General features: G+C 28.6%; 2 protein-coding genes and 1 non-coding gene across 5 annotated transcripts; 2 read left to right on the top strand and 1 right to left on the bottom strand.

The window, feature by feature from the left end:
• The first annotated feature begins 12,736 nt into the window (after positions 1-12,736).
• Positions 12,737-70,950, top strand: LOC107457065 (USP6 N-terminal-like protein). Its single transcript, XM_087168998.1, has 14 exons — positions 12,737-13,359; positions 47,726-47,773; positions 49,022-49,172; positions 50,590-50,632; positions 51,005-51,085; positions 53,095-53,202; positions 53,275-53,384; positions 56,592-56,640; positions 60,002-60,067; positions 62,716-62,770; positions 62,859-63,019; positions 63,917-64,016; positions 66,493-66,716; positions 69,955-70,950. Exons 2-14 carry the CDS (start codon positions 47,767-47,769, stop codon positions 70,405-70,407), a joined length of 1,608 nt encoding a protein of 535 aa, XP_087025124.1. The 5' UTR covers positions 12,737-13,359; positions 47,726-47,766; the 3' UTR covers positions 70,408-70,950.
• A 10,863-nt stretch (positions 70,951-81,813) lies between these two features.
• On the bottom strand, positions 81,814-97,681 carry LOC107445731 (heterogeneous nuclear ribonucleoprotein R). 3 transcript variants are annotated; one of them, XM_043038661.3, is made up of 12 exons: positions 97,329-97,681; positions 93,580-93,690; positions 91,376-91,533; positions 88,464-88,693; positions 88,211-88,318; positions 87,110-87,286; positions 86,899-87,034; positions 86,613-86,818; positions 84,419-84,714; positions 83,762-83,835; positions 83,190-83,359; positions 81,814-82,409 (listed from the first exon to the last, which is right to left on the bottom strand). In XM_043038661.3, exons 3-12 carry the CDS (start codon positions 91,530-91,532, stop codon positions 82,026-82,028), a joined length of 1,938 nt encoding a protein of 645 aa, XP_042894595.1. In that variant the 5' UTR covers position 91,533; positions 93,580-93,690; positions 97,329-97,681; the 3' UTR covers positions 81,814-82,025. The 3 variants fall into 3 exon arrangements, with proteins under 3 accessions (XP_042894595.1, XP_042894596.1, XP_042894597.1); XM_043038662.3 differs by having other exon boundaries at positions 83,113-83,359; XM_043038663.3 differs by lacking the exon at positions 83,190-83,359.
• A 27,214-nt stretch (positions 97,682-124,895) lies between these two features.
• On the top strand, positions 124,896-125,001 carry LOC147806198 (U6 spliceosomal RNA). Its single transcript, XR_015428778.1, has one exon. It is a non-coding gene; the product is annotated as a U6 spliceosomal RNA (small nuclear RNA).
• Positions 125,002-144,179: the final 19,178 nt, after the last annotated feature.

A 144,179-nucleotide genomic window follows, 5' to 3' on the forward strand; every position in this document is an offset into this window, starting at 1 on the left:
AAAACTTAAGAATCTTAATGATTCGAGAATCTAATCTTATATTTGATAATTAATTAGTGCTGATAGTATTTTAAGTATTTTTTCTGAATAAACATACTTTTTCTTCCGACTGATTCGGATTTCTGACGTTTAATATATAGGGGTTAACTTCAATCTGGAAAATATGGTCCCAATCGTTTGATCCGGAGAGTGTTTCAAAGTGCAGCCCCCTTAATGTTAACTGTACTTAATATTAATTTGCAAGCTTACAATCCCCTAAAAGTTATTTTACAAGGGAATAGCTACTATCGTAACAGCAGACAAAATTTTGGACGTTTTAAAGTTGCTTTCACTCACTATATCTCTAAATTCCGCTATATCTCTAAAAACTATTGATGTAAATAAAAAAGAAGTTTTGCAAATTATAAAAGTCATTTTTTCAGAAATAATTACATAAAAAATGTAATATTTTAAGATTATTTGTTATTTTTTGTTATTTAATTCAGTAAAAGACGAAATATTTCTGAGTTGTAAGCTAAACAAACTTCTACAGGATTTTAAAATGCATAGTTTAAAATGAAGCTACAAATTTGGGCACGTTACAATTAAGAAAACTTTCCTCCTTTATTAAATTAAATAATAAAAAATAATTATTAGTTATAAAAAACTATTTATTGCATAGCTATATCTTTGGATGATTTTTTAATAAAATATTGAAAAATGTTATGTTTCAGCATTTATCATCGCTAAATTTTGTGCTTTCTTACTAAGCCTAGTTTTCTGGGAGTAAATCTTTCAAAAATATAGGAATAAAAATTGACAATATTATTACAACCACCACAGTTTTTAACATTAATTTTCTTTTGTTTCCTTATTTTTCGAAACATTTCATAAAATTGACTGTTTTATAAATATGAGTATATTAATAAAGATATTTCTTTCTTAAAATGAGTTCTTAAAATTTTCAAAAAGTTAATATGCACATTGATGTTACCACAATACACTGTTTTTCTATATTATTATTCATAAAATCACTTACTAATAATAGAAAGGCTTGATATTCCATGAATTAATGACTGTTAACAACAGGTTAATTTATTTTCAACTGAATGCACCTTTTCAGAATGAAAAGTGTATTTAGTGTTGCACTGATGAGCAAATAAATGAACGGGGACTTGGAAGAAAGAATCGCGTGAACCATATTCATGTTACATCACGTAAGTTATTTTTTACCTTGTAGCTGACAATATATTAGCGTTTGTCATGAAAACGAGATATTTTTTTTTTAAATTGGTAGCAGCACATTGAAAGAGGAAAAAATTATTCATTATATTTTTAATAAGTATAACAGTAAAAAAAATCTGAAAAATAAATACAAATTAAAAGATACCTGGATACATTCAATATACAATTATAGACTTCTTGTTGGACATTTTTTTTAAAGGTTGAAAAGGCAATTTAATTATTTTTAATGGTTAAATAATGATTATGGAACCGTAATGTTTTGCCCGTGGTATAAAAATACTTAGTTCAACTTTATGGATAAATAAAAAACACATTAAAATCCATTCAACAGCATTTAAGAAATATATGTGCGGAAAATTCATTATTTTTGTATGCACAGTAATAGAGCAAAATAAAATAAGCAGACGATTAGAGTAATACTGCTGTAATGGATTTGTTAAGCACCCATATAATGCTGAACAGAACGCAGTAAAACATCATTGGTCGTTCATTTTAACTATCTTCATTTAATTTATACTAATCTCTATATAAATTTCCTGTGTGGCACCATAAACTCGGGTATTTCTCTATCTATATTGGCAACGCTATAGTTATTATCTTTATTGTTAGGTTGTCTTAAGTAATAATTTAAAGTGTTGAATAATAATTGCAATTTCGTATTTTAATAACTTATGAAGTAATTGTTTAGATTTTTTTTCCTTTCTTAAATGTCTGTTGAAATTTTAAACATAAATGGTGCTATAGTGCCGCGTACTGTCGTACTAAATATTGCTGACGGAGCTTGCCTATTTTGAGCGATAGCTTATATATATTTTATACGATACTCAAGTTTTGGCCCGAAAATGCGTGATGAAGTTGCGGCGCATTTTAAATTATTATTAACCTTCAATACAGAGCCATGGTGGCTCAGAGGATGGAGCGCTCTCCTCCCAATGAGATACTCGGGTTCGAATCCTGGTGATGGCTGGTCGATACAAATTCCGCACCAGGCTCGCACTGACCACAGTGCTGACGTGAAAATATCCTCAGTGGTAGATGGATCACGGGTTTAAGCCTCGTTATTGTCAGGCTAACCGTGGGTGGTTTTTGCAGTTTTCCTCTCCATGTAACGCAGATGCGGGTTAGTTCCATCAAAAAGTCCTCCACGGAAACAAATTTCCCCCGATACTGGACCCAGGAGTTCCCTTGTCTTCAGGATTGTGCTCAAAATTACAGGGTTACGAAGTTGATCATTGGTAACTGTAAACTCAAAATTGGGTCGGCTGTTCAACGAAGGTTATTAAATGAAATAAAATTCAAAAAAGAAGAGCTTTGAATATATCGTTGATGTCTTTTGAAAATAGTTAAAACTGCAATCAAAGTACATATGCGCAGGCAAAAGCCATTCAACGGTGAAAAAGTTTGGTTTATATATATATTTTAAAATTATTTAAAGTATTAAGACTGAAAGAGAGGTTAAAGTATTAGAATATTTAAACACAGCTGTTTGAAAATATTCGCCTTGTTTAGCATTAGAGTTTATATGTTGTACAAAATAATTTTGAAAGGTGTTCAACCTAGGAGCTTTTCAAATTAGTTTCTTTATATTTTCGCTAAATGCTGGTTAGATGACAAGAGCGGAAGATAAGTATTTCATTAAATTTTAAATTAGCAGCTTTGTATTAATTTTAAGGTAAAAAAAAATTTCAGAATCGATCTGATAGGAAAGATATTTGGTTCATATAAATGGACTAAAATAATAATTTCAAAGGAATTTTTTTTTAAAAAAAAAGTATCTAACATTGATCGAAACAATGCAGTCAAATAAAAAATATTTAAAATATTTAAATTCAATAAAAACTCCAATAGTAAGTTCTACAAAATACTAAACAAATAAAATCTGGTATGAAAGATCGGCAAAACAAATGGTTTTGTAAAAATACTGCGAATGTAGTGTATAATTTTGGCTTAAGAATGATTCGTATAATCCCTCCCACGACGAAAAAACCTGTCGAACAAGAAAATAGACTGCCTCAACTTTTTCAATTTTGCGGAAATTTGATTAAATGTTCTTTAAATTGCCGAATTGCTTTCAATATAAAGGGTTTGCCGCGAAATTAAAGGCGTAGGACCAAAAGGCTGGGAAAACACGGAAACCGAGAAAACGTAAAGCGTTTTAAACAGAAAACAACAAAATCGAATACAAAATGGTGCTACATACATTTCCTTTTGCAGCCTTTCTTTCACATTTATTCGAATTTTCTAATATGTAAAATTTTTACCCACCAATTCATTTGATCTCCTAGAAGAGTTATATGCACCATACATCAATGTTAAAATGATTAATTTTGATAACGTTTTTCTCAGAGAGATCCGACTTTTTGTTTCAATTAAACATTATTTTATTTTTGTTTGAGTCCAATATGTTTTGACACTTTTTTTCTTCTTTAATACCTTTGACTTTTGAATTTAAAAATGATTTGTATAATCAATAGCTAAATATTAAAAATATTGCTATTTAACTGTGTAGTGTAATAAAAGGAAAATAAACTTGTTTTTCTTCTTTTAACTCGATTCTTCAGTTTCGAAGAAAAAACCTCGAAATTGACCATTTTTATTGAGTGCCCATAAAATTCATGCTGTAAGTTGATATTAGACACACATTTTTATTAAGGATTGTAATTTTTTTATTGGTCCGTAAAGTTTTTTTTAATTTGAATTTGAAACCGAAAATAAAAAATAATAATAATAAATAAATAAAAAATAAACCAAAATTTTATTGCAGCATATCGCTCAATTTTTCTGGAAAATGTTAATCTCCTGATTACAAAAGTTCTTTGAAAATCAAAAATTGACCGTCCAACAAGAAACCATACCAGAGCTACAAGCACTCAAAAATGGTGTGAGACACATTTTCCTGTCATTCCATAAGCACAGGAATGGCCGCCTTATTCACCAGACTTGAACCAAATTAATTTTTCTGCTAGGACCCTTTTTAGTGACAAAAGAACTTGTGCTAAATCTTCCAATGATTTAGCATCATACAAAAACCCTTGTGCAAAGAATGGAAAAAATATATTAGCAAGCAGGTAGCGACCCATTTAAAAACGAACTGTATCGTCTTTACCTTAATGTCAATTTCAAAATTTTAAAATGTGTTACGAGCATGTTTATTTGAATGTTTGGTTGTGATATTCTAATATACACTGAAATTTAATTTAATATGTGTCCAAGTTTTTTTTGTCACTCTGCATATAGTACAAAGTTGTATATGGTACACAGCAAATCGGGTATTGCTTTTGCTAGCACGAGCGAACACTTTTCTTAAAGAATTTAGTGACCATTTTGCATAAATGTAGCTGAACTTCGTTCATACTGCTCTTATTTTTCTGCTTCAAGGCATAAGTTGCCATGGATTTGTTGGCATTAATGCTTTTTTCTTGTCGTATGCCTATTTAGGCAGAGGGGGTGCGATTGTTCTTGTTTTTCAGTGGAGCCATCTATGGCCAAGAATTCGACTTCTGCCACACCATTCACACAACCACAAACCCGTTTATAGGGCGGGTCACATTCACACACACAAAGAAGAAAGGACATAGAACACACAGAGAGAGAAAGAAACATCCATGCCTTGCCCAGGATTCGAACCCAGAACCTTTCTGATGCAAGGACAGTTCCCTGTCCCCTACACAGACCGCTCGGCATAAATGTTAGATTTTTAAAAGAATAATGAAGGAAAGAAAAAGATCCTACGATATTAAGCAATTCTGGTCAGCAAAGCGACCAGGAAAGGACTCAACAATGCTAAAATATTGCTCAAGAATGAAATCGTATTGTTCCTTTCTGTAGCGATTCATAAACAGGATATTCCATTAAGACAGTTCTTAATGTGTACTGTTAGAATCCTAATGAAAAATGAAATAAGAAATTATCCACATCGAGGTTCATAAAGTAATATTAAAACGAGGAAAAATTAAAACGCTATCGAATTCTGATTAATCCATTACATGATGGCAATATAACAAACATCAAAACAGGTTTATTTGTTGGTTGAAACTTGAAAGTGTTTCTAATAATTCATTTTTTAACTAATTTTTGTTTTATTTTTCCGCAATCAAACCTGTGTTGTTGTTCATTACTATTGCTTCTGGTAAGGTGATGTGACAGATTTCGAAAGCATCTTTTCTTTTTCTGCTGTTCAATATAAATTTGCTATTCACAATGTGTATACTTTTTGCTTTCAATTGATAAGGATTTTAAAAATATGTATTAAGAACAAACTTTACAGAACACCCTGTATAATAACCCTTCACTGTCAGGGTTTCCATTCACTCTCACACTTATTTAATTATTTATTTTTTATTTATTTTATTTATTTATTTTATTTATTTATTTTATTTATTTATTTTATTTATTTATTTTATTTTATTTATTTATTTTATTTTATTTATTTTATTTATTTTATTTATTTTATTTATTTACTTTATTTATTTATTTTATTTATTTATTTTATTTATTTATCATTCATTCCTTTTTTTTTGACAAAATTTCATCTTTTAAATTTCTCAAAATTCTTCATCATCCATGAATTTTGAGACATTCTATTTATAAGATGGTACATCGTCCGACTTGTCTTCAAATTTCAATGAAATAAGCGTGAAATGTAGCTGCATAAAAAAAAGTAATCTCTCAAACTTAAAATTAAAAAATGCTTTTTAAAGAAATCCACTTGTCGTAAATAAGTTATAAAAATTTTAGTGGCATATTGGCATAATTTGTAAAAAAAAAAAAAAAAAAATTGTAAAAACAAATTTCAAGGCTGAAATTAAATCCTTTCACCTATGCATTTCTATACAGGAAGTTGGTAGCATCTGTTACAATATTGACTCTGAGTTATATGACCGGCAGATTAAATAGTTCTGAATCTACGCATTAAATAGTCGTTAAAAAATAAGTTGAGTTAACCTTCTCTACTCTGTTTTTAATCATTAAACCATTATTCAATGTCACATTTTTCGAAGTATGTGTTGGATATTTATATTGGATTTTGTTTCTTAATGTTAAAAAAAGTCGCAAAAAATTGCTTATTTTTTACTTTAATTATTTTTTTCTCTTGTATAAAAACTTTGGGGAAATGATGCATTTAATAAATAGAAATGCAGCTAAGAGCCCTGAAATGGTTACTCGAATCATTGATTGGAATTAATTTAATCGCGTGTTGTGTTTCTTTTCTTTCTTTCTTTTTTTCTTAATCATTATTGTATTAGATAGGTAATCAATTCTGGACAGTTACATTTTTAATTCTGGAACTACTTGAGTAACTGATTCTGAATCAGATGCAATTTTAGTTTTGAGCAGTTATCAGCTGTGAATGAGTTCAGTTGTCGTCTAAAGTATCAGTTTTGAATTAGATGACCTATCAGTTCTGAGCAGTTGCATTATTTGTTTTGAATAGTTATCAGTATTGAATCAGCTGTTTCGTCAGTTTAGTATCAGTTAATATATCAGTTCTTAGATAGATGAGTTATATCACCTCTGAATCAGTTGCTTTATTAGTCTGGGAACTACTAGAGTTATCAGTTTTGAATCAGTTGCATTATTAGTTTGAAGTAGTTATCAGCATTGAATCAGTTCAGTCGTCAGTTTTGTATCAGTTAAAATATCAGTTTTAAACTATATAAGCTATCAGTTCTGAGCAGTTGCATAAATGATTTGGACCTACGAGAAATATCAATTTGAATCAGTTGCATTATTAGTTTTGAATAGCTTATCATTATTGAATCATTTGCGTCGTCAGTTTTGTTTCAGTTAATATATCAGTTTTGAATTAGATGATCTATCAGTTCTGAGCAGTTGCGTTATTAGTTTGGAACTACGTGAATTATTAATTCAGAATCAGTTGCATTATTAGTTTTAAATTGTTATCAGTATTGAATCAGTTGAGTCGTCAGTTTAGTATCAATTAATATATCAGTTCTTAGTCAGATGAGTTATATCAGCTCTGAATGAGTTGCATTATTAGTCTGGGAACTACTGGAGTTATCTGTTTTGAATCAGTTGCATTACTAGTTTTGAATAGTTATCAGCTTTGAATCAGTTCAGTCATCAGTTTTGTATCAATTTAAATATCAGTTTTGAATGAAATGAGTTATCAATTCTGAATCAGTTGCGTTTTTAGTTTTGAACAGTTTTTAGCTTTGAATCAGTTGAGTCGTCAATTATGTATCAGTTGAAGTTATGCTCTGAATTTTTATTTATGGAATCAATTACAAAAATTAGGAAATTTTGAAGAAATAAAAAATGAAGATAATGAAAAATACGAAAATGACAACCAAAGCTGACGTCGTCAGGGGGGGGGGCAGCCCCGGAAGTCAGCTTCGGTAGCCATTTTTGTATGTTTCATTATCTTCATTGTTTACTTCTTTAAAATTTTCTATTGATTTCAATTTTCATATGGAATTTTGGCAGCATTGTGCAACTTTCCTTTGGAATTGTCGTATTTAACTGCTTTATGAATGATTTTTGATTTCTCTTTTTATTATAAAAATTAACATACACTTGCACTATATGTCATGAATACAGAATCTTTTTTATTCCCGCTAATTTCTCCAAGTAAATTTTGCATATTAAAATTGTTAAGATACTTTAAAAAGTTGTTATCAAAACTTTCTTATAAATAATGTTATTTATTTTAAAGCAAAATTCTTTCCAAGACTTCTAATCTTCAGCATTAGTTACGAGTTAGGTTCCTTCTTGAATTAACGAAAATAATTATTTTTAATATTGCCGTTTTGAGTTATGAACCCTAAATAAAGTTAAACTTACCGAGTGACCTTTAAGTGTTTTTAATGTCTAAAAATATACTCGCCCTAAATATTTGCTAACTTTATTTTACACTGAATTCCCACTAAAGGCTATTTGAACAAAATTTAGATCTGACATTTTTCTCACGCCTAAAAGTAAAACAAAAGGAAAACTCCCAATATTGTGTAATTTTCGGCAAATAAACGTATTTCAAATAGCATTAAAAAAAATTGAATCGATACATTTGTCTTGGTATCCGCATTCTTGTGTGATTTACAACATGCCGCCATATTTATATTTCGTGACTAGCTGTAAACAATTGGATGATAAAAGTAGCGGTGAAATAAGATCTACGGAATGCTTCAGGAAAATCAAAGCACGTTATTATTTTTATCTATAAAATGATTATTTCTGCAATGACTTGATCTATAATAAACCAACTTATAACGTAAATGTAAAATAATGATTTTTAAAGGAAAAAAAAGTATTAAAGGCAATTTTTACTTTTCTACTAATGCTATATGCAATTTTTGTAATAAAATGCTTAATGCTTAAAACAGGGTGAGAAATCTCCTCTCGTCAGCTCGCCATTGGCGACGGAATATTTAGGGATGGCGAGTCTTCCCAGAATTAACCATACCATATTTCTCTCGGAATTGAGATTATGTTTTTACGCGTTAAGGCTCAGGGGATGAAAGCGACAACGAACGAAGCCACGAAGCAATTTCCCAATACTTGATCCAGGAGTTTCCTTGTCTTCTGGATTGGGTGCAAAATTACAAGGCTACTGAGTTGAACATTGGTAGAAGTAAACTCAAAATTGGATCGGCTGTTAAATGATAGTTATAAAATAAAATAAATTTGAAGCTGTCGTGTCTCAAGAGATGGGAGATGGAGCGCTCGCCTCCTAAATAGGTGACCCGAGTTCGTATCCCAGTGAATGCTGATTTGGACAAACTCCGCACCCGGGTGTCACCGACCACAGCTCTGACTTTAAATGTCCACAGTGTCAGACAGATCATTGGTTAGAGTCCCCTTGCAGTCAGGCTAACAGTAGAAGGTTTTCCTCTCCATGTCACGCAAATGCGAGTCAGTCCCATAAAGAAGTCCTCCAATAATGCAAATTTTTTCCAATACTTGATGCAAGAATTCTCTTGTCTTCCGGATTGGGTTCGAAATTACAAGACTACAGAGTTGAGCATTTGTAGTCGTAAATTCAAAATTTGATTGGTTGTTCAACAACGGTAATAACATACAATAAAATTAACTGCTGACAAGCCGAAGTGACTCAGGGGATAAGGGGTTCGCCTTCCAACGAGGTGAACCAGGTGGCTGGTAGATACGAATTGACGATAGAAATGGACAATAGGTGGCGTAGCGCAGAACTCTTTACTTATGGTAGCATTTAGCATGCTTTTTACATTAGCTTGTGGAGAGTCATAGGTGAAGGAAGTACGTCAATTCTTCTCTTGATTTTCAAATTTCTAAAATAGGAATATATATATGAAACTAAAATAGGAAATTATATGAAACTAAAAATTACATTGAGCATACCTCTAAAAGAAAGCGTCGTAGAAATTTTAAAAAAAAATATTTGTAACAATTAAATACGAAAAATATTAAGAAAAGGGAAAATATCGTAGTATACATACTGAGAATAGGAGGAGAGAGAAAGGGAGGGTCGAAACATGCAACAGTTTTTCTCCCCAGATGGCGTGCGTATTCGAGCGTTGCGATTGCGAATTCTGCTCTCGGCTTACACCGACCTCAGTGCTGACGCAAAATATCCTCATTGGCAGAAGGATCTTGGTTAGATCGTCGGGCAAACAGTAGGCTGTTTTCGTAGTTTTCGCTCCATGTAGCGCAAATGTGGCTTAGTATTTATAAATGGATTTTTCTTCATCACCGATGGCTGAGGCCCGGGGCTGAGTGGCTTAAATATGTATACCATTAAGTAATAAATTTACAAACAGAAACGAAGCACTATGGGAAATAAAGATTTAATCTTACTGAATTATATTTAATGACGCCCGGTGGCTGAGTGGTAGCACCTCGCCCTCCCGTGCCACAGGTCCTGGGTTCGATCCTCGGGCCCGACTAGGCTGACTCAGCCTTTCATCCCTTCAGTGGGTCGATAAATGAGTACCAAGCAAGCTTAGGAACTAAACATTGGGGGTTTCGCGTTAGACTGACCATCTAACCGAAACATCTGCTCCTGCACCCCAGAGCCCAAGGTCAGGAAAACTGAGATGGGCACAGTAGACCTTGGCTCTCTATGGGCTGTTGCGCCACTGAGTTTAGTTTAGTTTTAGTTTCTTTCTTCATCACTGAGTTTGACCGAAAGGCTGCAATTAGCAAACGAGATTTTAGTGCTGGAAAGCTATAGTGTACCAAATGTTAAAAGTAGAGGAACATTTCGGATATTATAAGTTCCTGATGTTTTTCGTATTTTAATAACTTCCAATGATATGTCAACGAAAATCGAATCATTGAAACTTAATGCCAACTGTATTTTAAGTAAATATAAGTCTCAGTATAAATTGTTTGGAAAATGTAAGTAATTTAAAGTAAAAAATTATAGAAAGAAAAAAAAAAGGAAATATAAAGAAAATATATGTGTAATAATTACAGAAAAAAAATCTTAACTTGTTCTCTTTTATTTATTTAATTTTAATTTATTTATTTATTGATATATTTTTCACGGATGGAGGTATTTTCATGAAGAAAATTAAAGATGAAACGAGCTGACAAAAAATTTAGTTAAAATATTTAATTACGTTTATATTATAGTTTATTTGAAACAATAGATATCTTTTAAGACAGAAGAGTTCTCCAAAAAAACTCAATTTGTGAGTTATTCGGTACTGTCGATCAGTAGACTTAATGAATGAATGGATTGAAATTGTTGAAGAGGGTTTCCATTAAACCCAAAACTGTCACTCTCCCGAAATAAATCTCAGCAAAATTAAGTAAAATATTGTATGCCTAAGATGTTTAACATTTAATGGCAAGTTAACAATAGTATGTAGTGCCAGTTTTTGTAATTATATAAAAATCTACAGTTGATAATTGTAATTATTCAAACTCAACCTCTTCCACCCCTAAGAGAGTTGAATATAATTTATTATGGTTCGTACAACCTAAAAATTAAATGTTTAGTTGTAAGAGGAATTTACATAGTAACCATATTTACGTAAGCAATAAACGAATTGTAAAAACATTGATTTATAATAACTGTATTATTTAATTGGTGACTAAATGTCGCTTTACGCTAATGTAATTTAGAGAAAGTACTGATTTAATTATACGTACGAAAGTACGGATTACGGAAAGTACGGAAAAAATATATCCAGATTTCTCAAAAATCTATCTATGTATACAAACAGAAGTAATGAAAGTAGAAATCGTAGATTTCTACTTTCTACTTAAGGTTTTTTTTTTTTTTTTTTTTTTTTGTACTAGTATAAATTTTTTTTAGCAATAAAATTTTTACACTTTCAATGATGGTTAAGGTTCTGTGAGCAGTAACATCTCTTGCTTCTTTTATATTTAGCTATAAATTATTTTATGAAGTAGAAACATTTTTGCAAAACACCCTCTTTTAAAGAGGGTATACACAATTTAGTAAATTTTAAACTAAAAACAGTTGGAAATAAAAATAAAAAAAACATTCTTTCTTTCTTTATTAGGAAAAAAAATGAAAATGTTATCTTACCTATCCAAAAATATTTGCGCCACTACAACACTGGTACTCAATGATGAAAGAAAATATAGCAAATCATAAAGCAATATTCCCACAAGTTCCAAGCGAGGTTTTGAGCAAGATCGAAATTTTTTTTAATGAAGATATTTTAAAGTCATAGATCATTTTTTTCAGAAACCTATAACGTTTAAAGGCTAATATTAAAATTTAAGATTAATTGATCTAATTTTGCAATCTGAAACTATGATATAGATCTATTTCCAAATGTAAATGCTACAATTATAAAACTAAAGTTAATATGATATCGAGTTAATTTTTATTATACATTCCTGACACTTAATAAACAACTTTAAAGAACTTAAAAACAGCTTAGGAGCCTCATTTTGTTTAAGGATTTGCCGAATAAGAGAATAATATATTTTGAATTTTTCTGTTATTTAAAACGCTAATAACAGTCACCAATAAATGCATTATAATTTCACAATAATTTAACAGAAAATGCTGAAAGAACAACTTTAAGGTTTGAGAAATATTTCAAGAAGACTTTGAAATAAAAGAAATGTCGAAGTAAATAAAAAAGTAATTAAATGTCTAATTAATTTAAAATCGGAATCCTTAAGATATGTTTTAAATCCAAATTTATTTTTAAACTTAAAATGGATTTAAACAAAAAAAAAGAAGAAGAAGAAAAAAAAGTAAAACAATTGAAAGATAGTTAAATAAAAAGTAAAAATGAAACATTTTTTAAAAAATTTCATTAAGGTTTTAATCAAAGCTAATTTAATTTTTCAACTCACTTAATATAAATAAAAATGCCAGAAAAAATTTTAAAAAAGCAATTTTTGTAAGTGTTTTTAGTAGACATTACCTGAATATAAATTAATCATTAAGTTCAAAGGATTTATAAGGCAAATTAAGTATAAAAACTAGAAGCAAGTAAAATGAAACGTAAAATTAAAAAGAAAGTAAAATAGCAAAACAAAAAGAAAGTAATGAGAGAAAAAAAAATTTCCTCAGGGGAAATTCGATAACAGCGCCATCTCTTGAAATAAAAATACGTTATTCGAATTTGGATCAATTCCAAAACATGTAGGCATTAATGTTACGTGAAGCTTACAGATACACAACGTAATGAATTGCCCTCAGAGTAGCTTCTTGTAAAATCTCAAAAGCTTACTGATCCCTGAAAATTAATGTGTTAGTTATTCAAAACGTCAACATATGTGATTTAATAATCCCTGAATCTTCCTTGATGTCTGACGTGATCACGTGACCAAAGAGGCGTTTCTAAATATGTAAACTCAGTCAGTCATTCCTTGCTTGTTGGCGTGTTTACCTGTGCTTCCGGATTTTGTACGTGGAATAAATTTTTCGAAGAAAAAATATTAGTAAATAATTGAATTTAAAAGAAAACTTTTTTAAGAATTAACAGTTCCCGCAAATTTTTGTGACTTGCTGAGAAAACAGGTGAATTCGAAGTATTTTCAGTTTTCCTGCAAGAATAAAATTGTGATGTAGTCGAACAAATGGATTTTCATCTACAATTCCTGAAATTCCGAATTAATTGGTATTTTCGATTAATTTCGTAGGCGCCGATGTAAAACGAAGGTATGCGGCGAGGTCAATGTTGAAGTTGCAGTGTTATTCAGGTAAATATTTGCATGTGTGATTATCTTTCAGTCCTAAACCGAAAGATTATCTCATACATTTATTTGTTGTATCAGAGATAGCTAAATAATATTTATTTAGAGTGTGCGTTTTTTAAAAAAAGAAAGGAAATTGCTTTAAGCAGTTTTTTTATTGCATTTTTTTAAATTTTAAACTTATTTATGTTCTAAATCTTATTTGCCTGCTTTAATTACTTTTCATTTTTTTTTATTATCCTGTATTGTTTTTAGTTTAGCAGTTTCATCAAACGTACATTTTATTTTTCGAAAGTGTAAGGTGTGTGCGTTTAATTTTGGAGAAAAAAATTGTTTATAGTAATTTTAATTATATAAATACTATATATATTTAATATTTTAGGCCTACTGTTAGATTATTATTTTAAGAAAGTGTTCTGCTTTCTGTATGAAAGATTTTTTTTTTTTTTAATATTTCATGTTCTACTTCTCATTCACTTGCACCATCTGTTTTAATTAAAATTATTTTTCCTTAATATCTTTTAGGATTGCATGCAATCATTTATTTTATTTCCTGTAAGAATGTAAAAAGCGCAATTAAGAAAAAAAAACTTTCCTTTTTATTTGAAATCAGGAGACTATATATATATTTTTTTTATATATTGCCATTCTTGCAGATAGGAATTATTCTTTTAAAAATTGTGTTGTGCTTTTATTAAGATGTTTTTTATGCATTTTTTAATTATTCATGGTCTGCTTTTAATTTGCATGTATACTACCTGTTTAAATTATTTGTTGTTATTTTCTCCCTTTATTAACATTCTATTTGCATACAATATTACATATACAAGTATTTTATTCTTTAAGAGTGTTTACTGAATTTATAGAATAAGAACTGCCTTTTCAGTATACTATTGTTAGTGGTTTTTATAAAATTAAGTTTTTTATATTAAAGTTTTAAAACCTATTAAAAGAATTTGCTGATTATTACTTGCATTTGCATGGAATGTAAACCTCATTTTCCTAAAAATCAGAATAAACAGTTTTAAAAATAGATTTTTTCCTCAAATACAATAGTGCAGACTTAGCAATTTTCTGAAATAGTTTTATTTTGCTTAGAGTGATTAGCTTTTCTTTCAAAATTTCATTTAGAATGAGCTATGTGTAATTAAATTTAATATAATTAAGTTTAGTGTATAGTAGTGTGTTTTGATTTAAAATTTTGAGCTTAATGTTTGATTGAAATATTCATTTCGGAATTAGAATGTTAACCTTTTTGTGTGGTGAATTATGATATTTTTAAATTAAGTTGATGTGTGCTTTTTATTAAATGTTGTGATATTAAAATTAAGCATTTCAAAACATGTGTCATTTGAAATTTTATCACCAATGTGCATATACAGTTCATAGAGTATGTTAATTTGTTGCAAGTTTTAAAGAAACAAAAGAAAATATTGCTGATTCTAATTATTTCTTTCTGTGCTTTTCAAATATTTTTCTGAGAAGTTGGGTGGCACTTCAAGTCACACTAGCACTTTTTCTACTGGCAATACCAATTGTTTAATTTGGCATTATTTACTTTTCAACAATTTAGATTTGAAAAGGAAACTTGTTTTTCTCTATAGTATTGCAATGGCCACTAAATATAAAGCTTTTTAACTCTCATCCTTGACCAGACATCTCTTTCCTCCATGGTATCTTCAAAATCGTTAATTGTTCAATAACATTTGTTCATCTCCATCAGAAAAACAAACATGTTTTGATGACACATACTATAATAACTTTTTTTTAAAATATATTTGACAAACAGCTAAGTCAATATAAGTTAATTTAGTTATGAAAATTTTTTTTTTGTATAGAATTTTCTTTTTTATGGGAATAATTACAAATAAATTTTTGCTGGAAGGTAGATTTGTTTTTTAAAGAGGAATATAATTACTATAATTTTCATTAGAAATTTGTAGTTTGTTGAAAGAAATGTGGATGGGAAAGATTGTTTATTTATGGTTATTTTCTCTAATTAAATTGGATTGTACAGCATTAATAGTTATTGTTATTGGTTCCTTTTCTTTCTCATTATTTTAAAAGGTTTTCAATCACTGCAATTACTCTCAACCTCTGTGTGTGTTGTATCTTATGAACACTTTCCATTAGCTTAAAAACACTATTTGAAATTTTTGTGCGTGGACAATGTTTCCATCCATTAGCATAAATGGAATATTTTTATTCCAAAATACAATTATTTCAGACTAGAGGATGTGTTTGCATCTGATGCCTTGCGAGCAAACCGTGTAACTGAAAAATTAACTTTTTTTTTTTTCCTGTTTAGTCTTATTTACTGAGTCTATAATACTCTCTATTGTTAGCTTCATACTTAACACTGGTCAAAAAAACAGCTTTATTACAAATGTAATGAACTATAGTTACAATTGCTTTTTTTTATTATTTATTATACTATATGTAAATGTAGTGACTACAAAATTTTCGTAATGTTATCACTACTTTTAGGAGATGAACTTAGCTGGAGAAGATAATTTATACGAATGTTCAAGGTGATCTTGATAAGAAAAATTGGCTCATATAAACATAACGAATTATTAAGAAATATTTGTTCATGTTTACATTAGCCAGTTTCATTTTCAGTCAAATCGCTTTTTACAAATTTGTTCTTTTAGTTTAGATAAACCAACATTAAATCAGGAAAAATTAAATTTATTAAATGAAATTATTCTTTTAGTTATCAACTTTTTATACTTTTCTTGTCATCGAATATTCAATTCTAGAAGAGAATCAATTAGTGGTAATTTTGTAAGTGTTTAATGCTCTTTTATTTAAATAAAATACATTGAAAATTACTGACTGAAATAACAACTATGTTTCATGAATGTGTACATTTGCATTTGAAAGTGTGGAAAAGTGATCTATTATTTGTAAGGGCAAGTTCAAGCATTAGTAATATGTAATTCTTATTAATGCTCGGAAACAGGAGTATTCTAATTACCTCCATTTAACTACTGATTTGTGAGGACCTATCAGATTTGAAACATTAGTTGAATTTGAACCTTGTTTCTTTACTAGACTATTGCTAGAGATCGCTGCTTTTTTTTATTGTAATACTTATTACATTACTTTTATTTCAAGAAGAAGAAAAAATAACTAACTACAGTAGTTTCACTATTGTAGTGTTTCTGACCACTTATTCTTTGCTGTTTTTTTTTTCAAACTTTAAAATTGTTTATTGTTTATAATTGAAATGCCTGTTTTTCAATAATTACAAGCCCAAAGAATATTCTGTTCAGTTTGAAAATTCAATTTATCTCTGTTTCCGGTTTTTACTCTTTTTCTTATATCTCTATTCAGATTCAAAATAGTAATATAGTCCAAAATAAGATTTCAGCATTAAAATAATCATAGTCTAAATCCAACACACTCAGTGCTTTTCAAGCTTGTGCTTACTCTTTGGTATTTAAAATATTTTTCCCCAGCCGGAGGTTTGTGTAAAAGTTTCCATCTATGATTTTCTTTATTTAACCCCTCAAAAAAATTACTCATCAACTGCTTGTTGCCAGATGGACTTGTAACCTTCTTCTACTCCTAATCATTTGAATATTTTTACTTAGTTCTTCATCTTAGATTTGCAAATTATACAGACTTGACAAAATAAATATTGTATGGTACTAGAATACTCTTCTAAATATTTTCCAAAATGTCTCTTGCAACCTTTTACTAAACTCATGTATTTTATTTATACATTATAAAGTCTTGGAAATGTATTAAAGTCTTCCCATTGTCAGAAGTTAACAACATCTTAGATCCTATAGTAGCCACTCATCAAAATAGCAAACTGCAGTAAAACCTTCTAAGTTGATCACTTGGATAAGTCAATCCTGATAATTATATATATTAAATTTATAAAAACAAAATGTCCCTAATTTCATTTATTCAGATGAAAAGTTGATCACCTGTGCAAATGAATTACAAGTGATAGACATAGGTTTCAATATATTAAAATAATGAACATTTAGAGTGTGTCCCTACCTTTTAAAATTTAAAAGGAAAAAAAATAATAATAATTTTTTTTTTTTTTTTTAACTCTTGTGATAACGTTAATAACAGGTGTAATGAAAAACGTATTTTGTATTTAATTTTTTTAAATTTCCCTTGAAATTAAATTATTCCTTAAGAATAGCTTACTTAACTTAAGGTTTATGAAAGTACTTAAGGTACTAAGGGTTACTTAAGGCTTATGAAAGTTATTAGAATATAATTTATGCATATTTCAATGTAAATCCAGATAATTATGTTTTGTTTCAAAAAAAATGAAATGAAATGAATTCATTTTTTTATTCTTCTATTAAAGTGATACAGTTCATAATTATGCAGATTTTAATCATTTGAACCTTATTTCATAGTGAGCTTTTTTAATTAAAGGTTTTTCTTAAAAAAAATAATCAGTGGAAGAGTTTCTCTTTTACAAGATAAATAAGAATCTTTGAAGAACTTATTGCATAATCTTATTTATTCTTACTTCCTGATAAAATTGAATTCCTAATCTAACTTAATCAGATACTGAGACTTTCACTGATTTTGAAATGACGTCTTCTCTTGCCATATATCATACGCTGTTATGGATTTTCCCAGAATTAGGCATTATACCTCATTTTCAGTTCCGATTCTTCGCCTTGGGAGAACATTTTCTTATTTAATTTTGTGGGAGCAGCCTTTACAAATAATGACGTTCTCGCTTCACTTATTCTAAAATATTTTTATGATCGCTTCGTTGAATATTGTGTTTACGACGACCACTTCAAATCTACGAGGCGGCTGATAATTATATCATGATGTTGTAAATTCCATTGTTCTTTATGACACTATTTTTTGAAAAAATGGCGCTCATTAAGGTCTTATCAGGGTTTTATGAATTTCTCTTAATTGGATCCGCAGTCAAAACATTGTTGAAAGAATTTGTAAGTGTATTTTTTATGAAGCTATTGTGGCGTAGACATACTCGATTTTAATTGCCTGTTAAACGATAAGAGTTTTCAACCACATAGCCTTAAGTTTTTTTTCTAATGTGAGAGGTAAAAATAGATTTAAAAATTAGTCTGAAATTCGGCAGCGCTTTTTTTCATTTTTAAATTTTATTTTATTTTTTGTTCGTTTAGCGATTTTTTTTTTTTTACCGTTTTAAAATTTTCTTCAAATATTACGATTTATTAATCTAGGTATTTATTACTATGGTCTTTCCAGACTTAGGGGAAGAGCGGGCAAGGTGGACCGCTTAAGGAAACTTGGTTCAAAAAATAGTAAACTAGAGCAATTTTATATCTTTTATATTGTAAACATATAGTGGGATATTGCTCTTACATATCTCATACAGAAATAAATAATAAAGTTCAATAATAATAACTTAACGTAAACAAAAATAGAAGATTGTCCCATCTTGCCCGGTCTACCCGGGCAAGATGGGACACATAATTATATTTCAAAAATCACTGAAGTTAATGTCAGAATAAGAGAATAATCAACAAAAAAAAAAAAAACTTTCCTAAATATCACAGTTACTACATAAGAAGCGGCCAAAACCGGAATAAGTACTTAATTTAGTTATAAGTAATAAGTACCTTAATTTAGGTATAAAAAATAAGCCAAAAAGTATTAAATGTCATTTTTTTTTTTAGATCTGTCAGCGTTTTCTTGTCTTGTTTTTCTTCATTGAATACGATCACTTACCTTCCATCTTACACCATCATTACATACCATCTTACGTTTACTGTTACTAGCAATGAAAGTATTGTACTAAAACTTTTGTGAACTACTAGTAGTTTAAGTATTTATGAACTTCTGTACTTACAATGGTTATGTAAACTTATCGTTGGATTTACTTCGGAGAAAATAGGACTATTAAAAAAACTCTTCATAAAACTTTTAAAAAACTCTCTTAATAAAAACTTTTTATGACAAAAAATTTACATTTTTTATAGCCTTTTCCTTAACCCTTTGACGCTGAATTTTTATTAAGCCTTATTCACACTTTTTTCATTATTTTGTATTCCGTAAAAAATCAATTGTTGATAAATTTATGAATATAAATGTTTAAAAATAAACTATTTTTGGAATTTATGTATTATTTCTAATATAATCACGATAATTTAACAGATTGTTTTAGTTACTATTTTACTGTTTTCATATAAATAAAAAACCAGAATTTATTTTAGCTAGTAATTAGAGCGCCAGGAAAAAAATATATAAAAGGGTCACCAGCGTCTCTTGGGCTTCAAAGGGTTAGGGAAAGAAATACAGAAACCGAATTTTTCAAAAATGAATTTTGTAAAAGATTCATTTTTTAAAAGAAGAAATTTGTGAACAAAAAAAAGTTTTTTTCATGAAATGTGCCCTGTTTACAGATATAAAAAATATTGGATGTTCGAATTAACTAGTATTTACTTCGGAACTAGTGTACAGGGTTAAAATTAACTGGTTTTTTATCGTTCTGTCTAACTATCCTCTCTGTCCAAAATTAGATCCATAACTGTATTTTGTTGAAATTTCATAAAATGTATATCCATATTAAGAAATAAGCAAAATATCAATTTATTAATTAAATTGTTAAATGTAGATCCATGCTTCTAAAATAATTTTATTAAAAGTTTTATTCTATTTTAAGTACTCCAAAACTAGATATTGCGATGCAGTTTTATGGAAACTATCCGAAAATGGAAAACAAAAACCACAATAATTAATGTCACATTTTTTAATAATACTTAATTTTGTAATTATAGAAAGTAGAAATGTTTATCATGTGAAAGCTAGTTTTTTAGTATAAAAGAATTGAATTTCCCAGGAAAATGGAATTAAACTTACCGTGAACAAATAGGTATTATCTTGATGTTAAAATATAAAGTCTATTGTACCATAATTTTTTTAAAGCCTCAATATCACAACAGTTATGATTTACAATCATCGCACAAAAATGTTACTTTGAAAGGAGTTATTGCATTGTTTATGTGCCGCGAACTGCCACCTATTTCTGCGTTAAACAGAACTCTAATGAAAAAGTAATTTATGAAAATGTATGCCTTTTTGTAGTTAAGATTTTCGTAGAAATATTTCTTTTAAAAGTGGCCTTGTTCATTGAATTAGATCTAGAGGGATCTCAGGCGTGATGGAAATACTATTTCCCTGCAACTGGAAGTAAACCCTTGTGAGTCAACGTTTGACTTGACTTTTTCCTTGTATTAGACATTTATTAGATTCGCTAAATGCAAAGCTTTACTCTTATTTCTACTATTTTGGGATTTTAAATGTCTATTATAGTTGCTGCTCAATGAGCATTGTTTCTAAAAATTCACTTAGTCATTGTGTTTAAAAAGTAAATCTCAAATAAAATAATTAAAATATTTTTTTATCTAATCAATATTCAGGGATCTGTTTAGAAGAAATTTGGGTCCGTTAACGGACCCTTCACAAAATATCTTTTCATAAAAACGGACCCTTCACAAAATGTTTTAACTTAAAAACTGACTCTTCACATAATGATTTTTCTTTTAATCGGACCCTTCACAAATTTGTTTATCTTCCTTATTTATTTTGTTAACCGAATCAACCCTTCCCAGGGCAGAAAACAAGAAAGATGGATGTAAACAAATTAAGTTTTGTCTTCGACGATTCTTCCATTATTCGTCCGAAATGAATATTCTGCGTTCAGCAGTATAGGCTAAATACCAAATATTTGTATGTTGCATCACTAATTTAGTAGCTGCAATTGCTGTTTATTTTTTAAAATTTAATTTTTTTAAATATAATTTTACAGTGCCTAGCCTAATCTTGTATCTATTTGCAATTTGAAAACTCCTTGAAAAAGTTTTTGCAATAACCGGACCCTATTTGCACAAATTTCCTAAAAGCGGACCCTGGTTGAAAGAATGTGAGTAATTTTTTCACAATTTCACGAAAACAGAACCCTTCACAAAATGTATGGACTGACCCCTGACCATTTATATAATTTTATTACAAAATGATCTCAAAATAGGGAAAAGTTGGGGAATTTTATCAATGAGAGAATTATCTAGAAAAATTTCTAAAGACTGAAAAAATCGGGGGAAATAATTTTATGTTAGAGGTACATAAATATCTGATATTTTTTACCGTGAAATAGGTATTGTAATATTTTTTTCTTAATAAAAAAGTGTTTTGTTTAATTTGAGTTTACGACTGAGGCATACCTGAAAAAGTAATGATAAAATTTATGCCTCTAGTACTAAACGCATATTAAATGCATAATATGGTTATTATTAAAATTATTCTATTTTTGTCATTATTCATTATTTACATCAATAAAGTGACTCTAAATTTTCGCCTAATAGACACTAGAGTTTTGCGAAATGGGAATATTACCGTATTGAACACCTTTAAAGATTATGAACTTGCATTTTATCACTTATCGATATTTAAATAAATTTAATAACACTTCCCTTAAACTAAGTTGATTTATTTTTCATTAAAATATATTTTTAAAAAAATATGCGTGTTTTTAGTACGTATGTCTGAATCGAATGATTTGCTATTAAGTAGTACTGATTTAAATATTATCAACATCGTTAAACCTCGATAAAAAAAAAAAAAAGAATTTATTTTAATTCTGTAATAGAGGTTTGGGGTTAAGGAGTTTTCCACTTAAAGTTCAAATCTTACAAGGGAAACTAGGGAAATGTGACTCGCCAATTTTGAAATAAACTGGTGGGATGTATGCCTTATGAGGAATAATTTTAGGTGGCAACATTCGTTTCGGCCCATAGAAGGTCCTGTGAGAGATAAAAAATAATTCAATGTATAGAAAAATCAGTATTTTATTACTTCCATGCAGACTATTAGTTATTGTAATTGTCTCACACTCCAATTAATTTTGTGGTACTTTCACGTACTATATAATGCATATTTATTGTCAAAATTGATTTCGAAAATTTTATATATCTGTAGTATTTATCAGAAAAACCTGTTAGGTTAATTTAAAAAAAAAAAAATTTGACATCAAATTTTTAAAATTTTTTTTTTAAAAAACTTTCCAATTAATTGGACTATGTAATTGCAAATTAATTAATTAATAATTAGTTAACAATTAATTAACAATGAATTAATAATTAAATAGTTTTTTGATTAATTTATTATTTAGCAAATTAATTAATTATCCAATTAATTACAAATTAATTTAATTACAAATTAATTGGATTATGAGACAATTGCAATAACTAATAGTCTGCATTGAAGTAATAAAATACCGATTTTTCTATATATTGAATTATTTTTTATCTCTCACAGGACCTTCTATGGGCCGAAACGAATGTTGCCCCCTAAAATTAATCCTCATAAGGCACACATCCCACTAGTTTATTTCAAAATTGGCGAGTCACACTTCCCTAGTTTCCCTAGTTAGCCTTACTAGTTTGATCCTATACTATTGGTAAAAAAAATATTGTATATTGAAGCTACATGCCAATTTCTTTCTTGTTCTTTTTAAGTTTCATTTTGATTTTTTTCACGTTGAAAAATTAAAATTTTTAGTTATCCGTTACTTAACTATTAATTAAAATTTGAAACTGTTTTTTATTGCGTTCAGCACGTGCACTGCAACCACGGAATGTACCTTTTATTTCATGTAGGGGCTGAGTTTGGAAAAAAGGAAAATTTTCAAATAAGATATAAATTTTTTTTGGAAGCAAATCTTTTTCATATTTCTGTTTAACAATATAAATGCAGAAATTTGCGAGATTCATCAAATAAATGAATGATTTCGACAATGCCAAAATTATTTTCGACCGAGTCACTTTAGCTCATCTTGATGCACTGGAATCTTATTTTATTCCTGGTGTTTGTTTTATTCGATTGTCCTGGCACGTTGACTTAGTAAATGGCAGGTGATTCTGAATTTAAATCAAGCTAAAATAGCAGGTGATTATGCAACAAAAAGACTTTTTTTTTATAATGCCATCACACGACATGAAGAAAAAAACTTAAAGAAGAGAATTTAAAATTATTGTATTCTTTTTTTTTTCCTTTTTACAATCGCTTGAAAGTTTCAAAATTAATTTAACAATTTTTCACTTAAAGCGAACTCTAGCAAGTTAATTTAATCTTTTAAGTAAGTCTGAAAGACAATGCGTAACGTAATTCCAAAAGACCCCGTTTGTAATGTAATAAAATATTTTACAAACTTTAAGTTGGCAAGATTTATTAAAGTGCTCGCGTGCTTCCAGAAAAGTGTTCTAAACTTTAACGTAATTGCTTAAAAATTGTGTTTTTAAATAGATCTCCCTAGTCTCAAAAAACACGAAAGATTTTTCCGTATTTTTTATTTTTACATTCTTTATACTTATGGTGTATAGTATTTTAAAATATAAAAAGAAATAAAAGCTTTTAAAGCGATTCTTTTCTTAAAATACTCTGTGTTTTAAATTAAGAACAAAAGCTTCTTCTAGAAAGACTAAAGGCATCGTTTCTATTCCTGGTTAAGAGATAAAAAGATTTTAAAGGTAAAAACAAGATTTTCCGTCTCTTTGTCAGATCTTTGTTAGTCTTTCATCTTTTAGATAACAATGACGTATTAAATATCTTCTTGAAGATAAAAATGAACTCTTTTAAGCGTACCGATTTTATGATAAAATAAAATACTAGAAGTAGCATTAATGGTTCTTGTTTTATTTTTCTTTGTCATAAGCCATTATTAAACCGTCATCAGACATTTATCATTATCAAACTTAAAGTTGTTTAGTATGATGTATGAAATTACTTTTTTTTTTACATTATATTGATGACGAATTTTTTTATTAACTTGATCAAAAAACTATTACTTAAGATTTTATTTTAAAAAAATTTCTTTTATTGGACGATATTAGGGGATTTTATGAGTAATTGCTAAGCCAATGCATATAAAACCATACTTAAGAATCAGTGGCGTAGCTAGTAGGGTGCTAGAGAGAATATATGTCCTGCTCGCAACCTTTAAGGGACGCCAAATTCATTAAAATTTATTAATAAAATACCAGAGTAATGATCCGCGGTGGCTCAGGAGATAGAGCGTTCGCCTCTCATTGAGGTGACCCTGGCTCGATTCCCAGCTATGGTTGATTATACAAATTCTCACACCGACCACAGTGCTGACGTAAAATATCCTCAGTGGTAGACGAATGAGCGGTTAGAATCCCATTACCGTTGGGCTAACCATTAGGCGTTTTCTTCTCCGTGTTACGCAAATGCGAGTTAGTATCAAAAAGGCTAGTTTGTATCAATCCAGAAGTTCCTTTTTCTTCTGGGTTGGGCTCAAAATCACAAGGCTACGGAGTTGAACATTCATAGTCGTAAACTCAAAATCGGGTCAACCGTTCAATGCCTGTTATAATTAGGGTGACCAGATTTTTTCGGGTAATTCCGGGGACATTCATCTCTACCCCCCCCCCTCCCCCCAATTTTATCGACAGAAAAAATTGGAGAAAAAAAATTTGATCATTTATCTTAAAAAATATTTATTTTTTTCTTCGTTTACATTTTTTTATAATTTAGTATATGAATTATATCATTAAAATCGTGATCATAACATTTTTACACAATTTTAAAATCTGTTAACAAAACAATTGTATTGCTTTTAAAATTATATTATTTCTAAACACCGTATTTTTCTGAAACATGAATCTTCTTTAAAATTTCAGGATTTTTTTCGAGTAATTGAGAAAATATGTCACATGAAAAATCAAAATTAATCAGTACAGATAAAACCGTTTTCACTGTATTCACATCCATTCGCGATTTTTCATTAGTCCAATAGTTATTTATGCGCGAAAATACCCGTTCTACAGGCGCATTGATGCTTGGCCAGCACATTGCAAGCTCAACAATTCTTTTGATATTTGTAAATGGTATATTGTTTTTTTGAAAATAATTGTTTATTTCGCGCCATTTGTCTGTTATGTGAACGGATTGGTACCATTTATCGTCTTTTGAATCCAAATAACCTTCAGGATAAGTAAACTCGTCAAATAAATCGTCGGAATTAACATTCAAAATTGCACATTTTGAAGAGAGAGACAGAACTGCCTCGTCGAATTCAGACCGTGAAGGCTTACAATCTAAAAGAAGGCACTTCAAATCAGACATATCATCGTTGTTATCGTTCCAAGCTTCTAAATATGAAATCGCAGCTTCATAGAATTCTTTCGACGTTTCTAAATAAGAATCTTCAGTAATGATATTCTCAGCAATCAATTTAGCCAATTCAGGGTTTACAACAAGTGGAACAAATTTGGCATTCTTTCGTGCTTTCAATTTAAATATCAAATCCTTGACAACCGCTCCAGATTCAATAACACATTTGTCATCGCTTTCAATTTTCAAGATGCTTTGATTAAAAATTGCAGCATGCGAATGCGCAAAAAACAATAACTCGGTTGTTTCACTCTCAAAATAATTCTTCAAGATTTTTGGGCACTTTTTTTCAGACAACATAAATTCTTTAAGAGATAAATAAATTTTAAGAATTCTTTCTGCAGCAGGAAGTAATGTCAACCACCTAACATGAATGTGTCCTAAAATTTTATGATATTCTTGGTCAGCATACTCACAAAATTCTTTCAGTCTTTCAATTCGGACTGTGTAAATTTTAAAATAACTAAAAAGTTTAGATACCATAACTTCAATATCTACAGGCAAACAATCAAAAGCAGTTTTAGCGCCATTATGTATAATATGCGCATTACACCCAAAAATATCTCTTCCTAACTCAGTTTGAAGTTTAGTATGAACATTTTCTGTTCCTCTTCTTAACAATCCTCCAAAATTAGTGTTAGTATTATCCGCAGACAAACCAGCCATTTTATCCTTCAATTGGAACTCGAATAGTGCGTTTAATATTTCTGAAGATAAAATCTTTACAGTTTCTCCTTTAAATTCGTTTAGTGATACAAGTTTATTATTAATTGGATCTTTAGCACAGTCCCACTGAAAATACCGCACTAAAATAGGAAGTAATTTTACATGATTGTGATTGGAAGTATCGTAAGATACTGTTACAAATTGAACAGACTGTAAATCTTTCTTCAATTCAAGAAATGCCCACGGAGAAAAAACATTGACAGCGATAGCTTCGCATTTTGTTCGGGCACAAGAAAATTTCTTGTCTACAAATTTCTTCTGTAAATTTGAAGTACAGTCTATGCTGCGAAACGATTGGTTGTGACGAATGGTGTGAAATGCAAGCGTTCCTTCATATGTTGCTAAGTCAAACTCTTTATTGGATGGTTCCAGCTTATGAAAAAACTGTTTGACGGATTTCGTTTTTGTTGCCAAAGCTTCTTTGTGTTTAATTGTAAGAATGTGATCTGCTATAGCTGTTCGTCCTCCACTTCCAACTGAAAACGTTGCTCTACACATTGTACATTTTACTTTGGAAGAATTATTAGGATTCGGTTCAATAAATGGAAACCCGTTTTTCCAATCATCCAAATAATGGCATTTTCTTTTGTTTGTTTCTGTTGCCATATTAACATCTATTTTAAAGAAATAAAAATATTTTTCTAAATATCTATTACGATAACAAATTATGAGGTTTTCAAAATATAGAATAATTAGAATTTATGAAAATTTCATAAAATATGGTTTTATACTTTATTGGTTAGATATTTATAAAATGTTTACCTGATTTTAAAATGTTTTAGTTATTTGTCTAAAATAAAACGGAAATGTAGTAATTGTTGTTGTTTTTAGTGGAAATAAGCTAATATTGGCAGTTTATGTAACCCAAGATATTAATTGTTTTAAAAGCAGCAACTAATATTCATGTTACGTCTTGCTTTAAACTTCTTTTCTTACATAAACTTGTCTGGCGTACAGCCTAGTAAAAATATAAACATAACTAGATATTAAAGTTATGTGTTCCAAAATTTCTGTAGTATAAGTTATAGTGCGTTCTTAAAAACTAGTTTACATTTAATTTTCAATGCTTACATTAATTTGTATGAAAATTTTTGAGAAAATAAAAATTGCATATAACATATTTTTATCAAATATTTTACAAAAAAATTTTTAATTTTATAACCGGGGACAAAACCGGGGACGCAAACCGACCGGGGACACGAGGTCCTCGCCGGGGACAATCCCCGAAAATCGGGGACGTCTGGTCACCCTAGTTATAATATGAAATACCTGAGTAAAATATTTTTCTTTTTTAAACATCTTCTGTTTTATTTGCTTTGTGAGCTCCATAACTTCTTCAAATTTTTATTCAATTTACCTAGAAACTAAATAGAATGTCTCTTAATATTGTGGTTTGTTTTTCACAAGTTTTTTTTTTTCCAGATATTTTTTAACAAATTGGCGATATTTTAAATGTCTTTTCTTTTAAAAAGGAAAAGAAACTCTTATCATTTAATAAAAATAATAAACGTAATCATAAACAAACATTTAAGTGTAATAGAAACTGCATTGGAAACATACACAGTTAAATTTTAAACCGAATCGACTGAAAATTTATGAAGTTGTCTTAAAAATTCTTATGTAAAGTTACAAAATCTTATTTAATGTAAAATTTATATAAACAATGCCAGGTGCGGTAGATTTAAGTTTTTATATTATCTAAAATTTCAATTATTCCCCGAAAAGCCCCCTTTTATGCCAAACACCATATTGTAAGGGGCTCAAGGCTGTTCTTAGAATGCGACTCTTAACACTCGATTCTCATGTTCTGGAAGAATTTATTCAAAAACTATACACATTTAGGATGGTCATTACAGAACTCCATGCGAACAATCAGATTTGTTAAATGTAGATGTACACTTACCGAAATCTATAGAATAATTAAATTCTATAAAAATTTTTGAAGGCTCCAAATTATTTCTTTTATCCAAATTATTCTCAATTTATTTTTGTACTAGTGTTATTGTTTCAGAGTGTAAATATGGCATGTTTTTGTCCTAGTATTTTTGTTCCTCAATTACGTTACACTTGACTTGTTTATATTTTAGACCCTTGTTTGTATTTAGACAGAAACAGTTCGTTCGCATTATTAGTAATAATTATTATAAATCTAACTTTTAAATTTTTCACTGATCACAAAATTAGATTTACTGAATCTTAAATTTGATAATTTTATTTGTTAATTATTATAGTGTAATATTTTAAGATTCCACGAATTAATTAGTATTTTGTAAGAAGTTTCTTTACATAAACTATATTTTTATCTCCTTAGTGAGCTTATAAATGTAATAACAGCAGTAGGATATAAAGTAGAAAAAGAGAAGGCGTTGCAATTTATTTCACCTTCGCCTTTCAATGAAGCGTTACCATTTTCTCAGTTCCGCTCGCTTTTTATAACCGGATGGAGACACTGATTGTAGCTGCGCTTAGAGAGAATTTTTGGAAGATTAGGTGCCCGTAAATGAATACTAACTTAAAAAGGAAATGGGATTTTTGTTCACTTTCTAAGTTTTGGGATGTGGCTTTTTTAAAATTTATTAGGTTATTTAAATTTTTATTTCTACCCCGCAATGCTTTTTAACACAAGTATACTCTACAGTGCTGTTTACATAAGTGCAAAGTCATTCTTAAGTACAGTTTTTAAATGTAGGCATGTTAAGTACAGTTTTTAAATGTTATGTGTTTTCAAATTGTGGAAATTTCTAAGGCTAAGTAATAAGTGTCAAATTCCTACTTTTTTTTTTTTACCAGATCATTACATTTTCAGTGGCCAAGGTGTGTCCTAATAATTTCTGTCCTAATAATTCCCTGAATTTCTTTACTTATTTTATACATAATTTAAACACAACAAATGATTGGAAAAAATTTTTCGTCTAAAGAGGCAATAAGCATATAATATTAACGTACTAGGCACTCAAAATCTTTTCAATAATTTTTGTTCTCTTTTTTTTCTTTATTTATTTGGGAAAATTTCCGTAACGTTATCTGTTGCGTCAACTGCAATTGCCAAGGCGGATAGTAAACTGGCATAAAAATTAACTCCTGTAGAAATTTGCTTGGGGATGGCTACGAGTTATACTCTTCGAGTTAGTCCTCTTCTGAGATATTTTTTTTTTTTTTTTTTTTTTTGTAAGCTCTCGAAGGCCAGCCCATTCTGTCACAGATTATGCTACGAAAATCTTCCCATTTATTTAATTAGTTGACTTCAATGATGCTTTGATACCTTAAAATAATGTACGCAAAGATTTAGAAACTGGATGGAAATGTATATTTAAACTGTCCCTAACTCTACTGTATGCGTTCAGAAAACTTCAAAAGCATTTTTCACAATGCTTAAATTGAACAAATCTCCGAGTTCATTTCAAATTAAAACTGCCCATTTAAAATTTAAATTCGTTATAGAAATGCGTAGTTTTCATTTCCTTCATTTTATCGCAATTTTTGACATTTTGGAGGAAATTTTTATTTTTTCTAACCGTGTAAAATAAATATGTAAAAAATTCATGTTTACTAGTATATATATGTACATAATATCTTCATCACTGAAAAGCTGTACACTCGCCATTTTTTTTACGCATAATTTGGATAAATTACTTTTTACATGACATTATTTTTATTATGAAATTATTTTTTCCATCCTTAAGGAAACCTAGTTCCTTATTCTTTTAATAAGGCTGTTCAAATATAACGTTAACATTTTATTTGTGGTTTTGGATACCCTCTTAGGTTTGAAAAATTCTATCGCAAACCGCTTGCCCTAATCTGCTCACGTGATATTTTATGCAAATAATTTAGTCGGCTTATACATAATTTAAAATTCTTCCATGGTGAAGTTTAAATATAATTTGTTCATTCTAACTAACTATCATTATTTCGTCAGTGTAAAGATTTTCTTTAATCATCCATACATAATGTTAGGCTTAATTCTTTTCCTCTGCATTTTCCATGGAATTAATTTTGGCAGCATTTCAGACTACAGCTATAAAGAAAATTCTTTTTATTGTAGTCGGCTAACGGGAATCGTCATTACCGGGAAAGTGCCCAGTGGGGGTAACATCAATCGAAATCAGTCAGCAATGACATAAAAGGGTATTTCGGGAATCATCTGCCCTCTCCCACTGTCATATTAGATTAAATGCTCTGTCGTGTTCGGCATTATTTCCTCAGTTATGTTTCGTTCCAGCTGAGGAAATTGAATTATTTCCTTCATTTTCCGTTTGGTATTTCATAACCCTAGAAATGATACGAAATCACGTTCGTTTCCCAAACTTTTGCGAATAGTTTTCGAATTTTCCTTCCATAAAGGTATCAAAAATCGTTTTAGGTTCCCAGAGTTAATCGAAATCGTTTCTTTTAAAGGTTGATTTTATATGTTTAAAAAAATATTATGTTGCTATGTATTATGTAATTGGTAAACATATTAGGTTAATTTGCAGTTGACATGTATTGTATATCTGGACATGTCTCATTTTTTCAATTACTAGTGGGAGAGAAGGATCTATTTTTGATGAAAACCGCTCTGGAAATAGAGCTGATTAATGCTGTTATCTAAATACTCCTCATGTTATAAGAATTTGCTCAGTAGAACGATGTTAATATTCTAACATAAGAATTTTTGTGTGTGTAAACATGATAAAGTAGACCTTAAAATGTTTAATTTTCAGTTTAGAGTCTGGGGCAGTAGGCTCTAATAACTTAATAGTCACTTTTCCCTTAAACGTAATATGTCTGAGACCAATGTTGATAGGTCTTTTTCATTTAATAGCCATTTTTTGCAACCTTTTTTGTTTGGATTAAATTATATTTTTTAAAAAAATTCACTTTAGCAGTAAATTCAACAATAAAAATATAAATATATGATAAAATTTAGTTAGACTGATTTTAAAATACATTTTTTGAAAATATTTGGGGAGGCGAATACATTTAATGTATATGCTACAGTGTATAATTCAGCTATTTCATAGAATGACTAGGTTTTTTTAATGAAATAACTAGAAAAGTCAGTTAAAGTACATAACAGATAAAAAATTTCATACTTTACCTAGTTATTCTATAAAATACTTGTTATTTTATGAGATAACTAATGATCAACTGTTAAAGTGAAAATAGACAATTTCAAAGACAATTTAAGCTACAATTTCTCGAAAAATACATTTTATCCCTATTGCGGATAATTAAATAATTTATTGTTAGAATGTGAAACGCTAACGTAAATACACCGTCTAAATCATACGCCTAAAAGCGCATACACACATCATTGCAAAGCATCTACAAGCGGTTCAAAACTGACAAAAGCAGCTAGAAACGGTTCTATGAAATTTCGAGTGCCATATTTCATACTTTAACGATCATGTAATCGTTATTCTATAGAATACCTAGTTAAATCGTAGAGTTCAATAATTTTATATACTTAAACTGACTTGTCTAGTTATTTCATAAAATACCTAGTTATTCTATGAAATAACGGATTTCACACTTTATCGGTAACAAGCACACAATATACATTACATTCGGTAGCAATATACGAGGGACTAATATAGGGACATTTTATCAATGTAATATACATTACATTTGGCAACAATATATGTTGCAACTTTGAAATATGTCAATTGTTAAAGAACTCTTCTTCCACATGAATCTTTCCACCATAAATTGATGGATCAACTGAGTAACTGAACAAACTCGGAAAGATCAAAAGCAAAATAACTCAATAAACTGAAGGATCAAAATTTTGAATGGAGACATTAGACTTTCTGATGAAAATTTTGTTTTTCAGAGTCTCTGCATTAAAGTACTTTAATCATTAAAAAATTTTCAAAAAAAAGGAAGAAAAATGGAAAAAGTGGTCAGTTTATTTTAAGTCGCCACTTCTTTTTTTGTTGTTACGTGATGTTTGCTAAATACTAAACCCCAGGGATTATTATAAAACTTTGCTCAGTAGAGCGATGTTAATATTCTAACTAACATAATTGGTGTGTGTGTGTGTAAACAACAAAAAGTAAACATTGTATTGCGCATCTAAACGATGTTCAAATCACGATTGTGGCTATCTCTTAGATTATCTTCAGTTTTTTATAACTGTTCAAAAGTCGTTTTTGAATATTTTTTTTTATTTGCTTAAAGCTATGTTTATCGTTTTTTTTCTTTGCAATTTGATTTGAAATACTTATCTTTCTTAAGATATTTTATTAAATAATAAATTTTTATTGTCATTTAGAATGTTTTGGAGGTTCTTTAAATATTACCCAAAGATCTATGGTTGGTTTTTTGACGTCGAAAACTGGTTTTGACCTAATAAGTGTTATAAACTCATAAAAATCGTCAAAAACCTGTGATGACACTCATGATGTTGTAGTCCATGTATAATTCAGTTTCTAGCATTTCATATAAACTTTTTAACAAGTTATCTTTTCAACTTATGTTAAATTATATTAAAAAAGTAGAAAGTGGTATTTAATATTTGACCAAAAAGAAGAAAAAAAAATACCTGCATTGCGCTGTTTTAAATCGGAATAATTTTTATATTACTACATAAAATTCATGTTTTTAGATGTTTTTGATGTAACAGTTTTATCCATAGTTAAAAGGTCCCGTAGTGGACTGATCGTTAAGACACGGTTCCCAGCAGATCACCGAAGTCAAGCATCACTGGCTGCGGTCAGTGTGCGGGTGGGTGACCCACTTGGATCAGTCTGCGTAGGGACCGAGGGTGTGCGGTATTGGTCCTCGTTAAACTGTGCTACCGTAAAATGCTCGACTTCGCACGCAGGTCGTCGGGCTACCGAAGCGGGGGTGCCATCCCCTCCGCAGAGGATCAAAATTGTGATGGCATGTCTTCGGATCATCCTCCGGGGTGTTTCCCAGACCGTCGCCAATAGCCCATTGTGCAGCTCTAGTGCGACGTAAATTAACAACAGCAACAACCATATTTAAAAGCTATTAAAAAAACGCGTCAAAAACTTGTTAATTCTGCAGGAATCTTAAATTAAATTTAAAAATTAATTACTTTTTAAATCTATTCTGTCAATGTTTAAAAGTAATTGAGAAACGAATCCTGGTTTAATGTTTTCTTTATAACTTTAATTTTTTTTTTTTTTAAATTTTACTTCCAGAATTAGTTTTAACAACGGCTAAAAACATCATTTTACTGTCTGTTAATTGTATTCTATCCTGTTTATTTAAATATTTGGTACTGTTCATTCTGTTGCTAATAGGATATAGTCTTTATTATACTTAATTGAAAACTAATTAAAAAAAATAAATGAAGTTATTTAAGTTCAAAATTTAAAAAAATCTTAGTTTGAAATAGCCCGGAACTTATTTAAAATGTTTAGTGAAGAAATTTGCTACTCAAACATTTGAAGCGGTCGACTGTCTATTTCGTTGATGAAGCAAGCAATTCAGTAACTCATTTCAGCATTTTATTGCGGAAAGCAAAGTTTTCTCTATTTATTATTTTTAACTTAACGTAAAAAGATTGTCTTCTCTTGTCTTAATGCTCGTTATTAATTTTTCTATTGTTTCATCTGATGAAAGTATACTGTTATTTATTACATTTTACATTTCAACATTGTCTCTACCATTGTTCATTTTTACATATCTTTTTAAAAGAGTCTTTAAAAAGGAATGCTACGTTTTTTTTCCTCCCGTTTTCTACTTTTATTTTTTCTAAATATTTATGAAAATCATGGATTTTTCATATTTGGCAATATGCTTTTTGAAACAGCACCATTTTTTCGTGCTTTGATATGTTTTTGTCCGGAATTTTCTTTCTCTTATCATATAATCTCTATCAATAATGAAATACTGTTGTTCTCAGTAAAATAATGATAATATAGATAACAAATGTACAATGCACTAGCAAAAAAAAAAAAAAAAATATATGACCCTGAATTCTTTTTTATCTAATGATCGGATTTTAACGTTCTAAAGCCCAACAGTTCGAGAGGGTGAACTCTCAAATATATGCTAATTAATTAGTGGAGACGATATTTTAAGTTACAAAATCAGGCACAAAAACGTATTTTCTCTGAATAAACATACCCTTTTTTCTTCCGATTCGCACTATTGACCCCCAAAATAGTAACAGCAATCTGGGAAATATAGTCCCCTAAGTTAAGTCAGGAGAAAGTCTAAAGTTTGGATTTTTTAATGTTAATTTTACTCTTTGCGTTCTTTGCTATATCTTGAGAACTTTTTAAGCCAATTAAAAAAATTTTACACAATTATAAACTTTGTTTATTTAAAGATAATTCCGTAAACCTAATTCCAGTTGCATTTTGCAATGCAAAATTACATTCTTTGAAATTACATAAAAAATTGTATACCTTACCTTATTTTATATTTAGAATATTTTATATTTGGTTAAAATTATTGTATTTTTGGTTACTATTTTAATTTTATATTAACTAGACGTTTGGTTCCACAAAACTGGTTCCAGTAAGTTCAGTTTAGTTTTGATAATTTCACAAGAGGTTTAAAAAAAAATTACATCCTTTATTAGATAGTAAAACATGTCTTTATTTTTGTTAAAATTCTTTCTAAAAGAAGGAACCAGGTTTTTATCCGTATTTCTTCTTCCAATACTTGTTTGAAATGTATTTTTTTAATGAAAAAATTTAAACATTGTGTAGTTAAACTTTTGGAATTTTTACGATTGTGGTAAACTATGTTTGGCGCACACAGAGCTTAGATAAAAAGTTGTAACGAAAGTTACAGGATGTTTTTTCTCGGTTATCTTTAAAAGAAATAAACAAAACACTAAAAAAGTCACTTTTACTTATTTTCTTTGGCCAATTTTGAACTTCCGCAAAACTGTTTTTTAAAGTCGGGGCATCATTCTCTTAAAATATCGATGTTTCTTTCCTTGTATAGTGAAACAAAAAACGGGTTACTACTACTTATTTTTAGCTGCTAAAACGTCCCATCGATGTTGATGATGTTATCTCAAATATGATCTTAAAATTCATTAACTGTCCTCTCTGTCATAAGACCTTGACGCGTGCTAAGCATGATGTTAAAAAACAAAATGGCGCTTTCGAATATTAATCGTTTTCTTTAGAAATACTTCTAAATTTTGGCCTGACGTCATTTCAGTAATACATCTGGTGAACCTTTTTCGGCACTTTCCTTATGAATTAATATGCAAAATGTAATAGCAGTTTATACCAATAACCTATCGTTCATTTTGTCTTTTTTGACTTCCTTCTATTAATCAGTTGTCACTTTTGACGTTGACCCAAGGCACCATATTGAAAATTTATTACGGTTGGAAATAGGACAATGAGGAAGATATTTGGTGGTGCACTATTAATAGAAAAGTTGGTTTAACTTCTTGCTACTTAATGGTATTTATTTTTCAAAATTATAATAATTAAGAAGCCAATGTCCGACCGAGTAAAGATAAAAATTTTATTAACCTGGTCGAACTAGGATCTGATCTAGAAATGCTGAGGCCCACTGGTTCGTTACTCTGAACTCAATTTACATGTTTACGAAGTTAGTTTAAACTAAATTTACATGTTTATAAAGTGTTTTTAAATTTTTTTCTATCACAAGTAAATTACGATATATTAGTAAATTTGAGCTTATATTTATTTCAATTTTCGTTAACTCTAATAAACAATTCTTAAGAAAAAACACAAAAAAGAATTATTTGTTACATTTAGGGGGCCTTCGGAAATGTGGGGCCCGTAGGCCTGGGTCCTATCGGGCCTTATGATAAATCAAGCACTGGGTCGAACTGTGTTAGATCTTATAGCGGTAGTACAGGTGAATTACTAACATTAAGAATTAAGCAAAATTTTATTACTTTAAATTAATATTTTTGCCCCCTTAGTTAGTGAAATGGTGTGGAAATATGACTTAAATTGAAAATCTCAGAATTCATTGCATTTCTCAATTGGTAAATTCCAACTTTAGTATCGGTGAGGCTGTAGAAGATTATAATTCTGTTATAATAAAGTTATAATTCTGAAATTTTCTACAGATATACTAGTTGGAAAGGTAACGTTTAAACGCCACCGCTGTTGTAGCAACAAAATGTATTACTTAAAGCATTTTTTATCAAATTTTCACAATGTGGTTGTAGCAGAAGATATCAATTCAAAATGCTATAATCAATTCAAATTGCTATAATTATAGATTTTCTACTCATATGCTAGTTAGAAATGGTAATGTTTAAGCGCCACTGCTGACATAGCAACAAAATGTATACTATTAATTTAAAAAATGAGCATTTTTTATCCAATTTTTCCAATGAATTAGCAGAAGTTATCAATTCAAAGTGATAAAAATTTGCATATTTCTGATGATGGTAATTTACAACTTTTTTACACTATAGCTAACAGAAAAATACTTGGACTTAATACAATCAGAAAAAAAAGGTATTCTTATGAATCGAATAATCTCAAGAAAACTGAAGTGGAAAATATGATTTTAAATTTAAAAAAGTATTTTTTCGCTTTCATGTTGAAAGAACTTTCATTATAACTTTAAAACAAAAGAAGTATAGTTTTAATGTATGCTTATATTTAAGGAGTTTATCGTGTCAGAAACAGTTGAAATATTAAAATATTTTACTGCCCCCGCGAGAGACTGTAAAGATGCCTTTATTTATTAATTATTTATTCATTTATTTATTTATTTATTTATTTACTTTGATTTGGAATGGGATCTTAAATGTATGTTATTGCGACTTACCATTGTTTCGCTATAAGTTTTCCTGCGGGTTATAGGTAAAATGAGATTGACATTATTAGGTTTACGACGAGAAAAGGAAATTTAGAAACTTAAAAAATCTTTCCTTTATTCATAAATTTTATTTTGCCATGGGAGTATAGATCGATTTTTCGTAAAAGTTTGTAACTTCAAAAATAATCGATATTTATATCTGTTGGTTTTTCAGATATTTTGAAGGAGTACCAAATATGGCTATAACTCAATCTCCTTAAAAAAATTTGCATTTCTGTCACCTTGTTATTTATTATTTTGAAACTTGAAGATTCAAATACTTTGTGCATAACTGCCAACTGCGGGTACTTACCTGTTTTCTACTGGATTTTATTGTCCGTTTCTTCTAGTTTATTGGTTTAATTAAAATTCCCCTGGTTTTCTAACGCTTTAGAAAATTCCCTAAAATTGAGTATGTTTCCTAAAAAAAATACATATTTAAATAGAATTAAAATAGAATACACAATTTACTTTTTGCTTGAATAATATTTCAATAAGTATTACGAATACATAGTGAAGCGAGTCTCATTTATAGTAATCAGTTTAAAGCTTTTTCTTTTCCTTTCTTTCTTTATTTATTATTTTGGTTCTAAAATGTTTCAGTTTATTTTTATTCAGAACTCCATTTTTAAATTAATTAAAAAGATTTTTATCTATAAATAATAAATTACTCGTCTATTACTATTCAAAACTATGGGTTAACATAATAAAAAACTTATCAAATTCAAGTTCATTTAATGCCTATAATAAATGGAAAATATTCCTTACCATTTATAGCTATTAGTGTAATAAAATATTTGTATTTTGAGGACAATAAAAGCCCCTAAAATTCCCTATATGTAAAGTATTTAGCATATTAAGCAACAGTTACCATAAAATTTGTATTTCGTAAAATTTAGTGATTTTTTTTTATTCACATTAACAGCTTTCAGGGGTCTGTTTAGAAGAAATTTGGGTCCGTTAACGGACCCTTCACAAAATATCTTTTCATAAAAACGGACCCTTAACAAAATATTTTGACTTAAAAACGGACCCTTCACAAAATAATTTATCTTTAATCGGACCTTTCGCAAATTTGTTTATCTTCATTATTGTTTTGTTAATCGAATAAACCCTTCCCAGGAAGGGGGGGGGGAAGAAAGATAGATGTAAACGAACTAAATTTTGTCTTCCGCAGACGCTTCTTCCTTTATTCGTCCGAAATTAATATTCTGGTTTCAGCAGTATAGGCTAAATACCAAATATTTATATATTGCATCGCTAATTTCGTAGCTGCAATTGCTGTTTATTTTTTAAAATTTAACTCTTTTAATTATAATTTTACAGTGTTGAACATAATCTTGTATGTCTTTACAATTTAAAAACTCCTTGAAAAAGTTTTTTTTTGCAGTAAACGGACCCTATTAGCACTAATTCACAAAATCGGACCCTGATTGAAAGAATGTGACTTAACGTTTATTTTATATTCACAAATTACGAGTAATTTTTTTCACGATTTTGCGAAAACGGACCTTTTACAAAATGTCTGCACAGACCCCTGGCTTTGTTTGTGGAAGATAAGGGTTTTTTTTTTTTTTTTTTGAAATACCACTTTTTCTTCGTGCTCAGTAAATTTAAAACTGAATATTTATTGTTTTTCAATTCTGAAAACCGTCCTTGTCACTTCGAACGAAGCATATAAAAAGTTCGAAGAGACTGTCGCAGTCATTTCAAACGAAAGAACTATGAAAATTCCTCTTCATATAAATTTCATTCCAATTTTGAACCGATCATTCTCTCAATTATCCTCTCCCATTCAATTATGGAGGCATTATTTTATTGTGTAAAACGCAATTCTTCGGCCTCTTCTAAAAATGGCTTTTCTCGTGGGAAGCGTCGATCTCGGTGGGCGTTGAACTGAATTTGAGAACCACAACCTAAAGAACCACTTAAAAGATTATGAACTAAAAGTATTGTGAGTGCTCTTCACTTGAACAGAGGACTAGCTAGTTTTAGATAGCCCTATTTACTATCTACTGGAAACGCGAGCACAAGACTAATATTAAATTATGTGTTCTTTTCCCTCCAGTTTTATCGCTTAAAGTATCAATTAACGCTTAAGATGTTTGTGAACGACGACAAAGCTCTCAAGGAGATCTGGATTTAGTAAAGTATCAGTTAAATGTATTTTTAGCTGATGAGTGATTTTAAGGTCTCGTATTGTGTGGGAATTCGTTTTAAATGGACGTGAAATCAAAAATGTTGAAGTAAATAGAATATTTTAAAACTCATTTTTTTCAAGTAGTCTGAAAGGGAGAAAATCTTTCTTTTTTTCAGTCTCTCAGGAGATCTGTTTCTCTTTTTCAGTCTATCAGAAAATCTTTCTCTTTTTCAGTCAACTGAAATTTATTTTACATAAAATATGAATTTGTTTTACAAAAGTTATTGAATTTTAATTCCTTGTATCCCTTTAAAAAAAAGGGGGGGGGGTTAAATTATAAAATTTTAGCTTAAGCTACTCTAACAATTATAAAATACTGCTGAAATGCATAAATGCATTAATAAAACATCCTATTTATCGTAAATTTAAAGAAATATGTATAAAGAGTATTAAGGCTCGATTGAGATAGGTCGAGACCTTGAGTTGAGTACGGATTTCAGCGTCCTCAAATTTTTACTGAACTCTGAACCATTCACTGACCTTTGAACCAAAGAAAAAAAAATGCATGTTAAGAAAATATATAAATAATAGTAGTGAAGGTCTTAACCTTTTAACACAGATAGGACACTGGTATCCTTTACATATATTTTTTCTAACTCTCTAATTGCAAGTAATAATAAATTTTGGTATTTTTTTTTAGTTATAAAAAACAGTCTAATAGTTGCTAAAAAATATGTTAGATTCTAGGAGTTATTTGTTCTAAAATATAAAATTCAAAAAAAAAAAACTTCATTCATATATTGAAAAATGTATCAATAATTAATTTTGTAAATTAAAGAAATTTCAATGATGAATTACTATTTTTCTTAGATATTAATAACTGAAAAGTACAAATTTGAAAAATTACATTTTGGGAATGAGTCATGTTTGGTAAATTTTACCTTTAAAGCAAAAGGGACACTGGTGTCCAATGTTGTATTTCATAACCAAAAATTATTAAAATGCATCATATAATATTTTTCTCTTATTTTGACCTGAATTGAGAAAATGATGAATTGACAGAATGATGAAAAATATGTTCATTAAAAATTCTGTGTTAAAGGGTTTAAACTTTTTACTTATTGTAGGACTGCTGAGTGGATGATTAAGATTTAATTGCAACTCAATACATTATATTGTTTCTAATTTGATAAGTTATTTATATCAATCTCTAATAAGCTTAGTCTATGGATATTTTAATTATAAATATTACAGAAGAAAGCATTACTTGTGAATTAATGCTCTAAAACCTTTACTAAAAATACTGACAACCTTTTTTTTTTTTTCAAAAAAATTTTTTTTTAAAAGCTAAAGCACCTTATGGGCAAGTGTACTAATAATAATTAGGACCTGAATGTTGCCTAAATATTATTTTAAATTACTCATATAATAGGATTCAAACAGTTCTATTGCTCTCTGTGAAAGAATTGATCATACGCATGAAAATCAATTTATTTATATTACAAACGATATTACGATACCAATAACATTCCAATGTGTTTAGCAATTTTGCGGTGTCATTGTTTTGCATGGCAGTTATGCTATAGTTTTGACTAGACGTTAAAAATAAGCTAAAAAGTTTGAAATGTCAGCTTTCTGTTTTGAGGTCTGTCTGCGTTTTCTTGTAGTTATTGATTGAATACAATCCCTTACCTTCCATTCTACACCTTAATTACGTTTACTGTTACTAGAAATGAAAGTATTTTACTTATACTTTTGTAAACTACTAGTATAGCTCGTTCACCAGGAGTTGGCACTTGGCTCCGCCTTCATCACGTGGTATGCGACGATACTATTTCGCTATTTTTGAGAGAAGGTTGGGAGCAATCCTGAACAATGTTGCTATTTGGCGATCGTTTAGCAAAAATATTTATTTCGCAAACTTTATGTGCATTTTTTTAACAATAAATATTTCATAAATTTGATGATATTTTGCACCATTTTTTATGATATTTCTTTCTTTTGAGTGAATACTTTGTCCTTTGAGTCATTTCGCTGGGAGTACAGCAGTTTTTAAATTTAAACTATATTTAATTAGCTAGTGTAACAAAATGTATAATAGTAGACGATAAAGCAAAGTAAGTGACTGAAAAAGAATTCACTTTTCGTGTTTGGTGCAAATTAAGGGTTGTCTCAATTTCAACAACGGAGATGTTTCTCTTCTAACTCCCGCGCTGAAATGAACTCTGCGTCCCAGGAGGTGGAGCCAAGTCTCAACTTCTGGTGAACGAACTATAGTCTGGTCCGGATCATAGAGTTGATATAGTAGGTCCCAGTATTTCAACTCTATGGTCCGGATAGCCTGCTCGATAGGGGACTGGGCCCATGTCCGAGAGTTGGTGGGCTCGAACCACGCTAGTCGAAGGCTCCCCGTGTAGTAAAATGGTGACTGATGCTTGTTAAATCTGTCGAGTCGCAAAGTCCTCCATGTTCTCATAGCAAATCATAACCTCTGGGGGTACTGAATTGGAGATTGATCGTTCTCTGATTCAGGTTACGATCTGTGGATGAAGGAATGGATCCGCCCTATAAACGGTACGTGACGTATGGGTGTGGCAGAACTCGAATTCTTGACCATAGATGGCACCACGGGAAAACAAGAACAATCGCAACCCTCTGCCTTAACAGGCATACGTCAACAACTACTAGTAGTTGAAATATATATGAGCTTTTGTACCTACAATGGTTATGTAAAGTTATCATTGGATTTACTTCGAAAAAAAATAGGATTAATTGGTAATTTAAGTCACAATAAATAAAAAATATTATATTTAGTATTTTAATAATTTTTGGTTATGAAATGCAGCCTGAAACATCGGTGTCTTTTTCTGCTTTATAGGTAAATTCTTCGGAATTCTACTCACTTCCAAACAGTAATTTTTTTAAATTTGAGCTTATTTTGCGATATTTTTTAGATCTAAGAGAAACAATTATTTTTTATTGAAATTTCTTTAATTAACGAAATCAATTAATTGATAAATTTTTAAATATGATTGAAACAATTTTCGAACTTTTTTTTTTTTTGGAATTTTATATTTTAGTACAAATATAATTTCGATAATCTAACACATTTTTTTAGTAACTATTCGACTGTTTTTTATGTTTTAAAAATGCCACGATATATTTTTTCTTGTAATTAGAACGTTAGAAAAAAATGTATAAAGGGACAAATGTGTCCCATCTGTGTCAGGTTTAAGTTGCTTTTGCATGTTCGTAAGAGAGACAGACCACTTTCCGACTAAATGCAGTTCTCAAATTTCCAATAAAGGTCTGTGTTTGATGTTTTATTGGTTTTCTGACGCTACAAGCTAAATTCATTAGCAATTACAGTTAATCACTAATCAAAATTTCAAACACTTTTCGGTTAATTAAAGTGCTTAAATTTCAAATGAAGATCACTACTTAATGGCTATACAAGTTTCAAGAGTTTCCTAATAAACTCATCAAGCAGAATTTATCGCCAAATAAATTTTACTCACTAATAGAAATTTTGACCACTTTCTGTCAGAAACTTTGACGTTAAAGAAGAAGAAAAAAATTAAATCTAGTTTTTTAACATAGTTTTAAATAAGAAAAATTCATGTTTTTCCTGTCATCTTGTTTTGAATCGTGGATAATTCGCTGTAGGGAAGTAATTCGTATGCCATAATTTGTTTGCATTTTGATTGTTCAAATTAAAGAAAAAAGGTTCAAATTATTTTTGAAAAAAAAAAAAAAATTTTTTTTTTCAAAAATAATTTGAACCTTTTTTCCTTTCAAGTATTTGAAAATTTTTGGTTTACTCGGTTTACATGAATTATTTTTTCAAAATTTTAAATTACTAATGGACGTGAAACAGAATTAGTCATGAAAAGTTTCTCCCGTTCTTTATAGCGGCCTGAAAGCAAATATCCCTCACCTTAAACACAATTTTTAAATTATAATTTTTTAGTGAAAAAAGATGACTCTCTATTTCCTAATGTTAAAAAAATAAGAAAGAAAAGGAAAATTGTTGGAAGGAGTGGTGTGGTTTAAATGCGATTCCAAATATTAAAATGCTCCAGACTAGAGCCTTTGTGTTTTAGTGTCATAATCAATTCTATAATAGGTCATTTTTGTTTACCGTTAATTAATACGTTGAATAAAATCCATTTTCAATCTATATTTATAGCCACTGAATATCCTGTTTCACTTTGTCAGGTTAAATATAAATTTTATAATTGAATTATATTTGGAACTGATAAAGTTCGTGTAGTAATAAATTCTTTCTTTAATTTCCATTTAAAATATCCTTGCCTTTTTTAACTTCGAGCTATCGTGATTTATGACACATTGGAACTCTTGACGAGTGCCAATATAAACTACATCAAAGTGTGAAACATAATTATTTTTTTCACGTTAATTTACCAGTTACTTCAATACAAAGCAAGCTATATATAAATATTACAAATAATTGATATGACGTGCGTGTTCCTTTTCACCTCAAGAAGTAGCTATATTTAGACTCAAAACATTATGATCTTGTTTTCAAGCATTTTTTATTTTTCCCCCACTTCAATGGCGTGTGTAACCAAGTTAACATTTATTTGTGTATTTTTTTGTGTTTGACACAATGGTTCTTCTCTTGCAATTTCTTTTATGGTGAACACTGTAAAAATACATTTAAAATTAGTTTTTAAAATTTAACAAAATTACAGGAATTATTAGTTTGTTGTTTTTATTTTACTATATTTTAATATTCTTAATTTTACTCCCAGTATACGGTTCAACGACGAGCACAACCGAATTACTGACATTTATTTGTGTATTTGGCTGGCAAGCAATAGTCTCCTACATTTTTTTTTTTTTTTTTTTTTGTGGCGAAATACATGCGAATCTAGCTCTTAAAATTTAACAAAATTATAAGAATTATTAATTTATTGCTCTTACTACATTATTAAAATTTTTAATCTATGAATTTCAAATCTGGTTTCTTTTGATATATTCAGTAAAACATTGCTTGTGAGTCTCAAAAAATCTAATAAAAAATATGCACATGTGCATCATGTTCAAATTATATTTTCCTTCTCTCCTTTAAAATGTTTGTCTTCTCGAAGAAAAACATCTGTTAAAATCTGCATTGGTACCTTACGTGTATCAGTTCATTAATTCTGTTGAAGGGAGATACAGTTTCTCCGAAATCAAATAGTAAGGGTACATTTATCGGGAATACGCAAGGCTTATAAACTTTTTTCAGAAGATCTGTGACTAATTCTTTTATACAGTAATGCGAAAATAGAATTTTTTTAAGGAAACGGAGAGTGCACAAGCACATTTGATACATGCCGGCCTCTTATGACTAATGCTACCCTCTATCTAATCCATAGCAAAAATTAACATAGCAATCTTTTTGATCAGATGGTGTGTATTGTTCTTTAAAATTCAGTTTAAATATTTTATAAAGGATTGAAACATTTCTAAGAGAAGCGCAAGAAACGAGGATTTAAATCAGCTTGATATAAATTGTGTTTTAAACTGATTTTTAAAAAAAATGAAAACCATTGTTTTGAATCAACTGATTTTTTTTTTTTTTTTTTTTTAAGTTATTTTAAATCAAACGAGTTTTGTAAAAAATCATTGATCTAAAAATTTCATTTTTATATAATGTAATATTGCTTAAATTTTTATTGATTTTCATAGTTTTAAAAATATTGTAAAATAGAAAGCCGAATTACAGCTGTTTTGAAAAGATATTTTAAAAATCTTTATTCAGAAGAATGCTAACTAGGAGCAAAGTGAAAATGTATTGCAGTTGTTGTATAAAATAATTTTGAATTGAAACATAAAGGGATTATTTTATTACAAAGGATGATTTTCTGATTTTTTTATAAAGTTTTTTTCCAGTTGTTGATATTGTTGCAATTCTATTCCCTTTTAATAAATTTAAATCATTCATTTGCATGCATTTATCGATTTTTAATGCAAAAAAATAGTTTGAAATATATTGTGACGATTGACTTTTAATAAATTTTAATTTTTAATTAGGTATATTTGTAAAATTTAATTTATTACAAACTAAAGTACCTTTAAAAATTCAGATTTAGTTTTTTTTAATGAAAATATCGAAAAAAAATTCACGAACCCTGAAAGGGACACATTTTCTGACGTTATTAAGACTTATGCCCCCTTCCTTTTGCCTATGCCACCTCCTGATTCATAATAAAATTGATATTTTTAAATAAATTTAAAACGAAGTATTTCTTTGAAGTGATTCCACTCATTATCTGAACTTTTTTTTGTATCAATTTACTTTTGCAAACGTTGATATTGGTAAAGCTTGAAGAGAGGCGCAGATCCTTTCTTCAGTGAAGAAGACGCTAGGATGATCTTGAAGAAGTGCGCTGTTTATGTCCAGCGATGCGTAGAGAGCAGTCACAATAGAACAATGATGGGATACCGCCTGCCTGGGTCAAGTTGAATAGAACACCAACACCAGACTTAAATAAATGAAGAATAAAAAAAAAACGAGAGTACATTGGCAAGGAGTAAATCTATTCGGTCATTGGCAAACGTTAATGAATCGGAACCTTTCCAATTGACGAAATGCAGTGAGAATTCATTATGGCTATGCGGTTTTATTATTTGGTTCATATTCATTGATTTATTATTTTTTCTTTACTTTAGCGGCGTTTTAATTTTTTTTTTTTTTTCGTTTTGAGAATGAAATGTAAAACAAAGAATTTCATAAAAATTAGGATATTTCATAACAATTTATAAATTTTAAAACAAATAATTACCTTAATTAGAAATTAAATACATATTAAAGAGCGGCTACACTTCTAATATGAAAAACCATTTGTGATTAAAATTTTAATTATTTAAGTTGTTGGTAAAAAATGTTTTATTCCACAGAGATAGGGTTTGAGGACTCATTCGTAATTATTTGAGAAGTAAATATTAAAATTTTAAAAAAATTTACCTGGCAGATTCATAAGATATTTATATGTGAATCGGAAGCTTTTTTCTGATACCTATTTCTCAATAATTACAGAAAGTACTTATTCATGGAATGACCAAATCGTGTTGTTGTAATGTGATAATTATGTATACTTTATCTGAATGTTTAAAAAGCTTTTATGAAATATATATAACGATTAAAATACTAAGAAAACAAGGAGAGAAAAATTTAAAAAAATTTTAAGAGAGAATTAGAAAAATTATTATAAAAAAAATTTGAAATTTTTAAAATTTAACAAAAAATGCGAGAAAGTAATACACAATGAGAAGATATAATCTTGTCAGCTCACATGATTATATCCGCAAAATAGTGCTTTCTAATATTGTATTAATGTAACCAAAGAAAAATATATTAATACAATAGTGCGAGAAGTACCAAAAAGAAAAGAAACAGATTCCAAAATAAAACAAAAATTCAAGAAAATCCAAAATAAAACGCAAGTAGGAATATAAAACTAAAAGCAAAAACAGACATCCATGTCTTTACTGACATCTTGCAAAAATGATTTAAAAATATTTTCGTAATTAAATATATATATATATCTATATATATATATATAGAGAGAGAGAGATATATATAGATATAGATAATATAGATATATATAGATATAGATATATATACAAACAAACTTTAATGTGATTAAAATTTTTAATTCATACTAATGTGTGGAATGAACCCAAAATGAGCAGCTGACTAAATTTTAGAAATAGCTATATATACAGTCGGTCTTCTATTTAACGAACTTTCATTTTATGAATTTCTCTATTTTGCGATTTTTTTTTTTTTTTTTTTTTTTTTTTTTTTTTTTTTTTTTTTTTTAGGAACCAAGAAATTTTTAGAAATTTCTTTGTAAAATAACTTCGAAATACCGAAGTGAATTTTCTATTTAACGAACTTTTCTTTGAGATTCACTTTCTCTATTTCCCAAAATATTTTAGAACATTTCAAACTTGTTAATTTTCGATACCACTTAACTTTTAGAGAAAGCATTAAAATCCCTTTCCCTTTTTGTTTGCATTTCAAACGAAAAACTCAGACAAAATTAACGGATTTTATCAGTGCAATTAAACTTAAGAACGCATGTTGTAGTTTATGTTTAAAATTACTTTTATAATAAAAGCAGCTATAATTTTATACGTAATTTTTTGTTTTTTTTAGGTGAAAGTGTATGTAGCATGATAGTGTAACACTGGATAATGTTTTGCGCTGTTCTTGCTTTTCATGCAGATTTCTTTTATGGTTAAGATTTATAAAATAAATAGTAGATACTGGTTTACAAGATAAAGGTGTATCAATTGCTATTTTAATTATGTCCAGCGTTTATGAATTTAAAGCTTGTTTTGTGTTGCTTAAGTATTTCAAAAGGTAATTTTCCATTTAACGAATTTTCCATCTAACGAACTTATTTTCAGGATTTAACGACTTCGTAAAATAGAGGTCCGACTACAGACTCTTGGAAATTTAATAAAGTTGTATTTAGTGTGTTATAATTTATGGTTAAGTTAATTTTCTAATTAAAAATTGCTTATCTATTGTTTGTTTTATAGAATGTTGAAAAGAGCAACAGTACCAGATCTGGCTCTTAGGAATGATGAGTAAGCATTTCATTATTTATTTATTTAATCAATTTTATTTAATACTGAATTTTATGTAATACTGATGTAGAATTCTAAATTAATTTTAGAAAACTTTTTAATTAATGTTGAATTTGAATTAAAATTTAAGCATTAATATGTAATGTATCATTTTTGAAGCTGCTAAATGAAATTTGGTGGTCTTTTAGACTTTCTGGAATTTAAGAATGGATGTTAACAAACATTAATTTTACTATAATTGGTATAATTTTTTTAGTTTTATTTTCTATTAGTATTTTAATATAATTTTATTTATTTTATTTAAGCTCAATACTTTTGATTAAAATTATCTTTTAAAAAACAACAGTCATTAAAATAGCTAATTTAACGTTATAAAATATGTTAAGTTTTAAACATAAAATGAACCCCACTTCAAATAATTAACTCACAGCATAATTTTGACACTTTTATGGATTTTTAATGATTATCTTTTGCATATGAAAGAAGTGATTGAAATTAAACATTGATTTTAATTTTTTTTATGATCTGTTAGAATTTCAGGAAGTTAACACATGTATTTTTAAACATGTGTAGATCTTGGCATAGTAAAGCCATCTTTACAAATTATTCAAAAGGATATTTTTAAAACAATTTTAATTAAAAATGCCACAATTTCCTTACATGAAATAAAATGCATCCTTCGTGTATTGTACTGTTATAAATAGGAAATTTCAAGAAAGTATAAAGCTCCTGTATAAAAACAATACTAATAAACAGGTTAGTTTAAAAACAACTTTTTTGAAAATAATTCATTATTGTATCACCTCAACCTGTTCATAAATAATGATATTTATTATAAAACACAAATTATTTTATATCTCAATTGGTTTTTCCAAAGAAAGAAAAAAAGACTAAAATTATAGCTATAATTCAAAATTAGTTTAAACTTGTAGATAAAGGAAAAAATCAGTAATCTAAGATCCATAATCAAAGATCCATATATATTGCTTGTATCTGATAAATTGAAGTGCTATTATGGTAAAACATATGTAAAAACAATGCTACAATAAAAACTGAGCTATGTAAAAGAAAATCTATTTGATTGTTAGTAGTATTTAATATTCAACTAAACTACATTATTGTTGCAATAACTGCTGAATTTGCATAATATACTGAATTTCAAATGATTAGTTATATTATCTTCAATTATTAATTATGTCTTCTGAGACCTGAAGTATTAACAAATAATTTTTTTTTTTTAAATTCTAGATGGTCATGAAAATGATGTATTTAACAGTGATGATGATCAAGCTATTATAGCCAAATATGATGCAGGTAGATCTGAAACCAATGAAATTCTTTCATGGGAAGATCCAGCTCTAGAAGTTTACCATGTTACTGATCGATATGGATTTATACAGTAAGCCCATTTTTATTCTTTCTTCATTTTCGAAATTTCAATATCTTTTTTGAGAAATATTAGAATTAGCTATGATGACACTGAGAAACAGGCTCTTGAGAAAGACATGAAATTGATTCCCGATGGCAGCTTGAAGCTCACCAAACTGTAGATTAATAGATCAGTCAAGACAATGAAGGCAGCTTGAACACAATGCTTATCATATTGCCAATATCAGATTACTAAGGCTCTTATTTTCTTGTGCCAGCTCACTCGATCTTTTGCACAAGATCTCACCTCAAACCAGCTTGTGCATCCCGCATGTCTTCTTTCCTGTTCTACCTTTCTTCTCCATGTTAGCATGGATCTACCTGTTTTTCGTTTGCATTCTAGTGCCCATGTTAAGGCTACTGATGGTATTCTTTTTTTTCTCCAATGCCCACCTGGATTAACATTCGTCAATTCTGGCGTATTCGGGCAGATTTGTAGGCCACTTTTTCAAGGCTAACCGTATAAGTTGGACCAAAGTTGCACCTACAGTAATGACAGATAATACAGAGAATGAAAGAACACCCATGCCTTGTCCGGGATTCAAACCCAGAACCTTTCTGATGCAAGGCTAGTTCCCTGACCCCTATACAGTCCGGTCAGCACTGATGGTATTCTTGTCGGAGGCATTCTCAATACGTGACCTATCCCTTTTCATCTTTTTCTTTTTATACTGATGGTGATTGGTTATTTTCTGCTTTTACTTTAGAGATTTGAATTTTATATGATCTTAGGCCAGAATATTTCTCAAACATCTGTTTTGCCAACTATTTTGTTTTGTACTCTATCTGGTTACATAATTCTAAATCACTTTATATTTTCTTGCTTTCAGTCTAATTTAATATACTAAAATATTTATTATGATAGTAAATATTCCGATAAAGCAAGAAGGAAATATAAACCTTAACTTAACAAGTTAAAGCTGGGGTTTGTCAATTCTAGTCAGTTAAAGCTCAAGAAATACCAGGCAATGAACTCTTTGCAGAATAAATGTTATTTATGTATTATCTACTAATATAATGCTTTATATCATTGTTTGTATCAAAACTTTGGGTTTAAACATGTTTGGATTGATTAGACCTTCAAATGGTTAAGAGGGGAAAATTTGGAGATTCTTTGTTCTTAAACTGACTACTTGGTTAGTCCACACTTAAATGGCAATATTTCTTATTGTTACTTTATCTATAACATATAAAAGGTGAGTCGGAATAAGACAGCAATTCTTATGATGTGCCCTACTTCTGTTTAAAGTTTTGTTGTCTTGATGTTATATTTAAAAAGACTACAAATAAGCCTCACATATATATTGTTTTTCTTTTAAATATCATGTAAATGTGTTTCTTTTATAAATATGTAAAAGTATATTTCATTTTCATAATTTCTATTTCAGTGATCACAGGCTTCCAGAAAAACTTTCAGCTCATGAAACAAAGGTACTTTTTTCTTCACCATTCCAAAACTGTTTTTGATTAAATTTTAAACCTATTTTTGGTTTGTGATTATGCTGATTTCTATGCAAATTAGTTTGAATAGAACTTACACATTGTTAAATAGAACTTTGCGTGGAATATGTTTTTCTGTGTTTGACTTTTTATAAAAAAAATTTCTGTAATCTGTATTTAATGAATAATTTTTGAATGCTACTTGAATTCATTCATTTCTCTTTTAAGGAATCTTAATTCAAAATGAAAAATTGTTCATTGGAATGAATACTGATTGAATAAAATTAATATTTAATTCCTTATGTTTGCATTTTGATTTAGTTTAATGTTTTGCTCCTTGTAAACAGTTAATGTCTTATTTAGATTCGTGAGCGAGAAAATGAAAGAGTTGGAAAATGGCTAAAAATGATTAAAAACTGGGATAAATATGCTGGTAGTGAAAAGGTAATTATCACAAAGCTTTTAAAGTTCGAATGTTATTAATTGAAAGAATCCTAGTGTCTGCTCTTGATTTTTATTAGTAAAATATTTTTTAGTTTTTATTTACTGTATGTTTTTATTCATATTATGTTACTGAATTTTAACTATTAAATTCACATTAACTTAATTTTTCTGAAGTTGACATTTAAGTCTTAAGCTTATTTGTTTTTGAGCTAAAGTTAAATAATCCAAAATGGTCCCAAAATAGGGAATTATCTGAGAATTTAATGTGTGAACCTGACATGAAGAAATATTTTGTGATCTCGATATCTCGTTTTACAAGAGCTTGTGGCTTAACTACCACTACAAATATTAAATTCCAAATCACTAGTATAACTCGATTCTATCTTGAGGTTCCTTTTCATAGATGAAGGTTGACATAGTCTGTAATATATAATCCTCTAATAGTGATCTGCGGACGTGATACAAACTAGCTAACATGATAGATGATACGCATTAAACAGTTGATTTGCTTAATATAAACTGCTCCAAAGAAACGAAAAGAAAAAAATACGGTGAAGTAAATAAAGTCTCCTGGTAATAAACAATACTTAAAAAAAAATAATAATAAATAAAGAGCAAAAAATGCTATAAACTAAAAAAAAAAAAAGAAAGAAAAAATTATGAGCGAAAAGCTGTAAAAAAAAAAAGTTAAGAAAATATAATGAGCAAAAATTAACTAAATATATTAACAGCATGAATCAACTAGCGGTAATCGTTCATCAAATTCTATTACAGATAAAATTCTGGAAGGGGAGTTGTGTGGTGTAACTACCACTACAAATAATAAATACTAAATCACTAGTATATAAGTCATGTTAACTCGTTTCTATCTTGAGGTACCTTTTGATAGATGAAGATTGACATAGTCGATTTATAATTCCCCTCAAGCTACTAATGTAATGGGAATTGCGAAATTTTTCGTCGCTGAAATTAATATAATGATATTACTTATAACTATGAAGAAAAAAAACTTTATTGTGAAAAGAGTTGGACAAAAGTTATTCCCCGATTAATCAAATGCTCCAAATGTCAGGGACTCTACACTTAAAAAAAATTCAAATATATCAAAAATAAAATTCTTAAAAATTAAATATTATCTTTAACATCTAAAGCACTGGTATAGACCATGTATTCATAACCAACTAATATATATAGTTTGCACCGATGATTTTTCAATGTCTATGCGTTTAGAATTATACTGTGAAAGTAAAATTTGTGTTTGAAAAAAAAATATCTGTTAATTCTCAACTTACTATCAGTATAATTTTCAGTTTAGTTTTCTCTCTAAAAGTAGAATTAAAGATTTAATAGATTTGTTCTTTAAATTCTTTATTCCTTAAAATGCACAATTTTCAATTTTTATTTTTTAAATTTCAATGTTACTATTTGTAAATGTAAATTTTTGCAGATTTATAAAACTTGCAAGAGATATTGCTTGTGTTAAATTACTAAATAGCTGATTCTCGCTAATTTTATAGAAATATTCAAATATCTTGCACTTATCTCAGAAAGTTAAGCTGATTTAATAAGATAATGCAAAGTATATTTAAATATTTAGATAACATGCTAACTCTCTTAGAAATTTTTTATTTCTGCCGAAATATCTAAGAAAGTTAGATTGATTTTTCTTCATCAATTTCTTTTATTTAATATTGGTGATAGGATCTTGAAATGTCTAGTTTTATTATTTTGATGACATGCTAATTTTGTTGAAAGTTTCTGATTGAAATATTTCAGTATAATTTCTGTTATTTGAGATTGAATGTGTCTTGTGATGTTGAGTTCTATTCTGTTTTTCTATGACTTATGTGATATGATAATGTTTTCCAACTTAAATATTTATTCGGATTGGACTAATGCAAATTTTTCTAAAAATAAGGAATTCTAAAAATATATATACTGAAGAGCTGTGATTATCAAAACACCCTGAATAATTTGTCAAATAGTGAAAAAAAAAATTTTTTTTGTAGCTGCAACACCGTGTGTATAAAGGTATACCGAATGCTGTTAGAGGTGAAGTTTGGTGTCGTTTGTTAGGCATTCCCCAAATTAAATTGGAACAAGAAGGAAAATATGAGGTATATCAATAACTTCCTCTTTTTTTCTATTTCAGCTAACAAAATTGTCTTAATTTTTATTTTTTATTTCAGGAAATGGTCCAACAATCTCGATTATATTCTACAGATATAAGGCAGATTGATTTAGATGTAAATAGAACATTTAGAAACAATATAATGTTTCGTGAAAGATATGGACCGAAGTAATTTACCTTTTTTTAATGTTCCTGACATTTAATAAGTATTTTTTATACTACAGGCTCAAATACCAGTGTTTTTAATGCATCAGGGTGCGTAGCATTTTTACAAAAGTGCTTATTTTTGATTTACATTTTTTAAAGCCCTTAAAGGTGCTTTTTTTTATTCAGGGTTTGTCAATTGTCGTTCTGAATTACAAAAAAAAAAAAAAAAAAAAATGATTTTTCACAATTTTCTCTGCAATATTTATCAGAAACTAGTTATTTTATCATGATTATGTGAAGTTTGGGAAAATGTTTTTAAATATTTATTACTACACAGATCCTAATTAAGATTTTTTTTGAATGATTAAAAATATTTTTTGAGTGCTTAAAAAGTGCTTATTTTTTGTTGATAAATCTGGCTATGCACCCTGATGTATATTTTTAGAATTTTCTTTTAAAATAAAGCAGAAAAAAAAAGGTTAGAGGTCATTTCATTTACATTTAATTGAGCAAATGTTGTCAAAATTTGAAAAATAACAAGCAAGGGGAAAGAACAGTTTATGCCCATTTTTTTACAAAAATAATCATTTGTTCACAATCAGTTGCATTTAGAAGATTACTAAGTTAAGACAAATTCATGGGAAAAATCGGTACCCCCTGAGAATTATTACAGAGTGCAGGGATGTGATTCTTTCGCGGATTTCCGCATTTTTTTCCAGATTTTTCCATTTTTTCCGCTAATTTCCGCTGAAATTTTTTTTTGCACAAGTTAAAATATTTTATGAGGAATTAAATTTTCTGCTAAGTGAAAGTATTGAAGTCATCATTCCTCTCTAAAACATTGATTTTCGTATTTACCTTATTTAAAAGTTGAACGTTGCGATTCTTAATCAGGCGATTTTAATGTCGTACATTGCGATTCTTATTTACGAGATATAAAAATCCAACATCTCGATTTGTAACTACGCTCTTTTAAAACCGTATGTAGCGATTCGTATTCACGCGAGCTTAAAATTCAATGTCGTGATTCGTTTTTGCAGTTGTAATATCAAACATCGATTTTCCTATTTATATGTGCTTTAAAAATTAGACAGTGAGATTCATATTCACTCTATTTAAAAATTATACATTGTGATTTGTATTTACGTGATCTAAAAATTACGCATCATGATTTGTATTTTTGCATTTTTTAAATTCGATATGGAGTTTCATATTCACGTGATTTAAAAGCCTGATTTCGGGATTCATATTCTCTTAATTTAAAATCATGCATGTGATTCATATTCTTTTAATTTAAAATCATGAATGTGATTCATATTTATATATTCATGTAATTTTAAAATTAATCATCGGGATTTATAATCACATGGTTTACAAGTTTAAAAATTGCACTTTTTTGTCAAATTTATATATATATATATATATATATATATATATATATATATATAATCTACTATTAACTTACTTTCGTTTTCTTTTTATTTCCGTTTTTAGTTCGGTTTTGTTTTTATTGTGTTATATATATATATATATATATATATATATATATATATATATATATATATATATATATATATACAGTCAATTCGCTATAACTCGAAGTACGATAACTCGAATATTACTATAACTCGATTTTTTTTATGAGGTCCCGACCCTTTTATCTTCAATTTCATGTTAATTATTCTCGATTACTCGAATTTTACTCCCTTTAACTCGATTTTTTTTGGATCTTTTAAAGCAAAAAAAAAAAACTAGGAGCTGATATCTTGCCCCTTCCTTTGCAACACACACACAATGTCTTTCGCAGTCTTCATGGAGAAGCTAAAGCTGTCCCTCTTGAAGTATGTGAACAATGGTTAAATGAAACGTTACCAAATTTACTTAAAGGATACAATTATAAATGATGTTTTCAATATTGATGAAATGGGTTTATTTTTTAAATGTCTTCCAAATAAGACTATGATGTTTAAGGATGAAAACTGCTCAGGGGGTAAAATGAGCAAGAAACGTTTGACTGTCCTAGTTGGAGGAAATGCGTCTGGGACAGAGAAATTGCCCTTAGTTGTTATCGGAAAATACCGAAATCCCCGATGTTTCAAGAATGTAAAAACGTATCCTTTGGATTTCAAGTCTAACAAAAAGTTTTGGATGACATCAGTTTTATTTGAAGACTATGTAAGAAAATTGGATCGGAAATTCTTCGCTAAAAAAAGAAAAGTGATACTCTTTATAGATAAATGCACAGCGCATAGTGATCTACCTAATTTGAAAGCAGTAAACTTGCAGTTTCTCCCGCCAAACACAACAGCAAAGTTGCAGCCGATGGACCAGGGTATCATAAAGTGTTTCAAACAGTCTTGTCGTAAATGGCTTGTCAGAAAAATGATCTTAAATATTGTAAGCATTTCGAAGATTTGTAATTAATAAATAAGCATTAATTAAATAATCCGGCAACATTAAATCCAAAGTCCAAAACCGAAACTAACGGTAAGTCGAACTTCCGATACGTCGAAGTTTTTCGTCAGTCCTATCAGATTCGAGTTATCGCGAATTCACTGTGTATATATATATATATATATATATATATATATATATATATATATTCATTCATGAATTTCCTCTTTTTTACTTTCCAACTACTCTCGTCCCTGAGAGTGAGGATGGGTTGTACGGTGGTTGTGCAATGATTTCATTGTACCTTCCGATTATTTAACTATAATTTCTTGATTAAGTTACACTTTTAGTACTCCATGTTTTCATACATCAAATTAAGAAAGCTAAAAATGTCAAAAAGGAAAAAAAAAATTCTTAAAATTTGGTTTGAAGAAAGTTAATCATAACTAGTTTGCATGTTGATGACTAAACTTGCTTATAATATTCTAGTTTAAAATACATTTTATTAAAATGAATAAATCTGAATTGAACCCTTAATGTGAATCAGCTCCTGATAAAATTTAATAATAAAATAATGCTAAATAAATATTATACTATAGAACGTGCTAATTCCAATTTCTACTTTCTTTCCTTATATAAGGTATAAAATTTTGAAATTAATTTTGAGTTTCCTAAAAGGTTAATATGTATTTTTATTTTTATATATATTATTATATTATGTTTTTATTATGCAATTTAAGTATTTTTTAAGCTCTTTAAATATTTCATGAAAAATGATTATGTATAAACATTTATGAAAAATGTTTCTCTTAATCATTGTTGCTTCATTTGCAGGCAACAGTCTCTTTTCCAAGTGTTAGCTGCATATTCCATTTATAATGCTGTAAGTTCATTTTGTGTGTCTGCATTCATTTAAAATTTGCTTATATTCTTTTACCATATTTTTATCTTTGCCCTTTTTTTAAATACGTAAATTATTACAATTAGTCATAAGAAATCTTATGATTAGTTGTATATGATCTCATATGATTTTTACTTTGCTTAAATACTTCAATAAATATTTATCAGATCATCAATATTATGACAACCCCTTAAAAACTTATGAGGTCTATAAAGCAAATAATTTTTAAATAATATTATTAATTATTCCCAGTAATTAATGTCAATTTTAATTTTCTAAATAAACTCACCAAATTTATTTTCTGTAATTTATTGATATATATTAACAGTGGTATAATTATACAGGAATATTTTTTGATAGCTAACAAGATTTTGACATTTTTAATAATTTGAAACATAAAATTGATCAAACTGTTTTGAGGTGATATCAGATCAAAGTTGTTTGTATTATTATTTTATTTTCAGTTGAAAATCCTTTGTGAAATATTATAAGAATATTTTTAATTGATAAACGCTAAGTGTGTTTATAAATATTTTGTATTCATTTTAATAAAATTTAAAATTTTTGCCTAAAAAATCTATATTTTTTTACTTCTTTTTCTTAATTCATTCCCCAGCAAGCCAAGGCCTTCTTTAGAACCTTTTCCCATTCTGATTTCTTCCTCGTCAAGGTTTTTTAGTTGTTTACTCTTAAATGCTGTGATGAAATCCTCATTTATGCAGTCAACCCACCTTAGTGTGGGCATGGTTTTGATATGAGTTCCAATTAGTTGAAAATTAAAGATACTGGATTTCAAGAAGGATGTGTCCCTCAAATTTGATGCAGTTTTCTTTACTGTTGTTTACTTTACTTTATGGACCTCTCTATAGCAGCTTATATAGCTCATAATTATATCTGTACCATTAATATTCACTGCACTCAGAATCATATGAAAACTTTTCTCTCAAAGTTAGCTAGTCAATTTTGTCACAGCCCAAGTTTCTTAGCCCTGTGGCACAGGTTTAATGATGATTTTAAACACAATTTTTGTTTTTCTTTTTAATAATTTTATTCTAGAAAATTTCTTAATTTATTGAGACAACGTTTAACAACAACAATGAATTTTAAATTAAGATTTACTAATGTCTGGCACATTGGCATATATTTTATTTTGCTTTTATTACCAAAAAAGCGCTAATATTTCAATAGCAGTACAAATTTAGTAGTATCCGATAGCTCTATTAATGTTTTGTTTTTTTAGTTGTAGCATTAATATCAATATTATCAGAATAATTTGAATAAACCTAATATTATTTTATTCTGGAAATTCTAATTATCTTTCATTTTTTTTTTTAAAAAATAGCTAATTTATATTGCATTATTTTTAATTTATTTTTACTATCTCATTTTAATGTAACATTGCTTTAATAAACTAATTTAGTTTTTATACTGTTATCTAATATTGTTTTCTTCAATACAAGAAAACCTTTAAACATGAAATTTCAAAAATTATGAAACAGAAAACTGACATTCTTTGAAAAATTACCTATAATTAACCACCCTTAATTTAAAATATTGTACCTTGACAACTTTTTTTGTTTGATGCAGGATATAATGCTTTAAATCTCTTAACAGTTTTATGAGAATTTGTATTTTTGTCTATTAGTATAATTTTTTGTCTTCTATGGTACACTTCTGAAATGCATTAGCCTTCCTGCATTAGTTTGAATAAATCAAATTAAACACAGTACAGAATTTGAAGATTTATGAAGAACATCAAATTTTTTTTACAAGTAACAAAATCCACACTGGAATATCTTTGTGCTTATTGGTGTTTAGGCGCACCTGTTATATCGACTCACTTTGCAATACTGATCTTGGTTAAAAATACAACATGAATAAAATTTTTTGATTTTGTTAAGCTTAACTATAGGAAGTTATTTTTTCTTAAATTGGTGATTTATATCAAAAAGAGTATTTTGTTACTTATACCGTAGTCCTTTTTTCAATTCTAGTGTTTTCTTATCAAATTGATAGAAAAATTACTAAAATCTCGATCATTAGGAAATTTTTTTAGCACATTCCTGTGAATCCTGAAACAGCCACAATACAGTAGATGACACCTGTTGCAGGTATCGATTGCATATAGTGAATACAATATTCCTCCATTAGGCAGCGTAAATTTTTACACAGTGTTATAAACCTATTGTCTTAGTAACAACACTCTCTTCTATATTAAAACAAAGCACTCTTCTATTCAAAAATTAAGAATCTCATTCTTTTTTCTACATGAAATACTTCATTCAATAAGATAAATGATGTGTGAAAAAAGTAATTTTTTTCAGCTGTGTTGATATTTGTCTTCTAATCTTACATTTTATGTAAAATATTTGTGACAAATTGATTATGAAAGTTAAAATTGCTTTATTAAGCTTTTTTATAAAATTACAGAAAAACATTACTAGTTTAGGCTATTGCTTATTCTAATGATCTAATTTTATAATATAAATGCATTCCTTAACGATTGTAAACTCAAGGGAAATATCCTTTTCATTTCATTGCAATATGTTTCTAGGTAATTTTAAAACTGTAATCTATTAGTCTTGGAATTTATTTTTTCTATAATCCTTCATAAAGTGTGTGTGATAGTTTAAATAATTTTTTTTCATCATATGATAGTTAGTAATGGCATATTTAAATTTGTGAATTTTTTATCGGGGCATTTTCAAATTTTTGCTATTTTGCCTAATCATGTCATATAAATCCCCATATATTATCATAATCAGGTTATCTTTTGATATTTTTACCATTTTTAATTATGGGTCTTTTTTATGTGATTTACAAATTAGTAGAAATTGGACATTTTCTTTAGTAATAGTGTATTGGAATTCATGTTTTCATGATTTACAAATCTCTGCTTTCAATTATGACTTTTGTGTCCCAGATCTACATAATTTATTCAAATAATTTGTTTTTTTAGTGAAAACTAAAAAATTACTAAATCTGTGCTTTTGAATATGAATTTATATTACTAAGAAGATAAGATGTTTTTATTGTAAGAAAAATTATTCTAACCCATGTGACCCTCTTAAAATGTTCTCATTTGCCACCATTTGAAATTTTTTGATAGCCAATTGCAACTTGGCAGTCCTATTTCATGAGCCCTGACTATGAAGATAAAATTATGTTTTTACTAAATATACAAAAATTAATTCTAATTAATGTAGCTCTTATAGAGAGAGATTCACACAGTAATCAACAAGATTCTTGCAAAATTTAATATTTTCACAATTCATTTTTCATTTTGTTTGTTTTTATGTAAAATTTATGTTCCTAGAGAAAAACTATTTAATTTGTTTTACAGGAAGTAGGTTATTGCCAAGGAATGAGCCAGATTGCTGCATTATTATTAATGTTTATGGGTGATGAGGTATTTATTGTTTTACAGTTTAAATTTTTTTTTTTTAAATGTTAGTATTGTTTATTCAAAATTCAAAATTTCTTAGAATTTTATGTCTTAGAACTTCCAAGTTTGTCATTTGCTTATTGAATAAAATTTTGTCTTTTAAAACTTCTTTACTATCCATGCAATAGAATATAAATTACTTTTAGTTTAAATTATGAAGCATGCCCATAATAAAATGTAGTTCAATGTGAACCATTAATTTATTTCAGTAAAAAGTACCACTGACGTATAGTAGTAAAAGGATATTTATAAATTTGATGTAAAAAGTATTTGAAGTTTTTAAAAAAAAGGTTAATTATTCCTTCATCTGATTAAGAAACTTATTCTAAATTCAGTTGCATGGTGAAAAGTTACTGCCATAGTCTCTATATTTAGTCTAGTAATACAGTCCAACTCATTTACAACGAGCACAAAGGAACCATAACATTGTACTCGTTAAATCCAAGTGCTCGTAATAAGCGGGTCCTTAAGGCAGGCATGCAACCAGAAGAGGGGGGGGGGCTTGGTAGGTCAAATAATTGAGTTTACTTAAAATTTAATTAATACTTACTTATTTTAATTACATTAATTAATTTAATTAAATACTTTTCATAATTTAATGACAACCCAACCAGCAAAAAATTTCTAGTTGCGCTACATTCTTAAAGGAAAGTTCAATTCTGATATTGGAAAGTTCAGTGATTTCGGGATGAGCTGAACAATTGTTAAAAGGAGAATTTTACGATTTTCTCTCCGCAGTTGTCTCTCCATTTTGAAATGAATTTTGTGAAAATGTCCAAAGTCATCCAGGCTTTTCGGCTATGATCATAGTCTACTGGTAGCTTTTTCAAATTTTTGGAACTGGTAGCTTTTTCACATTTTGATTTCGCACGCATTTCTTATCATTTTGAAAAAAAAGATAAGACAGAAAGATGAGAAAAAAGATTGCAAGACAGAAAAATATTGTTCGATAAAACCGGGTCTTGCTCGTTAAAAGCGACCTCTGTTCCATAGACTTAACATTGATCGAACCAAATATTCTTGTTTCGCTCGGTAAATCCGAGCTCGTTATAAACGAGTTTGACTGTAGTAAAACTTATGTGATTACATTGAATTCAAAACATATGTAATGTTTATGCTATCGATGAATTTTGTTTCAATAGATAGTTGCAAACATAATTTTTAAAAACTCACTCTAAAAAAGTAATGATATTATTGAAATTCTTATTTTAATTTGTTATTAATGTGCACTGTTTTTATTTTTTAATGTGGGAATGATATCTGAAAGTATATTATTATACGATATATACGTTTAATTCAATTGGTATCAATTTCTAGTTAAATAAAATTATTTCTTCAATTATGTCCTTTCTATTCTGGGAAAAGGAATTATTTAACTGCATTTTAAAGAATATATATTTAAAACAATTTATTGAAACCAGGGACCGGAATAAAAATTTTCGATATTCCGGCTCAAATAAGACTTCATATTTGAGTTTCAGATTTTCATTTTTAATGAAAAAGAACATTCCAAAAAAAATGTATTACACAGAAAATAAAAATTAAGTTCATTGTTGATTACTAGGTTGTTAAACTTTAACAATACTTGACTTGTTGCTCCTATTCCACTGAGCTAATTTGATAAAACCCCTAATAGCATAATCTACATAACGTGTATTTAAGTTTCATTGAGATTTGATTAGTAGACTCTGGCCATCATTAGTTTAATTTTAACCTATGTGTTCTTTAATTAAAGTAATGTAAAATTATTTTTAAATTTAAATGTCAGAGTTTTTTTTAAAGTAAACTATTGTTTTGTTTAAAACTTTTAGTTAGTGGTCCAGTTTAATTTTCAAAAGAAACGAAAGACAACTTTAATGTATTTTTGTTTTCTGTTATCAAGGTTGTTTTTCTACAAAATAAAAGTATTAAATAATTCCTGTAATGTTGTATTTTTAGACTATTGCGAGATGCAAGAATTTTGAATTCTAGAGATATTAAGATTTGTTTTAAAAAAGTGTCTTGGTGATAATCCTAAAATTTATTACAATAACAAGTTATTATATTAATTATTTTAAACAATTAGATTCAGAATTGAGAAATTTATTAGTTTATATCCTCATCACCAACCATTGTATTTATGGAGTCTTAATTATTACAAAACATTAATTGTCAGAAAATTTTAATGCAAAAAAAGGGGCAAAAGTAAAAATCTATTAAGAAAATTTGAAATGAGAACGATGCGATAACTAAAATCTAAGTGCGTCATTCTTTATTAGCATATCTGCTTCTTGCATTTGTTAAAGTTTTTTATATGAACTTCGGTAAGTTCTTTTTTTGAAAAAAATGCAAATTGCAGAATTTTCATGTGTTTCACTTTTTTAATTAATGACTGTTAAAGTAATTGTTTATAATATTTTTTTCCATTTCACATATGATAAAATTAAACTTGTTTTTTTTTCCCCTTTCTTTTTTATAATGAATTTTTTTCACATACTTATTTAAGTAAAGGAATTAAAAAGTTATTTTAAAAATTTACAAAGTATTGTTTTAATTGCATATATTTTTTAAATGCATATATTTTATTGCATATATTTTTTTAAGATTGTGTTTAATTTTCTGTGTATTTCTAGGAAGCTTTTTGGGCGTTGTCTGTTTTAATGACAGATAGGAAACATGCTATGCATGGTATAATTCTTTCTTACAAATTAGTTTACAATACAGTTTTCTAAATATTATTGTAGCATAATTTATACCTCTATATTCATTGTTATAGGTTTCTTCATACCAGGTTTCCCAAAATTAAATAGATTTCAAGAGCATCATGATAAGTTATTATCTAAGTTCCTGCCAAAACTTAGGAAGCATTTAGAGAAATTTAATATCCACAGCAGTCTTTACACATTGAAATGGTTTTTTCAATGTTTTCTTGATAGGGTATGTTGTTATATACTTAATTTATCAATTTAAATTTTTGTAACAAGATTTTTTCAATTTGTATTAAAATAATGAATAGTGGGCAAAAAAAAAAAATTTTTTTTTTTTGTCTAATGATTTGATTGCCACATATTAAAATATGTGTATAATATTGTGTATGTCATTAAAAAGAGGTTTTTTAGTGTAAGTGTAGGGGCATTGCATTTTTACTTGACAGTAGAACATTTCAGTAAGATTTTGTTCTAAGGCTCAATGCTTTGAGGGTTAATAAAAGTAAGAGTGTATGATTACTTTTATTGCTTGTTAAATTTAATTACTAATGAAAAATTGAAGTTTCTAACAATAAAAATAAACTAGAAAAAAAAATTTCAATTGTTTTTTCTGTTTCTTTTATTTTACATTATGAGTTTTGCAGTATCAAATTATACTTTTTATTTTAACCAAGTCGACTTAAGTTTTAATGCTTGCACTATTAATTTTAAATTGAAAACTCTTAACATGGCATGCTAATCCAATCAAAGTATGACATATTAAGAAAAAAAGAACTTGGAAAATAATAAGTCAAAATGAGAAAGTGCTAAAAGCAGCTAAAACCAAATTTGTATTTAAACAATTTAAATAAAAAGTTGGAAACCAAAAATAAGCAACAAAAAAAAAAATTCTAAAGATATGTATGTTAGCAAAAACAGCACATCATCAGGGGACACATTGTCTGTTTTTGCTAACATACATATCTTCAGAATTTCTCTTATGCTTGTTTTTGGTTTCTAACATGTTATGCTAATATTACTTATATAAATAAGTTCTGTTGCTTTAACAATGAGATTATCTAGCATTATTAATTTGTTATTTAAAAGTTTGATATTTCCATGAACATTGTGTACTTTTATATTGTAGGTACCTTTTACTCTTACATTACGTTTATGGGATGCTTATATTTTGGATGGAGAGATCATTTTAACTGCTATGTCATTCACTCTGTTAAAATTGCACAAAAGTGAGTACTGAAAAGTTTAATTATAGTTGTGGGTCAGTTGCGAACAGGTAATTACCCAGGTATTTACTATTGCTCTGGGTAATTACCCAAAGTCGGGGTATTTATAAAATTGAATAGTGTTATAGATAAAGCATAAGGTATTAAAGTATTTGTAGTTGAAGCATGATTTGTCTTATAATTCCAAAAAAAAGTACAAGTTTCTTTTATTTACATAAATGAACTTATAACTTAAAATGTAGCTAAACTAAACTAAGTGGAACGACAGCCCATTGAGGGCCAAGGCCTACTGTGCCCATCTGAGTTTTCTTAGGCTCTGGGGTGTTCCGGTTTAGCAGATGTTCCGGTTTGGTGGTCAACCAAACGCGAAACCCCCCGTGTTTAGTTCCCAAGCACGCTTGGTACTCATTTATCGACCCACTCAAGGGATGAAAGGCTGAGTCAACCTTGCCCGGCCAAAGGATTGAACCCAGGACCTGTGGCACGGGAGTGTGAAGCGCTACCACTCAGCCACCATGCATCCCTTAAAATGTAACAGTAACAAAAAATATTTATAAAAATTAGAACTGCTCAAAGCTAGATTTTTTTGGGCTTAATACTAATGCTAAAACAATTGTATAATTTAATAAAAATAAACAATGATTGGAAGAAACCCAAGGTAAGATGACAACAGATAGCCTGTTTAAAATTTATGAAATTAGTGTAAACTGAATTTTAAAACAGGTCATGTTGCAAAATGAAAGTACATTTTAATAGTTAAAAATTTATAGCATATTAGAATAAATCTAATTTTAAAGCAAAATTATCATTGCAGCTTAGACTTTTGAACTGTGTTTGTTTCCTTGATTATTTAGCATTATTTTCAAAATTCAGTTTGAAATTGATTAAACTTATTAGTGCAAACAATATTTATAAGCTATGAAATCGGGCACAAAAACATATTTTCTCTGAATAATCGTACTGATCTCCAAAATATAGGTGGTGGTTACAATTTAGGAAATATGTTCACCATACTTTAGTCAGAAGAGCGATCTGGACGCCATTTGTAAATTATGATCCCTTAATGTTATTTTTTCCATATGTCGCCCCATATCTTAAGAAATTTGTAAGTGTATCAAAAATGTTTTCCACACAATTATAAAATTAGTTTATCAAAAGATAATTCCATTAAAAATATAATTATTGGTAAATATTTATTTTATTTAATAATGGTTGAATGTTTGAATTGTAAGGTATAAAATTTTTTACTTCATTTTAAAGGATGTAATTTTACATGAGAAAAAAAACAAAATTTGATTGATTAGTACCTGAGAAATTAAATTTTAAAGAAGCTATATTTTTAAAATTCAATTTCTCAGGAACTATTCGGCAGATATCACTTAAATTTTGTATTTTTCCTAGTAAAATTACAATGTGCCTTTTTTTTATCATGGATTGGATAAACGAATTTTATAATTGTGTGCAAAACATTTTTGATACACTTACAAATTTCTTAAGATATGGGGCGACATATGGAAAAAATAAATTCGCTTAAAATGTTGTCGAGATATAGCAAAATATGCAATAAGTAAAATTAACATTCTGGGTTCCAAACTGTGGAGCGCTTTCTTGATCAAACTATAGAGACCATTTTTCCCAGATTGCTGCTACCCCGTATTTTTTGGTGGTCAAAAATCCCAATTCGTCGAAAAAATGTATGTTTTATGTTTATTCAAAAAAAGTACGTTTTTGTGTCTGATTTCGTAATTTAATATATCGTCTACACTAATTAATTAGCATATTTGAAGTCACCCCCTTCAATCATTAAGATTGTGTCCTAGAATGTGAAGATCCGACTATTAGGGTGATCCGTTTTTTATTTTGCACGCTGTTCATTTCACCTTCAAGCTAGAAAATCATTGGTGGGCATCACAGGACTGGAAAGGTGTGACAACTAGAATTGCTGAACCGTGCATGGTTAAGGAAATTTTTTTCAAGTAATTCACTGCTAAAAGGATCATATTTCTTCTCTATTTTGACACACTTGATAAGTGTTGAGAAATTTCTTTTATTTTTCTTATCAATTCAAATTTTCCTTGTAATTACTAAGCAACAGAATTATCTGTAAACAAATTTTCCTTAAGCTTCATATAATTGCCTATTTTTTATAAAAAGCTGTTCAAGCAGGAGCCACGTTAATGGTGGTTCTTGCTTGATATTTATGTGTCTAAAATCCTCAAAGATATTTTACTTTAATAGCGAGTATAAGTGTTTAGCAATTTATTTTATGCAAAAGAATAAGACATAACTGAAAAATTAATAATGCCAAAAGCAGAGAAACTCAGTAACATCAGTCATGAAAAATATAAGGGAAATTTTTATCGGAATGAATCTGACTTTTAATTTTAAATAATTATAGTTATATAATTATTGTAGTATGTTTTGTTAAAAATATTTAAATTCCACTGCTGATTATAATCTATAAAAATTCTGATTGTAGAAACTCTATTGAAAATGGATATGGATGAATTGATTGAATATCTGCAAATAAAGCTTGAACAAGACTTTGGTTATTATGATGATGTAGCCATTGAAGCCCTTCAAGCAACGATTGCCGATCTTCAGAAATATAAGTTGCATCTTCCAGGAAATGCTCCCCCAAATGAACTTCCACAAAAACCCTTTGGGCTCATCATTCGACCTGAAAGTGCTTCTACGAGAAGAGTAAGTGAATTTCAATTAAAATGCTATCTTGATTTAAATTTGAATTTTAACATTGTTACTTTAACTTTCATATTGTAGTTCACTGTTTGACTTAAAATTACTGTATGATTGGTGAATAATTAAATTGTGTAATAAGCTTCTATATTATTTGTAAAAATATAGTTAAATCAAGGAGTTCAAAAATTATCTTTTTTTCCGAATTCATCAGTTTAATTAGAACAATGAACCGAATTCAGTATTTCTAATTTTCATCTCTATTGAATTGCTTTTGTCAACCAATCTGCTGTTCACTTTGAAATCAAATGTTTCAATAGCTTGTTTTTTGTTATTTTTGAATGTTGTGTGGTTAGAAGTTTTTTCTCGAGTCTCAGTTGATTGTGCAGCAATTGCAAGGCCATTGGTAATTTTTATTAAGTAGTCGATTAAATACTTAACACTTGAAAATTAGGATTTTAAAAATAAAATAATTTTCTTTTAGTAATTATTACACCTTACACAAGTAGATTTTTGATATTAAGTTTCTTCAAATATTTTATATTACAGAGAGACAAGTCTTAGATGTTTTTTTTTTTTTTTTTTTTTTGCTGTTAAGAAAAGAGGTCATAAGACACTAAATTCTAATTTTTTGAAAAAAATTCCTAGTAAATTGGCTAAATAATTACATTTGGGGGAAAAAAATTACTTCGATAAAAAAATCTATGTTAAATTTCAGCATTTGAATGCATAGAAATATATGAATGTAAGTTATTCATTACTCTGAAATAAGATAATAAATATTGAATAAGAAACATAAAATAAGTTTTTTCCCTTATGAATATTTTGAGATCTGAGCAATATGATCACATTGTTAATTATAATATTTATCCTAAATCTTTCCTACAATATTGAATTTCTAATAATTGTACAGTAAAACACACTGCAGTAGAACCTATCATTACGAACTATAGATATGGGGAAAACTACAAATGTCAAATAATGACTAGAAAATATAGGAAAATTAATAAATTTACTATAAGCATAGCTACCAACATAGATAGGAAAAAATCCAGCAGATTTTGGGAAATATAAATTTTTAAATAATTGTTGCATAATGTACTAAATATTTTACAAAGAGAATTTAAGGGATTTTTATAGTCATCAAAAAAGAAAAATTGCTATACTTTCCAGTCATGATTGGCATTAAATATTGTTTATTACCTTTACTCATAATTTTGAATAGTAATAGGCATTTAATTCATAAAAAATAATTAAGATTTTATAATTAATTTAAAAAGGGTGTTCTGAATAAAAATAAACGAAAAGTTTTAGGACAAAAAAAAGCTTACGAAAAGTTCTGAAAATGAAAGATGCGTTAATGATGGATCGAAGTTCGACTGTATCAAGATTGGCACGATTACAATCACTTGATTTTAAACCAATAGATTTTTTTTCTTTAAATAAATTATGAAGTCAAACATTTTTCTATAAATATGTTCAGGTTGTGATTCTTTTAAAGTCTGATTTAATTGATTAATAAAATTATTTTCTATTAGCTGTGTGTTAAATACAGTCAAACCCCGCTATAGTGAACGAAATGTTCCGTCCCGTGTGTTGCTATACACGTATAATGTTATTTTTTGTGGATATAGTGAACCAAAAAAGTGAGGAAGTTGGATATAATGAACTTTTTTCTGTCTTTGACTGATTTTTTTCTTCATTTTTTTGAAATTCCTACTTCAAAATAAATACATACACCAATTTTTAAAACCATCTATTGAGGGGAATGTAGCTATAAGCATTTTTCTTGTTTGCTTCTTTTATCTCCATTTTCCATCTCTAAACAAACCAAGCAGATGTTTCCAACCCAGGCAGATGATGGTGCACCTGTAAGGTGTCAATATGCATTTTCTGTCAGAGCGAATGAGGCATTATTGGCCAACACTAATATGTGTTGATAAGGCCCTCATTTCAACTCCTTTTTGCTCTCAGTTCAGTTTAAAAAAGCCAGCAAACAAGTAACAAGTTTCTCACATTTAACTATGGCGAGCAGTAAACGTAAAACGTTCTTCATTGATGATAAAATGGGCGTAATCAAAAAAATTTAAAGTGGATGCAATCAAGCTGATATTTGCAGAGAATATAAACTATCCAAATCTGCAGTAACATATGAAAAAATAGGCGGTTAATAATTTGTGCTCATGAAAAAAAATTTAGATGCCAGAAAAAAAAGTTTAGAAAAGCAGATCCCAGTTATGTTGAAGCCTTATTGAAGTGGTTCAGCATTAGAAGAAGCCGCTATCTCCAGTATCTAAACAAATGTCGATGAATTTGCTAAGCGATTTTATGAGACTACTTTTATGTGCTAAAATGGCAGGTTAGACAGGTTTAAAAAGAGAAATAATAGAAATTCAGGAAAAATTATCTGGGAGTTGGGAAGTTTTTCCATATCTGATGTTCAGGATTGCTCATCAGCTAAAGATTGCAAATTTTTTTTTTTGTACGCAAGACAAAGAGTAATGAAAAGTAACAAATTTTTTGCTACTACCTAATATTTTTCAGTCATTTATTTGAATAATGTGTTATAAAAGGGAGGATTTAAGGAACCATTAGTTAAATTGCCTGTGTAACAGATATAGTGAACTCCCGGTTATAGTGAACAGAAATGTCGGTCCCTTGAAGGTTCACTATAGCGGGGTTTGACTGTAGTTTGTTGGTTATAAACACATTTCAATTAGGTATGCCTTTTTAGTTTATTTATTTGAATGCTTTTAAAACCTATTAAATGTATAATTAGTGTTTACCAATATTGAAAAAAAAAACTTGTTCTGCCCAAAGTATACATTTTTTTTTTTTCCTTAGATGTTTTCTGATCTAAGCTATTTTATTTTTCATTGAAATTTTTAATAATAAATTGCCTTCCTGTCTTTTAAATTTTAGGATGTATAGCTTGAGCAAAATTGAATATAGCTTGAATTTTATTTATTCAGTAGATAGTTCGTAATAATTATTGAAACGTTTTAGTTAGAAATATCAACTGCTTGTTTGTAGCTATATTATTAATTTTAATTAATAATAATTATTGTTAACACATTTAAAAAAACAAAACATGAATTTTGTTAACTCAGTATTCCGTATAAAGAGACAATGCATGAAAAAAAAAAAGTTCACACTGAACAGATAATTTGTCTTTAACTTGTTTATGACTAACAAATGTTATTATAGATTAATTTCATTAAAATATTTGCATATTCGCTTTCAGACTCTTTCCAATGGAGACCAGTCCAATATAAGTGATGAAAGTAATGCTACTATCAGTAAATTTCCTTGCGACAGTCCTATCAGTAGTAGAGATCAAGACATAAGTTCTATAGATGGCAAAATTCCATCCAGGCATCTTCCAAGTCAGACAAGTGTTTCAGAAACTTCCACAAATGACCACTCGACGGCCTCAGAAAAATCTAGTCCATCTATCGTTTCATCTGGCTTCCCCTTGCACCGAGCAGTGTCAATCTACGACAACGTCGATTTGGAAGAAAGTGTCCAAGCAGCCTACAAACAATCACCTCCGCCAGCCAGAATGAACTCACCCGATGCCATCCGAATATACGTTCCTTATGAAAGTCCACAGTCAATCACAAACACATCAAATGGTATGTCTCCTTCCATTACGACTCATACCAAAAACGGCAAAATAAGCATTTCATCAAACTAATTTGCCTTTGCCAAGACTGAATATTTTGAAGACTGACACAAGCACAAGAACTGTTGTATACTTGTAATTAACAGAGACTATAAGACTGAGTGTAGGAATTGTAGAAGAAAAAGCATTCCTGACTATCAACAAAGTTATTAAATATTTTTATATATTTCTTGTATATATATGTATAACATTTATATTTTAAATAACAAAAGCACTGGTGGTATGTGCAATACAATATAATGAAAAAAAGAATTTTTCACTTGCTTTTTTTTTTAAAAAGAAAAATAGAAATGTGTGCGATTAATTTGTGCCAAATTTTTCTTTTCTGGCTAATTTATGTAGTTTAGAGGAATTAAATATGTTCATAATAACCAGGTATTCGGTCTTTTCCTACCGAATTTTATAATGTTGTGACTATCACTATTCAAATACCTGTTGCTAACAGTGTAGATTTAATTTAATATTTCCAACTCAAGATGACTGGAATTTTTGTCTAGTTTTATATCCAGCAGCTGTAAAGATATGTTCCAATTAATAAAACTAATTCAATAAAAACATTTGTTTTTAATTGCATTATTTGATTTTAACACTTGAACTAATTTTTTGCATTACAGATAATTTATGTTAAATTCAATTTATATTAATGAGTATGGATGTCTTCAAAATATATGTCAATAATCTATTTAAAAAAAATTCAATTTGACTTCTTATAAAACAAGTAAGAATTGGTGCTTTATAATGGATTAATTATCTGAATGTTGTATTTTTTTAACCTAAGAAAATAATCTAATACAATAAGAAATGTGGAAAAATTTAGAGAAATCACATCACTTTCTATTTCTAGTAAATGTGGCCTTATTATTTGTATTGAATGCAAACAATTGAAAAAATTTTTACTCCATTTTTTTTAGACATAGAAATCATTTTCTTTTTTAAAAAAAATCTTAGTGCAAAAATTTTAATGGGGGGTGGTGTGTTGACCCTTGTTTTAACATTTTTCATACCGAGTTGATTTATAAATATTTTTTATTTATAACCCTTTAATAAGAAACTCCGAACATCAGCTTACAGACATGCTGTGCACAACCTTCGCAGTGTGGTGCTTCTTCAGTGAGCAGAGTGGACAGTCATAACGAAAGCGTAAAACCTATTTTGATCAAAGAAATATGCTGAGCAAAACAAAATTTTTAGAGCAGTTCATAAAATTTTTTAGCTCTTAATTTCCTCTTTAAAATAGTAGAGTATGTTGCACCAAAAATGTTCAGATTTTTTTCACCATTATGAATATGAAGAAGCCTGATATTACCATGGGTGTATCACTCTTAAAAAAAAATGTAAATTTTGACCAAAAATTTATAGCTCACTGCTTTCAAAATGTACTTTCGCCAAAATAATTGCTTGAATATTAAATCAATGATTTAATTAATTTTTTTACTGCAAACAAATTAAAAATATCAGCTAAGTTTATACAAATTTTCACACCAATCATTGAATAATAAACTACTGATTTTCTAATGAAGCTATTTTTTATTTCCCCATTATTTTTTTGTCCCAAAAAAATACTCCTAATTTAACTTTGAATAGCATTTCAAAATGTTGAGGATAACATGTAAACTGTAAGCAAATTTAGATATAACAATGGTACAAATTTTGTTTAAGCAAGTATGATCTGAAGTTCAATCAAATCTGGTCTATCACTGAGCTGTGCGCCATCATTGCTCGATCATTTCGCAATAATTATGAACGTTTAATTTTTAACAAATATTTATTAAATTTTTAAAGAAATAGAAAATTTTTATTAAAAAAAAATGGGACAGAGATATTAATTGATGAAATTTAGCCTACTCCTTAGCTTTCTTTTTCTTTCCTTTTCCAGAAAGTAAAAAAGAGGAAAGCCAAGAATGAATATATATTTGTAGAAGCTATGATATCCAAAAATAATGCGATTTTTAAACCATGTGATTATAAATCCCAATGATTAATTTTAAAATTGTATGTATATGAATCACATGCCTGATTTTAAGAACGTTTGAATAAAGGTTGCAATATTTGGTTTTATGCTGAGAGAATATGAATCCCGATATGTGGCTTTTAAATCACATGAATATGAAACTCGATATCGAATTTAAAAAATGTGAAAATACAAAACGTGTAATTTTTAAATCGCATAAATACGAATGCTAGATATTACAAACGCAAAAAACGAATCACTACATTTTATTTTAAACTCGCGTGAATACGAATCGCTACATAGGGTTTTAAAAACGCGTAAATACAAATCGCGATATTAGATTTTTAAAGCTTGTATATAAGAACCGCGATGTACGATCTTTAAATGGTGTGAATAAGAATCGCAACTTTTAAACCAGGTAAATACGAAAATCGATTGTTTGATATTAAAATAGCTTGAATAAGAATCATGAGATATTAGCAAACTTGGGCCTTGAGATTTTTAAGAGGCTAGTTTGTATTGTTGTTGTTTAGCCATAATAAATAAAAAGTTACAAGATTAATTAAATGAGCAGATAAATATTTTCACCGCAAATCCACTATTTTTTAATTATTTCGTTTGCTTTCGCGCCAGCAAACATGAAGCAACCAGGTCTAAAGAGAATAGAAGGGCTAGTTCACTCCGCTCTTAGAGCTGAAGCTACGATTTCCCTCCTCATGACGTCACTGTGTCCACAGACCTCGGAGATCGCAAGCAAAGATATAACTTTGCATCTTTCTCTTTGTAAAAATAAGTTAGACTTTTTCTGGTTATTAGCCTTCAAACTTTACGTGATTAACACATTATTTCCGTTCATAAACATAGTTTAAAAAAAACTTTCTTGGTTATTATATTAAAAAAAATACCATTTTAAACTTATAAAAATGTTTTGCTAGTTGGTGAAAATGACACGATAAATACTTTATTTTAAAAAGTTCAGTTTTAATTTTAACTATTAAGAAAAATGAAGGCATATATCGACACTTTTTTTATCTACATATTCTTTTATAACGATAAGTTAAGTTAAATTTAGAATCCCTGATTTTAAAATATGTCGTTAATAGCAATTTGTTCATACTTAATCATTAGGAAACATCAACCTTAAACGCTAATTACTGAAACAAAATAATAATTTAGGTTCATAATGACATTCGAAATTTTACAATTGTTTATAGACATTTAAATTTACGATGATATAATTTATAGATATTTAAATTGAAGAGAATATAATTTCTAAAAAAAATCATAAATATTTAGAATAACTACATTAACAAATATGTAATGAAATTAGGAGAATTTCAACTATATATTTATACCTTATCAGTATACCTGCCTTTCTTTATGAAGTAACGAGGCGGTTTCTATTTAGATAACGAATTTTTATAAAAGTTCTTTGCGACAGAATAAACGTATTGCTGTTTTATATTAACTGTGTCATTTCGGAATCCATTCTTTGCATAGTTGTTCATTTACTTTAGGGAACACGCAAAAAATTATACTTTTTTTCTTTTGTTTTTGTATCAGAATTTTTGCAAGTTGCAATCGCGCAAACTGGCATTTCGATAATAGTTTTAAATTCTTGTAAATTCACTGCAAAAACTGAGGAAAGTCATTATAGAAAATAACAAATGTCTTAGAATATCTCGCAAAAAGAAATGATCCAATGTTAGTTAGAGCTAGTAAGGCCAAACGCTCCGTTCTTGAAGTAAAAGTGCGAGCTTTGCGCCAAAGTGACGTCACTAGAGTGACGTCGGAGGATCGGCGCGGCGAGAGATACTTCAAAGGAGTGAACCAGCGACGTTTGAATTACGAAAATATAAGCTATCTGGCAGGCGGGGGTAAAAGTACGGAAAATCATATTTTCTGAGCTAAAAAAAGTGAAGAAAACAGCCACAATAAGTAAAAATGCGGAAGGGTTAGAAAATCTGAAATAAATATAATTATTTTATTTGACTGAATTTTTAGAAAATGCGGTTTATATATACTATATATATATAAAAAAACGAAACTTATAGAAAATCGCAGTTTTTGATAAAAAGGCCGAAATTCGAGGGACAAAAACGGAAAAATCTCATCCATGCTTATAGCAAATTTGATTATATCCAAACAATTAGATTTCAACTTACTAGCCTACACTCCTACTTAATCAGGGTGCGTAGCCAGATTTTTCAACAAAAAATAAGTACTTTTTCAGCACTCAATGAATATTTTTAATCACTTTCCAAAAAAAAAATATCCTAGTTAGGATCTGTGCAGTAATAAAATTTATTTTTTTCTATCGTTTCAAGTTCTTCATTTTAAACATAAAATTCAAACTTTACATAATCATGATCAAGTAACTAGTTTTTGATAAATATTGCAGAGGAAATTGTGAAAATCATTTTGTAATTTAGAACGGCAAAGAAAAAAAATCTCTTTTTAAAAGATACTATTTTATTCCAGAGGCAGGAAAATGTTTTCAAATTGCATTAAAGCAGAATTGAACTATTATTAAACATGGATCCACGTTTTTAAAATTTAATTACAAAACAATCGAATTAAAAACTTTCTTTTTGATTTAAAACTTCAAAAAACAAGTTTTTTTTTGCAAGCGAGAAAACGGTAAAAATTTGTATTTGGACCTCATCTGATATACATTTAAAAAAAAAAAAGAGCTGTTTTTTTCTTCACAACTATTAAATACCATGTTTATTAGATAAAATAAAAAATTTTATGACTTTGAATAAATAATTTTAAGACAGATTACTATTAACCATTTGTTTAATTGACACATTAAAATTACAGAAAGGTTTTAAAACTTGATAAAATAAAGAATTATCAAATGCAAAATTTTATTTCTTTTAAAGTCTTGTCAGCATTAAATTGTACTAAAAGTTTAATAAAATATTACAAGTTGAATTTTTAAGTACACCTACTGAATTGGAAAAGATTTATCTATGATTAATAAGACCTACTAGTTTCCCACAAAAACCCTTTCTATCTCATTATCAAACTTTTTATGTATGACTACCTACTTAACTAGACAAAAGATCCCCCATTTTTAAGTCTTATAGTATTTTGTATGTATTTAACCATAAATCAGCATTTTTAAATATATTTAGTTACTGAAAATATAATGAAAGGTGTTCATATTGGAATAAAAACTTCTTTTAATTCAAGTCTTGCAAACTTATCTACTCTATTGCTTCAGTGATGTACATTATAATTCAGTTTAAAATTTTAAAGATTTTTTAATGAAAAATTACAAAATTAATTTCTTTTAAAGCATACCAAGTACCGAATGAATTACTATGAAAATTATCTTATTAGAAGGTGCTCTTTCTGAAACAAAATTCATCACCCATTTTGAGATTTGAACGATCATAATTAATTCTAAAATAGCAAAATTAAAATATATAGCACTATTAATTCTAAGTAGTACTTTATATAAAGTCCATCTTAATATCCATTGAATAAATGCATTATACGTTAAGTTTAGTCATATTTGTAAAAGAAATACATTTAAAAATAAGAAGACCACACAATAAAATCAAGCTGGTTTTTATTCCAGGCAAGTTTTACAATTTTTTTCTTTTATTCAGAGCATAGCCACCAGTATCAGGGGAAATCAAACACGGCTAAATAAAAACAAATTTTAACATTAGAAAACAATTAGCTTTTCAAAATATTGCCAGAATACAACAGCTACTAGAAAAAAGCTGGCGAACACAGGACTAGAAAACTATAAAAAGGGAGAAAAAAAAAAGAGGGAAATGTGAAAACATTCCACAGTGCAAAAGAAGTATCAGATTAAAACATTTTTGAAAGACAACGTAAATTCTTCGATCAAAGATGTTTTCTAACAAATTTGTAAGAAAAATATTTGATTGCACAAAAAAGCAAGAAAATAAAGCAAATACTCATAAAATTGCATCCTAATATGAAAAAGGCAATGCTTTTATTTTGGACAGGTAGTTTTATTCAAAATTTTTTCCAACTTTGTAACAATTTTCTTTAGGGTTAAAAAAAAATCACAGCCAAGTGTGGCTTGTTTAATAAAACAACCTGCAATTTCATCACATTAGTACATTATTTTTTTTTAATAAAATAGTAATTTTCAAATTCTTCAATAGTAATTTTCTTTTACTGTGTAGAAATATTCATTACAAAAAGACTTTATTATTATTTTATTTCAATTGTAGCAATTTGATCATAAAAAAAATACTTGTGATTAATTTTTAATTTAGTCATTTTGCACTAATATGATGATTTAATTTAAATAAAATAAGTCAATCCCAACAGAGCAAAAAATTGTTAAAAATAGCTACTAATTAGTGTCAATTATTGGAGTGCACAAACACCATGGGAAAAATTTTTCAAAGCACATCAAGAAATAAATTGGTGCCTAATCAGGCAATTTCACCATATATATGTATACTAATGATAACTAGTTTTTCTTATCAGTGCATTTCCTTTTAGTTAAAATTAAGCTTACACATGCATACAAGATACAAGCATTTATAAAAAACATACACCAATTCTAGTAATCCAAAGATTTAGTTTAAAAATTTCTTACACCATAAACCACACATTTAACTTGAAATGGGAGTTGATTTCTTGGCTATTTTTAAATTCACACAACAAGTATTTTTAAAACTAACAATATATACTGCCACCATTAATAAGCAAAAATTTACGTAAGCCAAAGAGATTAACGATCAAACCATAGATTATAATCACAAGTAGAGCAAAAATTCTACATTTCCAGAAATTCTTTTAACACAGATTGCAACACTTGTGATGCATTTTTATATATGGAGGAAAAGGTTTGACTGAGACTTATATTATGAAGCAACAGTTTAAGTTATTAACTTATACAGTAAAATGTATTTGAAATTCATTCTTTAATGTTACACATGCCTTAATACCATTTCACAACTATTAAATACCTTTTCCTCCAATTATCAAGAACAAATTTGCATTTCATTTTGAGTAACACCAAAAAACACAAATTCAGTATTTCCATACATCAAATTTCATCCATTAAAATTTTTTTCAACTCTTGCAATAAAATTCAGTCCAATACAAGAGGGAAAAAGACTATGTCACTTAAATCTTGAAGAACACGGAAACAGCAGAGTAAAGTCCTGTCGTTAAATTTTTCCATTACACAGCATTTAAAAAAGCTTTTTTTTTAAATATTATTTTGTCATCAGATTTCTTAGATGTCACCAGGATTTTTGTATTACAGATAAACATTTTCAAAACCAGTCTCAAATAATCAAGATTAATTGTAATTAGATCAAGCAGATTAATCCTTATCAATTGACTTGAAATTTTACAAGTGCAGACAAAACTAAGAACAGCTTGTCTCTGGTGCCTGTGCAGAAAAAACAATTTTTTTTTCACAAACCTAAAGCTTAGTATAAATCATGCCTGCAATCTTGTATAAGTCTGTCAACATGGAAGCGACGACAAAAAAACGTCGCCAGAAATGTAGTTTAGTCAGCTGCCTTTCACAAAAAAGTGTAGTGCATATTTATAAAAAAATTGCACCGCCCATAACAATCCAGTAAATTTTCTGCAATTAGAATATCACAGAAAAAAATTGCTGCTTTAAAATGTTTCTTTTTTGACACTAGGTAATAAAATATCGCTCTTTTTAATTTCTTTCTCTCTCTCCTTCTCATACTTTTATAAGATTTCATCTTTAACATTAACTTCTTCGAATCTTTAACTATTAGATATAAAAAACAAATACAGGATAGTACAAAAGATATGCAGTCTTTATTTGAATGTGTAAGTGCTAGAAAGTCACAAATCTTGTATATATATCAAATTATCCAAAAAATATGGACAAAAATTTACAACAAATGTTATAAAATCAATACTAATGACTGCACCATTAATGATGACTCCTTCGTTTATAAAAAAAGTGACTAAATATACTTACACAAATTTTTCATTAAATATACACGGATATAAAATTGGTGGACAATAAAACTTCCTTATACAAATTGTTATTGGCTCAGGAAAAGTTCTAATAGAAATCCGATAATTTTTCAAGCAAAGTTTATGCCAATTATAGTAAACAGTATTTTTTTTTTACAAATCCCCTGTTATTAGAAGAAAAAAAAAAACTTACAATAGTCAACAATTAGCCAGTTGATAAAGATCTTAGATTATATTTGTTTTTAACCCAGGGTAATGAATTCAAACACAGTTAAGTTAATGCTGATTGGTAAGGTTAATTTATTCGAATTATTACAAAAATTTGCATTATAAAGAATGAAAAACTTTCAAAAATTTAATGATATAGTATAGTATATATCAAAACTCCAAATAAAAGTACTTATTCACATTATATGTGACAAATTTATACATTCAAACTTATAAATTGTTATCTTGAATTTTGGCATTGAGATTTATGAGGATAAGTACACAATGCTATATAAATTTTAATAAATTTCAAGAAATGTAATTATCACAATACTAATGTGGGATTACATGCAGCCAGATTAAATTAACACACTAGCCAATTGGCTTAAATTGTGTTCAGACCAAATTATATTCCTCGAAGCAAAAGCAAATACATTTTAAAATGTTTAAGAACTGACAAAGGGGTTTAATTTTGTTGACTAGCCTTATATAGAATTTGTTTAATAAAATAAAATTCTATAACATTTGTAAATATAAATATTAAGAATTAAAAAGTTTATATTGTTCTAAAAAAAAGAAAGAAAAAAAGGTTAAGAATCAATGTCGTTATATTCCGAATCAGTCCGCTTTGTTTTCAATATCTAATGTTGCTCCACCTGTTTTTTAAAAAGACAAATTAGGTATCAAAAGCCACCGGTGTTTTTATAATCTGTGCACACAGATGTACTCTGTGATGGGCCTTTTTAGGAAGACTCTTTGGTTATACTTTATGTATGGTTCATTATATAAATGATTAAATATAGAGCTGAAATAGTCTATAGCTTCATTTTGTCATTTTCTTAAAAGAGAATTTCCATTATTTTTTTGTCATAATAGAGTAAGTTGGTCACAAAATTTTTCATTATATCGTCACAGCTGCACTGAGAAAGGAGCAATATTCAGTAATATTGCAAGTTATTTGTATCAATTAGTAATGTTCTTTATAGGAAATTTTTATTCCTAATGAGCTCTTCATAATTTGAAAGCTTCTATAACATGCACAGAAAAATGCATTAATTATGTTTTGACACCATTTTTTAATTACCACAACTACTAAACTACTACACATGAAAAATAAATCAATGCACATCTCGATTTTGAATGCAAAATGTGTTTTCATTAAACATTATTGTTAAATACTATATGAGTGTGAGTTGTAAAACTCTAAATCACCAGAAATATGAAATAATGTACCATAAATTTCAATAACAATGGGAGTAAATAACACAATGCAGATCAATTCATTTACAAATAAAGATTATCTTTTCAACAACGACAACTATATAAAAAAACACCAATGATTGGAACCGGGAATTAATAACACTAACATCAACACTACTTCTAAAATTCACAAATTTTAAAAATTCATATTTATACACTAACAACTACTCCCCAAACAATTCATATATAATTGCAAATAAATTCTTTACACATATACAATGAATTTGTGAAAGCAAAGAAGATATACACACATGGGAAATTTCCCAATTATATCCTTTTTTTGTTGTCAAATTAGAAATAATGAGATTTAAAACAAATCAACAGCTCATTGACACTCGGGATTAATTAATAAAAATTGTTTTTTAAAGCGATTTCCCTAACACCTTGCATGATTATTTTTCTCATTTTTTTCTAACACTTATAGAAGATAAATAAACTGTGGTTATAAAATTCAACAAAAATAATTGTAATAATAAAGTATTAAAAAAGCAATAAAGAAAAAACTCCAAACGCGAAAAATGATGAATTATTTACATTGCTTTATTTATAGTGAAAACAAGAAAAATTTTCGATTTCCTCAACTGGTTTAATACTGTGTTTGCAAACTACAATCAATTAGTAATTATATAACTTTGTGCAGTCTTTACCACAAAACTTTAAAAATGGTAGTTTTTTTTCAAGATTTTACTGCCTCATTTTTAACATGAATTTGAATTAAGATAAATTTTAAAAATTCCCAGCAAGAAATTTCTTAGGACAAGATTTCATTATTTTCCGTTATTTCAGGCAGTTAAAAGAAAAATTAGATACAAGAAATATTTTAAATATAGATACTGAACATTTCAACAAAATTTAAGTCTTCTATTTTTATGCTAATCCTTTCTAAAAATTTAATTTTATTAATATATTTTAAGATAAAAACAAGTTTGTTTAGAAATAACTATGTATAACCATATAAATAATGCAGCATAAAATATATCATCATTTTAAATCTTTTCTTCCCTCTATTTTAAAAGTTTCCAACACTTTCAAAAAGGAGTTGGAAAAACTTTCAAAGTATTTAGGCTAAATTTTAGCACAGATTTAACAAATTTGTAACTAGAATGTACAATGTGAGTTATCTAATATAGTGAAAATGGTTGCTTCAGTTACAAAATACTTTTTAAATTTCTTTAGTTTCTTTTAAACAATAACAGTAATTTTAAATTCAAATCTGGAAAAAAAAATGTTGAAATAAAACTTTTAATTTATACAACTAGCCTGTTGTTCCGCTTATGTGCTTTTAAAGACCTTAAAACCTCGGAAAATGGCACATATTTTTTTTATAGACCTCTGGATAGATAGGAAACATTAATTTAATATTAGCAAAGGGGATCATTGATATAGACTGAGTCACTAATACTCTTTGTCAACGGAAAAAATACATTTTCAGTCTTTAAAGTTAAATAGTACTCTTTATACAGATAAAAGAAAGTATTCATTAAATAAAATTTTGGACTCGAGTTCATTCTGGTACCTAACATACTCCAAATAAACTATCACAGTAGCTGGCAGTGATGCTGGTTTACCTTGTAAGAACCAATTATATCACACCCTCAAAAAATAAACCCCTCTCGTTATGCAAATTAGGAGAAGTTTGAAATAATTATTTAGCATTAAAAAAAACACTGAAGCACACATTCTCAAATGCTAAAAAAAGTAAGAGAGAACAAAAATGATATAAACATAGGGACTGTCATAGTTCACTACTACAATTTAGATTAAACAATAAAAAAAGTATAAAGTAATATGTAAATCATTCAAAAATTCTTTAAAAAAAAAGAATAGCATACTTTCAAAAACTTAACAACTCTTACTCTGGCAATGAAACCTTCATAAGAACAATCTTTCAATGAGTCAACAAGTAAACATGATGTATGTAGAAGAGCCCACAGATAAAAGCAGTATATAAGTCTTCATGCAAAGTATACCTAGTTACTAATTCATCATACCAAATTTTCTAAATTTATAACAATTGCTTTTTATCTTCCTTTTCTTTTCAAATCACAAATTAGAATAGGCCTTGGGCAGGAAATAACAGCCAAAACACATCAAAAGCTGTAGTACCATCATATAACATGTATTAGGAAGATTGTTGCTCCCTTCGAAAACAAGGACACTTCCTCTTCGAATGAAAAAAAGTTTGGCTTCAGAAAAACTAGTTCAAGTATAAAAAAACAGTATTGAGTTTATGATGAGTTAACTAGCCCCACTGTTGGCCATAAGAGTCTTGGTACCAGTGTGTGGGATTCCCCGGTGTCCGATTACGGTAGCCATTGTATCCAGTGGAATTCAGTGGTTGCTGGGGTATAGGATGACTTCCCCATTGCCCAGTTCCAGCGTTTTGGAAGCGACGTTTTGAGTCCCCTTGGTTTTGATGGCTAGGTGTGTCGAACTTCCGTCCTGGCTTACCTACTAGGTTTCCCCTGGGGATGGCTCCATGAAGGTGAACCGGGATGGGACCAGGAGGTATTCCACGGGATACTCCACGGGTACCTCTGCCTAGGGGTGGTGGGACTGGAACCCTGCCACGAGGAGTTGGGGGACCAGTGGCGCGGCCACGGGGAATACCACGGCCAGCACGAGCCTGAAATAATTCATTTTATTCAGATTTCATGCAATTTTTTTAAAAAACGTTTTTTGAAGAAGAAAAAAAGGAACAGCATAAAAAATTAACTGCCCTCTATCAATAAAGATTAAGAACAGACTGTACACTTATATAATAAAAGGACAAGTTGCAAAAAATAACTTTTTAAAACTACTAACTACTACTACTATGTACATTAATGGAACTAAAATATGTTAAACAATCATCTAATATTAAATTATTCATTACATTAATATTCAGAATTTTAAATAAAAATTTAACATACAAATTAAAAATACAAAAAGCAATTAAACTAAAGGTTTGAGAGTTAAACACATCTACAAGCAACAACACATAAAGCAAAAAACAGAGAAACAAACAAAACACTATCATATCCGAGCCAAGATTCTTACATTACTAGCAAACTAAATTTTATTATTCAATTTTAAAAAATTTTGTTTCCATGAATTTTTGATTAACTATTAAGGAAATAAAGTTAGAGAGTCACATAGGCCTAGTAGCAGCGACAACACAAGTAGTAGCATTAAAGTTATCTGGCAGATGCATAAAGGGAATTTAAGGGAAATAGAAAGGAAAAGAAGGAAATGATAAAGAGAGCTTTTTTTATTGCTCGGATATGATATTTCTCGAGGGAGGACAGTGTCTTTTAAATATAAATGGTACTACGAGACACTTGACCAACCTCATGAGTTTTGTTCCTAGTGGAAACTGTAGCTAATGATGAACTATCGAGGACAAGACTCCAGCAACATAACCCACCCTCTCTGGTCCAGCTCGGGCTCGACCGACGGGTTCCCTGGGACGGGGTGCAGCTCCATATCCATAGTCATAATAGTCATCATAGCGGCCACCGTAATAATCATCATAGTAGGGGTCGGCGGCGTAGCCTCCCTGATAGTCACCATACCCGTAGTAGTCGTAGTCATAATCTGACAGAAAGCAATAAGGATTTTGGTTTCGAATAAACGCATGGTGACTTTAAAATATCATATATGCAATGCAATTAAATAATTAAATTGAATACAAGATAAAAACATAGAAAAATAGGTTTTAAGCAGCTTAAAGAGCACATTTATAAAAGAATTATAACAATTTAATATCATTTTACTTAAGACAAATTATTTAAGAAAATACATTTTAATAATAATGCATGCACATCATTGATTTTAAACAATTACATATTAATATTTTAAACATTATAATAAAGAAAGCAAGCAAAATAAGTAAAGTTAGAAGCAAGAGCACAATGGAAAGAATATGCAGAACAGAGTTTTGTTAATAGCATTTAAAGAAAAAAGATATAAATATGAAAATAATTCATCAAAACTTACCATAATTGCGAGTGGATGGTAATGGTAACCTAGCTCCTCTACCACGCGGTGGAGGAGGAGGGATACCCATCATCCTACAAAAAATAATTAAATACATATTAAGCACTAATTGTCAAGATATTACCAGGTGTTCCAAAAATAACCAATAATGAAAAAAATCAATTAAAACAGGAGATAAATTGTTTCATTTTAATCGAGAAATTAGAACTTATTAACAAGAGTAAAATTACAAAAATTATAATAAAATACTTTGCCTAACTCAGAAAACTATAAAACGTCTTTTTTTCAAAATTTGATGCAGTTCGGGTACAAAATGAACAGATGCCAGAGCAACTATCTTTCATTAAAAACTCTGACATGTAGCAGAAAGTAATTAACAACATTCATTAATTAAAGTTCCATTGAGGAACTTTGTAAGCAAGTTTAAAATTCCACGAGAATAATTTTCTGGTTTTATAAGCAGAATTCTACTACCTTTCATTACCTACCTTCTTAGACATATACCTTTCTACTTCTTTCAATTTGTCATTATTAGAACACTTGGTTACAATAAAATTAAGTTTCTGAAGTACAATCAAAATAAACCCTAAAAGAAATTTAGGTAATTACAAAATCAGAATGGTAATGTAAAATGAAAATGGAAAAAAAGTGGCTTACATAGCTCGCTGTTGCATCATCTGCATCATACGTCTTTCGCGGTTTCGCAATATCTCTTCCTTCTTTTTCTTATCAGAGGGCGGTTTGGCTAAAGAAACTTGCATAGGAGCTCCACCTATTTCTTTCCCATTCAGAGAATTCATGGCTTTGATGGCATGGTCCCGATCATCAAAATGAATAAATGCATAATCTTTAATTTTTTTAACTCTTTCAACTTTTCCATATGATTCAAACATTTCCTTTAATTTCTCTTCTGAAACATCTGTGGTTAAATTTCGAGCATATAACACCTTAACCTAAAAGAATTTAAAGTCATAAGTTACAAACAAAGATTTAAGTTAAAAGTTCCTCCCTAATAAATCATCAGCTGTTGGTTTGAAACATTTCTTCAAAATTAGAATTATATACAACTAACAGCCTTAACTATTGAAAAGCATAGAACATACTTTAATCATTTATGAACCTATTAATAAAGAAGCTTTTTCTACATTTTAAAACCGTTTATAAAACATTGCCACAGAATTTTACTCGTAGTTGAAAACTAACTTCCATAAAAAAATGTAAAACATAATTTACTTAAAACCAAATAAATAATTAATAAGAATTAAATTAAATTGTTTTTTAATTAAATAAGATTTAAAGGTTAGATTATTATATCAGTTCTACTATTCTAAAAATTAAAATTTCAATAGAAAGGTATAAGACCAATTCTTTATAGCAACTAAAACTGTTTGAAAATTTAAAAAAATAAATAATGGCCATAATTACATTAGGAGGGAAAAAACTTCTTCTTTTTTTTTTTAATTGCACTATAAAGTTGGATTTATTTGATAAAAAGAAATGGGGCAATAAAAAAGACAATCTAATTTACTAATTGTTAATGTTACTTATAATCCATTTTTAACAATATGCAGTAAAATTAACCTTTAATAATGGATAAAACCTGTTTTGGCAATAGTTGAAGATGAAAAGCATAAACTACCAGAATTCTGGCAGTTTTTTCCTTATGAACGAACAACTGTACACAAGAGTCTTAGCAATGAGAATAAGAAAAGCCTTTTCCTGAGATTTAATAGCGCAAATAGAAACTAATAAATATATCAGTAATTCACGCTTAATTGAAGTCAAATTATAACAAGCTTAAGGTTTATTAAAATTTTCAAATTAAGGTAAAAACAAAATTACTAATTTAAAAAAAATATTTCATCCCTAATTAAAAAAAAAGTATAAAATACAAGGAAAATTAATGCAAACACTAAAAAATTACCAAACAGAAACAAAAGTAAAAGGAAGCACCATCAAAAATAGTAAAACCACGACAATGCAAGATATATACCGAGACCAACTTAATTTTAACAAAATCTTATCTTAAAATTAATGAATAAGAACTAATTTTATGAGTACAAAATTTTTAGAAAAAAAACATAGCGCTTTGCTTTATAACAATCAATAACTCCAAAGAATCTGCTTCATAAAATCATCATCAGCTTTTATTTCTTTATAAAAACATACCAATTTTTAAAAAAGTAGATGTGATCTCACACCAAAGAAAACTTGCTAATGATATTCCATAACAGATAACAAATAGTTTTCGTAATAATTAATGTATTATCCGAAATTATAGAACAATAATTTATCATAATAAATCAAGGATAATGAAAATTGAGAACATAAGTGGATTAAAAAACATTATGTTCCGGGAACGAAAACTAATAACACTGATTCTGATCAATAAAAAAACACAATTCTCTTAAGGCAGAAGTTTTACAATCTAAATCAGACATCTGATTGCAGGCTTTTTCCTGGAAAAGCTTAAAAATAGATATCTTTGAGGAATCCAATACCTGCCACTTTGGCAAAAAATTCAATAATTTTTACTTACTTTACTGCGCAACTTACAGTAGTGAAAATGAAATTTCATATGATAGGGTGTCAAATCCCCTTACGAATATCAGTTTTTGTGGGTAAAATTATTCTTCCCCCTGACTATTACAACTTTTTTCAATTTAGTTTTCTTTGACTATTTCAAGTATTCCAGCGTGTACGAACTCTTATAAATTGTACAAAAAAATTCCATAAAAGTTATACTTTTTGTTCCTTTTTCTTTTTAATTCCTACAGCTGCAAGATATTTAATATTGCTTTTTATTTTAAAGATTAGAATCATACAAAAAAAATATACAAAAAAATCATACTTTTGACATCGTTTCTTCATCAGGTTCTTCTTGAGGATCGGCCCAGTCAACAATGATATCACATCCCCAGACCTTTATGCGTCCTGTACTTAATCTTCTCTTAGCTAGAGAAGCAGCTTTATGTGAATCATATTCCAGAAAGCAGAAGCCTCTATTTTTTTTCTTATCATCAGGTGAACTATAAATAATGACTTCTGTGAGTCCAGCTAAATAAAAAAAAATTAAAAATTATTTTTAAAACTTAGTTGTGAGAATAATAATGAGATAATAGTGAATGAAGCCTTACGGGCGTGCTTAGTAAATTCTTCAAAAAGTTCGTCCTTTCCTCTATTTTTTGGAATGTTCCCAACAAATAACCTGTGATTATTTATTGACACTGTCACGCCAATGAATTTTCCTTTTCTGATTTCATGATTATCCAGCTATAGTACAGAAAAAAAATTTTTAGCTAAAAAATTCAATGGACAGTAAGAAAAATGAATAAGTTACAATCATACCTGCTTCACAGCATTTTGAGCTCCTGATTTATTTTTGAAAGTAATAAATGCATAACCCCGATTTTGTCCAGTCAGTGGATCCATCATTAATCGTAAATCCCAAAGAGGACCACATTTTTCAAAAAGAGGAATAAGCTCGTCTTCAAATATATCCTTTGGAATTTTACCTACAAAAATCTGCAACAAAAAGGGACTACTATAAAAAAAAACTTGAAGTTTAGACTATACAACTAAAAGGAAAAATGTTATAGACTTCTGCAAAAATTAACATTCACAGGCTTTATAGTGGGACAAAGAAAAAATCAGGACAACATATATCAAAAATATTATGTCATTTCTTTAAAACAGCATATAGATAACTTTTGAAAAAAAGAAACTGCAAAATAAAATTGCATGAAACATCACTAACAATCTTAATATGGATTTATTCTAATTAATAGTAATTTAAACAGGAAGAGGTCCTAACTATATTGGATTTGCAAATTTCAATATAGTCTGAAATTATACCTATGGTGCAAATAAAACTTACAAGTTGGTAAAAGATACTACAGGAAACGTAGCCAAATCTTTCAACAAGAAATAAGCACCTTTTAAGTACTCAAAAAATTTTTTAAGCACTATGTATATTACAAAATGCAAAATAATTTTCAAAGACTTTACATGATCATGATGAGACAGCTAGTTTCTGAGAAGAAACATTTTATCGATTCTATTAGCCACCATAAAAAAAAAAAAATCTAGATTTTTTTTCTTTCGATTTCAGAGGGTGCAAAATGAAGCCTGAAATTGAGAATATCCTGCAAAATGCAGCAGAGTTGCATATGGGAGAATCTCACTGAACCCATCACTGTACACGCACATGCTGACTCACAAATACTTCATCAAACAAGTAAAACGATAGGGCGCTTGCATATGCTACAGACCATCGGTTCACCGAAGATTGTGGTAAAGAAAAAACAATCTCATTTTCGAACAGATAATGTATATCAAGCACTTTTCAAATGAAAAAAAAAAAGCATCTTTAAGGGCTTTTAAAAAACGAATATAAACACCTTTAAAAAACTCTATGCACCATGTACTATCAATACCCACTGTACTTACTTCACATCCACTTCCTGGAGGTGACCCAGTCCAATTTGGAGGTGGTCCACCATATTTTCTTTGTCCAGTAGTTACATCAAGTGTATACCCAGTTCTGTCTAAAATAGCCTATAATAGAAGATAGACAAATATATCAAATCAATTTCGACAATCATGCCTATTTTTATACACATTAATAAGAATTTTTATTCGATTCACACTGAAAGGTTAGCTAATTATAAGTAGTAACTTAGCATTGAAAATATTATCATACCTTAATTTTCTCCTCATCTGGCCCCTTGGTAGCCCCAGTACTAGTATTTGAAGGAACTTTCATTTTTTGACGATAAGTTTTCATAACACCACACAGAAACGCACTTTTATTAGAAACGTGTTCTAAGCTGCTATCAAGGAATTGCTTAAGAACAGTGAAAGCACCATCTACTGGAAATTCTTTAATTGCATCCAAAGCTCGTTCGTCCAAATCATTGTAGCATAATTTACCTGCAATAAATAAAAACCAACAATGAAATATTATAGATACAACTAATGATTGACTGCATACACAGGAAAAATCCCTAGAAAATAGCTAGAAATTTTCCCTAATTATAAATTTGAGATTCACTGCTTTAAAAAGGTTTATATATATATATTGATAAAGGAATGATTTCAGTACAATTATTCATAGCATAAACTTTTTCACTTTGATAGACTTATTAATATTTAATAATACATATAACCTGATATAGCCTATAATTGGATGTTTCAAAAATACTGTTTATATTTAAATAAAAAAAAAAAGACAGGATTCTAATAAATAAAATTTTAAAACAGGAAGGCAAAACCTAGTTCTATCATGATTTGCAGTTATACTTAAGGTACATAAATAAAAAAATTTTTAAAGAGTAATGTTAGCTTTTTGCATGAATAACATACGTAATGCAACTCAATATTTGAACTATGTAATTTTAAGTTTGAACGCATCCATAAATAAACTTTTAACACTAAAATATTCAGTTTTTCGTTTTTTTTTTCCAATTCTCCTAAAATATAATTTGAAAACAAGTAGACATAATTTATTGTGCATTCAGCCTGAAAAAGTTCTGTATCAAAAAATCGAATTAAATATTAACATATATGGGTTTACTTTAACTTCCAACGACTTTTTGGCTTTAAATCTTCAGCCAACATGATTCTGCCAAGTATTTATTAATATGAGATATAGTGAGGCAGGCAGAATTTTATTTTCTTTCGGCAGTATCGTTTTTCGATAATATGCCTATAATGGATCTTTCCTATACTACAAGGCCTTGATTAAATACTACTTTTAATTCATATTATGCAAAATTTATTACTTCACTTAAAAAGTCGATTTTAAACATTCCTTTAATTTTATATCTCGAGCTCTACAAGTGTTACTGAATAAAAGTTTTATAATAATTATGATCCTGTTTTCATCAGAAACTGTCCTTTTTCATAATCCTGTTTTCACCATCTCTACTACACCAGTAAATTACCAATTTCGGCCATTATATAGGGTGAGTCTGAATTAGTTCTAGGTGAGGTAGGGCAACTGCATTGGAACCCATTATTGGAAATTTCATTTTTAGCCTTTCGAGGCATTTCCTTATTATAACCTTTTCTGTGTTTGTAAACTTCTTTTTTTAACCTAAATTTTCTTAATTTCATATTTTATAACAGGGTGCGTAGCCAAATCTTTGAATAAAAAATAAGCACTTTTTAAAAACTTTTTAAGCACTTTACAAAAATTTTCAAGCACTCAAAAAATCCATATTCGATCAATGATATTATTGAAAACAAAAACTTTTTATGAACAGTTTTAGCATTGAAAAAAATCAAAAAAGATAGGAGCGTAAATCGAAACACTCATGACTTTCCCACATCACCGAGTGAATTCAACTTGACCCTGAACTCAGAACAAAAGTACCCTTACCCCCTACGTCAAAAAAGGTGTTTAGAAGTAAAATAAAATAAAGAAGAATAAAATTAAAATAAATTAAAAAAGAAAACATTTCATAAGGATCTGATATTCTCTATCTGAATTGGAGCACTCTGGTTTCGGTTACAAGTGTGCGCGCACACGCAAGTCATAACGTTAGTACGACATGAAGTCCGCGTTAATGATTACGTAGCAAACTCCCCATTTTTCGTGAAATGCATGGGATCCACCAGACATCACTGAAGGGGGAAAAAATTATTTGGAAAAATAGCACTTTTTAAAAACGCAATCTGAAAAAAGCACCTTTAAAAGCTTTTAAAAACAAAATCTCCAAAAAAGCACCTTTAAGTACTTTTTACAAACGCTACGCACCCTGTATAATGATTAATGTCGAAAATGGCATTGAAATTGGTTCAGTATTAGATTTTAATCATTGTTCAAAGATTTGGCGACTTAACTGACAAACTCTCCAAATCTTCTAAATTGGATTAAAAATCTGATACAGAACTGATTTAAATGCCGTTTTCAAAAATAAATATGAAACAGTCAATAACAGGGAAGCGCCTCTAAAGTCGTATGATGACATTTCCAGTGATAGATTCTCATGCAATTCTTAAGTGCCCTTTCTCTTCCCGCATTATTTTAAATTTACACCTCGAGGTCTGCAAGGTAATAAAATTTTTGTTATGCTTATCCTGTCTTTGTTATGACATCCTGTCTTTAGCAACTACTTTAATTAGAAATGCTGCATTAACTGTTTTAAATTTCATCCATAAAAGAAAAAAAATTTCATTCTTTAATCTACACTAATGGAACCATCTTACAATTATAATTACCTAATAAAATAATTTCTTTTTATTTTAACATTAGGTGTAAATTAGTTTTTTTTTTAGAGTTGGGTCTTATTTTAAAACTTACTTATACATTATGTGACAGATAAAATAAAAATTCTACTTAAAATTATTTAATTTGATGCAAATACATTTCTAAATTGACCAATTAAAAATATATAGTGCCTTTAGCACTAAGGTCTATATTAAAACTGCTAGAATTGTGGTCTGACTAAATACTTCAGCATGTGACCCTACCTAAGTTAAGCGCACTATGCAAGTGCCGCTTTAATTGGAAAAGATATGCTTACGTAAGTGCCGCTTTAATTGGAAAAGATATGCTTACGTCAAAGTAATAATTTTTACAAAAGAATATCATGGAATATGTGTAAACACCTGTTTTAAAAATTTCTTCCAATTTAATCACAACTTTTGGATTAAGACCATATTCACATAATTTTTTGAATTCATCAGATTTTTCTGCGAAGTCCACATTTTCTGAATGATCCATTAAACGTTTTTGATTAGGAACACCTCCATCTCTCTCAGCCATTCTGAAAAAGGAAATATAAAAACTTACACATTATAAAGATGATTACATAAATTTTATTTTCAATTCTAATGAACTATAAAATAGCATAATATATCAAAATAATTTAATTAGACACTTAGGAGTTTCTTTCCCTTTCAAAATAATTCCCTTTTTTATATTTTTGCTATTTAATCAGCATATTGGCAGATTCTCAATAAAATGATTTTACAAGTTAATATTTCACCAATAGTTTAAGTTATGTAAACAAAAAAAACAAAACAAAAAAACATGATGCCTACAGGTCATGTTCCATTACAATTTCACATAACTGCCAGCACAATATAAAAGTTTTGAACCTGCATTACTAAAATTATTAGATATTCATCAAAATAAAACTAAAGAAAAAATAAACAGTGAAGTTAATAAATTTTAATACTTTACTGTAAAAAAAATTTTTTTGGTGTATTAAGAATTTTTTAAATATAGTGAAAGCAACAAGTTTACCAAATATATCTCGCAGAACAGATATACAAGATAATCAAGATATATAAGATAATCAAAAAGTATTATGGGTACTTTCCAGTTAGCCGGACACAAGGAAATTCAAACAATTTTTATTTAATTTATTTAGTTGAAATGTACGTTTAAAGTTTTTACTAACGTTTGGCGGACTTAAAAATACAAACAATATGTATTTAAAAAGGTTCCTTATTTCAAATCTTACAAGAAAGGCTAATTTTGATACTTGAATCAAGTTTATGTGACATATTTTCAAAGTGATATTTTAAGATAAGTGCAGAGATAACTTTCAAGGACCTTTTTAGTGAAGGGTTCATTCACTTTCGGCTAAAAAGGCCCCTCATAAATGAACATAACTTTAATGAATCTTCTTAATTTATCTACTTAATATAACTACCTATAAAAAAAGACTGTGAAAAAATATCAAAATTGAAAAAAAAAAATTTTTTTTAAGGTCTCTGTTACAGCAGAGACGACACGAACATTTCTCATAAAATGTTTAACTGGTCTTTAAAGTGTTTATTAAGTCGGATGAAACAGAAGAAAAAAAATACAAAAACACGTCTCCTAGAAGATATTTTTTTAACCAACACATCAGAGGCACCAAAATAATAATAAGAAGAGCACCAAATGGTTTTGTTTGGTTAAATTATAACCAAACTTTAAAAATATACATAAATTTCTGATTTACATATATCTGAAGGAAAAAATCAGAATAATACTGAGTATCCCTTAGGCAGAATTTTTTCAGCTTTCTACTACAAACTTCCGTGCACGAATATTTTGCTTTAAGATACTTTTAATTAGAACAATTACTAATTTAAAGTAACAGAAACTTTGTGTTTACAGAATAAAGTATAGAATAAAAATGTATAAAATTTTTTAATTGTTGATGTAATATTTTTTAAATTCTAATATCATAGGCGATATTCTCGCATTTTGTAGGCGTAAAAATTCACTATTTCCTCTTTCGAATTTTGTAAATCATTACACAAATTGAAATTTGCAAATAAATTAAACTATAATAAATTAAAATTCATACATATAAAACTTAAAATCTGTGCAGTAACTACCAAAATAAAGATCAGGAATTACATGAATAAGACTCCTTAAAAAAAGAGGTACCCAAATAAATGTCTGCAAATATGATGCTCTTCAAAGAACTTCTTCTAGAACGTGATCTATCTTTAACACTTTCACGATTTCTGAATTATTTAATTTATTAAATTGAAGCTTTAGCTGAAGCCAGTCATTACTGATTTTTATTAAAATCTCAAACGAGAATAGAAAAATCTTGATTATTTGTGCAAGAAAGACATATTTCAAAAAAAAAAATTCTGCAGAAAAAGGAAAAAAACATGTTTAGTGACAAAATAAACATTCTAGTGAAAATATAAACATTTAAATGTGTCAATGATTAAACGAATAACAAAGAAAATTAAAAAAAATTTAATACCTCAGTATTTCAAAAAAAGAGCTTAAACATTTGTGTACACATAATTTAGTCACAGAATGAAGAGGGGAAAAAATATACAATTTACAAACTTACCATTACAAAATTTAGAAAGGTCATTCTTTGGGTGGAAGGCAAGTTACTTCCGTCCCATGTTAAAATCATTCTCTGAATTTCTTATACAGTGAAACTCATACTCAAAGAGTGCTAGAAAGAGATTATTTGATACATTAATTATTAATATATTTGATACTTAGTTTCAAAAACTATAAAAATGATATGGCATGGATCTACACTGGTATCAATGAAAATCGAATGCATCAAAAGTGTTTACTTAAATGTGAGATTAAAATTTTGTGTGCCATATAGGACTGGGCAGTAAATCGTTGCATCTCCGTACATAGATTTAACACAAATATCAACAGGTCAATATAGGTTTCAGGCGATGCATCAGAAGTTAGGGGATGGTAGCATTGAGCCCAACGTGTTATTCAGAATTTTCTTGTCCTAATTATGAGAAGTTTATTCGATCTAACTGTAGCCAAATAAAAAAAGGAGCAAATATATCACATTGATTAAATAATTCTCGAGATACACATTGGAATTAACAACAAAATTGCTTCTCCTTAAATTAGGAGTTAAAAATTTTTTTTTAAAACTTTTCTTTTATTGGGAAATTGGAAAAAATTCTATATTGAGAAGAAACATTTCAAGCAAGCAATCTTTTAAATGTTTGTCAGTTCAGAATTACTTTACTAATTATCAATTTTATATTTTAGTATTGGCCTCATTACAAAGTTCCCCTAGTAATAAAATAGGGCAACGCACTCACTTAACATCTATCTGATCCTTGAAATAGGTTTATAAAATTTATAGTTTACAAAAAAAATTTAAGACATGCTATTTTTTCAAAAATAGTAAACTAACAAAGAACGTTTAATTGATAAATAACTTGAAATTTTTGATAGTATAAACTGATAATTATGAGAAAATAAACAAGTAAAAATCCATTTCTTTCAAATGAAAAAAAAAATTATGTTTAAAAGAAATAGTTTGAAATTTAAAATCACTTAAAAAATACAATAACCCCATTTCTCAATCCCCCCCCCCAAAAAAAAGACACTAATAAAAATGTAACTAGTTGTGAACAATACAAACAAAGTAAATATTCGTAATAGTAATCAGAATTAAACCTATGAACTTAGACAATTTTACCATAATTATTTGAACAGTGAATAAATTTTGTTTTCAAAATGGAATATGAATATAAAGGTAAGTGTTTTTAAGGGATGGCAGCTTAATTTTTTAAAAAAAGAGCAAATTTATTAGAATCAATTCTAGTTGAGGTTATTATGAAATTTTTTTTTTCAGTTCCGTGTTCTCATAGTTGATCTCAAAGTTTCGTTTTTCTCCAACAAATCTAAGTAAAAATAAGTGATTAGCGTGGGTGAAGGAGAACTAAGGAAGCAAACAAAAGGCTACTGATGACAAAATAAATGTCTGATTAATGAGATTATGTGTAATGAAATTTAAATTTTAGATAACAGGAACTCAAAATCTTGTTTGAATATAAATTATTGATTCGCGGATCAACAAGCTTGAGGATCAACAGGCTTGACGGATTAAAGGAAGAATCACATGGGATATTTCTGTATCCTGATCTGTCACGCCAACTACAATCGCCAGGGTGCCAGATAAATTAAAAACTAGCAATTTTTTTAAAAAAAAGTACATGTTTATGCCCATGGGTGGCTACGAGTTATCCTACCTTTCAAATTGGTGCCTTACCGTGTTTTTTTTAAAAAGTTTCTTGCGGGCCGCTGCCCGAAAGATGCGTAGACTTAGCGATTATATTGCCACAAATCACAATACAGATATCTACCCAATCACACGACTGATGCAACTAAAATAGAATACAATCAGTATAGACTGGTGCAACTAAAAAATTTTTTATATGAAAATATGAGACAAAAATTCATAATTGTAATTACAAGAAATAAAATATTATCTACAAATAACATACATTTTAAATTTGAAAAGTGAAGGTACATAATTATATTATAAAAACATAAATCATTTATCTGGCTATCTTAAGTATGATTTTACTACATGCAGCTAAAGGTTGCAATAATATCTAAACAGATACTTTTTAAAAAATTTTAGTTTTTAAAAAAAATTGGGGCTGCAAAAATATTTAAATATTGCTTATTATTATTTTTTCATTGCAATCTTGCTTACGACAATTAGCGGTCTGCCAAGGCCAAATTTACTACCGTATAGCGGTACCTTCACAAATTCAACTTTAGGAAAAACAGTAGCTTCACAAAATATTTTTTCTTAAAGTTTTATTTTTGTATGCTGTAAGAAACGATAAATTCATATTTTTGTGTTGATTTTATAATGATAATTTTTAATCTTTACAAATTATATGAAAATTGTCACAAAATAGGTACCTCTCAGTAAAATCTAGATAGACCTCTGATAATAGATATGCAGATTGCAAAACTATGAAGATACAAATATCTAAATATAAGTTAGCTTTTATATAAAGGTAGTATTAGAGAACAAGACCTAACATAATTTATTTATCTTAAACCAAATAGTAATTTTTCTTAAAAGTGGGTAGAACTATAGCAGAGCAACTTTACTGTAATCCGACCTAACTAAATTTACTCTTCATTGGATATCTAACAGACAAACTACTTCCATGTCTTTAAAATTTTAGAATGAAAATAAAAATAAATGTGATTTTTTTAATTCAGTGACTAGTTTGTAAAAATAAATATTAAATACTGCTAATAGATTTTATCAAATAATTTAGCTGGTAAATAATTAACAAAATTGATTTAAATAATTAAAAGAAATCTGATTTAAATCAAATAAATTCAAATCCCTTTTTTTTTTTTTTTTGAAAAAAAAAATCTTGCACTTAGCCAACTCTTACAAGATAGTTTTCCGGAGATAAATTAAAACATTCTTCAAAAATTGTTAAATAGAAAAAAATTTTACACACTCCTTTGAATAGAAAATGCTTTTTTTTTTTCTTGAAGAAATTTTTTTTTTAATTAAATTATTTTATTGCAATAAACTAATCGTATATAAAAGTGTATTTCTCCTAAATTACATTAAAATATTTACTTTGAAATATAAAATAAATATAAGGAAAAAATAGAATAACTTTTATTAACAGAAATTTTTAGTTTGCATATGTAGATAAGCCCTGGTGTAATCTTTCTAGTTATTAATGAAAGCTAATTAAACTGCAATGGAAAAAAAATAATTCTAGCTAATAATGAACATTAATTGATTTTATTTGAAATTATTTCAATACCAGGGATTCCAACCTTGAGAGAGGATTTATTTGACTAAGTTCAAATTAATTAAACATGTTAAATAAAATTCTCAATAATTTAAGAATGACTAAAAAAAATTAAAGATTTTTAAACAAATATATCGCTCACTTTTTCTTTTTTATTGTGATAATTAGCATCCGAAAGATATAAATTTAAATTAACTAATATAATGATAAAATGTGTTATATCATTTGTATGTGTAAATAAATATTTTTTTATTTCCTTAGAATAAAGTATTTTAACACTAAAAAATTGAATAAAGTTAATAATTTTATGCTTAAAAGGCTTGTGAAAAAAATTAATAATGCAAACTTTTTTTAAAAAAATTTAGAGATAATCCTGAACATTTTAGTCTTAGCCTTGATAAAATATTGCACCTATGTTCCTTTCATTAACCAGCCAAAGAGTTTAGGGGGACGATCAGGGAGTTTGGCCACCCCTTTCTCAACGAATTCAACATGTTACAGGTATTCGAAAATGATTTGCTCTTACCAAAGCTCGGACATCCATTCGCAGATCGATTTCAACTTGCGGCTTTTCGAGAGAGCGGTACAACGTGATGTTCTAGACTACGGGGTTTACACGACCGCCCAAAGGGCTGTTAGAGAGCGCAAAAAATTGCTCTTTTCAAAACTACAGATCTTTGAGCTTAATTATAACAAAAACTGATATTAAATAATAAATTTTAAATAAAATTTAAGAAAATAACTGTAACGTTTAAATACAATCTGCAAACATAAAAAATTTATAATTTTCAACAAAAATCAAGAACACTCCCTTCTCCTTCGAATCATCTATTATTTTATTTTTCTCTTACTCCGATGTCGGCGCTACCGGCAGCGAATAACGTTGCCACTTAATTAAATTTTCTGTAATTCTATTTTATTATTTAATAATGAAATATTGAAAAGACACAGATATATCTCAGCTAGCAAAACATAAATGTTTTCAAGAAATTGTATTAGTTTCGTTTTCGGTTTTTTGAGTTTCGTTTTTAGTCTCTACTTTTTTGTGTTTTCACGTACAAATCAGTGGCGGCGCTGCAGAAGTGGCGTCATGATTAGCAAGATAGGGGCGTTTGTTTCGGGTGGCCCATGTACGTGTACAGCGGTTTTTGTTTTTTTTTTTTTGTTGAGGAAAATGAGTTTTAAAATTCAATTATATTCTTTTTATTCAAATATTTTTCTTTCTCCCTCACTGCCCATTTTAAAAATAGAAAATTATTTATTAAACTACTTAAATATTGATGAAAAAACTAGAGAATGCTTGTATATACATATATATTAAGAAAAAAGAAATGGATGGGGATAAAAAGATGAAAAGTTGAGAATACTTAATAATTAGAATGCATGGCAAACCCAAATGCAAGCATACTTTAAAAAGGTATGTTTTTAAATCAACCTTATTCTTAAGATTGTAGCTAAACTAAGAGTAATAAAGAAAAAAATAAATAAATAACAAGCTAAAAGGTGACTAATTGTGGTCAACGATAGCAATTGGAATTTTTGATTTCCCTAATTTTCGACTACTTCACGCTTTGATTGTGGTAAAAATAACTAAAATATCGCAATTAGTGATAGTGGTTTCTTTTTTTCGGTGTTAAAATACTAAGTTAGCCTTCGAATTTAATTTTTGGGATTAGAAACATAATAAGAGTGGTAAAAGAAAAAGTTGTCATTTGTGGTTAAAAATTAGCCAAAGGAATACAGTTAAACTCAACAAAGGATTTTATTTATTATTTTTTTCTAATATCACACACTACATAAAGTGTGGGGCGATTTCTAGGGCATTTTCTTCATCAATTGTATTATAATATGTTAAGTAACTTACAAAAACGGAAATTTTATGTAATTATTTTGAACTGCATACATAACTCTATTTTTTTAAGACTAAAAACTTTTTTGTAAGCTAGAAATTGCATTAATTAGAACAATTAAACTAAGCGTCTCATGCCGAAGAGAGCTGAAACTGCGCAAATACATTATTTTTGAAATAAATCGATGAATAAAGCCAATTCAAAGATATCGTTTAAGCAATTTATTATTTTGCATCGAAAGTATACTTATGTAAGTGATTTTTATGTTCGAATTCATATTTGAATTACAATTATTTTTTTTAAAGTTGGTTATAGCTACCGTGTGGGACATCTAACAAGAAAACGCAATGTCCCGCTCGTGAGGGTTCGTAATGAAACAGCTTCAACATTAATTTTGACCAATTGTAGACCTTTATTAAAAAGATTTACAACGTATTAAAACATTTAAATAATAAAATTATTTCTCATGGCAGTTTATTAAATGAAGCAAATTCCACTAGGTTTCAATAAAATATGAAACAGGAAATAAAATAAAAATTTTCTTCCAAGAATTACAACTATATTTTTTTCTTAAGTCTGAATATATCGTGGAGTGTGGAAAATTTTTTTACAATTTGCTTTGGTTTACATGTGGAACTGTTGTAAGGAATTTCTCATTTATAAATGTTTTCTAACGTTCAATTTGCTTCGTTTCATTTTATATTTTATAACCATCGTTGATCAGCCGACCCAATTTTGAGTTTACGACAACTAATGTTCACACCAGTAGCCTTGCAATTTTAAACCCAATCCAGACGACAAGGGAACTCCTGGATGAAGTATTAGGAGAAAATTGCCTTCGCGAAGGACTTTTTGAAGGAACTAACCCACGCTACATGGAGAAGAAAACCACGAACATCTGCCACGGTTAGCCTGTCGGCAAGGAGACTCTAACCCACGATCCTTCAACCGCTGAGGAATTTTACGTCAGCACTGGGATCGGTGCATGCCGGATGTGGAATTCGTATCAACCAGCCACCTCTGGGATTCAAGCCCAGTTCACCTCATTGGAAGGAGAACGCTCTGTCCCCTGAGCCATCACTGCTCAAAAATTTGCTTCATTGATATTTAAATCTTATCTGTACTTTTTCTGGGCATTATTTTTCCTAAATAATTGAATTGAAGCATGCAATCATTAAGAAACTTTTAGCAGGACTTTTTTTCACGATTAGAAGTTAATTCGGTATCAGTACATTGACATTGAATTTCAACAATTTTCATTGTCTTTCTACTATATAATTCATTGTTTCATTTCGGTAGCATTTAATACTGTCTTTGCACAGTTGTTATTTATATTTGCTTTTTTATTTATTTCTAAGTCATAAAAATATTCTGGAATTTGCAATATTTGCTTTCGGACACATACTACATACTATCATAAAAAACCTACCTGTAGACTCATTCATTTGCTTCTTCATCTGATATCTTAAATTATGAAGTTATATTTACCTAATTTTGAAAATTTAGATAGTTCTTTGATTCTTTCAGCCCTAGCTCCTTTTTTGTTTAATTCTTTTTCCTGTCTGGGATATATCCACTGAAGAGATTGAGAATACAATGAATAATTAAATCACATATTTTCTGGGAAAATTTAAAAAAAAAATTATTTTCTAGAATTTGAAATTAGTAAAAATATAAATATACAAAATAGTACTTTTCGACATTTTTCATTAAATTTAACACGCAAAAGAGCTATAATTATTATTTTCATTTAAATTTATTTATTTTTATCAAATATTTATGCAATTAAACTCAATTCGGGCAAACGAAGAAGAAACCCGATTTCCAGTGTTTCTAAAAAATTTCTACTTCATGATGTCACGTGCGAAATGTCATCTTCATAACTTTTTGTTTTTGAAAAGGTTACACGATTTCTATGAATTCATTTAATAGAAATGTTAAATCAATGTTTAGATATAAAATTTGAAAACATAATAACAGTTAATTTTGTTGCTATTGGGAAAAATTCGTCTTGTCCGTCACGCGCGGAATATATATTCTATATAACTCGGACATATATTTCTCGGACAAACAGGTTATTTATTGCTTTTAGTAATTTTAAAAACTACTATTATTCTCTTGTTTATTGTTCTGAGAATAGTATAAATATTCTTAATTTGTAAATTAATATTTCAAAAATTAATAATATCCAGTCGAAGCATTTAGGGCATATAAAAAATAACGCAAAAATATTTGTAAGTTTATCACAATTAGATAGGTAAATAACAGATGTGTAAGCACTAAATTGAAATAAATTAAAAACAAGGTCACGCATTTTTCAGAAAATAATTATTTTTTTCCTCTTTTTTTTTTTTTTTTTTTTTTTTTTTTAGAAATTTAATTTAAGTTTAAGTTTCTTAAGTTAAAATGCATAGTTTATATATATTTAATATCTAATACGATATTTATAATCTATAAAACTTATTCATTCAAGCTAAATTTGTTAATCTGTTTTTAAATGTTAATTTAAAATTCTTTTTGAAATTAGTTGATACTTTGTTTACATAGTTCCATCGGCAATGATCCTAATTTTTAAAAAATACTATTTTTCTCTTGTTTATTGTTCTGAGAATAGTATAAATATTCTTAATTTGTAAATTAATATTTCAAAAATTAATAATATCCAATCGAAGCATTTAGGGCATATAAAAAATAACGCAAAAATATTTGTGAGTTTATCACAATTAGATAGGTAAATAACAGATGGATAAGCATTAAATGGAAATAAATTAAAAGCAAAGTCAGGCATTTTTCAGAAAATAATTATTTTTTTTCCTCTTCTTCTTCTTTTTTTTTTTTTTTTTTTTTTTAGAAATTTAATTTAAGTTTAAGTTTCTTAAGTTAAAATGCATAGTTTATATTTATTTAATATCTAATACGATATTTATAATCTATAAAACTTTTTCATTCAAGCTAAATTTGTTAATCTGTTTTTAAATGTTAATTTAAAATTCTTTTTGAAATTAGTTGATACTTTGTTTACATAGTTCCATCAGCAATGATCCTAATTTTTAAAAAATACTATTTTTCTCTTGTTTATTGTTCTGAGAATAGTATAAATATTCTTAATTTGTAAATTAATATTTCAAAAATTAATAATATCCAGTCGAAGCATTTAGGCCATATAAAAAATAACGCAAAAATATTTGTGAGTTTATCACAATTAGATAGGTAAATAACAGATGGGTAAGCATTAAATGGAAGTAAACTAAAAGCAAGGTCACGCATTTTTCAGAAAATAATTATTTTTTTCCTTTTTTTTTTTTTTTATTTTTTTTTTAGAAATTTAATTTAAGTTTTTGTTTTTGAAAGTTAAGTTTAAGTTTCTTAAGTTAAAATGCATAGTTTATATATATTTAATATCTACTACGATATTTATAATCTATAAAACTTTTTCATTCAAGCTAAATTTGTTAAGTTTTTAAATGCTAATTTAAAATTCTTTTTGAAATTAGTTGATACTTTGTTTACATAGTTCAGTAATGATCCTTTAAAAATGCTATTAATTTTAATTATATAAATCGGTAATATTTTTGGAAAGTTTTCGAATTTCATTTTTGATGAAAGAAGCATTAGATTATGCAATTTAATTTTCAGTTTAATAAGTTATTTTTCAAATTATGTTCAAAAACACTGACCTTCAGAAGAAAAATTTTAAGTGTTAATGCCATTATTTAACAAGAGGTAGTTGCTTAAAAATAGTCATTAATCATTGAGTCAATTATATTTTCATCTTATTTGCTGATTTATATTTCATTAAAATGTTGATTATTCGAATATTTTTAATACCTCACGGTTCCAAGTTTTTAATAAATTTTCAATACTAAATTTTAGTAAATTATATGTTTTAAAATTGCAATATCTTGTTAGATAAAAAGCAAAAGATAATGCTTGATAAGATAAAGTTTAATTTGATAAAATTCAATTCAAGTACAATAATGGTTAATGTTTTTATAATATGAAATAATTGCGACTCTGTATCTTAATGGTTTCTCTTTAAATAAATTAAAATTAAACTTAATTAGTGGAATCATTATTTAATTATTTGTGATACCCAGTTAGGAATACAAGTTTTTTAATACAAATCAAATTTGCTACAAAATCATTATTGTTTATCTTAACAGCATGCTTTTCTTAACTACGTTCTCTATTAAGTCCGAATACGACAATAATTCTTTGCATTTAATTTGTAATAAACATAATTTATTTAAAATCAAATACTAAGAACTAGACGCTTTGGTGACCAGCTTGGGTAACCCTTCAAAATTATCTTGTACAGCATATAAACTTTAATGGAAACCAAGCCGCATGCAAAGCACAACTATATTTAAATTTTCTGATTCTTCAACCCCTCCTCCAATCCTATTGTTACTTATTCCAACTTCTTATTGAAGCGTACGGACGGACAATGCTTAGCCCTACGTCACTTAAGGACGTCACCAACGACACCTCCCCCCAAATTGTTCCAATAGTACAGTGTTTCCCAAAGTGTGGTACGTGTACCCTCAGGGGTACGGAACAGTTTTTTTTAGTACGCGTTCTTATTCGAAATATCTTGCAACAAACGAAAATGTAAAATTTTTTTATTTAAAAACAAAGCTAGCCATGAAAATTTCCGATTACGTATTTTTCTATTGGCTATTTTTTGCAGAGTTAGCAGTTAATAATAGTGGTGTCTACAGCCAGTAGTGATTTTTAACTGTTGTGCAATTTTTTATAGTAAAAAAGACATACATTTTTTTATTAGTGGTACACAGCGTTATAAAAAATTTAGAAAGGGTACACAAATGTCATAAGTTTGGGAAACACTGCAATAGTAAGAAGGAAGCGAAATTTAACATGGGTTTTCTCTTTAAACTGAAGTGACAAATATTTTTTGTTGAATTTTAGAATTTTGAATTTTAGATTGCCTAAGGAAGTCATTATGACTACTTTTAATTTCAATTAGAAAAACAATGACGTACATAATGACACAATTTCTTAGAATTTTTTTATTGTTAATATTTACTAATAGCTTGCTATATAACTGTAAAAAATATTAAAATTAATCTTAAACAAATTTATTTACGCATTCGCAATCCAGTCATTTTGACTGCTTTTGGGCAATATAGGTATATACTAATTTTCCGTCCTTCTAGTGTTAAATATAGTAAGGGTCTGATTTGTATAGAAAATAATCGGTTAGTTTAAAAGCATCATTCTTTCTTGGTTTAAAGCTTGTTGAATTGTAAAAAATAATAGATTAATTAGTAGTTTCGCTTTATTATATGGTTACGATTTTTACGGCATCCTTCGAAGTTAAACTTCGAACTCGCTTTTCGTCAAATTTATTATTGCCTTAGCCTTTTTCTGTTAATGAAAGTTAAACTGAATGATTTATCTTCTCCTTTTTCTCCAGGTTAAGTTTTTTACAAATATAATATACATTTTTCCAGCCTTTGAAAAAAAAAAGAAGTGGAAAAATATTAGCGGTTGTAAGCTAATATAAATGTGCATTTTTTTATTCAACTGCCTCATTATAGAGAATACAAAAACATGCACGATTTACTAACCTAATATGTACTCAATTTAAAATAAAAATATTTTTAATTATCAGTAAAAATAACACACTATGATATTTTTCAAGTGTGAGAATGATCCGGTACAGTTTCGAAAATAGGAATTTATAAAAGGTTTTCATTATTAGATGTTATTAAGAATTTTCTATGTACGTAATATCTTGAACAGTCTATTATTAATGATTTATCCTTATAATTACGTAATTTTTCTTATTATGTGAGGATTAAAACTAACGTAATGTTTTCAAATTTATCTTAATCTGACTTTAATATTAAAAAAAATATATACTATTTATTTTCTACCTAGTAAGGTAATTCTTTATCTATTTAAATGAGAAATTAGTTAATTTTTCATAGAAATGAGTGAAAAAAAATGTTCTGGGGAAAAGTTTGATCACATGGTAAAATTTTTTTTCTTCAACGTTTCAAAAATGTGTTTTTTTTTTCTTTTTCTTTTTTTTTTTTTGAATTTATTAAAAGTTTCTTATAGGGAAAATTTTTTTGGTGTTATAAAATTATGTTCTAAAAAAATTCATGTTACTATAAAAAAATTTATGTTCGGTAAAATTTCACGGAAATGGGGATTATGGGGGCAAATTTATTTTGAAAATTGAAGAGGTAGCGCTATTGAATGAATGGGAAGAAGAAGAAAAATTAACAATTTTAAGACTTAAGTTCTGTGATGACTGACGGGGTTGAGAATTTTATTTAAGCGAACATTACAGGAAATGAACGAGACAGTTATAACACCGTTGTAAACATTCTAAAATTAAATTTTGAAAGAAAAAAAAAATCCCTTAACATCGTTGCAGGAGTTAGCAATTTGTTGTCAGGGATCAGTTTTTGAATTTGGGAACCGTATTCGAAGACGATATATTAAATGCCCAAATAAATTAAATAAACCCGGTAGTTAGGGAGGCAAATAATTATGTTGAGAATGGCCGAAAGGTTTTTAACTGCCATGTAAACTGACTGACACCTTATACACAGAGATATAATATGGTTATTTACATTTGACACTTAGAAACACTGAAGACCCGCAAACGGTCTCCGAAGTTATGGAACCGCTGGCCAGCAGATTCAATTTTCGTTCTTAAAAAAAAAAAAAAAAAAAAAAAAAGGAATAGAGAAAGAAAATTGTTTAGATATAATTCGAGGATTTGATATCTTGTGAAATTTTTTTCCTACTCATACTATGATTAGAAAATAAAGTTAATGTTTAGCAAAAAAAAAAAAAAAAAAAAGTAAATAAATAAATAAAATATTGAAAATTAATGTCTCAGATGGAATAAATTAAATTTGTTTTAATTTTTTTTTCAGCCTGATCACCTGAGGAAATTGTAATAAATCAAATTTGTTTCTAAGCTAATTACCAGTTTTTCGACTTAGGTAATTCAAACACCGTAATCAAGTGTTTCGGATTTCAAATTAATAATTGTTAATTCGTATAAGGGGGGGTGCAATTGTTTCACTGCACTTATGTGTTTCGACATCTCTCAAGTGCTTCTTTTTTTTTTAAAAGAAAAGGAAAAAATAAATTAAAATCGTGATAAGAAATTTTAGCAATTGCTGTTCATTAATTATGCTGTCCAAGAATGCTGTCTGTGATATCGTGATGCTGACCAGACAGATGCTGTATCCAGTTATGCAGTCCAGGGAGTTTCAGATTTTCTTTTTAGGTCCTGACTCTTTGCCAATCTGTATCCAGTTGCTCTCCGTGGTGTTTTGGTGTCAACCTGATGAATGTCTCAAAGGATGGTTGATGCTGTAGTACAGTCCATCCTGAGGAAGTCCTTCTAAATGAACATCTGAATGAACCGAAAAGAAGCTCCCTTTTTTGAAATGCACTATTTCTTGTCGTTTGCTGCTATCTCCATAGCAGCAGACGGCCTTAGACTTCGTGGTGAGGGGAAGTCTTTCTATAGACAAACTGTAAAGGGGGACGAGTGAGAAACTTACACTACCTTGAAACATTTGTTCTGTTTACAAAGACTGTAGGTTGTATCTTATTATACACTAAAGATGAAACGAGCTTGGCACGCAGCTTTCTCGGGGTCATTAACTGAAAAAAAGTTTTTAGGTTCTGGTGAGCTCAGACTCAAGATAATATTTCTATTAACTTTTTTTTACTACTTTTAAACAAACGTTTGATACAACTGTTAGATATAAAAAGCATAAAATGTCTTACTTAGTTGTGATAAAAAGGCTTTAATGATTTGTTTAAGCAGCAAATGCCTAATAACGAGACAACAATTTTTAATCTTTCTTTTCAATCTTTAATCTTTATCCGACGTATACCCAAGGCGGACTCGGGCTCTGGGCAATCACATGTATCTCGGGCTTAAGTGAACTCAGATTAAAAATATTCGAGATAGGAAGGGTTAGGATTAAAATTCGTCGGGCTCGGACCTCCAAAGGTGAGCCCGAACTCATCTCTAGTACATATAAGTCGCAGAATTAGATATAGAGTTATGAAGAGCCCGAACTCATCTCTAGTACATATAAGTCGTAGAATTAGATTTAGAGGTATGAAGATGTTTTAATTTTTTCCGCAAGAAAGAGAAAGAACAAAAAAACATCAACTCTTATAGCAGATCGTGCTGAACTCAAAAGAACAAAATCTGTAACTTTTATTTATTCTGAGGAGCTTATAAGTTCATTTTTCTCTATCCATTTTCTCAAAATCAAAACTGCTTAAAAAAATTATTCACTTCATAGCTTCCGCAAATATACGACAAAAATACAATTCGAAATTTTTCTACATTGTAAGCATGATGGAAGATTAAGAAACGCGATATTCTGTTTGACAAAAATGAATATTCTGCTGATTAAGCTGAATCAGTTGATATTTTTTCCTCTACAAAATGTCTCCGGACCATCAAACATCATTTTTCACATTCATTCTATATAATAGATGACGTTGTTAATTAAATGTTACAACACCCTTCCTTTTTATTCGGAACCCAGAACATAAATTTATGAAAGCATTCAACCCTGAAAACGGAACTAAGATGTCATAATAGACAAACCTCTGTATTCGATATGCGTGTATCTAAATTTGTTTACAATCTTGTAAAATATCAAAAATTTAAAAGTTAGCTTTTTTTTTATTTCATATTTTGGGTGCAAAAATAAAAATAAAACCAGTACGAAAAAGTGCGAAGGTAATACCAAAATATATGAAGACGGAAAATATTTTCTATGTTTCAATTTTCGACATTTTAAATTTTCAAGTAAAAAAATTTAAAATTAATTTCAAAATTAAAATTAATTTAACACGTTAAAATTTTCAAGTAATAAAGTAAAAGTATGCCCAAAGTTTCGTCAGCTCTGTTAATTAAATTAATGGGACCATATTTCCCTTATTGCTAGGAGTGGGCTATAAATCGATGTATCGAGACATATCGATTTAACGCATATATCGGCAAGACGGTACAGCGACTTTCATTCAAGGCGAGCATCAGAAATCTGATTTAAGCCGTCGAGTAAAGACAACGAGCGCAAAACGATATAGCGATATAAGACACGCAAGGATATAAGAAAACGATATAGCGATATAAGACTCTTCTCTTACGTTCCGATGTCGACTCGCGCTGTGGAAGACGATGTTCGTTTCGTTATGTTGAAATGGCCTTGATTGATGAGCTGTAGAATCAGAGTTTTGTGTACACATATCGTTATATCGCATGTTCCTTTTCGCACCTCTTAGCTTTTTTTTCTTCTTTGTCGCGACTTTTCTTGTAGATTATTTTCAGTGGGACTAACTTCGTGATCGCCGATGTTACCTTGTTCTGAAGGCAATCTATTATTGAAAAGAATATATAAAGAAGAGTTTCTTCATTAATTAGAAAAGTTTTTTTTTTAAAAAGCTTCTTTTTATTTTTAAATGTGAAAATTATCGGCAATCTAATTTAGGCGCCCATAAGGAATTGAATTTGTTAGGTTATTTTGTTACTTTCTTTTAATTTATTAAAAACTTTTTGGATGAAACTTCTAGTAATTTAATGAGTTTTTATTACTGATTTTAAATTTATAAATCTTGTTGTTTTTATTTTTAGAAATAAAGTTAAAACAAAATTTATTTTTGTCATTTGGATTTGGACATAAGTCAATCAACTTTGTTTATACAAAAAAATTTGAAAGGTTTGCTTATTTTATTAATTTTTTTAAATCATTTAGCACTTCATTTTATTAGAGAGTATAATAATTTTTTTTAAAAAATATTCTTTTCATATTATTTGCTAATTAGCCAAATATATTATCGAATATCACGATTTTTTTTATTTTTAAGAAATTAAATCTTTGTTTTTCGTTTATAATTCGGTTATTATTTAATTTAATTTAATTAATTATCTGAAATGATAAGGTGGACTGATCGTTAAGACACGGTTCCTGGCTGCGGTCAGTGTGCGGGTGAGTGACCACTTGGATCAGTCTGCGTAGGGACCGAGGGTGTGCGGTATTGGTCCTCGTTAAACTGTTCTACCGTAAAGTGCTCGACTTCGCGTGCAGGTCGTCGAGCTACCGAAGCGGGGGTGCCATCCCATCTGCAGAGGATCAAAATTATGATGGCATGTTTTCGGATCATCCTCAGGGATGTTTCCCAGACCGTTGCCAATAGCCCATTGTGCAGCTCTAGTGTGACGTAAATGAACTATAATAACTGATATTATAATAATAAGAAATAGTGTTTTAAAAGCGTTTTTTTTTCTAAAATTTATTTAGCACTTTGTTTTAAACATACAAATAATTTTTAACGTTTCATTTAGAAATTGAACATTACGATCGAACTTAATAATTATGTAATTATTTATGCATAATAGCACAAAAAAATATTAATTTGGTAAAAAACGCTTTAAAAAAAGTTTTTAACACTTTGTTTTACGTGTATTATGAATTTCTAAACAAACATTTCAATGAATATTTTAAGTAAGATTTGTACATTGTAGTCAATTTATTTAATATCTTTCTTAAGCAAAACATATATATCTTCAAATTTATAAATTGATTTAAATCAATCTGAGTATGAAGTTTTGATAGAAATCTGACTTTTTGTGCCTTACAAGTAAATGAAATTCGCGATACATCGCTATATCGCGATGCAAAACTGACGATGCATCGCGATATATAATTTCTAATATTTTCATTTTGTCCACTTCGTCCATTTTTTTTAACATCTTTTTTTTTAATTTTTAGTTTAGGTAACAAATTTTAAAAGAAATAAAAGCTTGCATCATAATTGCGGCCAACAATATAGCTAAAAGGAAAAGCTTCCAAAAAGAGTGCGAGACATTAAAAGTAGCTACCGGGTACTAAAACTTTGCAGGATCTGTGCATAGGCGTAGCAACAGGGGAGGCCCACTTTTGGTTTTTTAAAAAACTGTTTGTTTATTTTAAGTTTAATGTATTATATGCATATTTATTTTTAATATGCATGTACAGTCGGACCCCGATTTAACGAACCCCTATTTAACGAATTTCGCGATTTAACGAATTTTTTTTCAGCCCCAGCAAAACCAGAGTCAAAAACCCCTAATTAACGAATAATTAACGCCTAATTAACGAATTATTTTAGCATCCGGAAAAAATATTTCTCATTAATTTTGATCAGAAAAATATTGCATTTTTTTATAATTGGCAGATTCTAAAGGGAAAAAAATCTTTCCTGGGAGGAATAAAATAGAAAAAGTGCATATTCGTCTCAAACAAAAGAAAAGCCCGCAACAGGGAAAAACAAAATTCGTCGTGGGTAGGTGGGCAGAGTAAATAAGACATTACACTTGCAAGGTCATTTTCCGGGGGTTTGTCACGTGGACTATGAGTCAAACAGGAAATTCCTTTCTTATCTTAGATAGTCGTTTATAACTAGTAATTTTTAATAATACATATGTACAAAAAAATGTTTTTTTTAAACCCCGATTTTACAAATGACCCCGATTTAACGAATAAAATTTCAGGTCCCGATGAATTCGTTAAATCGGGGTCCGACTGTATATGTAAATGTGTGTATAAAACCTTAAGATTTTCTAAACACAAAAAGTGTGTCCCCTCCTCACGCTGCGCCTGTGGGTCCGGGTACCTCGCCTGTATTCGGAAAATTGAATATTTTACCCTGCCTTTTCCGGATACCCTGCATAATATTTTTGTTACTTGGCCGGATTTGGGTGCCCCGCTGTGTATTATAATATTTATGCAAAACATTATAAAAAACGCATAATTCTCTATGCAACAAATATCTTACTAGATATACTCCTTAGGAAATTTATCGCACGTTTATATAAATAAAGATATGAATTCTTAGATTTTTTTTAAAGAAATTTAAAACAAAAGGTTTCTAAAAGAAATTCCTTTCTTGACTGTTTTTTTTATGTAGAAGGATTAAATTAAATTATAAAGTAGAGACTTCTGATTAATTGCTTAGTATTTAATTAATTTTTCATTTAATTTACTTAAGTTTTCAATCGCAAATATTAATGAGGCTTCTGTAGAACGTAGGATATTTCGAAACGTTTTTTTAAAATCAATGATGGTTTATAAGATAAAAGACGCTTTTATCATGCGCTTTTTAGGAAATTAATTTTCAATGAATGTTTAAACTTACAGCATTAGAATAATTAATGTACCATTTGTAAGAAAATATTTATGTTTTGTTTGCAACTTTTATCCATTATACATCTAAAAAATTCTAAGCCTGCAAACCCGAAACAAAAAAAATATATATATTGCAATTACTACTTTGCTGAAAGCAAATTTAGCATAAGAGTGATACACATACAGAAATTGCATTTTTCTACAGTTAGCTTTGAATTTTACTCATTATGATTTTAATATCTTTTAATAAATATCTATGTAGTTCATTATTTACTATTTTGTATTTCTTCTTTGATTTGCATGAAAGCTCTTTGTGGGTCAGAGCCTTCCCCAGAAAGTTCCTTCATTATGCTCTTTTCTTTGCGATTGTATTTACTTAATAATTGAATTTTGTATTTATATAATTATTGTATTAAAATAGTATAAAATAATGTATAAAATAGTATATAAATTAGTATATAAATAGTATGTATATTAAAATAGTATAAAATAATGTATAAAATAGTATATAAATTAGTATATAAATAGTATGTAAATTAGTTAAAATAGTTTCAGCATTAAATTTCTGTTATTGCATATCCTTTTCCTAAGCAAGTACCTCTTTTTAGCGAACATATTTTTCTCTCCCAAAGGTGTCTACTATGGCAAAATTTCCTTGAATTTAAAATCAGCACAAGAGTAAACTTTGTATTGTCTATACCAGTTATTCCAGCTTGATTATTACAAAAATGATAGAATACATGGATTTTCCAAATTTACAAGTATTTTTGCGAATAATTTTAATTCTGTTATAAATCTTAATATGGTTGTGTGGAACATAAAAGTGTTACCCGGCACTGAATTCCCGGTGAAATTGCCAGGATCCTGAGACTAAAATCTAGGTCCATGAATCGTTGCCGGGCAGTAAACTTTTGTCGGACCCGGGTAATGAAAATCTGTCCGGATACCAGGTAATTGCGATTCAAAACTACAACCACCGATTTTAAAAAATTATTAAAAATAATTATTAAAAGTTGTTTCTTTCAGCACGTTGGACATGAAATTGTTTCCGAAGATCGTTTATGGATCTCTAATTCCGATAATTAGATTTTACTGTCTTCATTGCTCAAATAAGCTTTTCTAGGTGCTCTGCTTACCAGGCTTCTGCAGAACCTATTCTGGATTGCCTAATTCTCACAAAACATCATGTTCTTTGCGAGCACCCACTGATGATTATTGATTTTTTGAGAGTGTACGACTTCATGAATTTTGTCTACCATTTCTAAACATGTAGTTTAGCAACAACAAAAGAATCGAAATTTTTTTAGTGTAAGATTTTTTGAGAGTGTACGACTTTATGAATTTTGTCTACCATTTCTACACATGTAGTTTAGCAACAACAAAAGAATCGAAAAAAATGTTTTTTCGGCGTAAGATTTTTTGAGAGTGTACGACTTTATGAATTTTGTCTACCATTTCTAGACATGTAGTTTAGCAACAACAAAAGAATCGAAAAAAATGTTTTTTCGGCGTAAGATTTTTTGAGAGTGTACGACTTTATGAATTTTGTCTACCATTTCTAGACATGTAGTTTAGCAACAACAAACGAATCGAAAAAAATGTTTTTTTAGCGTAAGATTTTTTGAGAGTGTACGACTTTATGAATTTTGTCTACCATTTCTAGACATGTAGTTTAGCAACAACAAAAGAATCGAAAAAAATGTTTTTTCGGCGTAAGATTTTTTGAGAGTGTACGACTTTATGAATTTTGTCTACCATTTCTAGACATGTAGTTTAGCAACAACAAACGAATCGAAAAAAATGTTTTTTTAGCGTAAGATTTTTTGAGAGTGTACGACTTTATGAATTTTGTCTACCATTTCTAGACATGTAGTTTAGCAACAACAAAAGAATCGAAAAAAATGTTTTTTCGGCGTAAGATTTTTTGAGAGTGTACGACTTTATGAATTTTGTCTACCATTTCTAGACATGTAGTTTAGCAACAACAAACGAATCGAAAAAAATGTTTTTTTAGCGTAAGATTTTTTGAGAGTGTACGACTTTATGAATTTTGTCTACCATTTCTAGACATGTAGTTTAGCAACAACAAAAGAATCGAAAAAAATGTTTTTTCGGCGTAAGATTTTTTGAGAGTGTACGACTTTATGAATTTTGTCTACCATTTCTAGACATGTAGTTTAGCAACAACAAACGAATCGAAAAAAATGTTTTTTTAGCGTAAGATTTTTTGAGAGTGTACGACTTTATGAATTTTGACTACCATTTCTTGACATGTAGTTTAGCGGCAACAAAAGAATCGAAAAAAAATGTTTTTTAGTGTAAGATTTTTTGAGAGTGTACGACTTTATGAATTTTGTCTACCATTTCTAGACATGTAGTTTAGCAACAACAAAAGAATCGAAAAAAAATTTTTTTTTTTAGTGTAAGATTTTATGAGAATGTACGACTTCATGAATTTTGTCTACCATTTCTAGACATGTAGTTTAGCAACAACAAAAGAATCGAAAAAAATGTTTTTTCGGCGTAAGATTTTTTGAGAGTGTACGACTTTATGAATTTTGTCTACCATTTCTAGACATGTAGTTTAGCAACAACAAAAGAATCGAAAAAAATGTTTTTTCGGCGTAAGATTTTTTGAGAGTGTACGACTTTATGAATTTTGTCTACCATTTCTAGACATGTAGTTTAGCAACAACAAACGAATCGAAAAAAATGTTTTTTTAGCGTAAGATTTTTTGAGAGTGTACGACTTTATGAATTTTGTCTACCATTTCTAGACATGTAGTTTAGCAACAACAAAAGAATCGAAAAAAAATTTTTTTTTTTAGTGTAAGATTTTATGAGAATGTACGACTTCATGAATTTTGTCTACCATTTCTAGACATGTAGTTTAGCAACAACAAAAGAATCGAAAAAAATGTTTTTTCGGCGTAAGATTTTTTGAGAGTGTACGACTTTATGAATTTTGTCTACCATTTCTAGACATGTAGTTTAGCAACAACAAAAGAATCGAAAGAAATGTTTTTTCGGCGTAAGATTTTTTGAGAGTGTACGACTTTATGAATTTTGTCTACCATTTCTAGACATGTAGTTTAGCAACAACAAACGAATCGAAAAAAATGTTTTTTTAGCGTAAGATTTTTTGAGAGTGTACGACTTTATGAATTTTGTCTACCATTTCTAGACATGTAGTTTAGCAACAACAAAAGAATCGAAAAAAATGTTTTTTCGGCGTAAGATTTTTTGAGAGTGTACGACTTTATGAATTTTGTCTACCATTTCTAGACATGTAGTTTAGCAACAACAAACGAATCGAAAAAAATGTTTTTTTAGCGTAAGATTTTTTGAGAGTGTACGACTTTATGAATTTTGTCTACCATTTCTAGACATGTAGTTTAGCAACAACAAAAGAATCGAAAAAAATGTTTTTTCGGCGTAAGATTTTTTGAGAGTGTACGACTTTATGAATTTTGTCTACCATTTCTAGACATGTAGTTTAGCAACAACAAACGAATCGAAAAAAATGTTTTTTTAGCGTAAGATTTTTTGAGAGTGTACGACTTTATGAATTTTGTCTACCATTTCTAGACATGTAGTTTAGCAACAACAAAAGAATCGAAAAAAATGTTTTTTCGGCGTAAGATTTTTTGAGAGTGTACGACTTTATGAATTTTGTCTACCATTTCTAGACATGTAGTTTAGCAACAACAAACGAATCGAAAAAAATGTTTTTTTAGCGTAAGATTTTTTGAGAGTGTACGACTTTATGAATTTTGTCTACCATTTCTAGACATGTAGTTTAGCAACAACAAAAGAATCGAAAAAAACGTTTTTTCGGCGTAAGATTTTTTGAGAGTGTACGACTTTATGAATTTTGTCTACCATTTCTAGACATGTAGTTTAGCAACAACAAACGAATCGAAAAAAATGTTTTTTTAGCGTAAGATTTTTTGAGAGTGTACGACTTTATGAATTTTGTCTACCATTTCTAGACATGTAGTTTAGCAACAACAAAAGAATCGAAAAAAATGTTTTTTCGGCGTAAGTTTTTTTGAGAGTGTACGACTTTATGAATTTTGTCTACCATTTCTAGACATGTAGTTTAGCAACAACAAACGAATCGAAAAAAATGTTTTTTTAGCGTAAGATTTTTTGAGAGTGTACGACTTTATGAATTTTGTCTACCATTTCTTGACATGTAGTTTAGCGGCAACAAAAGAATCGAAAAAAAATGTTTTTTAGTGTAAGATTTTTTGAGAGTGTACGACTTTATGAATTTTGTCTACCATTTCTAGACATGTAGTTTAGCAACAACAAAAGAATCGAAAAAAAATTTTTTTTTTTAGTGTAAGATTTTATGAGAATGTACGACTTCATGAATTTTGTCTACCATTTCTAGACATGTAGTTTAGCAACAACAAAAGAATCGAAAAAAATGTTTTTTCGGCGTAAGATTTTTTGAGAGTGTACGACTTTATGAATTTTGTCTACCATTTCTAGACATGTAGTTTAGCAACAACAAAAGAATCGAAAAAAATGTTTTTTCGGCGTAAGATTTTTTGAGAGTGTACGACTTTATGAATTTTGTCTACCATTTCTAGACATGTAGTTTAGCAACAACAAACGAATCGAAAAAAATGTTTTTTTAGCGTAAGATTTTTTGAGAGTGTACGACTTTATGAATTTTGTCTACCATTTCTAGACATGTAGTTTAGCAACAACAAAAGAATCGAAAAAAAAATTTTTTTTTTAGTGTAAGATTTTATGAGAATGTACGACTTCATGAATTTTGTCTACCATTTCTAGACATGTAGTTTAGCAACAACAAAAGAATCGAAAAAAATGTTTTTTCGGCGTAAGATTTTTTGAGAGTGTACGACTTTATGAATTTTGTCTACCATTTCTAGACATGTAGTTTAGCAACAACAAAAGAATCGAAAAAAAAGTTTTTTCGGAGTAAGATTTTTTGAGAGTGTACGACTTTATGAATTTTGTCTACCATTTCTAGACATGTAGTTTAGCAACAACAAAAGAATCGAAAAAAATGTTTTTTCGGCGTAAGATTTTTTGAGAGTGTACGACTTTATGAATTTTGTCTACCATTTCTAGACATGTAGTTTAGCAACAACAAACGAATCGAAAAAAATGTTTTTTTAGCGTAAGATTTTTTGAGAGTGTACGACTTTATGAATTTTGTCTACCATTTCTAGACATGTAGTTTAGCAACAACAAAAGAATCGAAAAAAATGTTTTTTCGGCGTAAGATTTTTTGAGAGTGTACGACTTTATGAATTTTGTCTACCATTTCTAGACATGTAGTTTATCAACAACAAACGAATCGAAAAAAATGTTTTTTTAGCGTAAGATTTTTTGAGAGTGTACGACTTTATGAATTTTGTCTACCATTTCTAGACATGTAGTTTAGCAACAACAAAAGAATCGAAAAAAATGTTTTTTCGGCGTAAGATTTTTTGAGAGTGTACGACTTTATGAATTTTGTCTACCATTTCTAGACATGTAGTTTAGCAACAACAAACGAATCGAAAAAAATGTTTTTTTAGCGTAAGATTTTTTGAGAGTGTACGACTTTATGAATTTTGTCTACCATTTCTAGACATGTAGTTTAGCAACAACAAAAGAATCGAAAAAAATGTTTTTTCGGCGTAAGATTTTTTGAGAGTGTACGACTTTATGAATTTTGTCTACCATTTCTAGACATGTAGTTTAGCAACAACAAACGAATCGAAAAAAATGTTTTTTTAGCGTAAGATTTTTTGAGAGTGTACGACTTTATGAATTTTGTCTACCATTTCTAGACATGTAGTTTAGCAACAACAAAAGAATCGAAAAAAATGTTTTTTCGGCGTAAGATTTTTTGAGAGTGTACGACTTTATGAATTTTGTCTACCATTTCTAGACATGTAGTTTAGCAACAACAAACGAATCGAAAAAAATGTTTTTTTAGCGTAAGATTTTTTGAGAGTGTACGACTTTATGAATTTTGTCTACCATTTCTAGACATGTAGTTTAGCAACAACAAAAGAATCGAAAAAAATGTTTTTTCGGCGTAAGATTTTTTGAGAGTGTACGACTTTATGAATTTTGTCTACCATTTCTAGACATGTAGTTTAGCAACAACAAACGAATCGAAAAAAATGTTTTTTTAGCGTAAGATTTTTTGAGAGTGTACGACTTTATGAATTTTGTCTACCATTTCTAGACATGTAGTTTAGCAACAACAAAAGAATCGAAAAAAATGTTTTTTCGGCGTAAGATTTTTTGAGAGTGTATGACTTTATGAATTTTGTCTACCATTTCTAGACATGTAGTTTAGCAACAACAAACGAATCGAAAAAAATGTTTTTTTAGCGTAAGATTTTTTGAGAGTGTACGACTTTATGAATTTTGTCTACCATTTCTTGACATGTAGTTTAGCGGCAACAAAAGAATCGAAAAAAAATGTTTTTTAGTGTAAGATTTTTTGAGAGTGTACGACTTTATGAATTTTTTTTACCATTTCTAGACATGTAGTTTAGCAACAACAAACGAATCGAAAAAAATGTTTTTTTAGCGTAAGATTTTTTGAGAGTGTACGACTTTATGAATTTTGTCTACCATTTCTTGACATGTAGTTTAGCGGCAACAAAAGAATCGAAAAAAAATGTTTTTTAGTGTAAGATTTTTTGAGAGTGTACGACTTTATGAATTTTGTCTACCATTTCTTGACATGTAGTTTAGCGGCAACAAAAGAATCGAAAAAAAATGTTTTTTAGTGTAAGATTTTTTGAGAGTGTACGACTTTATGAATTTTGTCTACCATTTCTTGACATGTAGTTTAGCGGCAACAAAAGAATCGAAAAAAAATGTTTTTAGTGTAAGATTTTTTGAGAGTGTACGACTTTATGAATTTTGTCTACCATTTCTTGACATGTAGTTTAGCGGCAACAAAAGAATCGAAAAAAAATGTTTTTTAGTGTAAGATTTTTTGAGAGTGTACGACTTTATGAATTTTGTCTACCATTTCTAGACATGTAGTTTAGCGGCAACAAAAGAATCGAAAAAAAATGTTTTTTTAGCGTAAGATTTTTTGAGAGTGTACGACTTTATGAATTTTGTCTACCATTTCTAGACATGTAGTTTAGCAACAACAAACGAATCGAAAAAAATGTTTTTTTAGCGTAAGATTTTTTGAGAGTGTACGACTTTATGAATTTTGTCTACCATTTCTTGACATGTAGTTTAGCGGCAACAAAAGAATCGAAAAAAAATGTTTTTTAGTGTAAGATTTTTTGAGAGTGTACGACTTTATGAATTTTGTCTACCATTTCTTGACATGTAGTTTAGCGGCAACAAAAGAATCGAAAAAAAATGTTTTTTAGTGTAAGATTTTTTGAGAGTGTACGACTTTATGAATTTTGTCTACCATTTCTAGACATGTAGTTTAGCAACAACAAACGAATCGAAAAAAATGTTTTTTTAGCGTAAGATTTTTTGAGAGTGTACGACTTTATGAATTTTGTCTACCATTTCTTGACATGTAGTTTAGCGGCAACAAAAGAATCGAAAAAAAATGTTTTTTAGTGTAAGATTTTTTGAGAGTGTACGACTTTATGAATTTTGTCTACCATTTCTTGACATGTAGTTTAGCGGCAACAAAAGAATCGAAAAAAAAATGTTTTTTAGTGTAAGATTTTTTGAGAGTGTACGACTTTATGAATTTTGTCTACCATTTCTTGACATGTAGTTTAGCGGCAACAAAAGAATCGAAAAAAAATGTTTTTTAGTGTAAGATTTTTTGAGAGTGTACGACTTTATGAATTTTGTCTACCATTTCTTGACATGTAGTTTAGCGGCAACAAAAGAATCGAAAAAAAATGTTTTTTAGTGTAAGATTTTTTGAGAGTGTACGACTTTATGAATTTTGTCTACCATTTCTTGACATGTAGTTTAGCGGCAACAAAAGAATCGAAAAAAAATGTTTTTTAGTGTAAGATTTTTTGAGAGTGTACGACTTTATGAATTTTGTCTACCATTTCTAGACATGTAGTTTAGCAACAACAAAAGAATCGAAAAAAAATTTCTTTTTTTAGTGTAAGATTTTTTGAGAATGTACGACTTTATGAATTTTGTCTACCATTTCTAGACATGTAGTTTAGCAGCAACAAAAGAATCAAAAAAAAATTTTTTTTTAGCGAGAGGAGAACATTTGCTATGATTCCTGCCAAAACACGGATAACAATAAGTATTTTTACTAACTTTTAAGGAATAGTATAAAAAAAACGGGATAACTCTAAAATTTAATTACTTTGACACTAATTTTAAATTTTAAATGGGGACAATTTTTTATTTTATTTTGAGTCTTCAGAGTCCGAGGCTGTAAAAAATTGTTAATCTTTTCCTTACTGCAAAAAATTCACCAAAATCATCAATATAAACTATTCAAATGAAACTCTGAAACTTTTTTCGAAATTTAAATTTTGATATAAACTAACTTAAAAACTAATAATCGAATCAATAACATTTTTCTATCGAAATGTTCCTAAAATAATTTTCTAGAAATGTGCAAAATCTCATATACACTGTAAAAATGTTCACTTATAGATTGCGGCCAGAGACTCGCGAAAAATGTTTCATATACTGATCATGAAAATAAGTGTATGTCTCGTGAAATATATGTTCGTAAAAGTTATTTTCAGTTTGGGACTTTATTATACGTTACATGAGACAGGCGATTTGCTTGTTGAGCAAAAGGCAAATTGTGGAATGAGGCGAAATAGTGTAGCCACTGATGCAATGCGAGAGAGATTTTCTTTATCAACAGCGAGGATCGTACCAGGGACTTCCCGTTGTTATTACCATGCAGAAGGGTGTATTCTCTCTTCCGTATTGAGTTTGGACGATCCATTTAGTGCCCACCACAGTTGGAAGCTGAAGGAAATCCAACAAATAATAAAAGTAATTTACTTTGCTTAGAACAGTGTTTCCCAACGTGGGGCCCACGCCCCACGGGGAGGGGGCATTTTGATTGTTAAGGGGAGCAATTCGAAAATGGACTTGCATGTTCTAAATGAAGTACTACATTCAGCAATAAAGTGTATCAATGGTATTAAAGCTAATGCCAAATGTGAGAGTCTCTTCAAGCTATTTTGTGAAGAACAAAATAAGCAAATCATAACAAAACATATTAAATAAACAACTTCAGAGAATAAATAAAACTCTTGTTGACGCAAAAGCGAAGATATTTGGTTTCATTACACTTATTGAGTTATGTCAGAAATGCATTAACAAAAACTTTGAATAGTTTCATTGGCTCCAAAAATGGGAAGTAAATGATACCGCTTTACTTGTTATTATCTATCGTCTGAAAATTCTATCGGCTGATTTAAACAGGAAGATTTTCTGATTTAAAACAAATTGATTTTCCAACATGGATGATGCAGCCAATGTTAGGGGATTGGTCGGATATATCAAATATGCAGTATCAAGAAGAACTCGCAGAAATGCAAAATGATGTGTCAGTTAAAACTTTATTTAATATATAAAAGGAGTGATGGCATGGCTTTGTGAGGAAACAGAAATCAAATACCCAAATTCAATCAAATGTGCAAGAAAACTATTGATACTGTTTCCATCTTCGTATTTAGCTGAATGTGGATTTAGTGCTGTAAATGATTTACTGCTAAAAAAAAGAGAGAAATTGTCTGGATATAACACAACGGGGAGCTAACCAAATTGGAACCTAACATAAAATCTCTGGGCAACAAGCATCCAGCACAAGGATCTCACTAAATTAAAATATTAAATTATTATAGAAAATTCTTTATTAAAATTATTTCGAATTTCAGTTTTTCATTATATGTTTTGAAAATTTACTTACTGTGTTTCGTTAACAATTTCATAATGATTTCTTCCTAAAACCTATCATTTAAGTTTCTTAAGAGAGCAATTCAATTTTTTAATATTAAAAATTACATATATATTACATAGGGGGACATACGAATTTTAGAAAGGCTTAGGTGGGGCATGGTACAAAAAAGGTTGGGAAACACTGGTTTAGACAGAATATAAAGTCCAGTTTTGGTCATGAAATAGTTTAAGATTAGTATTATTTCAAAGGAAAAAATTATCTGATTTATCAATTTAAATTTTATTTTAATATTTTTTCATTATAACTTCGTGTAAAAGTAATTTTCTTTAATGCAAAAATAAAAAACAATTAATAAAAATAAATTTATTAACATATTACTTAAATACCGAATTAAGTTATAAAATTTCAAGTAAAATTTAAAATAATTAAAATATGTAATGATTTTCAATGATTCGATTACGGCAAATAAGTATGTATCTTATGTATTTTTATATTAATATAATCTTTAATGGCCAATACTGCTGTGCTATTGAAAAAGACAACGTGAGTGCTTCACAACTGATTCCGAAAAAAGTGGCTAGACAACTTTTCTCCTTTTATTACTAACGCTAAAGTAGAATTTCAAAAAACTGATGAAACAAAATTTATTTTTGAAAAACATTCTTTATAATATGTAACCCGTTTTATATTTGATATGTGATCACGGTCCTGCAGGGGTTAATTTAACGGTCAATTACTGTAGTTCGTACAATTACGAGTTCTCTCGTTTTTCTCAAAGGAGAGAGCTGACCGTATAAGCCAATTTTCCAAACTTTACAGAAATTTCTTCGATATTTTTTGAGTCATGAGAGTGAAAGGCACCACCAGCGAAAAGTTTCCACATCAGAGACGACGGCGACAATATTTTTTTTTAATAAATATAAACAGATTCATATAATTTTCAATATTTTTACACTTTTACGAACGATTTAAACTTAAGAACTTCAAATTATGCATTACGACAGATATAGTTATTCGAAATAACGCACGAAATAAAACTCCCTTAATTCCCAGGACTCTTAATGCCTAAAATTGAACGCACGCCCAAAGCATGTTTTGGATTTAAAAAAAAAGTATCTTATAATTATCTTAATTTTGTAGTTCCTACACGTACACTAGGTTTCATTTAAACTCATTTGCCACTATAATTAAAATTTTCCAACATAACAATTTAGAGAACTTAACTGGACCGATAGAAGCATATCTCTTTTTGTACGACAAACGTAGAAATATTTTATTAAATATGTTTTTGAAGCCTAGTAGCACATGCCTATTGTAGGGAACATTTCAGGCATCCAATTATGTAAAAATCGAAATTTCAAAGAAAATTTAGATTTTCTTTATGTTATTATTATCTATAATCTATTTTATTTTATACCTGGCGCTGAACAGCTGGCCCAATTCTGAGTTTTCAACTCCGTAGCTTTGTAATATTGAACCCTATTCAGAAGACAGGGGAACTCTGGCATCAAGTATTGGGAGAAATTTGCCTTCGTGGAGGATTTTTTGATGAAACTAAACCGCATTTACGTTACAATGAGGGAAAACCCACGAAAACCTCCCATGGTTAGCCCGATGGAAAGAGAATCTAACACACCTCGTCTACCACAGATGGAAAGAATAGAAGTGTCGAGAGAATGGTTTGAAGTGAAGGGTTGATTGTGAATGTTCGAGATGGATCCATATTGTTAGTTTAAGATGCAAAATATATTTTATATAAATTCATATTCTCAGAAAGAAATAGTTTCTTTTCAGTGTACACAAAAGAACATTTTATCCTGTGTTGCTTACTCTGAGAGGCGTGAATATATTCCAGAATTTTTAAAGCTAAGCTCTATTTTACTTTATTTTATAAACTGCGTTGAATAGTCGACCCAATTCTGAGTTTAGGATTATAAAAGTTCAACTCCATTGACTAGTAATTTTGACCCCAGTCCAGAGGACAAAGGAACTCCTGGAATAAGTATTGGGAGAAATTTGTCTTCATGGAGGACTTCTTGATGGAACTAACCCGCATTTGCGTTACACGGAGAGGAAAAGCACGAAGAACTTCCACGGTTACCCTAACGGCAAGGGGATATTATCCATATTCGAATTCTTTTTCATTAGCGCTCAAATCCCATTATAATTTTGATCTCTGATTTATAGTAAGGAAGTTATAATAATTTTTTCGTATAATTTTGTGAAAGGACAGACGAAACCGAAACTGATTACGAACCTTGCGACCCTCGCTTCAATGATATTCAAAGAGAATTTTAACAATTTTTACTTTTTTAGCATTTTAAATTTAAAATCCTAGTTTTTTATTTTATCATATGTATAAAAAAGAAGACAACAGCTTCCACATTTTTCATTAGTATAGTATAAAAGATATTCATATAAATCAAAATTATAGAATTAGAAATAAGATGAATTTAAATAATTTTAGGTGATTATTCAAAAGGGGTTTCAAATGAAAATTATTTCATTTCTGAGAAATATTAATGTTGTGTTTGTAAAATGTAAAATTTAAGAAAAAAATGGCCTCAAAATTAAAAAACAAATAATAAATAGAAAAAATGCTTTTGTTCGTTTTTAGGAATGAAATACGAAAAAGAAAAAAAAAATATTTATTTCAATAATAAGGTTGAAAATCTTTTGTCCTAAGTTTTCTTGAAGGCACTGCAAAGAAGAATATTTAAAGTATCCCTCAAAGCTTAACCATTATTCTGCGTTTTGGAAAATTTAATTTTTTATTATTATCATTGCTATTATAATTATTATTCATTGATAAATTTGAAAATTCTATTAAAGACATTCCTTTTGGAATTTTTTTAAACGGTTTGCAACCCTTACTATGGATAATGCATGACGAATTCATGTATTCATAAAGAGCTTAGCGCGAGCTCAATGAGGTGCTCCAGGTTCGAATCCCAGAGTTGGCAGGTTGATGCGAACTCAGCTCCCGGCTCGCTCCGATTACAGTGCTGATATAAGATTTCCTGTGCGGTAGACGAGGTGTGTTAGAATATCTTTGGGGTTGGGTTAACCATGGGAGGTTTTCGTTGCTTTTCCCACATTGTAACGCAAATGCGGTTTAGTTCCATCAAAAAGTCCTCATTCAAATAAAAAGGTTAAAATCTCAAAACATAATAAAAAAATTTCGTTGTGTTTTCGGGATTTTTCTTCCAGTTTCGGTTTCGTCTGTCATTTTACAACATTATACGAAAAAATTACTACAACTTCCTTACTATAAATCGGAGATAAAAAATTTAAGGGGTTTTGAAATATTAATGAAAAAGAGTTCGAATATGGATAATATCCCCTTGCCGTTAGGCTAACCGTGGGTGGTTTTCGTGGTTTTCTTCTCCATGCAACGTAAATGTGGGTTAGTTCCATCAAGAAGTCCTCCACGAAGGCAAATTTCTCCCAATACTTGATCCAGGAATTCCCTTGTCCTCTGGACTTGGTTAAAAATTACTAGTCTATGCAGTTGAACATTTATAGTCTAAGACTCAGAATTTTGTCTACTATTCAACACTGGTTATAAAATAAAATAAAATAGAGGTTAGCTTTAGAAATTCTGGAATACATTCATATTTCTCTAAGTATGCAATACAGGGTAAAATGTTCCTTTTGAAAAAAACTGTTTCTTTCAGAGAATATGAATTTATATGAAGAATATTTCACATCTCAAATTAGCAATATGGATCCATTTCGAACTTTCACAATCAACCATTCACTCCAAACCATTCTTATTCTTTCCAGGGATAATTTATTGGTAACGCTTGTTTGTAATTTATGATTCATTTAATTGTGAACGATATTATTTCTCTTTTAGCGTTATTATTACTCTTTTTTTTCTTACTTAGTAATTTATAAAAGATTTATCTACACTATTCTTTAAATAATAATTAATTATATGCAACTGTATAAGAAACGAAGTTTAAGTAGTTTAGTTTTAATTTATTGCTGATTTATTTTATTTATGCCAGAGCCTTTTTATGTTTTACAATTTTTTTAAAAAATTTCATCGAAATTCTCGTTTACTTGTTGTCTAAAAATCAGTTTAAGAATTCAGAATATTTAATTCATGATCTCAGATTTTGCATGATTTCTTAAGCTACATTTTTTATTATTTAAAGTACATAATATAATTTAAAAATAAAATGCGTAATTGCTTCAAATTCTGCAAAAAATTCAGCAATGTAGAAAAGATTAGCACGGCCTCTGCACAAGAATAACACGCGAAATCGTGAACGGCTATATCAATCTTCTTTTAAAATAGTTACGCGTTCTGAGAGAGTATCTTGTTTATCTTCCAATCTAAGAGTTCGTGGTTGCAAAAATTCCTAATTCTTCTATTAAAAAAAGAAAAATACGTAAAATTACTGAAAAATTATCACTTTGACGAAAAATTACTGAAAAATAACGGTCTCATAACACTTTTTTACAAATATATTTCTCAAACATTTCTGCAAATAAGTACAAAATTTCATGCATTCTATTTCTAAAAATTTTACATTATATATATATTATATATATCATTATTATATATATCATTATATATATAATTTTACATATATATATATATATATATATATATATATATATATATATATATATATATATATATATAAGAGAGATCTCCGAACGGGCGAATTTATTAGTCAGACGAATTGAATATAAACTGCGCAATAGAGCGAAAATAAGAAAGATGTCACAACGTACAAGCTACTAAACTGCGCAGTAGGGGAAACACGAAGAATGACATAATGTTTGATCTACTAAAACATCGGATTTCTTATTTATGGTAACCAGTGTAGAGGCCTTCTCTCTTCAAGAATCTACCCCCTATCTAAGAATCCAAGAATCTACTCGCTATCACTCATCAATTCCCGGATTTACTTTTACTATTACACTTCTTTTCGGATTAATTCTAACACTCATTTCGCTTTTTCCTTGTTATTCCCAGCTTTCATGTTTTAATTTTTTTCATAATTTGTTTTAATTTTTTTAATTATAAATTTCTTTTTTACGTAAAAAGATCTTTTTTACTTAATAAGTCTCTGCTCGATAACACTCGATGAATCTTGAAACAGCTTGCTCAGGTCTATTCAGATTGCTTCGTGATTATATCTCGCTTTTTATAGATCCACAGGTGGATCTATAAAATGGAAAAGAATTTAAGACTTTGGAACATACATTTCAACCATAAGATAATATTCAATTTAAAAAAAAGGGTTAAGGAGAGAAAGGAAGGAAAGAAAGGACGTCTAACTTATTTTCACAAAAAATAAAAAGACTGTAATTAAGAAATTAATTTTTCATTATAACAACGAAATGTATTTAATAACCAACTGATAAAAATGCGTTAAACGAAAAAAAAGAAAACCAAATAATCCACGTTTAAAAACTAAAGAATAAGACAGGAAAAAGCAAATGAAATTAAAAAATAATTAAAGAAAAACTTCCAATCTTGAAAAAAAATAATATTCCGAGAGGTCACTGAGAAAATAAAAAAAATAATCGGAGCTACGCAGAAAAAGTTTGTATTCTTTACATTAATTCATATAAATATCGACACAAGTCCCAAAACAGTTTAATTTTTTTTTATTTCTTCAGTTTACTTATTTATTTTTTAAGTAGACTCAATTTGCCTATGTTTTCTTCCCCCTAATAAGAATTTTTTTGTTTATCGTTCGCAATTATATTAATAAATTTCGTTAAAACATATAAATACTCTAAAATTTAACTTTTTATCGTCAGTCATGTGTGAAAAAATTAATAATTTTCCTTCGATTAGTTTTTTTCTTTCTTTTTCCCGAAAAACGGCTTAAGCTATTTCAGTATTCTGAAAATAATTCGAAGTTTAAAGAAGTGAAAGTCTTGCCTATTCTTAAACATCCTTCTCATAACACTGCTCACCAACCTCCTGTAGCATCTTACTGAATTATTTTTATCCCAGATATAATCCTGCAATCGGCTTAGATGCAATTCCATTCGATGTGCAAAATGGGCAATTCCATTCTAGAAATGGTAAAGATTTATCGAAAATTCTTATTTGTATTTTATGGCAAGCGTATAAAATTCAATTAACAGCTGTTGCTATTTGAATCAAGCTAAAAAATCTCAAATACATCGAAAATAAGCCTACTAAATTAGGATTAAAATTCTGTCTGGATCTGGAATTTGGTAACAACATTGTTTGAATAGTTTGATGTATCTGGGAAGAGAAAAAAAGCCGAAGTATGCAGCTTGGTGATTATGTCGTTATGTAACAAATTGATCCGTTTCTTTGCAAGCGAAGAAACGTCACAACGAACATTTTATTACAATTTTTATGAGAAAAAGGATTTTAGATTGATGTTACATTATTATTGACGTAGTTAAAAGGAAGTCAGATTGATGTTGCTAAATTAAAATGCTAAAATGTGATGTTTAATATGATGTTGATAAAATGAAGAGAATTTCCACAAATTAGCTAAGTCACAAGTACCATACACTTTTCTTATAATAGTTTAGTAATGAATCAAAAGACTATTAATGTAAACCAATATTGTTTTTATTTTGTCATTGTAAGGCGATAGTCGTATTGTTCATCTAAGAAATTACCCGCTTGCCCTCTTGACTGAAATTATAAGCAATGACGACATGAATTTTCTTTCTGAACAAAGCAAAATTATTTGCTGAAGTTAGAATTTTTTAGTGGAAAATGTTAAGATGTCTTTGTTACTAATTTTCATTTCAAATAATGTGCTAACATCTACAATGATTTGCAACTTTTTTATGATCATAATGTTTTTCCTGAAAATAACGTTAACTTTTTCATAGAATGAAGAAACTACCATTTTAAAGCAGCAGAATGCTAAAATTAATAAAATTTTCTAACTTTTTATAATGATATTTTAATTAAAAATGAAATATTTTTTCTCTCGTTTCCTTAATAAATTAAGAAAATAATATTCGTTAAAACGACTGCAATGGTAATTGTGTTAGTATACAATGATATACAACTGTTATCTACAATAATATACAGCTGTTAATCTACAGTGACGTACGATTGTTAACCTAAAATGATATACAACTTTTATTTACAATGATATACAAATTAATGAGCTAATATCTACGTTGATATACAACTTTTTAATGCTCATATTGTTTTTCCTGAAAATAATGTAACTTCTTCATGGAATATAAATCTCTGATCAGATCATATACCGAACAATCTCTTTCAATCATCATCAATCAATCAATGAATGAAAAAGGAGATAAAAGGCAATGAGAATCAATGCATTTTATCTCCTTCAATGCCTTTTTTTTCTTCAAGTTTTCAATAAATTTAATTTCCTTGCTTACAAAACTTAAGAGGACGAAAGTTGCTTCTAAATTACAGAAAACTGTAGTTTTACTCGGCAGACCTTATAAAATGAAACTGAAACTATCGAATGAACTTAATCCACCAAAGGAAATGTTAAAGAGCTGCAGGGGAATATAAAATTAGGAAATTTAGATCAAAACTCTTCAAATTCAGTTAACAAAAACCGACTGAAATTAAAAGAAACGCCTCTTCAAAGCAAGAAATCGAAACTAGTAGGGTGTATCTTGAGTGTTTAACTTTTTTGACTTATAATACAATTTACTGAACTCGTAATTGTTTTGAAAATGCAGTACTACATTTTATATAATAATTCTACACACTTGCTTTTGAGTTATTAATTCTCTATATAATTGTTTATTCACCTTCTCGATTGGTACGGTTTAGGGTAAAAGCATGACAGGTACCACATCCACAAAATAAAATACACTGAAGAAAGTACTACCAGTAACAACATTTACAGAAATACAAATATACAATTCCAATCTTATTATGAAATTTTAACACTTTTTATTTTCCTATACATCTGGTGTCCTTATGGTACTTGTAAGTTTGATAATTAGATTTTCATTCTTTTTTTTCTCACAAATCTTTAAACTCAATAAACCTAGTCTATATTTTTAAACTTTTTGTCAGACTTCATGAAACAAATAGCTTTTTTAAAATTTTTTTAAGCTGATTCCGAAAAGGACTTCCGTTATTGTCAATCACATCAGAGTTTTTTTAAAAATAGTTTTTTTTTAAAATATTTTTTTAATCAATGTAATCAGGAATCAACAATCGTTTAATAAATAAAATTTTTAGAGTTATGGGCAAATTTTTACGAATTTTTTACACTCAATCGAATAAAACTAATTACAAGCTGATAAGGAGCATTTGTTTTAAAGTTGTGAGCAATTTTATGTGAGGAAAATGTCTAAGAGAGAACGATTTGAAATGAAACTTTTGATGGAAGTTTAGTAAAATATCTCCTATATAACTTATAATATCGAGCAGAATAAGACTAATAGTTAGCTGTTGCAAACATTTGTTTAAATATAAAAGCATATACCATAGGAGGAAATTCAAAAAAATGCATATAACTTTTACAATACTGACTTATTTCTAAAAAATTAAAGATTTCCGATATTCGCTAATTTTTGAAGTAGTGAACCATAAACAGCTGCATAAAAATGCTCTTAATCTTGAAATAAATTGTCATACAAACTTGAAATCGGGTTTTGTTTAATTCTGCTTAATATTTTAATAAGTAATAACAATCTGCTTAGTAAATAATTAACATGGGTAAATTGCAAAAAAATAACATGTAATGAGTAATAGCAGTTTTGTAATCAAACATGAAAAAGTGAGCTAGTACAGTAACTAGTTTCCAATTATCAAATATCTGGCAAACTATTGTTATCGACAATTATATAAATTCTGTAGTTTATTATGAGATATTACATTTTATTTTTGGTATAAATTCAGAACTATTTCCCAGGGGAGGGGAAGGCTGAGCAGTAGCTTGCTAGCCACTTCTTCTTCGCTGCTGCACCTGTGCTATTTACAGTCTAGGTCATCTCATGAATATCAGGGAACTACTTGTGGATAAGCTCTGTAAATATATATATATATATATATATATATTACAAAAAGAAATTACATGTTAATCAGATTTAAAATGCAGTGTTATTGTACATATTTTAACTCATGAACAACAAAATAAACTTTGCAAACATATATCCAAGCAAACGATCAGCATGCAGCTGTATTAGAATTTCAAGGCGTTATTTTCAGAGTCAAATTGCTATTTTAAAATCTTTCAATTTTCAATGACTTATTTATGAGAGAAATCATGAAAATTTTATTCAATTAATCAGTTTGCATACTGCTACGCTAAAACATATACATTTAAGAATAATAAAAAAAAATAGTTATATTTGAATAAATTGCAAACAATAAAATATACTATGCGTAACCTGCTGTAACTATTCACCTATAACAGCGACGAGAAATATTCCAATTGTTCTTTCTTATTGCTAAGCCTACAACAATAGCCTCTAAGAATATTCTCCGAGTTAAATTATTTAAGATCAGGACACGTCTTTAAAACAAAAATGATAAAATTTAAGTTTGAAAATTGAAGCATATTTGATTAAAAATGATAAAACTAAATTAATAAATGTCAAACACACTTATCAAATTTCGCATAGACTTTCGATTGTCAACACACACGCTATTCGCCGGCTTGTACGGAATTCTGGGAAGTGAGCTAGTTAATACGAAGTGTACTTTAAACAACCTCAAAATTAGCTTAGGCATAACTAAAATGTGTGCGCGTGTGGCTTCATACCCCTCAATAAATACCTGATTCTCTTTAGTTGAAATAACGTGAAAGTTTTATACCTTATAAATACCGCTTTTGCTACAAGTGTCAGAAAATTAACATGGTCTACCTTAGAATCAGCTAGGTTATCAGCTAGAATGACATTTTTAACTTCAAAGGTATTTATAATTTAATAATTTTTGGGTAAACTTTATAAATTTCAATGATAGATACATAAAACTTTAAAGTAGTATCGTAGGTAGTGTTTTTCCCGTAGAAACATTCAGTGTACTTTATAATCTTGACCGCTTCATCAAAACATTCAAGAATTAATTTAATGATGTAATAAAGCTCTCAGTAAATATTATGATTGTACTCATTTTTAATAATGTTTGCTCGTTCCCCGTAGTAGTTGACTATTCTGTTAAAACGTATTGTCCGACTATAAATTACAAGTATTGTCGTAAATTTAGAATAGGCTCGTAAAAACAATGTTTGCATGGTAATTCGCATCTGACAGAATTTCACTGCAACAATGATAAAGATAAAAAACAATTTTTAGTAAAGAAGTTTGCCATGTTAAAATAATTATTAATTTATCGGCTACTAAAACCACTACATTTTAGAATGTTTGAAATTTTATTCACAAGACGAACACTATTGTTACATTATTTAAATTTCCTGTTTAATAAATTGTAAAATAATGGGTTAAACATTTTTATTTTTATTTCTTGAATATAGACAAGTTCAAATTCAATTTAAATTTTGGTAAGAAAGGCTCATTTCTAAAAAAAAATTATCAATACATTTTTAAATTAATGATTTTAAAATTATTAATGATAAAAAATTTATCAGAAGCTCCATTGAATGAAGAAAGTTAAAAAAAATAGCAATAAAAGTTGCTATATAGTATTTCTTAATTAAATTTGAACTATTTAAAAAAATCAGCTGAACATAACATACTTAGAGTAAGAAGGAGGAAAATGGATGGTTAGCATAATTCGCTAATATAATTTTATTTAGTATTTCTGTATTGCTAAGTAAATAATGTATGGAATGACATTATAAAACTACTGTTTTATGCTTCACAGCAATACAGAAAATTAAGTAAAATTATATCACCCAATTATTCTACTATCATCCATATCTTCCTCTTACTTACTCCAAGAAGTAATAAGCAACGCAAGATAATATCCGAAAATATATATTCTAATATTATATAGCATCAAAACTAATACAAAATAATATTATGGCGAACGCTAGATAATATTAGTTTGCATGGAATGTAATATTATATAAGGCAGAGCAAACAGCGACCTCTTGTATCTTTCTAATATTAGAAGTTGTATAAGATAACGTTAGATTTTACCAGTTTTCTGACATTATCTAATATCAGGTGCTACTTGGGAACCTACGAGGTATAATTTTTATGGTTGTTTTCTCAGCAACCTCAGATATACCTCAAAGCAACCTCGATACCTCAAAAATACTCCAAAACAACCTCAAATATACCTTAAATTTTCGTAAAAGTATAAAATGTGAAAAGTGGTATGATTTAGGCAACTCTCCTCTGCAGCTCTAAGTGTCTATTTAATGAATTGAATATAGTTTGATATGTGTGTTCGAAAAATGAACATAGTTAAAAAATACGTATTTAAATTGCTGGTCACCATTTGAAATGCAAGTATATAAAAATAGACATAACTTAAACTGCAAAAATTTTAAAACCTATGAAAATGTGAAAAGTGATACGATTTAAGCAATTCTCATCTACAGATCAAAGTGTCTGTTTAATGAATTGAACATAGGTTAATATGTCGGAAGGAACACAGTACAAAAATACGTGTTTAAATAGATTTTCACCATTTGAATAGTTTATAAAAAATAGGCATAGTTCAAAATGCAAAAATTTTAACACATATGTTATTCTTGAAACTGGCGCAAACCTAACAAAACTATTTTACTTTTTTTTAAATGCTAAAAGCTATCATTATTCTCAAATAAATTATTTTACAATACAAAAATAGTAACAGTTGTTTCAATTAACAGAATCAAATGCTTTGTTCATTCTCTTAAATGCACGATTTGAGTTATGTACAAAATGAAAATGTCAGCTACGAACTAGTATAACTGTTTGTAGAAGCTAAAACCTATTGATTGGTACGTTAACTTTTCAATAAAATAAAAAGAAACAATTAAATATTGAGCCAATATCGAATAATAAGCTGTAAATGACTTTATTTTACAAACTTTAACCTTTATTACTGCCAATTTACCCTTGACGGCCTAATAAATATTGTAAAAATTAGACTTAACTTGATTAATCAAAGATGTTTAAAGCAAATATTTAAGTTAAAAAAATTTATAAACAGAAAAAATTATTCAATGTTTCAGGAATGTTTAGTTTTAATAAGGATGTTAGTCTATTTATCATTTTAAGAAAATCCTGTTCAGGACAAAAAAAAAATTATAAGACTTATGCATATTAAATATGCATAAGTCTTTTAAAAATTTAAATTCATTGAACATTTCTAAATATCACATCTTTATGTTATAACTACATTTTGGGAATACATATGTATACCACCTAAAAGAAGAAAAAAGTAAACGAAATATAATTACAACGATGATGAATTTCATTCAGGTTCATACTTTTTTCAAAAAGTTTAAAACTGGTAACTGATTAAATTTCTTTTTAAAATTTATTCCATCGAAACAGAAACAAAAACATATGATACATGCAAATATTTGTGTTTGCCAAAATATATTCATAATAAAAGTAGAAAGTTTTTTAATTTAAAATTAGTTGTTTTTTCAATATTTTTAAAGTTAAAAATTGTAGTGTAACTACCACTACACTTATTAAATATTAATTTACTACTATTTGTTACATGTTATTCATAGACTCATTTGAGGTACATTTAGATAGATGAAGGTTGACGTAGTCATGAGCTCATTTCACACTTAATATTAGTATTACTAGAAATTACCCCATCGTCGTTTATGCGCTGAATCTCTCAATTTATTTTTAAATATCACTTTTTTATTTTTACAACTCTGAGTTGTGATGTTTTAAGTCATAAGTGAAGAGAAAACTCAACGTCACTGCAAAATGGGTTGCAAGAAATCAAAATTTAATTGAGAACTGAAATTAAAAAATAAAATTACTTGTTTATAAAAAATATTTGTTTACTTGTGATACTTTTTTGAACTTAAGTGGTTGGGTTCTAAATTTAAATCATAACGCGGACGTTGTTGAAAGTTTTTTGTTTATTAACTTAATGATATTTCATATTTACAGATATTACTTACAGATGGCAGCACTACGATTCTAACAGAGAATATTATATCTTAGGATTGTTATATTTTACAGCTCCTTCGCTTAGGAATTTTATAGATATAGTCAAACATCGAAAGGAGCAGGATTAAAAAGGTTTTGAATTAATTTTGACGCACAATGGGAAGAAAGAAAAAAAAAAAATCATTTTTTTGTTTGTTCTTAATGTTACAATGATTGAAGGTGAATAAAGAAGAAGATCCCCGATATTTGGAAGTTTAAGTTAGAAGATAGTTTTTTCTTTTTTTTTGATACAATTTGAAGGAAAAAAATATGAATAATTAAATATTTGTTCTTCACCTTTGGTTACAAAAAGTATTGTACCGCAAATGTTGCTCTCGTATACTATTTTTAATAATTTACATTCGATGATAAAAGAAAGATGGGATGAATACTACTTTACATCTGGTTCTTCTACTTTATGTACAAACTTGAATTAAAAATTGTTGTTCGAAATCAGTGAAACTAAACCGAAATTCCATTTATTCCCTTGCCTCAAAAGCTCATTAAATAAATTTATGCTACAAAGAATAATGTCCTATGCAGTAGTGCCATCTATGATTAGGTTTTATTAACGCGTGAAAATAGTATTTTTGGTTGCTCTTAGTTTCTTTCTTTTTTCGTAATTTGATTAAACCTTTTAGCCCTCGTTCTTCTGAGTAAATTATTACGTGATTTTTCTTATCATGCACAATTATATTTGGATGTATATACATTTCATTTTATGTACATTATTATTAAATGGTACTATTTCGTTTTAGGAACAAGAAGAAAAAAAAATCGACAACTATTATCGACACAAGTTAGAATTTTATAACCGTCGTTGAACAGCCAATCCAATTTTTCGGGTTTATAACTACTAAAATTCAACTCGGTAGCCTTGTATGTTTGAACTCAATCCAGAAGACAAGAGAACTCCTGGATCAAGTATGGAGGGAAATTTGACTTCGTTGAGGACTTTTTTGACGAAACTAATCAGCATTGGCGGTACATAGTGAAGAAAACCACGAACTACTCCCACTCCCACTGTTACATTGACGGAAAGGGGTCTCTAAATCGTGATCCGTCTACCATTGAAGATATTTTACGTCAGCACTGTGGGCGGTGCAAGCCGGAAGCGGAATTCGCATCGACCAGCCGTCGCTGGTATTCGAACCCGGTTCATCTCAATGGAAGCAGAACGCTCTATTTCCTGAGCCATCACGGCTCACAAGTGACTTATTGTGGTAACAAGTAATACTCTATATACTAATATGGGTAACTAATATAGATATTATAGTGATAGCTTTTTTTCACAGCCCCACAAAATGGAATGGAAAAACGGAACCGCATACATTTTATAGTTATTTTCAAATTAAATTGGGTTTATATAAATAAACTAATTAATTCATGGAATTTACAATATATGACCTATCTAATTCTAAATGTAAATGTTTGTTTTATACAAAAACAAAAGAAAACAGTTAGGAGACAAAAAAGGTATTTCTAGCCTCATTCAGCTGCTTCGGCTTTTGTTTAAATTTATTTTATTTATTTATTTTTTTTTATAGTTTCATTTGACCTTTTAGGTCTCCCTCCTTTGCGTGAATTATTATGTAAATTTTCTTAAATTATTATATAAACAGCGCAAATTAATTGGAAAACTAAAATATAGTTCAAAATTATTATACAACCTACGCAAATTAATAAGCGTAATAAATACGAAAATCTAGCCCAGTTTATAAGTTCTTATAAGCAGTTTAGTTTCAACATGTCATTTCTTCCCAGATTAAAGCTCAGTCTGCTTAGTTCTTTCAGAATCGAGAACAAACTTTAAAAGAAATTTCATCGGTTTTGTGATCATATACATGTATAGAGAAAGTTACTCAAATCCTACCACCTTTGATTTTTAAAGAAGCATTGAGTGCAGAACACTGTAACGGATAAATCAGGAATATTTTTTCACTTGGATATCTAGACAGACGAATCAAATAACCGTGTAATTTCGTTAAGCTTTTATTTAAATGAATCGGGTTAATAAGTTTTCAATGTAATTTTTGAACAATCTGTGTAAGGATATAGCAGGATTAATGTAATGTACTGCTTTTACATAATTAACATAACATAATTGGTAAACAACTGGTTCAGTAATGTTTCACTTGTTTCTTTGCTAACTACTGATTGAAGTTTGGAATAACACATTTTTTGCTGTAGCCTAAATCATACCTCGTGTGTAGTCCTAAATTGTACCGGTACGATTAAGAAACAGCGTATCAATTTCAACTACTGAATAAGTAGTTTGAACAATACTAATATTAGTTTCAAGCAATTTAAACTGTGCTTTACCTAAAATGTCGAAACGCGGTTGATAACAATTTCTTGACCAACTTTCACTATCAAATTTTACATCTCGTGAGTGATTCTTTATAATACGACAGAAGCAAATGAAAAAAAGATTTAACTATTCTAACACGTCAATCTATAATTAAACTGACTTAAGTGGAAAATCTCTAACTATACGTGAATCAATTGAAAAGAAACGAAATTATTCCAATAAATTTATTGAGATTTAATATCTTGTATTACATCTTCTATTTAATGAGATCTATTATTACAAGAAAATTTTTTTTTTCATTCTTAGGAAGGGAAAAGTGATGAAAAACATCTAAGTGGTGAGGCATCTTAGTCAAATAATTTCCAGCAATTATTGGTTAGTAATGCGATTCGATAGACCAATTTGTCCTCGTACCTTCGATGCTGAAGACTTTAACCGTACCAATTTCCCCATTTCTAAAATCTAAGAAGAAGAAAGTTGGTAATAGATCCTCCCCCCAAATCGCAGTTTTATCAAATAGAACTTTTAAAAGTCTCGCTTTGAAGTCGTAGCACGTTCAGTAGCATTTTATGGCTTTATAGTACTGTTATTGTATTTGTAATAATTCAAAAATTTATTATTTATGCGTGGGCTACTTATTCACTTAATCATGAATACTGAATATTTTTTATGTTGGTACGATTTAGGAAGCAGGTGGTACGAATTAGGCAACTGGGCTTCTAAATCGTACCACTTGCAGACTTTAATTCACTCTCAGAAATAAAACTCTCACTTTTGACAATTCAGGAATCTTTCTGCTCTATTTCGTTCATTTTGAGAATAATTTCGTCAGGAAATCAGGCGATTTGTGACGAAACGCCAACTTTGAACGTTGAAAATATTTTCTCAACTTTGTCTCGGAACCTCATTTCAGTGCATTATGGGAGATAGTTAAAAAAAAAAATGAAGACTAGACGATCGAAAGTAGAATGATAAAATAAGCTAAACGACCGGCTGTATGGTATTCAAGGAGTTGACCTCAACACCAGGTCCCACTTTGGACATTGGATTTTGGATGTAATTTATCTCTCTGTTTTGTATGCTGTTCTTGAGTTGTTGATGTATATTTGCGATCGCAACCCTCGAATACACCATACTCTCCCCTCAGTTGTACAGGAATGCACTATGATATTTTCTCCTATCTAAATATTTGAATATTTACTTGTCAAAAGTATTTTTTAAAATTTCTAAGAAGTTTCACTTTAGAACTATGTTGAATATTTCAGTTCCATATAGTTTCTTAACTTAAAATTTTTTAATCTATTTGAAAATCAAAACAGAAAATAATGTAATTCCTTCTCTTACGACTCTCCACTCGCTGATGGTGAAAACATGCAAGGTGTTGCCATGGGTAGAGAGTTCTGCTCTACGCCACCTGTAGCTCATTGTGATAACCAATAGATAGTTACCAATACATACGATAGTTATATCGTCAATTTTACGAAATTTTTGCTGGGAGCATATACCAGGAAACGGTTACGTCAAAATCAAAGAAAATTTCGTGATATTTGAGTATCCATTTTTTACAATGTTGCAAAATCAAGTTTTCAGCACTTACTGCACAAATATCATTATCAAAAAAAGAAAGAAAAAAAAAATAATTTGCTAAATGACTGCATTTCATTTTTAAAATATTTCAAATGCAATAATCGGTGATTTATCACTAATAAAAATAAAAACACGAAAAGTGGTACGATTTAGGCAACGTTTCTATACGTTCTAGAGTTTCATGTTGCATGGATTTCACACGGGAACGAAATAAGAGAGCTTGAAAGTTTTTTCTCAGTTTTTCGTAGCTGAGGAATTAATAATGTTAATGATATTTTATTTCTATAGAAAAAAAAATCGTTAATTACTCATACTATTTCACAACAGCAATTAACTTGATCACTGGCAGATGTCTGATTTAATGAGTTTATTTAATACCACTCGAATTTTACTTACAGAATGGCAATAATAAGGTAATTGTTGTTAAATAACGAAAAAAAATGATAGTCAGTGAGTTAATAGCCGGCTTAGATTAATAGTTGTAACCCCTCCCCTTCTTATGGCAACTTAATGGGGGGAAAACAATTAAGTCAATTTAAGCTCTTTATGACGCATCATTCACATCTGTTCCTTTTTCAAATTTCGTTTTTTTTTCTACTTTTTGGCGAGATATTGGCGAATGATAGAAAGAATTGTTTTTTTTTTTTAAATACTTCGCCATTTTCATCAAAAGAGTTTTGGCAAATATGATGACATATTCGAAAGAAAAATATTTATACTTGTGCAGGGTTTAGGATTTTCTAAAAGAATATTGTTCATGTATTTATTTTTTGAACATGGAGTTTTTTTGTTGTTGTTGTTAATATTATCGTTTTTACCATTATAGATTGAAAACAGTTTTGTTAAAATGAAGTATATAAACACAATTTTTGAAAACCCGAAAGGTCTTTTGAACTGCATTATTCCTATCCCATTTTTTTCTTCAGAACACTATAAAGTCCTTAAAAACTAGTAATTATGAGGTGTTTAAGGTAAATTTAAATCGCGATTATTACATAATCAAAAGATAATAAGCATTATTTTTGAGAATACGCTCGGATACTTGAAAAATGCTGTTGCTATGGAGAGCAGAGCGTTGTTAATTTCAAAACATTGTTAATAATTAGCTCTAAGCGCTTTTATAATCGAGATGTGGCTAATATGAAGCGTAGAGCACAAAGTTACTTTTTAGATATTCTTGTTGAGAAGCCTACCCTGTAAAAAATTCGGGGTCAAGTTACGGTATAAAGTAACGCATTTTGGGTGCATCATCCGTAAAGTTCATTTTGCCGTAAAAATCCCTTTCTACCGTGAAATATTATACCGTTAATTTTAAACTAATATTTATATAACTAGCGTGATTCAGAAATTTTACGGTAAGTAGTGTAAAAATTACGGTATTTCAGATTTTTTGTTTCGTAGCATCTTGCAATAAAAATTAATTTTAAGATAAAATAGGGCTTTTTACCTTAATGTGACATTGTAGTATGGTGTAAATTTCGGGATCTTTTTAAGGAACCTAGTGTACTGTTAATTTATCGCACCGATAACACTGTAATTGCATTAAAATTATATCACAATTTTCTGAAAAAGAATATCACGGAAAATATTTTCACTCAAACTTCGGTCGGAAAATAATAAAATAATTTCGTGAAATCTGTTAGTCTTTCACTTCTTTCAGCATTTTAAGAACTTAGAGAATCGTTGAAACAAGAAACATTTGACTGAACAAAGCTATGCTTGCGTGAGACACTCTCATAAATTATTTGTATTTGATAGAATTCGAAACAGTAAATTTAAACTTTTGAAATCTTCCTAACTTTTTTTAAGGAATTCTGAAAGTTATTCGTTTAACGTGATTTTTCCGTTACCTACATTGCAGAAAAATAACAACTGCACTGTAAAAAATACCCTTTAGTTTTTTTCAGAATATCTCCGTATATTTAATGGTTAAAAGCCGTTTTGTCGATAAAACGGCTTTACTCCGTATTTTACCTTATTCACAAACGGATTAAAGCAGTTAGCTCAAATTCCAGTTTTTGCCATACAATTTTGCTTAACTTACGATAACTTTATTTTTCCGCCAATCATTTTACGATCAGTTTTTGCACTTGCTCTTAATTATTAGCAATTATTTTATGGTTTTGTACACCGTATAAGCGAAAATGCCATTTGACTTTATTGTCATATTGATATGTCATGTGATTTGGCATGAAGCAAGAAAACACTCAATTTTAAAACTAATTACACTCAGAGAAGTATTTTATTCCTTCATTCTATAAATGTAACCATCGTTCATTGATATAATCGTATAGAAATAAAAAAAAAGGCGACTGAGACACTAAATTATAACCGTAGATACTCAACTCTTCGTATGTATTGTATCAGCTTAGCGCTTCCTTTAAGTCGCTAGAGGGGCATGGGCTCTTCGGGCTTAGAGAAGCTTTTAGAAACGTGTCTTATGACGTCAGAGTAGATTGTCTTTTAAGTAAACGAAGTCAAAACGAGACTGAAGGTGTGAAAAAAAAGATCTACGTATTTTCTTAAAGATAAAATTAAGAATGGAGAAATGGTAGGAATTTTTTTTTAGCGTTTTTCATGTGCAATTAGTATTTACACACTTTTTCCCAGTTTTCCAAATTTTTTGTGATAAGTCAAATTTTTTTTCTCTCAACTAGTTTTGCTAATATTCCTCAGAGTTTGAAGCAATGCACGAAAAAAAAAATCACATAAGCTCCATAACTTATTAGTATCTTTTTTCTTCGCCAAGTAGTACTGCGAAATCTTTCTTTCGTGTTTGCAATGTATATTTGCTTTCGGCATCTATTTGCTAACTTTGTCACATAACGAAATAGGAACAGTAACATATCGGCATTTTATATATATATATTTTTGTCCTAGTTCTTAGGTAACGATATGTTTCTTTTACCAGACATTCTATTCTATTTCATTTCTATTCTCCACAGAAATGGAACATTAGTGTTACGATAGAATTTGTCCTAGAAAATTTTAATATGTGTTGTAATGCACTAAGCCTAGTTTTTTTTGAATAATTCCATTTTTGTACAGTGATCAGAACAGAACTTGAACAATAGACAACGAAAACCAATATTTAAAAAACAGTCAAACCAGACTTTCAAACAGTCTTGTTTTTCCTTCACTCATTTGTACGAAAATTAGGGATACAAAGTAATTTATGGGAATCTTTATCACGGTTCACGTGATTAAAAGTTTTTTGTGTTTATGTTCTTTATTATCAGATAGCCAGTCTTTTCCTAGCTTGATTTAACATCGAAAGATTATTAATAAGATGGATTAATATAATAATTCGGAATAATTAAGGTTTTTGCGGCAATTTTTGCAAACTAATTTATGATACTCTCTATCAAGATTCACGTATTAGAAAAAATATGATTGTGAATAAGCGTTATTAAAAATCGTTTATTCAAATTTTTTCAAGCAAACGATTAATTTTTTCCGTATTTTTAATTTTAGTTTCGAATAAATACCTACGTCGAGTTTCATTTTTGGATTTAAAATTACTATTTCTCTGTAAAAATATTCTTATTTTGTTATTTTTCAGAAATAAATACGTTGTACTTATTTCTAAAAATAAATTTAATGTATGTTTTACTTTAAAAAACATAAAAGAGGAAAAAAAAGAAATTATCTTTATCGATAATATGCACTATTAATAATCGTTTGCTTGTTTCGTATTTCACTAAAGCTTTAATTAGAATTTTTGAATAAAATTAATTATGGAATATGCTTTTTTATTAAAAAATGAATTAATTTGATATTTTATAAGGATTGTTAATTCAATTAACAATATGGTTGCTACGTTTAATATTCTTAAACATATTTTAACTGCTAGTTTATATTAAAGGATTTTCTAAGTTATTTCTTAAGAGTTTTATAAGTAGATTTAGGCATGAGAGAATATTCTGGCTTGTTGAAAGAAAGCGGTTATGAAAAGAATGTTATTTTCATAGAAACGTTGCGTGCAATCTTTTTAGAAATTTCTACGAAATGATAGGTTTAAAGAAGAAAAAAAAGTTCTTTCAAAGTATTTTTAATTCAAAAGTTTAGATGGATGATTCTAAAAGTTGATTGCCTTGTGATTATTTCTTTTCAAAGAATTAGCGTGCTGCTTACAAGAAAATATATTTTGCAAAAGTTTAAATTAAACTAATTGTAGATAAAGCTTTAATTGAAGTCGATAACTTATTATATATGAAACATTTTTTTAAAGAATATAATGAAACGTGGAAAAATGAGGTTTTGCAAATTTTAAACATGTCATAGAACAATTTAGGCTAACACATTTTAGTGAATTTTGAGTTAAATTATTTTAAATAATGCTACAACATTTTCTTAAAAAAATGAATCTATTTTTCGGAAAAACGCATTACTTTTATAGTTATATTAAAAGCTGCCATAAATGAGATTTTAATGAAAATAATTAAATGTAGTATACTATATATATATGTTACCGGCAAAGTTTGGAATCCGGCATTCTGTAGAATGCCTAAGCATTGTACGTAATGCCTAAAACTAGCCGGCAATGTATGTAACGATTTATATTTCACAGATTTCCTAGGCATTCTGTAGAATGCCAAATGAGAAACCGGCAAAGTATAAAATACATCTCCGATTCGTCAAAATGTCATTCAAAAATGACAATTTCAAAACGTCATTCAAGCCTGCCATGTCGCAACAAGTAGGTTAATTTCTTATTTTTTATATGAAAATTTTGTTTTCCTTAATAAGAAAGGCATAAATTATGCTTTGCACAACTTTTTATTTCTCTTTACACATTTTGAATAAATGTTTTTTAATGGCACTCTCAGTATTTTTTCAGAATAACATTTTTATTTTTGAGAAATGCATGCATCGGGCAAATATATACCGGGCAATGGCACTTGACCTTAAAAAAATATCAGTGTAGGGTATACCAGCAGTGGCACTGAACCTTAAAAGAACATCAATGCAGGATATACCGGGCAAATGTATACCGGACAGTGGCACTTAACTAGACCTAGTATATATTTCGGACATTTACCAAAGGTCTAGTCATACTAGGTCTAGTTAAGTGCCACTGCCCGGTATACCCTACACTGATATTGTTTTAATGTCAAGTGCCATTGCCCGGTATATATTTGCCCGATACTCCAAACACTGATGTTTCTTCTAATCTATCGTCAGTAAGTATTAAAATATCGAATAAATGTAATTATATCCACGAGTAAATTGATATAAAATCGGATGCAATAAATATTTCGGACATTTATTAGGCGATTGTCAACATTCACCGGTGAAAGTCAACAACCACCGATTTCGGTCATTCACAGTAGCATACACATCATTTACATAATAATCTCATCAGTACGTTTTTTTCATACTTTGCCTATATATATATATATATATATATATATATATATATATATATATATATATATATATATATATGTATATATATATATATATATATATATATATATATATATATATATATATATATATATATATATATATATATATATATATATATATATATATATATATATATATATATATATATATATATATATATATATATATATATATATATATATAAATTAATTTAAAAAAAATTTATTAAAAAAAAATTTAAAAGTTCGAAAACCAAATGAAGAAATGATGTAACCTCATCATCTGCTCACACGATTATATCCACGAAAAGGAGTGCTTTCTAATATTGTATCAATATAGCCAAAGTAAAATATATCCATACAATAGTGTGAGGATCACTCAAAAATATTTAAACGAAAATAGAACAAAAGATATAATCGTGTGAGCTGATGATGAGATTATATCTTTTCTTCATTTTGTTTTCCGGCTTTTTAATTTATTTTTAAATAACATTTTGTAAATATTTTTAAAAATATTTTAATTTAATAATTTTTCTTCGTCCCTTTTCATTAATATTTATTATTTTCCAGGTTTTCTCTATATTTTAAACTTATTTTATGAGTTCTATTCAACTTATAATAAAACTTATTAATTTTCCTCGTTTTTCTCTCTTTTCTTTTTGTGCTATATATATATATATATATATATATATATATATATATATATATATATATATATATATATATATATATATATATATATATATATATATATATATATATATACACTTTTGTATTAATAAAACCATTAAGACTCTTTCGTTTTTATAAAATGTCTTTGGTAAGGAATAGGTGTAGAAATTCTATTTTGGGACATCTAGGAGGAAAAGATACCGTTGAATTATAATTAGATTTATATTTCAAAGGAGTAGTTATTTTTAGAATCTTGTCCCTCTTTCACTTCCATATTAGGAAGCATTAAATGATTATCGATGATGCGTAGCAAACTCTGCGGTGACTGAGCCTTTTCACATCCTGTTCTGTTAATATTTAATGCGAACCGATGATTTTCGCATGTCTCTTGCTGATTAACGTGTTACATGAAAGATCTGCCGGAACCATCCGGAGTTTTGTCCACACCCCCTCCCTTGTGGAGTGGGGAT

This window comes from Parasteatoda tepidariorum, chromosome 8, assembly GCF_982258835.1.
Source record: "Parasteatoda tepidariorum strain Cologne lab strain chromosome 8, Ptep-v5.0, whole genome shotgun sequence".
Classification (NCBI taxonomy): Eukaryota; Metazoa; Arthropoda; class Arachnida; order Araneae; family Theridiidae; genus Parasteatoda; species Parasteatoda tepidariorum.

Bases quoted from the DNA above. Each gene is read 5' to 3' on its own strand.
- LOC107457065 (XM_087168998.1), top strand. The intron at 53,203-53,274 runs GTATATCAATAA...TTTTTATTTCAG, and splicing joins AACAAGAAGGAAAATATGAG to GAAATGGTCCAACAATCTCG. The intron at 62,771-62,858 runs GTATAATTCTTT...TCATTGTTATAG, and splicing joins TAGGAAACATGCTATGCATG to GTTTCTTCATACCAGGTTTC.
- LOC107445731 (XM_043038661.3), bottom strand. From the start codon at position 91,532: ATGGCTGAGAGAGATGGAGGTGTTCCTAATCAAAAACGTTTAATGGAT. The intron at 88,694-91,375 runs GTGTTTACACAT...TATTTATTGCAG, and splicing joins GGAAGAAATTTTTAAAACAG to GTAAATTATGCTACAATGAT. The intron at 86,819-86,898 runs GTAAGGCTTCAT...TTTTTTATTTAG, and splicing joins AGAATTTACTAAGCACGCCC to CTGGACTCACAGAAGTCATT.